Source organism: Salmo salar, chromosome ssa23 (assembly GCF_905237065.1).
Source record: "Salmo salar chromosome ssa23, Ssal_v3.1, whole genome shotgun sequence".
NCBI classification, from domain to species: Eukaryota; Metazoa; Chordata; class Actinopteri; order Salmoniformes; family Salmonidae; genus Salmo; species Salmo salar.
Window position 1 is genome coordinate 13,678,056 of NC_059464.1, and position 106,198 is coordinate 13,784,253.

A 106,198-nucleotide genomic window follows, 5' to 3' on the forward strand; every position below is an offset into this window, starting at 1 on the left:
AATCTGGTCCCAGATCACTTTGTGCTGTCTTGCCAACTCCTAATGACAACTAAGCCATGTTCGGAACCTTGATCCTGTTAAAGCCTTGGCCTGTAAAAGAGCTGTGACCATTATGCTGAGTGTCTGCTGTAGGCTATGCCTATTGGATGTGTTGCCTGTCTGTACCCTACTGGCACGGGGGTGAGGGGTATATGAGGCAACGGACTGATATAGACTCCATGGGAGAATGGACAGTATGAGGAGCTCTGACCTAAGCATAGAATTAGAATGAATTTACCGGTCAAACTGCCAAGATCAGAGGTTCCAAGCCTGTGCTATTCATTTTATTTCTATGGTCCACCACTCTAGTCAGAGGGATGTCTAGCTCATTCTACCATACTGTCCAAAGAGATCCATATGAACCCTCATACTCATTGTGGGCCACCATAGTCCAGAATGAACCAGTATGGTAGAATAGAGTTCAGTTCAGTGTCGTTCAGGTGGGTTCAGTGAGGTTGCAAGTGCGTAAATCCATTTGAATTCAATCACCTTATTGACAGCATCCCTTTTGATTTGAACAAAACCTTCCATACATTTTTACCCTTTGTAGAAGTGCTCAGAAAGTGACTTTTTGGACCTGAATGCCAAAACACTCAGTAGATAAAAGTGCTCAAAGTGGATGCCTTTTGCATACCCCACCATATCATGAGACATCCAGGTCTTCATCACTGGAAAAGAGAAATGGTTGCAATTTACATAATTTAAAAGCTTACAAACAGGTTTGTCAAAACTATTTCATAATTTCAACAAAAACCCCAAAAAGGTCAGTTTTACCATTAACGTAAATTATCTAAAAACGTGTTAACTCAGATTATTTTCCTATTCGCATATGTTGTGCACATTTTTAGATAATTGAAGTTAAAGGTTGAAATAGCTTGAGAACTCTGTGAGCTTTTAAATGATATCAAATTCAACTGTTAATCTTTTCCAGTGATGGGGTGGTGTATGCAAAATGTGTCAGCTTTGAGTACCTTTATCTACTGAATGTTTTGGCATTCAGGTCCAAAAAGTAACTTTCTGACAACTTATTTCATAGGCAAACACGTACAGAAAGTTTTGTTTGAAACAAAGGGATGGTGTCAAAAAGTGATTGAATTCAAATTGATTTAACCAAGTGGCTCTGGTCACCACAGAGCTGGAGTATGAGGGACTATCTATATTAGGCCCCCCTCTTGGGTAAGGAGGGTTCATTTTGGCTCAAGATGGTGACTCTGGAGGTGGCTTTGTCTCTTCGGTTCTTTCTCTAGCTCTCTGGAGGGTGGATGGTGGAACTGAAGAATGACTGACACCAGCCTGACTGAGTCAGTCTTGGTACCAAGAGAGAGGTTTACACTGCCAGCCTGGTACTACACCATGTAGCCTCTCCCTCCCTGGTCAATGAGCCCCTGTCAAAAGTAGTGCACTATATGTGAAATAGGGGGCCATTTGGGACATATCCCATAACTCCATAACCTCACGGCATTCAAAGCTCCGACCCCTGGGTCCTGTCATATTTTCCTGCCCCAGTGCCAGGGTCGACGTGCCAAATTAATTATTGGAAAAAAACATTAAGGCTTGGTTTTCTTTTTGAAAACAAGAGGCTCTTTTGAGGCTGTTTCAGCCTATAAACCCTGCCCTCACCTCTCTGTTTCCTGTTACGGGGAGCCAGGGGAGGGTGGGGAGATACAAACATGCATGCATGCACAAATCCACGCACACAGACACAATGACACACACACACATGCTTCAGCAACTAGACTAAACAACAATTCCATTGGTCAGAGAGGTGACAGGTCAGGGCTAAAGGGATTGGAGGATCTGACTTATCTGTCGCTGATATCTGTCCTTCTGGATTTGAAACTAAGGGAACAACAGACATGTATCTGTGGTAAGTCTGATTAGTTTATTACAATACTGTACTTTCTGTTCTCAGGGTGCAGTGTGTGAGATACACCTGAAGTAGGAGTGAGAGTCATGTATAGCACACCTATATCAGACAGGTCCAGGTGAGATATACAGTACCTCACCTCAAACTACACACCAGAGAAAGCAGCCAGCCAATCACAAGCCCCAGGTGTATGCCACTACGCACGTACAGTGACAATGAGACAATAATACATGTGAATGCTGAGCTGAGGCTATTTTAGCCCAGGGGTAGAGTAGAGCTGCCAGATGTACTTTCCATGGTCCTCTGGCAGTGGAATCGAGGTCTGCATCCCAAACGACAACCTATTCCCTACATAGTGCATTGCATTTGACCCTGGTCAATAGTCGTGCAATATACTGTATATGGAATAGGGTGTCATTTGGGAGGAATCCTCCCTTTCTAGTCCAGGACCAGGGCTATATAGTACAGACCTGAACCTGATGATGTGTTATACACATTCTACTGTCCAACAATGGGATACAGAGGAACGAGATTCCCTTTACAGAAACACACAGAAGCAGAAGCACATGTTCTATAGGGACAAGTTGTGAAGACGCGTGCCTGTGTGTGTTGCTCCTAGTTATCTTTCCAAAGATTCAACAGACCACCTAGCTTAACGCACAATCTCTGCCCTAACGAACAATGCCGAGTCTTGCTAAACCAATCCATATGCATGAAGTATGTTTGCTATGTTCGCTCATCAGAAACACTCCCAAGTCCATCATTAGATCCAATAATCAGAATCATCACCATCACCACTTTGTATGGTTTCAGTTAGTGAAAGCATTGACTTGGCATTGATGGGCATAGTGAGTCAAGTGTATTTATAAAGCCCTTCTTACATCAGCTTATGTCACAAAGTGCTGTACAGAAACCCAGCCTAAAACCCCAAACAGCAAGCAATGCAGTGCAAACTTTTGGTAAAAACAGACAAAACACACTACATTGTCTTCTAAAGTTTTCATATTATGGTAAAGCAATCCTTACTCCCATCTCCCGACATTCTTTCCAATAAGGTATCCAGTATCCACAACACTGCTTACATCTCAGTCTAGTGTTACTGTTGTACTGTGGGAAAATGTGACGTATTAGCAAGACACAGTGATTGTGTTTATTATTCCTATATAAGCATGGCCATGCCTCAGTAGAGAGAGAGAGAGAGAGAGAGAGAGAGAGAGAGAGAGAGAGAGAGAGAGAACAACATGTGACAGAGCAGAACATTAGGGATGATAGACATAATAAGCGATGCGCCATAGAAAGCTAATCTGGCATCCCCTGCTGGTCTAGAATTGAAATGACAGGGTATTATTGCATGGCATGCTCTCAGTGACTGGATTTTATTTCAAGTCGAGGGTATTTATTCACATGATATTTGTCTTTATGCTTGAGTGACACGTATATTGGGGATGTAGAAGAATAGTCTGTAAAGAGACAGCTGAAATGACTGTGTGTGTGTGTGTGTGTGTGTGTGTGTGTGTGTGTGTGTGTGTGTGTGTGTGTGTGTGTGTGTGTGTGTGTGTGTGTGTGTGTGTGTGTGTTTGTGTGTGTGTGTATTAGAAACGCTATGTGTGTGTGTTTCAGAGTGTGTATGTACTGAGCGTGCTTATTTGTCAGTGTGTATAAATTAATCAATTTAATGTGCTTTCTTTAGACCACAGAGAGAGGATTCCAGGCACACAACTAGGCGTAATTAGAGCTGATAGAGTTTAATGAAGCCGCAATCACAGACCACAGAATACACACAAACACATATACAGCGTAGCATGCACACACACACACACACACACACACACACACACACACACACACACACACACACACACACACACACACACACACACACACACACACACACACACACACACACTCACACACACACACACAAGCTCAAAACCACACACACACACACAACCACACACACAGACTAAAATAACATAAGTATACAGTATTCTCTTGGAGTGAGCACTCGTAATCTAACCCCCTCCTTTAGCCCAAACCAGGCATGTCACTATAAATGACTGAGCATGTGCAGAACTCCCTCACATATTCCAATGTGAGCTCTGAGGGGATTTCCTGTCCACACAGGAAATACATCACTTTACGTCCTCTCACAGTGGGGAGTGACATCGCCACACACACACAGCTACTGTTCACACACACGTTTGTTTTACTATCCTTGTAAGGAACAAAAAACGTATTCCCATTCAATATCCTATTTTCCCTAACCCCTAACCCTAAACCCTAACATTAACCCTAAAACTAAACCTTAACCCTTTTTAAAATTTGATTTCACCTTTATTTAGCCAGGTAGGCAAGTTTAGAACAAGTTCTCATTTACAACTGCGACCTGGCCAAGAATAAAGCAAAGCAATTCGACACATACAACAACACAGAGTTACACATGGAATAAAAAAAACATACAGTCAATAATACAGTTGAAGAAAATCTATATACAGTGTGTGTAAATGAGATAAGGAAAGGGAGGTAAGGCAATAAATAGGCGATGGTGGCGAAGTAATTACAATATACCAATTAGACACTAGAGTGATTGATGTGCAGAAGATGAATGTGCAAGTAGAGATACAGGGGTGCAAAGGAGCAATATAAATAAATAAATACAGTATGGGGATGAGGTAGCTGGATGGGCTATTTACAGATGGGCTATGTACAGGTGCAGTGATCTGTGAGCTGCTCAGACAGCTGGTGCTTAAAGCTAGGTAAGAGTCTCCAGCTTCAGTGATTTTTGCAATTAATTTCAGTCATTGGCAGCAGAGAACTGGAAGGAAAGGCGGCCAAAGGAGGAATTGGCTTTAGGGGTGACTAGAGAGATATATATGCTGGAGCGCGTGCTACGGGTGGGTGCTGCTATGGTGACCAGTGAGCTGAGATAAGGTGGGGCCTTACCTATCAGAGACTTGTAGATGACCTGAAGCCAGTGGGTTTGGCGATGAGTGTGAAGCGAGGTCCAGCCAAAGAGAGCGTACAGGTCGCAGTGGTGGGTAGTATATGGGGCTTTGGTGACAAAACTGATGACACTGTGATATACTGCATCCAATTTGTTGAGTAGACTGTTGGGGGTTATTTTGTAAATGACATCGCCGAAGTCGAGGATCGGTAGGATGGTAAGTTTTACGAGGGTATGTTATGTTATGACAGCATGAGCGAAGGGTGCTTTGCTGCGTAATAGGAAGCCGATTCTAGATTTAATTTTGAATAGGATGTGCTTAATGTGAATCTGGAAGGAGAGTTTACAGTCTAACCAGACACCTAGGTATTTGTAGTTGTCCACATATTCTAAGTCAGAACCGTCCAGAGTAGTGATGCTGGGCGGGCGGGTGGGCAGGTGTGGGCAGCGATCTGTTGAAGAGCATGCATTTAGTTTGACTTGCATTTAAGAGCAGTTGGAGGCCACGGAAGGAGAGTTGTATGGCATTGAAGCTGGTCTGGAGTTTAGTTACTATCACAGTGTCCAAAGAAGGGCCAGAAGTATACAGAATGGTGTCGTCTGCGTAGAGGTGGATCAGAGAATCACCAGCTGTAAGAACCCTAACTCTTAACCTTGACCCCTAAGCCTAAAATATAATTTTTCTTTGTGGGGACCGGCTAAATGTCCCCACTTGTCTGAATGTTCCTTGTTTTACTATCCTTGTGAGGACTTCTGGTTCCCACAAGCGTAATAAAACCAAACCACACACACAAAGGGCTCTATTTTAACAAGAATCTAAGCACTGGCAGTAGCGCTATAGGTCTGGGGGTGTGTTCGAATTTTTGGTTATGTTTTCACAGACATAATTATGAGTGCAAAAGCTGGCGGTGGCGCGAAAGCGCTGGGTTTGATTAATAAAGTTTTAGGTGTGAGGAGGGCTTGGCCACTGACTGGCCAATCAATGCGTCCCATGGCCTAATACTACATGCGTTTGTCTCAAGTTCTGTAGGTTATTGACGGTCTTTGCGTTGTCATCACCCTCATATTCGGCTGGGGGCACGGAATATTCTCATGCTGGTCCTGGATTGAGTTTATTAAATCAGAGTATCTGTGGTTCCACTACCCTTCCTCCTCCTTTCAGCTGCTGCTCGATGCTCAGTCACTTCGTGACTTTGCTGCTGCATTGAACAATGTAGTTATTTGTCTGTTGTAACAGTAGGCTATTGCAAACATAAGCACAACACAAACAGGTTGTCTAGCAATTTCATGTTCTTTTTTCAGGAGGGGAGTTACATGCAGCTATTTGGGCAAGCTATATGTAGCCTACACAGCATGTTTTATGGACACACCTCAAATATTGCCACCCCACCCACCTCAGCGCAGGTGAAACGGATGTTAGGCAGGTAAATTGCCAAACCTGGCGTTAGGGCTAGAAAATGCCAGTGCACCAGTTTTTTTATGACGAAATTGCAAAGTAACGTGCGTTTGACACTTGCGTCTCCTTAGCAGCAGCCGAAAATAGAGCCTACAGAATCTGCTAGTGTTCACACACACACAGTCTTTCTTATTTACAGTATACCTCTACTTTACAGGAGGTTGGTGGCATCCTAATCGGGGAGAACGGGCTCTTGGTAATTACTGGATCAGTGGAATGGTATCAAATACATGGTTTCCAGGTGTTTAATGCTCTGTTCTGGTCATTATTATGAGCTGTTCTCCCCTCAGCAGCCTCCTGTGATCTACTTCTGTTTTATTACAGCTCAGATTCATGGCAGTAGAATATAGGAGCAGACACATATAGGGGCTTTAGCTCATACTTGATTAGCTTAGCACTAGACTCACTACCATAGTAGTCTCACAGGGAAAATATCTGTCTGGGAGAGACTAGCGCCAGATTCACACTACAGGGCCAACCCGAACCGTACTGTGCTGGCTCTGATGTTTTATTTTTACATCAAAAAGGGCTCGTAGGGCATTTAAGTCCTGAAAAACACCTGACAGACAGCTCTGTCTCCAAGGCTGCATGCCGGCCCCAAGACCAGAGACAATTGCATGCAAGGAACAACACAACTGCAGGGTTGCTTAGCAAGCTAACCTAGCTAGCTAGTCTTTTGAACTAGCTACTGTAGATACTCAGCTAGGTAGTCCGGTTAGCTAGCTAGCTAGTTATCTATGCTGGTAGTTAGATTTATACACATATCAGTTATGGGACACTTCATGTTTTGTGGATAGTATTTAAATGCGAGCTCCATTGTTGACAGGCTGATCAGATGAGATTTCAACCACAGAGCTTGATCCTTACAAAAAAAGATTGCAGTTTTGAAACTGCAATTAAAGTAACTGCACTCTGGCTGCAATCTTTTTTTCATTAGGGGATTGGATAGCAGTCTCATGGGCTGATAAATCAGGATGCTGCATTGGTGCCGGTTTCATGAGCAAACTTCTTGCAAGCATATTAGCTCTCAAAGTGCCTTATAGGCTGATGCATATGATACAGCTATGCGGCTGTGATTGAATCTGCTCAGCCTGTCAGGAATGGAGCTCACCCACTCTGTAAATGGTAATATTATCCACAAAACATGTAGTGTCTCTTGTAGTTATACACATATCAACCAGCATACATAATTTACTAGCTTGCTAGCTAACTAACAAGACTACCTAGCTAACTAACTAGTTAGCTAGTTAAACAAGAATAGCTAGCCAAGTTAGCATGTTAAGCAGCCCTGCAGTTGCGCTGTTCATGAGATTTGCTCTGGTCTTGGGGTCGGCATGCAGTCTAGGAGGCAGGACTATGTCAGGCCTCTTTCAGGGCTGAAATGTCCCACAAGCGGAAAAAGTTGATGCTATAGCTTAGCACCAATATGAAGCTAAGGTTTAGCCTCTCTGGATCTGCTCCAAACATAACCTTTTTTCTTATTTATTGAGTCCTGTTGGATCTCCAGATAGATCTCATCCCAAGGCAGAATCAGCCTTGGAGGGGCGATCAGGAGCGATTACGAGCAACGGAGGAGAGATCACAGAGGATATGTGCACGGATTCTTAGTTTTATGATTATTATTCCTGGCATTCCAACAACCTCTGTCTCCCTTGTGTGACCACTACTGAATGCAGTCTGTGGAACGGAGGGAGGGGGGAGAGGAGAGGAGCAGTGTGCAGTGTAGAAATCCAACAAAGAGGTAAGGAGAGAGGTTGTAGGTTGCACATCAAATAGGTTGGGGGTGTATCAAAACACAGTGTTGTTTTCCTAGCAAGGCCAGTTAAAGAGAGCAGCGTAGTGGAGTAATAACCTAAACCAAAATAAAGGCCCATTTTACTGCTGACCAGAGAAGGGGGGGGGGGCTGAATCAGGCCTTTTAAGTCCTCACCTTCCTCCCCCTCCCTGTCCTGATACTAAGACGGCCAGCAGAGAACAGAGCACAGAGTGGTCCCCCAGCTCTTTGACTCCTGCAGCTCAACCAACCACAGTAAGCGGATCCTGAGGCCACCACAAGACAAGCAGCCTAACGTATCTGCCCAGTCACTATTTTTTTACGGTAGTTGGCCTGGCGATTTATGGTATCACCTCGATCTTATGACCACACTGGTGTTAGAGAACCACCCCCTGAGTCTGAGATGGTATATCCAGATGGTATATTCCTGTATGGAAATTCAACAGCAGGGACTAGGGGCCTCAGCATTCTACTGCTTCGTTAGGGGGGAGATATATCAAAGAGACAGAAGGGCAAAATAAAAAAAAATGTGTAACACTGGAGAGAGGGAGGGGGAAGAGGGAGAGAGACAGTGGGGGGGAAGAGATCCAAGGGAGAATGCCACAGGAGTACTCTGGTGTTCCGGTCAGAGGGTGGCATGTGAGAGGTTGGAAATTACTTTTCAAGATCAGGGAATGGTTAATGGGATGGCTCTGTCTCCAGGGAGGGCTTCTAGGAAGGAATATCTGGGCCAGATGACATGTTAGTTTGTTCTCTCTCTCTCTCTCTCTCTGCTAATAACCCATCCGCAACTACCCGACTATATGTGAGGCCCACACCCGACCCTAACCAATAAATATAGAACATGTGCTGTAGGCTATAGTCAGAGAAGACGTAACAATTTTGGGGGGGTGCCTAATTTAGATATTCTACTTATAATATCCAACATCTTGCCCTAAGAACAGGAGGGGCATGGACTCTACAAGGTGCCAAAAGTGTTCCACAGGGATGCAGGCCCATGTTGACTCCATTGCTTTCCAAAGTTGTGTCAAGTTGACTGGATGTACACTACAGTTCAAAAGTTTGAGGTCAATTAGAAATGTCTTTGTTTTTGAAAGAAAGCAAATTTTTTGTCCATTAAAATAACATCAAATTGATCATAAATACAGTGTAGACATTTGTACATGTTGTAAATGACTATTGTAGATGGAAACGGCTGATTTTTAATGGAATATCTACATTGGAGTACAGAGGCCCATTATCAGCAAACATCACTCCTGTGTTCCACTCTTGTGTTCCAATGGCACGTTGTGTTAGCTAATCCAAGTTTATCATTTTAAAAGGCTAATTGATCATTAGAAAACCATTTTGCAATTATGTTAGCACAGCTGAAAACTGTTGTACTGATTAGAGAATCAATAAAACTGTCCTTCTTTAGACAAGTTGAGTATCTGGAGCATCAGCATTTGTGTGTTTGATTACAGGCTCAAGATTGCCAGAAACAAAGAATTTTCTTTTGAAACTCGTCAGTCTATTCTTGTTCTGAGAAATGAAGGCTATTCCATGCGAGAAATTGCCAAGGAACTGAAGATCTCGTACAACGCTGTGTACTACTCCCTTCACAGAACAGCGCAAACTGGCGCTAACCAGAGCTTCTTTCGCGGAGTAAAGATCTTTAAAGATTTTCTGTGCAAAATTTCCAAATTACATCCATTTGACTGATTGTAAGGGAGCGTGCAATTGGCATGCTGACTGCAGGAATGTCCACCAGAGCTGTTGCCAGAGAATTTTATGTTTATATAATTTGGCAGTACTTCCAACCGGCCTCACATGTGTATGGTATTGTGTGGGCGAACGGTTTGCTGATGTCAATGTTGAGAACAGAATGTCCCATTGTGGTGGTGCGGTTATGGTATGGGCCGGCAGGCAGGCATAACTTAGGGATAGGCGTCCCATCGACGGGACATTTGTAAATCATGCAGTGCCGTGAGAAACAGAAAATGTCGGTACATATAAGTGTCTTATATTGGCTGAAAGCTTAAATTCTTGTTAATATAACTGCACTGTCCAATTTACAGTAGCTATTAGTGCGAAAAAATGCCATGGTATTGTTTGAGGAGAGCTCAAAACAACAAAACACTTTTTTCAACGCGATAGGTTTGATAAATTCACCTCTGAAGGTGAAATGTGAACTTACATTCTGAAATCTTGCTCTGATTTATCTTCCAAAGGGTCCATATAGCATGCACAATCAATTTTGTATTTCCACTCGTTCAAGTTGCAAAGAAAGGAATCTGTGAAAATCGAACCCTAAACGTTGTTTCAACCAGTCAAATCATGTTTGTATTTATTCCTCAGAGATCCTAGAATGTAACCAGACTTCACTATATCATTAAGGGTGTAGTATATCCTGTAGGACACCAAATTTGGTCAGAGAGCGATGCCTTCATGGCACGCCGATGACGTGGGCAGTCTTCACCTGATTGATTGTAACTTTGTCAAATAAGCACTAATCGGGGTCAAACAAAGCTAGCTAGATAGCCAATGAGCTGGGCTTTACGGGAGTATCGGGAATCCCCGTATTTGTCACAATATGTAGCTGCTAACCTTGTGCGACAGCAAGCCTTTCCTTTTGGACAAAAATGGAGAGTTGTGAAGTTATGAAAACTGGGTGTTTTGCAAATGTTGAACTTATAATATGGCTACTTATACTGGAAAAGCTAAATCAAAGTCCAAGTATACAGATTTGACAAAATTCTTCCAGAAAAAAATGTAATGTGAATGTCTCCTTCACGATTTGCCCAAATGTACCTGGGTGACTTCACACTAAATGTCATGCAGTTTGCTCATACTTCAAGTTATCCGTCTGAAATGTTGCACATACACTGCTGCCATCTTGCGGACACCATCGGAATTACAACCAGAGTGATGGCTAAATTTGGGACCTTTCTGTTGCATTTCAAAGATGGTGGTGGAAAAACAATTGTTGTATTTTTTTTGTATTTTCTTCAACCAGATCTATTGTGTTATATTCTCCAACATTCAATTCACATTTCCACAAACTTCAAAATGTTTTCTTTCAAATGGTACCAAGAATGTGCATTTCTTTGCTTCAGGGCCTGAGCTACAGGCAGTTAGATTTGGGTATGTCATTTTAGGCAAAAATTGAAAAAAAGAGGGCTATCCCTAAGGTATGGACAACGAACATAATTGCATGTTATCGATGCCAATTTGAATGCACAGAGATACTGTGATGAGATTCTGAGGCCCATTGGCGTGCCATTCATCCGCCGTTCATCATATTTCAGCATGATAATGCACGGCCCCATTTCGCAAGCATCTGTACACAATTCCGGGATGCAGGAAAAAGTCCCAGTTCTTCAATGGCATACATACATACTCACCAGATATGTCACCCATTGAGCATGTTTGGGATGCTCTGGATCAACGTGGATGACAGCGTGTTCCAGTTCCCGCCAATATCAAGCAACTTCCCACAGCCATTGAAGAGGAGTGGGACAACATTCCCATTCCAACTCTATACAAAGGATAAGATATATATCTGTACTCCCAGTCATGTGAAATCAATAGATTAGGGCCTAATGAATTGATTTCAATTGAATGATTTCCTTATATGAACTGTAACTCAGTAAAAAAAAAAATGATATCGCATTTATATTTTTGTTCAGTATAGATCACATTGATAATATCATAGACCGTTCCTCCTACACCACTTTGTAGGAGTTTTAAGAACGTACATTCATGTCATATGGAATCAAAGGCTTCTTGAAAGTCTATAAAAACGTCAAATATTTATCCGATGTGTTTTTTGAACAAGGTGTCTAGGGTACATATACAGTACCAGTCAAAAGTTTGGACATACCTACGCATTCCGGGGTTTTTCTTTATTTTGACTATTTTCTACATTGTAGAAGGAGGGCCTGAGTGAAAAAGTTTGTGAACCCCTGTGTTATTCTACATAAAATATTTCCTAAATTACTACTAACTGAGATGCCTCGATAGTTATAAGGGTCAAACTTGTCACATTTTTTTTTTTAAATAGGTGTGATAAAGACTCCAGATCTCAACAAAGTAGCCTACCCTTATCACTAGGTTAAACAGTTTGAGAATAACCTATCTCAGCTTAGAGCTGCAGTGGTTCAGCATCTCTGTTCGAATGCTGTCTGGCCGATTTGCGTTACCACTGTTGAGGGCCTTTATTTTATAATTTAGCTTAGACAGTGTAATAGGATTGTCCATTTGTTTTTGTTAGTCTTTTGTTGTTCATTCTAATTAGTTTAATTGTTCTATTACTGATGTTTGGGTGGAGGTAACTTATTTTTCTTGGAATTTATAGAGGTTTTCAAAATGCTGTTTCTAGATATTCGCATTTGATTGGGAGGTCTTTCTTTTCAACAATGGTATCTAATTTTCTCCATAAATCCCAAAATGAATTTTGATTGATTGCCTTCTCTGTTTTGTCAAGCTCAATGGTCATATAGAGAGATTTTTCCCTTCGTAATACCTTCTTACATTGGCTTAAGGCCTGTTGTTATCTGAGACGTGTCTCCTGGTTCACAGGATGTATGTGTTTTTGGTTTGACAAAAGTGTTTTCTTGCAGTTGAACATTCTTTGTCAAATAATTTGTCCTTTGGTAGTTTTTTCTTTTTTGATATTCAATTCTCCTGCTTCTTTACCAGTTTAGCATTTAGATCCCCCGTTAATTAACAGAACTTTGCCTACTGACTGAACATGTATTATATTTATAATATCAGAATAGAGAGTCTGAAAAGTATGGAAAGTAGGATGGGGGCATATACATTACATGTAAATGTCTCTATTGGAGAGGACAATGTATTTTTTATCTTTAACCAAATGTATGTTTTTCCTTTTCTCTCTGCTGTGAAATCATTTGAAAGATCTTCTTTAAACCAGATTATAATCCCTCCTGAATCTCTTCCACATTTTACATGTGGGTGTTTCACTGGAGGTACAGTAAACTCCCTGTAATTCTTTGGAAAGGATGTCTGCAAATCTTCTCGACTCCATGTCTCTAGAAGTATAATTAAGCAGTAAGGCCAGAGGGGGTGTGGTATATGGCCAATATACCACGACTAAGGGCTGTTCTCGCACGACGCAACGCAGAGTGCCTAGATACAACCCTTAGCTGTGGTACAGTGCCTTCGGAAAATACTCAGACCCCTTGACTTTTTCCACATTTTGTTATGTTACAGCCTTATTCTTAAATTGATTAAATAAAACATTTTCCTCAGAAATCTACACACGATACCCCATAATGACAAAGCGAAAACAGTTTTTTGGACATTTTTACATGAATATTCAGACCCTTGAAGTTCAGTTCAGGTGCATCCTGTTTCCATTGATCATCCTTGAGATGTTTCTACAACTTGAATGGAGTCCACCTGTGTTAAATTCAATTGATTGGACATGATTTGGAAAGGCACACACCTGTCTATATAAGGTCCCACAGTTTGACAATTCATGTCAGAGCAAAAACCAAGGCAAAAACCAAGGCATTCATACTTTCTCATCTTTGGGTTGCATGTGACCCAGTTGTTAATTCAATTAGTTCGATATTTATGGACGCAACCCAGTCATTCGTTCTTCATGTTCCGTAGCCATGCTCACTGGCAACGTTCTTATCCCTTGCTTTCTAGCCAGCTAATACAGTCATGACATCTGCAACCAGAATAACAGCAAATTAGCTCTTTTCTATTGACATTCATTTGGATACATCCATAACAATGAGCTGAAAATGGCCAATTTTGCCTGGATAGCTAGAAAAGTTTGCCTTCTTGTCAGGACACTTGTCAACAAGGACTGTTAATAACAAGGAGATCGCATAGCATATCAAACACTAGGCTAGAAGCTAGCTAAATAGTTTGTTGCTAGCAAACCTGCCAATATGACAACCAAATTCAAAAATATCAGTTGCTGAAAACAGCTGGTCAAACTAGAAACTTGTGGGAGGATTTGACAGCTTAGGTAACTGGAGAAATTCATGTTATTCACTCACCCACCTCTCTCTCCCCCATAACACTACTCTGTGTGACTGAATGACCTTAGGGTTCGCTGCTGCCATGTTCCATGTCTCTTAAGGGTCGCACTCATGCACTGAATGTGGATCTCCCTTTCGTCTACCAATCTTTTTTGCGCATGCTGTTGACTTCTGACTGCAGACATTTTCATACGATTCTACATGTAAAACGTGCAAAGTACTCACGGCAGGCAAACGCTATTGGTGTGCCTGAGCCCTTAATTTCCTCAAATCACTAAGGTCATCAGAAGCCCCCAAAAATATGTCTCTGCAAAAACAAATCAGTTATAGCTAGCTTGCCAGGTATGTTTTTTCCTCATTGGACCTGTGTTTACAATGTATCCAATTTCAGTTTGTTTAGTTGTTGGTTTAGCTTTCTGTAACTTTGTAGTAAGTGCATTCTGCATGTGTAGGCACATATTGCATCATAATTGAAAGGTGTGCAGATAACTGTCCCATTATCTGGTTTTAACCTGTTGGGGCTACAGGTTAGCAATGAACCCCGAGACGGGATTGCTAACAAGGCTGGAAATTCAAAACATCAAAAATCTAATAATTTCAATTTCTCAAACAATCAACTATTTTACACAATTTAAAAGATAAACATCTCCTTAATCTAACCACATTGTTCGATTTTCAAAGAGGCTTTACGGCAAAAGCATAAAGTTAGATTATGTTAGGACAGTACATAGCCACAAAAGTACAAACATCCAGTTTCAATTCAAGGTCAGGCGTCACCAAAAGCAGAAACCAGCTAAAATTATGCACCAACCTTTGACAATCTCCATCAGATGACACTCCTAGGACATTGTTATACAATACATGCATTTTTTGTTCCATCAAGTTCATATTTATATCCAAAAACAGCATTTTACAGTAGCGTGAAATTCAGATTTTTTTCTTCTCTGAAATGCTTCCGGTGAACATAACAAAATTACTATTCGAAAACATTGGTAAATTATAATATTGTCATTCAAAGAATAATATATTATCATCTCGTAATTGCTACCGAATGGCCAGATCTCAAAATAACTTTACTGGGAAATCACATTTTGTAATTAACGGGGTGCTATGCTAAGAACAATAAGCTATGCTATACAGTTAGCATCATCTAATATCGATAATAACATTGTAAATATCCCCTTACCTTTGATTATCTCCATCAGAAGGCACTGCCAGGCATCCCAGGTCCAGAACAAATGTGGTTTCTTTTGACAAAGTTCATAATTTATGTCCAAATAACACCAAGTAGTTAGCGTTCATTATGCTCCCACAAAACGTGGTGGGGGGGTGTAAAATCACGCCGAAAAGCTAAAAAAACCTAGTAAATAATCTATTTACGTTCGTTCAAACATGTCAAACGTTGTTTAGCATTAATCTTTTGGTCCATTTTTAACGTTAAACATCAGTAATATTTTCACACAACCTATCCTATGTCTAGATAAACAATTATGACAAACTCACGCTTCTCAGATTTATGCGCAGGCGCAAAAAAAATGAAGTGAGGACATGTCAACTTCCCTGCATTCTAATTTGCTCTCTGTTTATCATAGACGCTTCAAACAACTTTATAAAGATCGTTGACATCTAGTGGAAGCCGTAGGAGTTGCGAAATGAATCCTTTCTCACTATGGTATCTATAAAACAATGACACTAAATAGTACAGTCACAAAATTCACATTTTTTTTAAATCTATTTTTCACAGGTTTTTGCCTGCAATATGAGTTTTGTTATACTTACAGACACCATTCAAACTGTTTTAGAAAATTCAGAGTGTTTTCTATCCGAATGTGTTAATAATATGCATATCCTAGCTTCTGAGTTGGTGTAGGAGGCAGTTAAAAATGGGCACATATTTTTTCAAAATTTCTCAATACTGCCCCCTAGCCCCAACAGTTTTAATGTCCATTCTAGAATTACCGTCTAGACAGTCAGAAACGAGCATTCAACAATGCTGTGGTATAATACAGTTTAATGCGAACTTCAAATAGTATACACTTTTTATGATTTATGGAAAAACTTCAGCAACATACTTTGTGTTTTATTCAAATAAGTAAAATAGTATAAAATGACCTAGGAATTTAATCTGGACAGGTGAAAATGTAAAATCTATTTAAAATAAGACATTTTGCCAAAAACGACACATCTTAGTCCTCAGAATGATTTATGCAGATGCATCATGATTTTATAACTCAGATTGCTACAGACTTGTTTAAAACGGGTTTCATGAGAATCTACCATTTAAATATGCATTAGTAATAAGTTAGGTTTAAAAAAATATATTAATACAACATTTAAATACATAATCAAGGGTTATTTATCTCTCATTATTATCTAGGCTACATACAGTGGCTTTAGAAAGTATTCATACCCCTTGACTTATTCCACATTTTGTTGTATTACAGCCTGTATTCAAAATTGTTTCTATATTGTTTTTCTCACCCTTCTAACCACAATACCCACGATGACAAAGTGAAAACATGTTTTTAGAAATTTTTGCACATTTATTGAAAATGAAATACAGAAATATATAATTCACATAGTATTTACACCTCTGAGTCAATACATGTTAGAATCACCTTTGGCAGTGATTACAGCTTTGAGTCTTTCTGGGTAAGTCTCTAAGAGCTTTCCACACCTGTATGGTATACTGAACAAAAATATAAGCTCAACATGCAACAATTTCAACGATTGTACTGAGTTACATCAGTCAATTGAAATAAATTCATTAGGCTCTAATATATGGATTTCACATGACTGGGCAGGGGTGCAGCGATGGGTGGGCAGGGAGGGCATAGGCCCACCCACTTGGGAGCCATGCCCACCCACTGGGGATCCAGGCCTAGCCAATCAGAATGAGTTTTCCCCACAAAAGGGCTTTATTATAGACATGATTACTCCTCAGTTTCATCAGCTGTCCGGGTGGCTGGTCTCAGACGATCCCGCAGGTGAAGAAGCTGGATGTGGAGGTCCTGGGCTGGTGTGGTTACATGTGGTCTGCGGTTGTGAGGCCGGTTGGATGTACTGCCAAATTCTTTAAAAGTATGTTGGGGGCAGTTAATGGTAGAGAAATTAACATTCCATTTTCTGGCAAGAGCTCTGGTAGACATTCCTGCAGTCAGCAAACCAATTGCAAGCTCCCTTGAAACTGTGGCATTGTGTTGTGTGACAAGACTGCACATTTTAGAGCAGACTTTTACTGTCCCCAGCACAAGGTGCACCTGTGTTATGATCATGCTGTTTAATCAGCTTCTTGCTATGCCACACCTGTCAGGTGGATGGATTATTTTAGCAAAGAAGAAATGCTCACTAACAGGGATATAAACAAATGTGTGCACAACATTTGAGAGAAATAAGCTTTTTGTGCGTATGGAAAATGTCTGTGATTTTTTATTTCAGCTCATGAAACATGGGACCAAAACTTTACATGTTGCATTTATATTTTTGTTCAGTATATATAGATTCCACAAAGCCTGGTCTCGGCTCCACGCCGTTGGCGAAGTTCATCATAAACTTCCTTCACCATGGAGTGGAGTTTGGTCCACTAGCTGTTAACACAACTAACCACCGCGCCATACAGATTTGATGAAAAAAGTCTGTATGAACATCAAACACTGCTTTTTATTGCTGACCAGCCAATGTCACTAATGTGCATTGTACAAAAAGCTGAGAGTTTTTTGATGTGGGTATGCAGACCTGCAATGAACTGCAGCCCCTCATGATGAGTTCAGATTTTTTGTGGCCCCCACCCCCATCAAAGTTGCCCATCCCTGTTATAGATTGATATCCACTGATCTCCAAAGGCCTGTAGAGAGAAACCTGCTGGTGAACACACACACACACGTATGCACGCACACACACACACACACACACACACACACACACACACACACACACACACACACACACACACACACACACACACACACACACTTATGATGACTGTTCTCTAAGGAGAGCCAAGTCTGTAGCTATGGCCAGTCATCTCACAGGGTATAGCAGCATGTGTGTGTGGCTAAAGTGCATGGATAGATGTAGGCCTACTCTAAATGAGCCAATGAAAACCAATAGAGCCCAACATTACAACCTCCCACTCTGGGAAGAATAGTAATGCACTGGAAATAATGCAAGTCAGTAAACGTCTTTGAGTGTGTGAGTGTGTGTGTGTAATGTGTCCGGTGATCAAATCCTGTAACAGTGTGTTCCCGGATGCGGCCACAGATTCAGAAACCTTGGCAATAGTAAATCTGTCTGACGACCCTCTTCTCGGCAAACCCTCTGGCGTAACAGTAGTTCCCGGCAGCGTTGAGCATGAGCAAACATCTGGTCAGTTACGGAAACTACCCAGTAAGGGCCAGGCACGGCAATATTGACACAGTGCTTTATTGATCTAGATCAGGTATTCCCAAAATGGGGTACCCCCCAGGGGTACGTGCAATGCCGTTGGGGGTATGAGCAATTCCGTCGGGGTACTCCAAATAAAAATGTGATTCCCATGGTTTTTTTATTTGAAAATTAAACCATCTAGTGTTCAGGGAAATAACAACACAATGTCAAATACAGGTAGCCTCGTCAAATAATGAACATCCAATCACATTAACCGTTACTCTCTCGCGGGAACTCAACCAATGGTCCGTAAGTAGCCAAATGTAGCTGCTGCTCATGTTGGTATCTGCACTGATGATGCAAAAGCCATGACAGGGAGTCATAGTGGAGTGGTAATGCGAGTGCAAGCAGTTACTCCCGACGCCACTTGGGTACACTGCAGCATCCACCGAGAGGCCCTTGCTGCCAAGGGAATGCCAGACGTTTTGGATGCTACAGTGAAAATGGTTAACTTTGTTAAAACAAGGCCCTTTAACTCTCGTGTATTTTCTGCACTATGCAATGATGTTGACAGCGACCATGTAACGCTTTTACAACATACAGAAGTGCGCTGGTTATCAAGGGGCAAAGTATTGGCACATTTTTTTAAATGAAGAGACGAGCTTAAAGTTTTCTTTACTGATCATAATTTTCACTTGTCTGACCGCTTGCATGATGACAAGTTTCTCACACGACTGGCCTATATGGGTGATGTTTTTTCTCCCCTGAATGATCGGAATAAAGGATTTCAGGGACTCTCTGCAACTATATTCAATGTGCGGGACAAAATTGAGGCTATGATTAAGAAGTTGGAGCTCTTCTCTGTCTGCATTAACAAGGACAACACACAGGTCTTTCCATAATTGTATGATTTTATGTGTGCAAATGAAGCTTACAGACAATGTCAAATGTGATTTAGCGAAGCACCTGAGTGAGTTAGGTGTGCAATTATGCAGGCACTTTCCCGAAACGGATGACACAAACAACTGGATTCGTTATCCCTTTCATGCCCTGCCTCCAGTCCACTTACCGATATCTGAACAAGAGAGCCTCATCGAAACTGCAACAAGCAGTTTTGTGAAAATTTAATTTAATCAGAAGCCACTGCCAGATTTCTGGATTGAGCTGTGCTCAGAGTATCCTGCCTTGCCAAATTGCGCTGTTAAGAATCTGATGCGCTTTGGAAGCACGTACCTATATGATATAAAAACTAAATGCAGGCACAGACTGTGTGTGGAAAATGTTTTAAGACTGAGACTCTCTCCAATACAACCCAACATTGCAGAGTTCTGTGCATCCTTTCATCACACCCTTCTCATTAACCTGTGGTGAGTTACTCACAATTTTTAATTAACAAATATGGTTTTATATGCAAGATGGTTAAATAAAGAGCAAAATGATTTATTATTAGTGCCCTGGTCCTATAAGTGCTCTTTGTCACCTCCCACGAGCCGGGTTGTGACAAAAACCTCACTCATGCTTATGTTTAATAAATGTATCGTACAGTGTGTGTGTGGCAGGCTTACAATGATGGCAAAAAACAACAGTCTGGTGCTAGAGGGGGTACGCAGCTGGAGGTTGAATGTTTGAAGGGGTACAGGACTATAAAACGTTTGGGAACCACTGATCTAGATCAACACATTCAGAACACATCTAAAGGACAGCAGACGACTGAGTCAACATTGTCTTAACATGGGTCAGATAAGCATTTTTAGCTGAGTGTTTCACCTGTTGTGTACTGCTTAGGGTTGGAGTCAATTCCCTTTCAATTCAGGAAATTCAAGGTTTTCCCATTCAGGCTTCTTATCATGCACTGAATGTGAAATATACAGTGCCTTCAGAAAGTATTTACAACCCTTGACTTTTTCCACATTTTGTTGTGTTACAGCCTACATTTCAAATCAATTCAATTTAGCTTTTGTGTCACTGGCCTACACACAATACCTCATGTCAAAATGTAATTATGCTTTTAGAAATGTTTACAAATTAATTAAAAATTAAAAGCTGAAATGTCTGCAGTAAATGAGTAGGACCTATTCTACACCTTTGTTATGGCAAGCCTAAATAAGTTCAGGAGTACACATTTGCTTAACAAGTCACATACTAAGTTTCATGGACTCACTGTGTGCAATAGTTTTTAACATAATTTTGGAATGACTACATCTCTGTACCCCCACACATACAATTATCTGTAAGATCCCTCAGTAGAGCAATGAATTTCAAGTACAGATTCAACCACAGAGGCCAGGTTTTCCAATGCCTCGCAAAGAAGGGCACCTATTAGCGGATGCTTAAAAGTAAAAAAGATGACATTAAATATCCCTTTGAGCATGGTGAAGTTATTAATTCCACTTTGGATGGTGTATTAATACACCAAGTCACGACAAAGTTACAGGCGTCCTTCCTAACTCAGTTACCAGAGAGGAAGGAAGCCGCTCAGGGATTTCGCCATGAGTGTCAGAACTCACTAGTAGTGATGGGGTGAAGTCAGGCGCAGGAGACCAAATATGCGTAGTAGAACGTTTTATTTCCTGAGTCCAAAATACCATACCCAGACATGGAACAAGGAAAACAAACAGACCAAAAAGTCCACCTCAACAGGGTCGGGACACAGTCCAGAAAAAACGTCCTTCCAGAAAATACACAAGAAAAACAAAACTACCTCAAAACCACACGACAGGAAACAACAAACAATCCCACACAAAACCTCAACCTAGAAAGCAAGACTAAATACCCCACTAACGAACTCAACTCAAAACAGGTGTAACACAAGACAGACAAAACCAAACGAAAAGGAAAAAGGGATTGGTGGCAGCTAGTAGGCCAGCGACGACGACCGCCGAGCGCCACCCGAACAGGGAGAGGAGCCACCCTCAGTAGACGTTGTGACAATGAGGCCAGTGGTGACTTTCAGTATCAGAGTTTAATGGCTCAGATAACTGAGGATGGATCAACAAAATTGTAGTTACCTCCACAATACTAATTGACAGAGTGAAAAGAAGGAAGCCTGCACAGAATACAAATATTCCAAAACATGCATCCTGTTGCAATAAGGCACTAAAGTAAACTGCAAAAAATGTGGCAAAGAAATTAACTTTATGTCCTGAATACAAAGTGTTATGTTCGGGGAAAACACAACACATCACTTAGTACCACTCTTCCTATTTTCAAGCATGATGGTGGCTGCATCATGGGTATGCTTGTCATCGGCAAGGACTAGGGAGTTTTTTTTATTTAATAAAAAGAGACAGAATAGAGCTAAGCACAGGCAAAATCCTAGATGAAAACCTGGTTCAATCTGCTTTCCAACAGACACTGGGAGACAAATTCACATTTCAGCAGGTCAATAACCTAAAACACAGTGGTGGAAAAAGTACACTATTGTCATACTTGAGTAAAAGTAAAGATACCTTAATAGAAAATTACTCAAATAAAAGTGAAAGTCACCCAGCCAAATACTACTTGTGTAAAAGTCTAAAAGTATTTGGTTTTAAATATACTTAAGTATCAGAAGTAAATGTAATTGCTAAAATATCAAATGTTAAATTATAAATCATTTCAAATTCCTTATATTAAGCAAGCCAGACGTTACAATTGTATTGTTTTTTTAAATTATTTGCAGATAGCTAGGGCCATACTCCAACACTAATTTACAAAGCATTTGTGTTAATGAGTCCACCAGATCAGAGGCAGTAGGGATGATCAGGGATGTTCTCTTGATAAGTGAGTGAATTGGACCATTTTTCTGTCCTGCTAAGGATTCAAAATGTAATGAGTACTTTGGGTGTCAGGGAAAATACATGGAGTAAAAAGTACTTTACTTTAGGAATGTAGTGAAGTAAAAGTAAAAGTAGTCAAATATATAAATTGTAAAGTAAAGTACAGATACCCCAAAAAATTACTTAAGTAGTACTTTAAAGTATTTTTACACCACTGCTAAAACACAATGCCAAATATGCACAAGAGTTGCTTACCAAGACGACATTAAATGTTCCTGAGTGGCCTAGTTGACTTACATCGGCTTGAAAATCTATGGCAAGACTTGAACATGGCAGTCTAGCAATGATCAACAACCAACATCTTTATCCTTTCGTAGGGACATTTGTTTTGCAGCACAGACTAATCCCACGAGACCATTTCTGCATTCCAAATGGAACCTTATTACCTGTATGGGGAATTCTACAGAAGTGATGCAAATTGGGGGTTGTAAAAAAAGTATCAGCACGTCTTATGTCAGATAGATGTATCTACTACTCACACACTTTGCTTGTATTGTATACTTGAAATATTTACCTGAATTCCTTACCACCCCACTAAATACGGGCGATAGGTTACATCACCTCATTCTGTATCAGAAAGTAGGCTGGCCCTCTCTTCTTGTAGATCAATGCACTGCTCTCTTTTTGTTTATAAGGCCCTCTTGTGCAAACTTCCCTCATAAATTACTTAATGGTTAAATTGCAGACATACGAGTCACCAGACCTTATCACAGGGAAGGCTAACTCTGGAGATCCCTTCCATCTCCACTGAGTTAGGTAGATCTGCTTTAAGTTTTTTTTCCACCTTACATGTGGAATGATCTCCAAAGCACTCCAAAATTTGAGAAATTGGTGCCCCTAGGGCACGTTTATTCAACTATTATCCTATAACTTGTTCTCAACTTGCCTACCTGGTTAAATAAAGGTGAAATAAAATAAATAAAATAAAAATAAGGTCTGGAGCCTGCTAGTTTTGTGTTCTACCTGATAAGTTTCCCATTTAATTGGAACATTTGGGGTGACAGAAAATATCTTATGGGGCAATCAAATACACTGAGCAAATATTATATTCCTTTATTAATCTGAGTAAAATGTGACCTTGTCTGAAAACATCTATTCCCACAGTTAGTCGGTGTCTCAGTCTGTGTCCAAAATGATAACCTATTTAGTGCACTGTTCTGGTCAAAAGTAGTGCACCACATAGGGAATAGGGTGCAACAGTACGCAGGATGCAACCTCAGTCTGTCGGTAATATTATGAAAGCGCTCACTCTGCCTTCCCCGAGTGAATTGCACAGCGTGATGACCGATACAATTCCATTACACCTAAATGTAAATACCGTCTCATTGGCCTTCCAAATAAAAACCACCTGCCTGGGGTCCTGAGAACCACAGAGGCTGTCCATCCACCCTTTCCGATCAAAAGGGAAAAGCTTAGAGCCATTCATTTCTCCTGTGGTTTGATCTTTTCATCTCACTTCCTGCCTGTGTGTGTCTCACTGTGTGTGGCTAGGTATGTGAGCCTCACTGTGTGTGTTTCATTGTATGTCTGTTGGTATGTGAGTCTCACTGTGTGTGTGTCTTGCAGTGTAGAAGAAGAGGAGAGAAGCCCTTAACACCCTTGTGTGTGTGTGTGTGTGTGTGTGTGTGTGTGTGTGTGTGTGTGTGTGTGTGTGTGTGTGTGTGTGTGTGTGTGTGTGTGTCTGTGCGTGCGTGCGTGCGTGCGTCCGTGCGTGCGTGAATGTTTGTTTGTGTTTGTAACTGTGTTGGCCACCCAAGTCTTCAAGAAGATCCTCATAACCGCCCTCAGCTGCTAAAATACCTACAACGCTCACCTCATATCAGACATATGATAAACTACCACATATACTCAAATCTTCAGCTCAAATCAATTCATGCTAACTTCAATGAACAAAATATCAATAGTTCTAAAAATGCTACACTAGAGGGGGTGCTGCTATTGGTAATGACATGTGACAAGCACGCCCATGTTCTGTGGTGGTCTCTTTCTGTCTCCTTCAGTGAGAATCCCCATGCTCTCTGTTTGTTGTGTTAAGCTCCAGCAAGTCCAGCTGGTTTTGATTCCACTCTCTAAGATCGCAGAGTAAAAGAGTGTGAGTGTGTGTGTGCACGTGCGCATGCGCGTGCGTGTGTGGGGGGTAAGGATCTCTCTTTTTCTCTCTGGTCTCAAATTTAGTTTCTCACCAATTTGGGGTTGGGCCCCTGACTAGTGCTGGAGGCTCCGGGGCGTTGGGTGTTCTGGGCGGCTGTCACACAGATATCCAGTAAGCACTGTTCCCTACAGCCTCAGACTCCTGAGGGCCAATGAGAGAAGAGAGGAGAGGAGAGGGGAGGGGATTAGCACTAGATACGTGCTCTACTGACACGAATGCGTAATATCCAACTGTGCACTCCACATCATTTCAGCGTGGAAATGTGGGTCATATTTGGTAGAGACGTTGATCAATGAGATTTCATGTTTTATTTATTGTCACATACACCGAATAGGTGCAGTAAAATCTGTTCTTTTACAGGGTCAGCCATTGTAGTACGGCGCCCCTCGAGCAAATGAGGGTTAAGTGGCTTGCACAAGGCCACATTGAGCGATTTTTCACCTTTTTGTTCACCCACTCAAAAAGACAGCGATAAGTTTGTTGAATTTTTGGTTTAGTTGTCATCAACACCTGTCATCACTGCGCTTTCAACCAATCAACTTTGACTTTGATTTGATTTTGATTTGATTTAAAAGCTTAACAAAGGCCTAGATCAGATCAAGAGTTAACATACGATAGCCGACACCCGCATAGCTGGTACTTTGGTGGTGTCGGAGGTGTAACAGCTGACAAATCAGAGCAGCTGCTTGTGTGGTTTTTGCCATAAAGCCACACCCGCCCCAATCCCAGCCACTCGTGTTCAAAGTTCCGAATGAGAAAGTGTACGCTATATAGAAATAATGACGCTCAAATTGAAAGTCATAAAACTAAATAATGAGGATTTCTGTCAGCCTGATCGGGGTGTAGATTGCATCTGTTCGAACTTGTAAATAAAATCAAATTATTTGTCACATGTGCCGAATACAACAGTGAAATGCTTACTTACAAGCCCTTAACCAACAATTCAGTTTTAAGAAAGAATAAGCATTAAGACAGTATTTACTGAATAAACTGTGAACAATAAATGAAAATAAAAATGAAATAAATTATTTTGGGGGGGAAAATAACAAAGAGCAACAATAAAATAATAGTAACGAGGCTATATACAGTGGTACCGTTACAGAGTCAATGTGCGGGGGCACAGGTTAGTCGAGGTAATTGAGGTAATATGTACATGTAAGTAGAGGGAGAGTAACTATGCATAGTGTTTGGACCATGACAGTTTGTTGGTGATGTGGACACCAAGGAACTTGAAACTCTCAACCTGCTCCACTACAGCCCCGTCGATGAGAATGGGGGAGTGCTCCACCCACCTTTTCCTGTAGTCCACAATCGTCTCCTTTGTCTTGATCACGTTGAGGTCTCTGACCTCCTCCCATTAGGCTGTCTCATCATTGTCGGTGATCAGGACTACCACTGTTGTGTCATCTGCAAACTTACTGATGGTGTTGGATTCGTGCTTGGCCACGCAGTCATGGGTGAACAGGGAGTACAGGTAGGGACTGTGCACACACCCCCGAGGAGCCCCCGTGTTGAGGATCAGCGTGGCAGATGTGTTGTTACACACCCTTACCACCTGGGGCGGCCCGTCAGGAAGTCCAGGATCCAGTTGCAAAGAACAGTGTTTAATCCCAGGGTCCTTGTTTATTGATGAGCTTTGAGGGCACTATGGTGTTGAACGCTGAGCTGTAGTCAATGAATACATTCTCACGTAGTTGTTCCTTTTGTCCAGGTGGGAAAGGGCAGTGTGGAGTGCAATAGAGATTGCTTCATCTGTGGATCTGTTGGGGCGGTATGCAAATTGCAATTGGTCTAGGGTTTCTGGGATAATGATAATGGTGTAAACAAAGCTGCATGGGATTTCTCTTAATACGACTCCGTGCAGCCAATGTCAATGTCTACATTAGGTATAATGCTGGCAGCCTCTCTAAAACAGTTCCACCTCAGACACCACTCAAATCAACCGTTATTCGGGTGTCGGATAGCACGGATCTGATACAATCTAGCCCAAGGTTGAAATGGGAAAACAATGTCAGATATTTTGTATTTATACAACAATGTAATGTGTTATCGCTGTACTTCATCTAATAGCACAACAAAACCTGGATTGCAGTTGAGATGACATTAAAAGTACATAGTGCAAGTGATCAATGCTGTTCGAGATTCTGTGCATATTATAATAGAAATGGTGAAGATCTCCACAGACCTGCAACTTTGGCGTTCTATCTTGAACATGCATACTTTATATGATTACAGTAGAAGACATTATAGTTACAGTAACCTCAAAATGTGAGTGTGTTTCTAATTTTAAGGTTGAATAAATACTGTTACTTTAGTTTGCAAGATAGTCTTCATTTTAAGCTATTTACTGTATTACACAAGTAATAATGAATTGTGTTTGGTTGACAACACAACCAACAATCTAAATATAAAAAATAAGACAAAATCAAATCAAACTTAATTTAAAGTGAATTTAAAGTTTGATTCGATTTAGTCCTATTTTTTAACTTCGATTTTTGGTTGAGATGGAGATGTGAATCCAACATACCAGACTGGGTCAGTGGCACAAATGGAACTATCCAAGCAGAAGATACATCTCCTTCAAATGTTGAAATTTGGTTGTATTGACCAAACACAATTCAATATCCAACCAATATCCAACCAAACACAATTCAATATCCAACAACCAAATACAATTCAATATCCAGTTTGTCTACAAAAATAATAATTAATATGATGGATTGACGTCAAGAATCTAAGTTAAAGAACATGACTAAATCTAATCTAATCAAACTTTAAATGCACCTTAAATAAATTACAACTTCTTTGATTTCTTCCTATTCTTTAACTTTGATTTTCTTTGAGCTGGAAAAGTGATTCCAACGTATTAATAATTAAATTGAACATTAGCTTTGAAGTCAACAAAAGCATGAAACCCCTAGGTCTATATGTATTGTATATTTTTTGTTGAACCCTTTGGTTGAATTTAAAAAATAGCTGTTGATGATTTTGCAAATGATATATAGGCCTAAATAGTATCACTGATGATATAATGTACAGTGCCTTTGGAAAGACCAGTTGACTTTTTCCACATTTTGTTACGTCACAGCCTTATTCTAAAATGGATTAAATAAAATAAAATCCTCAGCAATCTACACACAATACCCCATAATGACAAAGGGAAAAGTGTTTTATAGAAATGTTTGCAAATGTATAAAAAAAAAAAAAAAAAACTTATTAACATCAATATTCAGACCCTTTGCTATGAGACTCAAAATTGAGCTCAGGTGCATCCTGTTTCCATTGATCATCCTTGAGATGTATGTACAACTTGATTGGAGTCCACCTGTGATAAATTCAATTGATTGGACATGATTTGGAAAGGCACATGCCTGTTTATATAAGGTCCCACAGTTGACAATGCATGTCAGAGCAAAAACCAAGCCGTGAGGTCGAAGGAATTGTCCGTAGAACTCCGAGACAAGATTGTGTCGAGGCACAGATCTGGGGAAGGGTACCACAACATTTCTGCAGCATTGAAGGTCCCCAAGAAACAGTGGCCTCCATTATTCTTAAATGGAAGAAGTTTGGAACCACCAAGCCCCATTGTTGAGCTGGCCGCCCAGCCAAACGGAGCAATCGGGGTAGAAGGGTATTGGTCAGGGAAGTGACCAAGAACCTAATGGTCTCTCTGACAGGGCTCTAGAGTTCCTCTGTGAAGATGGGAGAACCTTCCAGAAGGACAACCATCTCTGCAGCACTCCACCAATCAGACCTTTATGGTAGGGTGGCCAGACGAAAGGGTGGACACTCCTCATTAAAGGGCATGACAGCCCGCTTGGAGTTTGCCAAAAGGCACCTAAAGACTTTCAGACCATGAGAAACAAGATTCTTTGGTCTGATTAAACCAAGATTGAAGTCTTTGGCCTGAATGCCAAGTGTCACATCTGGAGGAAACCTGGCACCATCACTATGGTGAAGCATGTTGATGGCAGCATCATGCTGTGGGGATGTTTTTCAACGGCAGAGACTGGGACACTAGTCAGGATCGAGGCAAAGATGAACAGAGAAAAGTACGAGAGATCCTTGATGAAAACCTACTCAAGAGCGCTCAGGACCTCAGACTGGGGCGAAGGTTGACCTTACAACAGGACAACGACCCTAACCACACAGCCAAGACAACACAGGAGTGGCTTTGGGACAAGTCTCTGAATGTCCTTGAGTGGCCCAGCCAGAGTCTGGACTTGAACCTGATCGAACATTTCTGGAAAGACCTGAGAATAGCTGTGCAGCAACGCTCCCCATCCAACCTGATAGAGCTTGACAGGATCTGAAGAAAATAATGGGAGAAACTCTCCAAATACAGGTGTGCCAAGCTTGTAGCGTCGTACCCAAGAAGACTCAAGGCTGTAATCGCTGCCAAAGGTGCTTCAACAAAGGACTGAGTAAAGGGTCTGAATACTTATGTAAATCTAATATTTCAGTTAAAAAAAAAAAAACTGTTTTTGCTTTGTTTTTTTTTCTTCATCATCTATTTTTGCAACAAGCTTGGCAACAACGCTACAAGGCACTTGGCACACCATACTTTATAACTGTTTTTGCTTTCTCATTATGGGGTATTGTGTGTAGATTGATGAAGAAAAAAAATCTAATACATTTTAAAATAAGGCTGTAATGTAACAAATGGGAAAAAAGTCAAAGGGTCTGAATACTTTCAGAATGCACTGTATGACTTGTAAAGTATGGTAAAATTTAATTTGGTCCGTTAAACCTACTCTTTGTCATGACTTCAATAGCAACAGTGAATATTATTAATTATATAGTAGTCAGTAACAAATATCCAAGCTAAGCAAGGCTTGGTTAAAACCTTGGCTGAGAGACCAAATTAACAGCTCTAGAAAGATCAACTCTCCAGTAGGCATTGCTGCCCCGCCTATTGTTTTTTTTCCCCTTCTGATATTGTATATTACGTTTAAAATTGAACTGTTTCAAAGGTACAAATTCAACATACGGCTTACTGCTATTAACCCATACAACACATTGAATAACATATTCACTGCAGTACATGTAAAAACAGATCGCACCATAGACAGTTAGTGAGTTTCACGTTTGGGGAAGCTTACACTTTATCCCACTATTTCTACCTATCTGCGTGCCAGTTACGATTATTTTTATATGCGCACTTCCATGGAACACTCATTTCAATAATAACATTTTCTTTTCTCAAAAGTATTACTGTCTCGTGTAGGTAGTAGGCCTATAACTTCTATCCTCATCTAAGTAAAATACATCGGCCTAAAGCTGACAAATAAAAACAGTTTAAAATATTCTGATGAAAATGCAGGTTCTTTCAATCACATTAATCTCTCTAAGCCCCTTTCTATTGGCAACATTACATCAATTTAGCAGATTGGGGTGCTCACACGCTCCCTCAACTTTATCAGGGCTGAGAAACCAGACACATGCGCATCAATTTACTTTAGGGGAAGCCAGAATCCGAACAGTGCGCTGTGCACCCGCCAACTTTCCTTTCCAATTCGCAAAGGTCTGAAACCAGAGATCCTTATGTTATGACGAGATGTTTCTGTTTCCAACCTAACAATGCGAGTCGTTGTCCCAAAGCCAGGTGACAAGCTTAGGTCTGCATATTATGCCCATAGAAACACATTGGGCTTATTCAGGACCGAGTTTGGCGAGAGTGAGAGCTCTAGATTCGCCTCTTCCTCTTTGCTGAAACTATGGAGAAAAACAGCGCCCCTCTGTCTTACCATATGTGACCTGATCTGATCTGATGCTTTCTGTCCAGAAAAAGTATGACATGCCATACTCCTTTTGTCCAGACAGCATCAGATACATGGTCTACACATACGGGAGGTGCTGTTTCGCTCACTCGGATGATTTATCTGAGATTGATGCGTCTTTCTGTCGGTGCGCATCTCGGTCAAATTATCAATATTTCATTATTTTATTTGGACAAGCAAGGAGGTATGGTAGGGCGGGCCAGGCCATCTATGGACAGCAAATGAACGCCCCCCCTACTGTACAAACCGACAATCGGTTTGGTGAGTTTTCTCCTTACCTGTCAGGAGTGAAATGCAGTGAGAAAGAAGGAGGCAGAAAGAAAAAAAGGACAGAGGACAAAAGAAAGGAGTGGTGGTTCTTTTGTCCTACATACCCTGGAACTAAATGTGAGTGGAGGTAAAAATGTGATTTCTTTGGCTTCTTCCGAGTCCTCTTCTCACCCTGAAGCAGCTGCTGTGTGTAAAGCCCTGTTAAATCAGTCTGGACACTCATTATACATTAATAAACACATCAGGTAGATTTCATTAAAATCAATTAGAGTTAATTTGTTTATGTTTCAAGGGTGAGGGATTTAGTTTTTGATGTCGGTAGAAATAGATCAGATTCCAAAGTTTAGCTATAGGCATAATGGAACCTCTCACACTGCTGGTTGACCACAGGATGACCGACCAGCTCTGTTCTATTCTTTGACCTACCAAATGCACACACACACACACACTCTCTCCCCTCTCTCTACATGATCAAAACGCCCCCATCAATCCCGCCATCCCTTCAGGGTTTATTTGTTCAGGTGAGCGTAGTGAAGTGAATATATTGGCTTCTCAGTTGGAGGGCCTAATTACGTCTAGAACCTGCTGCTTTCATCTTGCTCTGCATGACACCCATATCCCGCCGCCGCATTGCTCAGGGCCTGGTTTTAAGGTAAATACCTGGAGGCAGGGCACAAGGAGCACTAGCAGCACACCCATGGCAAGAAGTCAGGTCCTGTGGTCTAATCATGAGCCCACCACAGGCATCAAGCAGAGGGTAGACCTGTAGGTTTGTTGTATAGGATCATGTACTGTAGCCCTAATAGAAAGTTGTAGTCTAGCCACCGTCTCACTTTTGTCCTATTGGAACAGCATCAGGTCTGACCAGCCAAGACATTTACCCCTTAGGCCAGGTTTTCCCAAACTCGGTCCTGGGGCCCCCTTGGGTGCACGTTTTGGTTTTTGTCCTAGCACTACACAGATGGGACAAATAACCAGCTTATCATCAAGCTTTGATTATTTGAACCAGGAAAGTGTCCCCAGAACCGAGTTTGGGAAACTATTAGTTTAACAATGATTACGTCTGTGGGGTGAATTAAAAAAAAGATACATCTAAATAGGCATTGAAGAAGTAGTGTTAATGTTTTTGTTATAGCCCCTATCCAGAGAATATGTATAGGGTCCATAAAGAGCCCATCCAACTACCTCATCCCCATACTGTATTTATTTATTTATTTATCTTGCTCCTTTGCACCCTAGAATCTCTACTTGCACATTAATCTTCTGCACATCTACCATTCTAGTGTCTAATTGCTATATTGTAATTACTTCGCCACCATGGCCTATTTATTGCCTTACCTCCCTTATCTTACCTCATTTGCACTCACTGTATATAGATTTTTTATTTTTTCTACAGTATTATTGACTGTATGTTTGTTTATTCCATGTGTAACTCTGTGTTGTTGTATGTGTCGAACTGCTGTGCTTTATCTTGGCCAGGTCACAGTAGTAAATGAGAACTTGTTCTCAACTAGCCTACCTGGTTAAATAAAGGTGAAATAAAATAAATGAAAAAAAAGTGTTTTCTCCATATTTAGGCAACTTGTCTTACTTATGTCTTGTCTTCAAAAAGAGATATAAAATACCAGAAATATGGTGTTGATTCACCAGGGACTATCAAAGCAATATGATGTGGACCTTCAACAAATCAAGCATGAGCCACACTGCTTGAAATATGGGGCTTCCTCAGTCGGTTTGAGGGATGATTGTTGCCGTCTAATACTGCTCTCTGGTGGCCAGTATCAGACATAAACAAAGTCTCCAAATTATCACTGATTGATAAGCCCTGTACAACAGGGATCCCACAGGGCTACAAAAGAGGAGAAATTTGGTTGTGAATCAGCAGTTTTTCTCTTGTTATTTCAGTCACTTAAATAGCCCATGTCAGCAAAACATTTTTAGATTCGTAAATTAGTCTAGCGGCCAGCTATCTAAACTTGGTCAAATTACCGACCGTGGGCCCCCATATATTTTTTTACTCACTCAAATATCCTATTAAAAACTGTAAACATTTCCCTCAACCTGAAGGCAAAATTTGCAAAATTGCAGGAAATTAACTCTGAAACTACATTTTTTTCTCTCCGCTGTTAAAAGGGGGATGCTAAAATGTTTTGCTCTCAAGTGGGGGAAACACAAGTTGCCCATCACTGCTGTAGAAAATAGGATGATTCTACTGCCTCACGGTTTTCCGTAACTCATTTCAATTAACTTTCTCTATACTGTCAAATAAAGTATTGTTCACATTGTAGAGTAAAACCAGGAATAAATCATGTCAGGATTTGTATTTATTTATCTTTCTACATTTCTATCTAGGAATCATCACAGAAAAACAAACTTGGAAAAACAAGTCACATATTTTTTAACAATTCACAACGCTTTTCCACTTTGAAAGGGTATAAGGAGGACAACTTCATATCATGGAGGGCACATCTGACCAAGAAATAATCTGACAATCAATCAATATCTGACCAAATAATAATCAACCCACTATCCACAGTTTGAGAATAGCGAGGCAATAATACACACATTTTTATTTTATTTAGATCTACAGTAGAATTACTCAAACACTTCAAATGTAATCGGTAGAACACAAATAAATAAATTAGCTCTTCTTTTATGTGTTTATTCTCTCCTGGGTCTTATATACAATTATATACCCTTCTCATGGACGCTAAGCCTTGCGTTTCAAGTAAAATCTGTTGAGGAACCAAGACAACTCATGAACATAAATTCTAACTTCATAGCCTGGTCCCAGATCAGTTTGTGCTCTTGCCAACTTCATTGCTGTCAGTGTCAAGCTAATTATAAATGACATGACAATGAGTGACAACAACTTGATGTGAGAGCACAAGTAGACTGGCACTGGTTGAATCAGCATTGTTTCCACGTAATTTCAACCCCAAAAATCTATGTGATGATGTTGAATCAACATGTAAAACTTTACGGAAACAAAAATATAAACGCAACGTGCAAAAATGTCAACTATTTTACTGATTTACAGTTCATATGGGGAAGTAAGTTAATTGAAAATAATAAATTAGACCCTAATCTATGTATTTCACATGACTGGGCAGCCATGGGTGGGCCTGGGAGGGCATAGACCCGCCCACTGGGGAGCCAGGCCCAGCCAATCAGAATTCGTTTTTCCCCACAAAAGGCCATTATTAAAGACAGAAATACTCCTTAGTTTCATCAGCTGTCTGGGTGGCTGGTCTCAAACAATCCCGCAGGTGAAGAAGCCAGATGTGGAGGTCCTGGACTGTTGTGATTACATGTGGTCTGCGGTTTTGAGGCCGGTTGGACATACTGCCAAATTCTCTAAAACGACGTTGGAGGTGGTTATGGTAGAGAAATTAACATTCAGTTCTCTGGCAACAGCTCTGGTGGACATTCCTGCACTCAGCATGCCAATTGCACGCTTCCTCAAAACTTGAGACATCTGTGGCATTGTGTTGTGTGACACAACTGCACATTTTAGAGTTACCTTTTACTGTCCCTAGCACAAGGTGCACCTGTGTAATAATCTGGGGTGCAACTTTGGTTTTAGAAGTGGGGGGGACCATAATTATGATTGTTATTTTATAACTTGTTTTCAGTTGGATAAACATTCCTAACAGCCTACCAGACTGCTCGGAGGCGTCCGAAATGGTCCTAAAGCACACCGTTGCCTTGTTTTGTATCACATTCCAATGATAAAACTGGGGGGGACAAAAATGCAATTTCAGAATGTGGGGGGGACATGTCCCTTGTTTCAGCTTATGAAACATGGGACCAACACTTTACATGTTGCGTTCATATTTTTGTTCAGTATAATTGGATTTGCGCTATCAACGTAAAGGCATTTCGTATTTTTTTCACCCAACTTTTAACCTAAATCTTTTAACCTAAAAAAATACTGAATTCACGTTAGTTGACAACTGAACGAAATGTAAATCAAAACTAGACGTTGAACTGACATCTGTGCCCTGTGGGTGGCTACTAACTTCAGTGATAAACATGAATTATTCAATCATATAGGTAGTGTTCTGTAGATCAGTAGTATGCCTTCATGGAAGGTGAGAGGGCTACTCCAAATGGCCAAAGCAAAGCAGGGTCAAAGGTCAAGCCAACAGCATGCAAGCACAGAGGTGGTTTTATAGTAAATTCACACCAGTGGTGCCAGGAGAAAGTAAAGTTAGCAGCAATGGGAAGAGCCAATACTAAGGAATAATCTGTTAATTTTCCAATTTCAATTAATTAATACAACAAACTTCAATGGGGCAAATAAAGAAGAAATGGACAGTATTGTCAAATGTAAAGAAAAAAAAAAGCACTCCTAACTCTAGAAACTATGCTAGGAAAATACCAGGAAAAGAAATGCTCCCACATCAGACTTCTAATTCAAAACCTCTCAAATAAATAAAAAGCAATGGTATGACAAGACTTGGTAAACTAGACCTATGATAAGGTATTTCACATCCACAGTATGCTGAAAATATACACAAATAATATGATGGGGGTTCCGTTTGTATTTGATAGCGATCCATTAAAAGTTCAGGGCATGATGCTTATAACATGTGACTATGCAAAATACCTTTATTAATTACACAAAACTATTATGAAGGTAGCCATCATATTAACACATACGTTTCTTTATCAAGTAATGTCGAGTTTTAGGTAACTGTTACACCACATTAACTGCAATATGATAAATACTACATTAATACTGGGTACAATTTCTACTGGGGGTAATGGGCACTCCACTCTTTCACTCCACGCCTCATCTTTCATTCAGCAGGATGATGCCTACTGGGTCCGAGGGGCTGTGCGTGATGTCCTCTCAGACTAGAAGCCCTCCTCCTAACCCTCAGCCCAGGGGCTGCACATGTCAGCTCTGTCCCAACTGAGTTCTTTCAGTTACCCAACTGAAGCTAGGACAGCAATACACTGGCCCATAAGGGACATTCAGCTGTTGAACAAAGTTGTTGGCCACCCCACCTGCAATCCCCTCTTCCCTTGTCATGGCGAAGGTCCCTTCTTTTTGTGCTTGCAGGACTGAATGACCGCATGGTGCACCATGCCACTGTGGACATTGTTAGCTGGGTTGTTAGCTGAGTGTCTTTGGTGATGTTGTGGCCAGAGTAACAGAGTGGGATGGGGCTGGGGTTGGAGGTAGAAATGTAACCCTAAACTTCCTGCTGGCCTCACACCCTCCCATCTGTGGCGAGAGCTATAGCGAGCCGCGGTGCAAAGCTAACGGATGCGAGGATGCGAGGCAGCGCAGAGAGTAGTGATCGAGTAGCCATACAGGTACAGCAGTGTTGGTCCAGTGTTGGGTCCCGCCCCTGGCCCCAGTGTCATCAATAGGCAGCAGCCCATGTCATCATAAGGTGCCCACAGGGTCTTGGGCGTCATTTTGGAGGGGAGACTCATTCTGGATGGGGGACTAAACCAATAGAAAAGAAAGACTGAATAAGCCCCTGATGTTTGGCACCTACAGTATATTTGTGAATATAGATGAATGGAAAGTCAATAAGGTTTGTGAGCTGGTTGGCTGAGGGGTTTTGAGGGCTTACCTGTCTAGATTTTCGGGGAGGGTGAGGGTGTGTTGAGTGGCACTTATTTTTCTGTAAGAAAATGTACCGTGTATTTACCATGTTAGTGTATTGTGATACAAATGGGTTAAATGCATCATACCAAACAAATCTCAAGGATGGAAAGTGGTGTGTGTGCGTGTGTGTGTGTGTTTTACCTTCTGATGCAGGCGGTAGTGAAGATTACGGTCCGACAGCCAGGAATGTTTCAGTGACTGTGAGGCACTCATCCTCCAACTAGGGAACACACCCACAAACACACACATGCATGATGAAAACACACACAATCACAGGGATACACAGGTCTACAACTGAATAATAATACAACCTTAGATAGCACACACAAAGTAACACACAGTAACTTTCACCTATTGCTCTTGATCAGCAGGCGCGCGATGAAGTCTTTGGCCTCCTCAGAGATGTCTGTAAACTCCTCCTCCTCAAAGTTCCACTGACAGGCGAGGATGTTGTTCAGAGTCTCGTTGTCATCGTCACCCAGGAATGGAGACAGACCAGTCAGCCTAGAGGCACAGCGGAGAGGTGAGCCACAGTGATGACATTGAGGATAAGTGATCACAAAAGCTCTGACAAAGGCTAGGAGGCTGAAACGTTAGCTTTTAATACAATGCAAGCTCCGTTCCCCGGGGAGCTTGTTTCCTTTGAATAGTGTTATTTAGGTGTCAGCACATTGAGTTAAAACCATGTCACTGTAGTGTATTTTTAATGTCACCCATCCACATCTTAGGGTAGGTAGCCTGTGTATTGTATGTGAGTATGAGAATGTAAATGTTATTGTCTATGAGGACTCACAGCATGTATGTGATGACTCCCAGACTCCACATGTCTGTAGGGAATGAGACAAATTCATAGTTGATGACTTCAGGAGCTAGGAATTCCGGCGTTCCAAAATTAACCCTCAGCTTTTCCCTGGGCTTATACCTGAGACAGGGACAGAGGAGGGAATGAGGAGAGAAGAGTGTTAAGAACGTGTAGAGAATGCCCCTAAAGAGAGACAGAGAAATAGACCATATATACTGTACTGTAGATATTTGTATCTTACCTTCTTGCAAGCCCAAAGTCTATTATTTTGATCTTGTTTGTAGCTCTGCTCACACACAGAATGTTCTCTGGCTAGGAAAGGAGACAAAAGAGTGAGACAAAGAAACTAGCTACCTGTTCTAAGCCAGTGACCGAAAGCTGGTGGTACAGGCATGGTCATCAAAAGATAAATAGGGAGAAGTGCACAGGTGGAGGAGAAAATGGGAAAGAGATAGATCCTCAAAAAGTTCTACAGCTGCACCATCGAGAACATCCTGACAGGTTGCATCACCGCCTGGTACGGCAACTGCTCGGCATCCGACCGTAAGGCGCTACAGCATGGCAAGCGGTACCGGAGAGCCAAGTTTAGGTCCAAAAAGCTTCTACCAACAAATCCATAAGACTGCTGAACAATTAATCAAATGGCCACCCAGACTATTTACATTTACCCAACCTCCGTATATTGCCTCCCTATTGTTATTTTATTGTGTTACTTTTAATTTTATTTTGTACTTCAGTTTATTTAGTAAATATTTTCTTAACTATATTTCTTGAACTGCGTTGTTGGTTAAGGGCTCGTAAGTAGGCATTTCACAGTAACTTCTACACCTGTTGTATTTGGGCGCATGTGACAAATAAAATGTGATTCGATTTGAATAGCAAATGAAGACCTAGAGAGTGGGTCATATACCTTGAGGTCTAGATGTAAGATGTACATCTTGTGCATGTACTGTAATCCCTCACAGATCTGTCTGATGAACAGCACTGTGTCTAGCTCTGTCAGGTTGTAGTTCTCGTCTATGATCCGGTCAAACAACTCCCCTCCATCCACACTGTATAGAGGTGAGAAATACAGTCACACACATTCTGGATGGTAGAACGGAGAGAGATACCGTCACACACAGGAATAGAGACAGGTGATATATGGTGTAGCGCAAAGAGGAGAAATACACACACTTTAGATACTTGATTTGAATCTTCAAATCACACTACAAACAAAAGGATTCAAACATTTCAAAGGCCACAGATGCAAACTCATGAATACACACACACACATATATACATATATATACCTGTATATATACAGAGAAAAAGAGAGAGAGAGGGAGACCCACTATTCCATGACGAGGATGATGTCGTGGCTTGACTCGAAGGCAGCGTAGAGCTGGATCAGGTTGGCGTGATTGAGTTGGTTCATCACCTGGATCTCATTCTTCACCACGTCCTGGGAGACAGGCCAATACGTTAGACATTAGATCCACAGGCAGACTAACAGAAACACAGACACACAAACCCAGCGAGGTCCGTTATTGAGACCTACAGTATCACACAGAAACTTGAGCCAGCTACGGCTTTGAACCTGGTTTCGGTAGGCTAACTAGACTTTATGAATATCTGAAATGATAACGTAGCCATTCAGCGATGCACTGCCACAGACATCTGACCGCTATCTCATCTCACATGGCACACTAAGCTGAGATGAGACTGACTCATGTGTCGTGAGTATTAGGGGGGATTAAGCTATATCTATTTAAAAATGTTTCTCTATTCTTTATGGCGTTGTGCTATTATAAAATATCCTTCCATCTTCATGGAGGGGACATTGGACACATACTGTACAACTGATATAATGGCTTCTTTCCAAATGGCACTGTATTCCCTATGTAGAGCATTACTTTTGACCAGGGCCCTGATCAAAAGTAGTGCACTAGATAGGGAATGGGGTGTCATTTGGGATATACGAATTCTTTATGACATATGCTATCAATGTCTGAAATGTACACCTGGGAGGCCTCTATTAAAGTATCTGTTTCGGGTCTAATATTTAGATCAAGGTCTTTACCTTCTCTTTCTGGCTCCTGGCTTTGATAATCTTGGCGGCAAGCTTCAGTCCAGAAGAGTTCTCTACGCATTTATGGACTTGTCCAAAACGTCCCCTATGAACCCAAAGTCACAAACAGAGAAACACGTTCATAAACAATGATGACACCCTGTTCTTTCTGTCTAGGCTAGGCTAAGGATAGTACAGTAATAACCTTATAGTAATGTTTATTTTCTATATCAGGCTTTTGGGGTTGTCATTGTAGGGCATAGGCATGGCAAATGCACTCTCTCTCTGTAATGACGTCAATCAGTAATATGAATTATGTGTCACTATTGCAGCTATCTGGGAGATGTGTTAGCGTGCAGAGCAGTAATACAGTAATCAGCAGATACAGAGCCTGGGTTTAACACTGGCTGACTGGCTGGTTGCATCAGAGAGGCCTGTCACACACACACACACACACACAGGCTTTAACACTGGCTGGTTGGCTGGTTGCATCAGAGAGACCTGCCACACACACACACACACACACACACACACACACACACACACACACACACACACACACACACACACACACACACACACACACACACACACACACACACACACACACACACACACACACACAGGCTTTAACACTGGCTGGTTGGCTGGTTGCATCAGAGAGACCTGCCACACACACACACACACACACACACACACACACACACACACACACACAGGCTTTATCACTGGCTGGTTGGCTGGTTGCATTAGAGACCCCTGTCACACACACACAGTGGTGTAAAGTACTTAAGTAAAAAAGTACTACTTAAGTCGTTTTTGGGGGGTATCTGTACTTTACTATTATATTTTTGATTACTTGTACTTTTACTTCACTACATTCCTAATGAAAATAATGTATTTTTTACTCTATACATTTTCCCTGACACATTTTGAACACTTATAAAAAATGCTTCATTTGTAAATTATGTCTGAGTCTTGGAGTGTGCCCCTGGCTAACCGTAATTTAAAAAAAACCAAGAAAATTGTTATGTCTGACATGCTTAAATATAAGGAATTTAAATTATTTACACTTTTACTTTTGATACTTAAGTATATTTAAAACCAAATAATTGTATACTTTTACTCAAGTAGTTTACTTGGTGACTTTCACTTTTATTTGAGTTATTTTCTATTAAGGTATCTTAACTTTTTGTCAAGTATGACAATTGTGTACTTTTTCTACCACTGCGTGGGCGTACTCACACACACACACATTCTGTCATTGCGTAATAAATGCCCCCTGGGCCGTCTAATCATCTGCCATTAAGAGGGCATTTAAAACAGCTCTGGAAAATACTGTAACTGGCCCCACCACAAGTGTGAGATTTCCCCTGATTTCATTCCAGCTGGGGGGGAGGGTGGGGGGGGGGGTTCACATACTGTGGAGTAAAAATAAATGGCCTGACTGTGATGTTATGAGAGCTGAGGTTGGGGGTTTCAGTGTAGTGTGTGTTTGAGGGTCTACTTGAACTGTGAGTGTATTATGGATCCCCTGCCTGGGCCTGCCATCCTCTCTCTCTCTCTTTCTCTCTCCATGTCTCTCACACTCTCCTCCCAACTCACCCTCCTAGGACCTCCTCTCTGTTAATGGCGTAGAAGGTAGTAACCTGGTGAGGTTTAGGTGTCACGATGCGGTGATCAAAGGGGGCTGCTGGCGGAGGGCTAGAGTCTGGAGAGAAGAGAGATAGATGGAGGAAAGGAGAGGGATAAGGGATATCATGTACATGGGGAAAAAGGGTGTGAGGGGACAGAAGTGGGGATAGGGAGGAGCATACAGAAGATAGATTATTTTCTGTTCTTAGTAACCAAACAGATCATATGGCGTAATGCCAGCATTTCATAATCCAATATGCCAGCTGTGTCATGTGCGTGAAGTTCATACATGCATGGTGTTAAAGAGATACTTTCGGATTTTGGCAATCTATTTCCCCAGAGTCAGATGAACTCGTGGATACTATTTTTATGTCTCTGCGTGCAGCTTGAAGGAAGTTGCTAACTAGCATTAGTGCATAGTCTGGAAGTCTATAGGTACAGTTGAAGTCGGAAGTTTACATACACTTAGGTTGTAGTCATTAAAAGTCGTTCTTCAACCACTCCACAAATTTCTTGTTAACAAGCTATAGTTTTGGCAAGTTGGATAGGACATCTACCTTGCGCATGACACAAGTAATTTTTCCAACAATTGTTTACACACAGAATAATTCACTTATAATTCACTGTATCACAATTCCAGTGGGTCAGAAGTTTACATACACTAAGTTGACTGTGCCTTTTAACAGAAAATGATGTCATGGCTTTAGAAGCTTCTGATAGGCAAATTGACATCATTTAAGTCAATTGGAGGTGTACCTGTGGATGTATTTCAAGGTCTACCTTCAAACTCAGTGCCTCTTTTCTTGACATCATATGAAAATCAAAAGAAATCAGCAAAGACCGCAGAAACCAATTGTAGACCTCCACAAGTCTGGTTCATCCTTGGGAGCAATTTCCAAATGCCTGAAGGTACCACGTTCATCTGTACAAACAATAGTACGCAAGTATAAACACCATGGGACCACGCAGCCGTCATACTGCTCAGGAAGGAGAAGTGTTCTGTCTCCTAGAGACGAACATACTTTGGTGCGAAAAGTCCAAATCATTCTCAGAACAACAGCAAAGGATCTTGTGAAGATGCTGGAGGAAACAGGTACAAAAGTATCTATATCCACAGTAAAAGGAGTCCTATATCAACATAACCTGAAAGGCCGCTCAGCAAGGAAGAAGCCACTGCACCAAAACCGCCATAAAAAAAACAGAATACCGTATCATCATTTTTTGAGAAATGTCCTCTGGTCTGATGAAACAAAAATATAACTGTTTGGCCATAATGACCATCATTATGTTTGGAGGAAAAAGGGGGAAGCTTGCAAGCCGAAGAACACCATCCCAACCGTGAAGCACGGGGTGGCTGCATCATGTTGTGGGGGTGCTTTGCTGCAGGAGGGACTGGTGCACTATACAAAATAGATGGCATCATGAGGTAGGAAAATTATGTGGATATATTGAAGCAACATCTCAAGACATCAGTCAGGAAGTTAAAGCTTGGTCGCAAATGGGTCTTCCAAATGAACAATGACCCCAAGCATACTTCCAAAGTTGTGGCAGAATGGCTTAAGGACAACAAAGTCAAGGTATTGGAGTGGCCATCACAAACCCTGACCTCAATCCTATAGAACATTTGTGGGCAGATATGAAAAAGCATGTGCGAACAAGGAGGCCTACAAACCTGACCCAGTTACATCAGCTCTGTCAGGAGGAATGGGCCAAAATGCACCCAACTTATTGTGGGAAGCTTGTGGAAGGTTACCCAAAACATTTGACCCAAGTTAAACAATTTAAAGGCAATGCTACCAAATACTAATTGAGTGTATGTAAACTGGGAATGTGATTTAAGAAATAGACGCTGAAATAAATCATTCTCACTACTAATTTTCTGTTATTTCTGACATGTCACATTCTTAAAGTAAAGTGGTGATCCTAACTGACCTAAGACAGGAAATGTTTACTCGGATTAAATGTCAGGAATTGTGAAAAACTGAGTTTAAATGTGTTTGGCTAAGGTGTATGTAAACTTCCGACTTCAACTGTATCTACTAGCATACTAGTTAGCATTGGCTATTGAAATTTCCTTTAATTTCCTGTATTCTGGACACAGACATAAACATGTTATACACGAGTTAATCTGGCTCTGGGAAAGTAGTCAGAAGAATCCCGAAGTATCCCTTTAATGTAATGTGACCTGTGGTGTGAGTGACTGAAAGTCGAATGTCCCTAACTAGAAATACAGTAGTAGTTAGGGTTTCTGAATGTTTATCAGCCTGCTTGCGCATCCAGGGTAATATCAAGATACTTAACTTAATTTACAGAAGATATCTCAATACCCTATTTTATTTTAGGAATTTTGCCACAATGGCTACAAAAGTCCAAATTAGCTTTGTTTTCAAACATTTGTCAGTTTCCAATTCTGCAAAATGATGAACCTCACCAATAATGTACTCTTTTGGCTGTCCATCATCCACCTCCTCTTCCTTCTCCGTCTTCTCTGCCTCTGATTGGGCAGCCTGAAGCTCTGAACCCTCAGGAACTCTTCCTTCCTCCTCTTCCCCATCTTTCTTTTCCTCCACTCGACTCTTTTTCAAGTTGTCTTTCACCCAATACTCCTCTTGGACGCCACGTTTACTGCTGGCAGCCACCTCACCTAACTCCTCAGAACTAAATAATGAACAAACATCAAAATGACTATCAATTGTGTTAAGTAAGTAACTTCCAGTAGTTCTTTTGCTAAGCGTGTACAGAAGTTGAGATTTACAGTCATAGTAGTAACGTCATAAGATGGGTTGAGTGTCGAAAGGTACCTTTCTAGAGGTTCTGATGACTCTTTCTCCCCTCCTTCCCCTCTCTTCTCCCCGTCTTCCTCTTGAACGTGCTCCACCTTAATCTTCAGTGCCTCTCCCTCTCTTCCCTCCTCTTCCTCAGGGTCAGATTCACCAAATATATCCCCCTCCTCTTCCTCTTCTTCCCTGGCCCTCTGCTCTTCCTCCTGGTCAGGGGTTTTCCTCTTCTCCTCCTCCTTCCCCTCTAGCTCTTCCATGTCATCTGGTTGGACAACGGGGATGCGGGGCATGTCCAGAACCACCCCATTACCATGGGAACGCTCAGCATTCTGCCTGTTGAGCTTCTCTACCTGGTCTAGAAGGAGGGCCTCTACAGAGTCTGAGGAGGGACAAACAGAGCAGACAACATCATGCTTTGGGGTAGATTCACCCCATCAACATCTTTATTTTCCTGAAACAATCATCCTTACTTTCAAAGAGCAGCCTTCATTGGATGTGTATTACCAAAGGGCACTCCTGCTCTAGTTCATTTACATTTATTTGACTGCTTCATTGTGTTAAAAGTTGAGGTGAAGTTTGTGTGTCTATCTCTGCTACCTGATACATCTGGAGGCTTCTTCTTCTTCTGGGCTTTCAGGCACTTCAGGCTGAGTTTGGCCTTGTCCTTCCCATCCCTCATCCCATTGTCCTTCAGCTGACAGGGAGAGAGGAGGAGACAGAAACATTAAACTCTCATAGCAAACTGAAGAAATCCCCATCAAAAGCTGTCTGTTTAAGCTAGAGATATCCGTTTTTTTGCATGGGCTGCATCTCAATCCCCCACATCCTCCAATGTCGGCCTTCTGCATCTTAGCTAGAAGGTGGCCAAGCTACAGCTGTCTTTGTCAGACCAGAAGACATGTCCGAACGGTTTGGCCTACAAACTAATATGGAAAGATGAGACTCTCATGGACACTTACATGTCACCTGTTTTGCTCAAGGACACCAACAAGCATCACGGGACACCTCTGAAGTCGGTACCGCCGATCTGCCAACTTCTGTTTGTAGCGTCCGAACAGTTTGGGCTACACACTAATATGACCCCTCTATGGAAAGGGGAGTCTTGTTTTGCTCTAGAACACCCACCAGCCTCACAAGACTCGCCTGAAGGCAGCCTGGTACCAGTTTTTTTTTTAAATGCGAAGTATACAGCACCTTCAGAAAGTATTCAAACACCTTGACTTTTTCCACATTTTGTTGTGTTAAAAAGTAGGATTCAAATGGATTTAATTGCCGTTTTTTTTGTCAACGATCTATACAAAATACTCTGTAATGTCAAAGTGGAAGAAAAATAGGAACATTAGTGAAAAATATCATGAAACATAAAACACTAATATATCTTGTCAATACATGTTAGAATCATCTTTGGCAGCGATTACAGATGTGGGTCTTTCTGGGTAAGTCTCCAAGTGCTTTCCACACCTGGATTGTGGAACATTTGCCCATTATCATTTTTAAAATGTTTCAAGCTCTGTCAAATTGGTCATTGCTAGACAACCATTTTCAGGTCTTGACATAGATTTTCAAGCAGAGTTAACTATGTAACTGTTGGCCTCATGGTGAAATCCCTGAGTGGTTTCCTTCCTCTCCGGCAACTGAGTTAGGAGGGACGCCTGTATCTTTGTAGTAATGGGGTGTATTGATACACCATCCAAAGTGTAATTAATAACTCATGCTCAAAGGTATATTCAATGACTGCTTTTTTAATAAAAAAATTTACCCATCTACAAATAGATGCCCTTCTTTGTGAGGCATTGGACTCCCTGGTTTTTGTGGGTGAAATTCACTGCTCGACTGAGGGACCTTACAGATAATTGTATGTGTGTGTGGTACAGAGATGAGGTAGTCATCAACAAATAATGCTAAACACTGTTATTGCACACAGGTTGAGTCCATACAACCTATGATGTGACTTGTTAATGCTATGATAGTGAATGTAAAGAGAAGGGAGTGATGGAAAGAAATTTAGAAGGGAAAAATTTGAGACTCCAAAAGTGTTGGCACATTCATTTGCACCTCCCATTACCAACAATTCGCACGTATGGCCAGGATGCTTTAATTATCTGTGAAAGCTATTAGTTCAGATTTCATGCATGTATTATATAACATAGTGTGTATACAGCAGCACATTTCCGATAGCAACAGTTAAGTTGTATCTTCACTACTCATAAACAGATGCATGTGTTTGTAGCCGTTGCTATGGTTGCCATCATAACTGAAGCATGGTTGTCATGTCATGGCGGACAGATCCTCTCCTCGACAGGAACAGTAGAGGGCTTTCATGTCATCTTGTGTGTGTGTGTGTGTGTGTGTGTGTGTGTGTGTGTGTGTGTGTGTCTCTAACTCGTCTTGTGGGGACTAGAAGTCCCCACAAGAATAATTAACAAACAAAAACTGGAAAGGGTTAGGTTTAGGGTTAGAGGTTAGGGGAAATAGTATTTTGAATGGGAATCAATTGTGTGTCCCCACAAGGTTAGTTAAGCAAGACTGTGTGTATGTTTGTGTGTGTCAAATTTAATTTAATTTTATTCATCACATGCATTGAAAACAACAGGTGTAGACTAGCAGTGAAATGCTTCACTCCGGTCCTCCCCAACAATGCAGAGAGAAAGAAAATAGAGAAATAATAGAAAAGTAAATATATAATAATAAAACCCCAAAAATACAATATGAGTAATGAGAACTTGGCTATTTACACAGGGTACCAGCCAGTGGCGGTCGGTGCCGTTTATGATGAGGGAGAACAATCTTTTTTTTTATGAGCATGGCCTTATTTCTATTACAGCATATTGGATTACTGTCATTCATATTATATTCACCCAGCTCAATGTTACATCAATAGGTTTAGGCTACTACATGATACTCAAATATTTCCTATACCCATCATGGGGTTGCTACAACCTAGCATATGTTGGTGACACAGGTTGAGAGAAAAATGTGAGGTGACAGACGGTGACACATGGACAGACAGTGACACATTCAATGACACTTTGCACACACTTGCCTGCATCTAGCTGATATAGGGTGTAATCATTAGTTGCAGTTGCAAACAAGAGTTTCTATTGGACAAATGCAGGTATGTTTATCTCCGTTTCATTCCATTTGCTTCCGTTTAAGAAACGTTTTTCAACAAAATCGGCAGGATGAATACACCCCTGGTCACAAGTAAACACAGTTCACTTTCATAACAGCCATCTACGCACTTTCCTCCTCTCACCTTTTCCATTCATTTGTGGACTTCAATGCAAAACACATCAGCTGTCTGGGACTAGGCAACAACAAAAAAATCCAACAAAAACCTTGATAACGTAACCGCTAACCGCTACACACAGGCTGCATCGTTGTCACCATATTAGTTAAAGTAACGTCATTGTCAACATAGCTAATAGAACTAATGCATTAGTAAACCCACTACAATCATGCAGTACTGTGTACAGTCAGTAAGCAGTTTAGCAGTTACACCAGCGGGCCCCAGTGGCAGTAAATTAGTAAAACCAAAAGCTTACCTTGACTTGGAAGAGTTCCAGTGTTGGATAGTCATAGCCAGCTATCTAACATAGCATGACGTCTGTTTGAGCCGGGTGTTTGAGTAGTCTAAACTAGCAATCTGTATTAGCTAGCTAAGTAAGTAAAAGTGAAAGTGGAAAAAAATATTGCTAGTGCTCTCTCTTGCTCTCTCTCGCTCTCTCTCTCTCTCGCTTCTCCTTCATTTCTGAAGAAATTGATTTGTTCAAAACTGTTCAACTATTGTCTTTCTCTCTCTTTGAGTCAACTACTCACCACATTTTCTGCACTGCTAGCTAGCTTATAGCTTATGCTTTCAGTACTAGATACATTTTCTGATCCTATGATTGAGTGGACAACATGTCAGTTCATGCTGCAAGATCTCTGATAGGTTGGAGGACGTTATCCGGAAGTTGTCATAATTACTGGGTAAGTTTATGGAATGGGGGAAGAACCATGAGCATCCTAGGTTTTGTATTGAGGTCCATGTACCCAGAGGAGGACGGAAGCTAGCTGTCCCCCAGCTACACCATGGTGCTACCCTACAGAGTGCTGTTGAGGCTACTGTAGACCTTCATTCAGCTCTTTTGTCTTGCTGACACTGAGGGAGAGGCTGGGATGATGGTGTTGATGTGAGCCCTGACTTTCAAAGCATTTCATGGATACAGATGCGATTGCTACGGGGCAATAGTAATTTAGACAGTGTACCATGGCGTTCTTGGGAATAGGGACTGTGGTGGTCTGCTTGAAACATCTAGGTATCATGTAGGTATTACAGACATGTTCAGAGAGAGTTTGAAAATGTCAGCAAAAATACTGGCCAGCTGGTCAGCGCATACTCTGAGTACCTGTCCTGGTAATTTATCTGGCCCTGCAGCCTTGTATATGTTAACCTGTTTAAAGGTCTAACTCACATCGGCAATGGAGAATGTGATCACACAGTCGCCCGGAACAGCTGGTGCTCTCATGCATGGTTCAGTGTTGCTTTCTTCAAAGCGAGCATGAAGGCATTTAGCTCATCTGGTAGGTTAAAGTCACTGGACAGGTCGTGACTGGCTTTGCATTTGTAATTCGTGATAGTTTGCAAGCCCTGCCACATCTGACGAGCATCAGAGCCGGTGTAGTATTGACGCTCTGTCTACTTGATGGTTTGTCGGAGTGTGTAGCAGGATTTCTTATAAGCTTCTGGATTAGTGTCCCACTCCTTGAAAGTGTCAGCTCTAGCCTTTAACTCGGTGCTGATGTTACCTGTAATCCATGACTTCTGGTTGGGATATGTACTTACGGTCACTGTGGGGACAACGTCGTCGATGCACTTCTTAATGAAGCTGGTGACTGATGTGGTAAACTCCTCAATGCCATTGGATCAATCTTGGAACATAGTACTTCCTGTTTGAGTTTTTGCTTGTAAGCAGGAATCAAGAAGATAGAGTTATGGTCAGATTTGCCAAATGGAGTGCGAGGGAGAGCTTTGTATGTGTTTCTGTGTGTGGAGTAAAGGTGAGCTAGAGTTTTTTTGCTTCTAGTTGCACAGGTGACATGTTGGTAGAAATTAAGTAAGACGGATTTCAGTTTTCCTGCATTAAAATCACCGGCCACTAGGAGCACCTCTGGATGAGCATTTTCTTGTTTGCTTATGGCCCTATACCACTCCTTGTATGTGGTTTTAGTGCCATAATCGGTTTGGGCGGTGAATAGACAGCTACAAAAAATATAGATGAAAACTCTTGGTAAAAAGTATGGTCTACAGCTTATCATGAGGTATTCTAACTCAGGCGAGCAGAACCTCGAGACTTCCTTAATATTAGAGATTGTGCACCAGCTGCTGTTAACAGAGAGACACACACCTCCCCCCTTGAGCTTACCCGACGCTGCTGTTCTGTCCTGCCGATGCATAGAAAAAACAGCTAGATGTACAGTATATTAAACATGTCCTTGTTCAGCCATGACTCTGAGAAACATAGGATATTACAGTTCTTCAGGTCCCGTTGATAGAATAGTCTTGAATGAAGTATGTCCAGTTTGTTCTACAGTGAGTGTATAGAACGGATAGAACGAAGGGTGGAAGCAGTTTATGTACTCGCCGATGTAGTTTCGTCAGGGTGCCTTCACATCGGCCTCTCTTACGCTGCCTTTTTCTCTTCCGAGTCTTGGGGATTAAGTCCTGGTCCCGGGTCAGTAGTATGTCCTGTGCTTCTGATTCGTTGAAGTAGAAATCTTCATCCAAATCGAGGTTAATGATAGCTATTCTGATGTCCAGAAGCTCTTTCCGGTCATAGTAAACAGTGTCAGAAACATTATGCAAGTTACGATCAATGCAAAAAAAAATACAAAATAGCAGAATTGGTCAGGAGCCCGTAAAACGGCTGCTATCCATTACAGTGGTACATGCCATGTCCCTACATGAGCTACTGAATAAGCAGAAGGCAGGTATAAATGATACCGGTACCTCAACACACGTACACACACACACACACACACACACACACACGCACAGACTCATGTGTGCACATCACGCACACTTTCGCACATCACGCACACACACACACACACACACACACACACACACACACACACACACACACGCACACACACACACGCACAGACACATGTGGCACACACACACACACACACACACACACACACACACACACACACACACACACACACACACACACACACACACACAGTACAGTATTGTTTAGTTCACACAAACTTACAGACACACAACGATAAACACAATGTAAATATGAAAATAGCCTGAATACATAAGCACAAAGAAAACTGACACACATGGTATACGGTTCGACATTTGTTAAACCCAAAATATGTTGGCTGCTTCTAAAGTGAATAAAATCGACACCAGTCATCTAAAAAACCCACAAGGCCTCCAAATGCCTTTAGTTCTAGGTTGGGGCAATATTATCTCAGCCTTGAGAATAGGACTTCCAAACGCCCTCCAGACAATGGTTGAAGGATAGTTAAATGACTAAGCATGGCTGACATGCACAGTGTAATGCTGGATATGTGGAGATGCCTCCACAAAGCCAACTGTCCAACTGGTAGACTGATGAATTATGAGAAGTCATGTCACACATTCAGAGAGTTATCCACTAACACAATTCTCCACTATAAATGTCTGGCTCAGTCTCTATGACTTCTAGACTCCTTCACTGGACAGTGTGAATTTAGGTCACATAATGTTGAGGAACCCTAATCTTACCTTTCAGAGACAAATGATTTGTCTCATTTCACAGACACTATAGTCCTCTCCATTGCTGTGTAGATGATATGACCAGGGTTGGATATGGACATTCAAAGATTTGAGTGGTGATTCAAGCTAGCATATACATCTACAACCTAGCAAAGCCTCTGATGAAGATACAAAGAGGACCAGCAATGGTGTGTGTCAGCCCTGATATTAAGATACAGAGCCCTGGCTTCAATATAAAAATGGGGAAAAAAGGGTCAGCACTCAATTGATTATGATTTACAATTTAAGCTTTTAATTTTCTTTCATAGCAACATGTCTTTATACACCACACACTGGCATGCGTTTCAGCTAATGCCTTCTTCAAGGCATGTGTGGTATGTGTAGTGTCCCATACAAACTCACCTTCCTGGCTTGTTTGGCCTTAGCCCCCTTACAGCCTCCAGGCTTTTTAAACAGCAGCTCAGCCAGCATAGAGCTCTTCACCACCTCTCCGATGAAACCGATGACCTGATGCATGCCCTCCACGAGCCTCTCCACTCCCTCCAGCCTCTGCCCCTGCTGCTCCACTCGCTGGCTGGCCTCCTGCACCACCCCCTGGAGCACCCTACAGGCCGCAGCCACCTCCTGGGCCTGACCCTCCACCTCCACCCCCTGGGTCTGGGTCTTACCCTGGGTCTGGCCCAGACCTCCAGCCGACCCCCAGGCCCCGGCCCGGAGAGAGGCCACCTCCCTCCCCACGCCCCCCAGGTCCCGGGACAGTCCGTCCAGCCGGGTGAGGACGGTCTCCTGGAGGTTAATCAGACGCTCCATCTGGCTGCTTAGAGAGTCCATGCGGCTTTCAGTCTCAACGCACCATGTAGCAATGACCGGAGAAGAGGAGGAGGAGGAAGAGGGTGAGGACGGTGTCTGGGGTTGTTTGTCAGGTCCAGTGGGTGAACGTATCAGCTTTGTTCCGGCCAGTTTCTGACCATGAAGAGGGTTGGGGTCGTACACCTTGGCAAGAGAGTTGACCAGGCTGGAGCTCATGGTGGGTTCCGCAGCAGAGCGGTCAACCATGGTCAATGGCTGGTTAAACCGTAATGTAACCACCTGTGTTCTTCACACACAGCAGCTACGGTAGGTCTTCCCTGCTCTTCTCAAACACAAGCAAGTTCCTTCCTTGGTTAAACAACAGTCAATGGTTGGTTGAAATGAAATGTAACCCTCCTTGTCCTGTATTTACTCTAAATGGGAACCCAGGGTGATCGTTCCTTTTCCTTATCTTAAACCAGCACCTCTTTCAGAGTCCAGTCCACTAATTACAAGATGATACTCTTTCACTCAGCAGCTAGCTCATCTCTTCCCTGCTCTCCTCAAACACAGAAAACTCTCTTCGTGGTTATAGTCCAAACAGAAAACCGTCAGATCGTCCAACCAATTGACTGTTCGACCACTGTACCCTCTTCACAATGGATTAAAGTCCAATAAGTCCAGTTCCAGCTTGTTTATGAAGAACAATGAAATTAAAATAATTTCCCAAAGACAGAAATACAGTCAGAGGAGACTGTGAAGAGAGGCAGAGAACAGAGAGAGGTGCCAGTATGTCCTCTTTTCTACACAGCTCAACAGAGGTAGAGTTTTAAGAATAGAATGGGGCGTAGAGGGTGTCCTCCGAAATACAGTGCAGCCCGCATCTGACGTCAGAACCTCACAGTGGTGAGTGGCTAGTGATGGGCACTAGAGGCTGGGGGTTGAGCACTGGTGGGTGCGGAGGGGGATGCAAGGGATATCTGTGTGACATCTGAGATGCTTCAAAAGCTTCCAGTCAGATGTCACTATCCTGAGAATGTTCTTTTGAAACACAAGCCACATCTAAAAAACAAATCAGCCAACAACCAAAGACAAAAAAAATAGAAATACAAACAGCCGCTGCAGTGAAGAGTGAAAAAAGCGAGGGACAGTTCAGACCATTTGAACCCCGTTGGTTTGATCACAGGAAGTTGATTATTTAATGTCTTGGTTGGTGTGTAAGTTGTTGCTCTCACATTGTTTGTATGTGTGTGTGTGTGTGTGTGTGTGTGTGTGTTGAATGCATGCGGTAACAGGTGGGAGTGCATGCAAGGCCACTAAGACTCTATTAACTCTTCTGAACCTGTGTTACAAACACTACACATCGGGAGTATTTCTGAACCTCTCCAAATGCCAACCGGTCATTTCCAGGGTCAAATCTTCCCTGGAGAGCCTGCCTTCCACTGATCTTCCTACCTCCCGTGTGGCTCAGTTGGTAGAGTATGGTGTTTGCAACGCCAGGGTTGTGGGTTCGATTCCCACGGGGGACCAGAAAAAAATTATGAAATGTATGTATTCACTAATGTAAGTCGCTCTGGATATGACTAAAATAAAAATGTAAGTCTCGAGGCCTAATTGACATTAAAAGTTTTCAATGAGCAACTATGATGAGACGAATAGGATAATTGCTGAGTGAATACAAAAATGAATAACAGACAAGAGTAGGTTTCCAACTTCTTTACTTAAAGGGATAGTTCACCCAAATTACAAAATTACATGTTGGTTTCCTTAGTTTGTAAGCAGTCTATGGACAAGGTATGACAGTAATCAATGCTTTGGTTTAGTTTCCCTGGCATTGCTAACGTTTGAGCATTTGTGGCACAAATCCCACTTTAAGTCATGGGAGGGATATTAGCATTTTTCGCGTATCATGTTCACATGATCTAAAAGTGACTTAAGCTTCACAATCAATTTGAGATACTTTTGGATGATTTGGACATGATGTACAAAAAATGTAATATCGGTCTTATGACTAGAATCGGATTTGTGCCACAAATGCTAAAATGTTAGCATGTGGAAACAGTGCCAGAGAAACTAAACCAGGGTTACTCATCAACTAAACCAGAAACTAAACCAGGGTTACTCATCAAGACCAAGAGACAAAGTCAATACACAATGCTTATTTTAATCTAGATCATCTGTATTCTGCACACCATCCTGTAACACTATACGCCATCAGCTATCCCCTCAGTCAGCCCACAGTAATAGACTGAGTTCACAACATGGGAGGAGGGACTGGGAGCATACCTCAGCCTGAACACAAGGCTACAATAATAGCCTCAGATGAAGAGGAATAGAATTAAGCCCTGCTAGCTAGTCGTGCTAAAATAAAGGTATCTGTTACATTGCATAGAAGGTTCAGACTACACAGTATGAGATAGCTTAGCATAGCCACTTAGCATAGCCACTCAGTTTCGGGTTACATATAGGAGATAGTGTAGCATAGCTTAGCCACTAGCAACAATACATTAATAGCCATTGTAGATTATTTATCAGGTAGATGACTTGTCTAGAATGTGACGGTAGAGAAGGAGAGACATCAGTAAAAGTGGACAAATTGTCAGAATAAAAACAAACACACCCCACACACACAAGCCTAACATGTCCTGTACACTAGCACCCTCAACCCACAACCCGTCTCTCAAGCCTGACATTATGTGTCACTGGCTTGTTTATGTTTCTCTGTTTGTTACTAGTATGTATTGGTATGTCCTTTCATGGTCATGCTGACTGGACTGTGTCAGTGACGTCCAGATATGACACGTTCTTCATTCTGAATGTCTAAATGACCTGTACCCTCTGATTTAGTTGAGAGATTGTTTCCATGTAGAGGTAGCTAGTGATGTCAGCTTTGTGAGCTGCGGGCTACACACTAAATTGGCCACTCATGCGGACACACACACATTAACACACAAACATAAACACACAATTACCTGCTAGTTACTGGTTCCCAGGATTATATTATGTAACTTTGCTTATGCCTTCAAGACAACTGTTCGGAAAAGAAGTACCCATGAGCCGAGTATTCTGGGTAAACGGTGCTTTCTGACCCTGTGGTATGAGCAGTGGGACTGACTTCTCCTCCTAGGCCCGACACATGCATGCACACACACACACGTGCATACACACACAGACCAAGGCCACACCGAGAAGGCCAGGGTGTTAAAAGAATAATAACTCTAGCCATCCTCAGTTACCCAGTTACCAGTTACCCCTGGTGAAACTTGAGATACTTAAAAACCAAAACACATACCAAACTCATAACAGGATATTACTTAGAAACGTACTGCACATTCCTAACTTTACAAACTACCGTCAAAGGACAGTCTAATGCAAGACAGCATACTCTATCCTGGTTCTCACCTGTAATTAAATCTTAAGTGTCAATCAAACATTAGCTAATTAGCTGGATTAGTCAAGAACCATCACTCATCTTTCGCTCCAACTGGAGTCAGAGAGGGTTACACAGAATTAGTTACTCCTGTCCTTCCTTCCCCGACCACTAGAGATCAGGAGAGACACACAAACTCTCCAGGATGCTACAGAACTGGCCTGGCCAGTCACACCGACTGAATCGTTTAAGTACATGGTAATCCATTGGTGTCCCTGGAAATGTTGTTAACTAATCATACATCAGAGGGGTATAGTTGGGTTGGATCTGTAGTCAAGTGGTTGAATAAGAATAGAATACAAACATCCCACTGGGTACAGACGTCAGTTCAACATCTAACTTTGATTTACATTTGGTTGAATTTAAATGTGAAATCAACAAAAAATGTCACCATGTCATTGGATTTACGTAAAACACTGGGGGTAAACATTTTTTTTTAAATAAATGCCCTTGCATTAATGACTTTTTGAAATTCCAATCAGTTTTCCACGTTGATTCAATGTCATCACATTGAATTTTTAGGTTGAAATGACGTTGAAACCACATTGATTCAACCAGTTTTTTTCCCAGTTGGATCGCTTGTCCATGTTCACTGATGTCTACTTGTATATCCTTATCCTCTGAATTCTCTCTGTCTCTATCTATCGGTCTGTCTCTTTCAAATCTATCCGTCTATCTCAGTCTTTAAAAGCCCAACGCGCTGACAGCCCATAAAGTGGGACTGCAGTAGAATAGCTCTTTAACTACCTGCTGTGATCGTGTGTCAGTCAAAAGCTCAATTCAACCCTTTTCTCTCCTCCCTCTCTCCCTGCTCTTCCTCTTCCCATTATCCCTCCTCTTTGTTCAGTGCTACATGGGTGATGTAAGAAATAGACACTCTTCTGCCCCTTTGACACACACCTTCCCTCCTTCACTTCCCTCCCTCGAAACCCTCAAAATGTCTCCCTAGCTTCTACTTCTCCCACAATCTCTCTCCCCTTCACACTCACTCGGTATGTTTACCCCTCCTCCATCCCTCCCTTCCCATCTCGCTATCATTGGCCTTAGGGAGACATGGGATGCGGCTGGGCTGGTCACATGACTCCGGGTTGTTGGGGAGACACACACACACACACATACAGTGAGGGAAAAAAGTATTTGATCCCCTGCTGATTTTGTACGTTTGCCCACTGACAAAGAAATGGCAAAACCCTTGTTGGCAATCACAGAGGTCAGACGTTTCTTGTAGTTGGCCACCAGGTTTGCACACATCTCAGGAGGGATTTTGTCCCACTCCTCTTTGCAGATCTTCTCCAAGTCATAAAGGTTTCGAGGCTGACGTTTGGCAACTCGAACCTTCAGCTCCCTCCACAGATTTTCTATGGGATTAAGGTCTGGAGACTGACTAGGCCACTCCAGGACCTTAATGTGCTTCTTCTTGAGCCACTCCTTTGTTGCCTTGGCCGTGTGTTTTGGCATTGCCTTGGCATTGTCATGCTGGAATACCCATCCACGACACATTTTCAATGCCCTGGCCGAGGGAAGGAGGTTCTCACCCAAGATTTGACGGTACATGGCCCCGTCCATCGTCCCTTTGATGCGGGGAAGTTGTCCTGTCCCCTTAGCAGAAAAACACCCCCAAAGCATAATGTTTCCACCTCCATGTTTGACGGTGGGGATGGTGTTCTTGGGGTCATAGGCAGCATTCCTCCTCCTCCAAACACGTCGAGTTGAGTTGATGCCAAAGAGCTCCATTTTGATCTCATCTGACCACAACACTTTCACCCAGTTGTCCTCTGAATCATTCAGATGTTCATTGGTTCATGTGGTCATTCTAACTTCTGTTACTAAACCTAAGCAATTTGAATATCTGTCTTTGAACCTAAACCTTGGCTCATCTTTAAATATTATAGAATGGAATAGAATCTTGCTGTTATAGACCTCCATCTGCTACTGTTGGCTCTCTGGATTGTATTTTCAAATTGTTATCACAGAATGTCAATTCTGAGTTTGTCCTGATGAGTGATCTGAATCAGGACTGGCTAACATCTAGCTTTGATCAACTTAAAATGATGTGCAATACCTACAATCTTACTCAGATTGTCAACACTGTAACTAGGTTGAATATAAAATATCCTCTGAAATCGTCTTTGATTGATTTGATCTTAACCAATACTCCTCATCGTTTTAATGCTTCTGGTATTTTTGCAAATGACATAAGTGATCACTGTGCTATTGCCTGTGTGAGAGATGGTAAAATTCCTAAGCATTCTCCACGTGTCATTATGAAAAGAAACTGGAAGCGGTTTAATATTCAAGGTTTTTTACATGATGTATCTAGCATTGAATGGAAAAGAATGGAATTAATCCCTGATGTTGAACTAGCATTTTCTTACTTCCACAACGCATTCCAGGATGTATGCAATAGGCATGCCCCTTTAAAAAAATTCAGGATTAAGGGCAGAGAGAACCCTTGGTTTACTAAGGAACTTACAAAAATCATAAGGGAACGAAATGCTATGTGGGCTAAAGCAAGAGGGACTGGTTTGGCAGATGATTGGATGGCTTTTAAACGTCTTCAAAATATGGGTGTGGCTATGATTCGTAAATTGAAAGCAGACCACTACCTGAAATCTACTTCACAAAATGTAAATAATCCATCCAAATTTTGGCAAGTAGTGAAAGGTTTGGAGTGCAGAAAAGATACACAGCTTCCTAAACAATTGTTGGTCAACACTCAGATTGTAACTGAGAGAACCTCCATTCTGAAAGCCTTGAACCAGCATTTTTAGATGCAGGTAGTTTATTTCAAAAGGTCAAAGGTATAATTGAGCCCCCTATAAATTTACCTGACACCCCTGTGCACTCCTTCACCACGTTTTCCTTTTCATCCTTCTCTGTTTCAGAAGTGTGTAAGGCCCTGAAAGAAATTGATTTTAAAAAATCCCCTGGCCCTGATGAACTAGACCCCCGCCTCCTACACCTAGCCGCTGACATCATTGCTCCCCCCTTAACATGTATTTTTAACCTTACGCTTGATGTTAAGGAAATCCCCAAGTTATGGAAATCTGCTTTTGTACTGCCTCTCCTGAAAGGTGGAGATCCCTCGCTACTTGACAACTATCAACCCATTTCAAAATTGTCTGTACTATCAAAGGTACTGGAGTCCTTAGTTAGTAGGCAGCTAAAGATCTACTTCCAAGAAAACAATATCTTAAATGGAATGCAATCAGGTTTTAGGTCTGGCCACAGCACTGTTTCAGCAACATTGAAGGTTTTAAATGACATCCACTGTGCTCTTGATAAGAAGTTACATTGTGTGTCTGTTTTTATTGATTCGTCGAAGGCTTTTGACACCGTGGACCATGCTGTGTTAGTGCAAAGGTTAAAATGTTGTGGAATTACTGGTCATGGTTTATAAATTACCCATCAAATTGTACACAATGTGTAATGGCGGATGGTTGCAAATCTGAGTCCATAGAGGTGTGCTCAGGTGTTCCTCAAGGTTCTATTTTGGGCCCACTGTTGTTCATTTTGTATATCAACAACATTGGGGATCTTATTGAAACAGCGGATGTTCATTTTTATGCAGATGATACTGTTCTTTATTCAAGTGGTAGTAGTTTATCTTTAGCTTTTGAAAATGCCCAAGAGCATTTAACATCATACAACAGAATCTGTATGATTTAAAGCTCATTCTAAATTCGGGTAAAACAAAATGCATGGTATTTTCAAATGCCAGGCATGTTACAAATCCTGTCATTGCTACATTGGCTGGACATAATATAGAGCAAGTTAAAGTGTACAAATATTTGGGTGTGTGGGTTGATGATAAGCTGAGCTTCACTGTGCATGTAGAGAACTTGATAAGGAAGCTCAAGCTGAAAATAGGATTTTATTACCGGCATAAGGCTTGTTTTTCTTTTGAGGCCAGGAAGGAGCTGGTACGATGTACATTACTGTCGGTTTTAGATTTTAGTGATGTTATATATATGCAGGCCTCAGCCACTACCCTGAGAGCACTTGATTCAGTGTATCATGCAGCCCTCAGGTTCATTACAAATCAGAAATGTCTAACAAATCATTGTGATCTCTACAGCGCTGTTGGCTGGTCCTCATTGACCTTGCGTAGGCTTAAACACTGGTATACACTGATTTATAAGGCCATATTGGGTAAAATTCCATTTTATCTCTGTTCTTTTTTAGTTAGGTCAGTAAATAAGTATCAATTACAGTCCCATTCTGATTTGCTTCTAACAGTACCAAAAATTAGAACAGGTCATGGTAGAAATAGTTTCAGTTACTTAGCACCGTGGTCCTGGAATTGTCTTTTGAACATTTTAAAATGTGATGATCTAGTTTCGTTGGCGGAGTTCAAACACTTGATTGATGTATATATTATAGAAGAGTGTAATTGTTTTTAGGCCAGCTGTTTTTAGTCAAGATGTTTGTGTTTTTAAATGTCATATGTTTTTTTTGTGCTGTATGTGTGTTTATAGTTTTGTTTAATGTTGTGTGAGTGTATGTAATTTGGTTTGTCTGAAACGTTGTTTCCCTTGCTGCTATTGGACCAGGTCTCTCTTGGAAAAGAGATATTTATCTCAATGAGAATAAACCTGTATAAATAAAGGTAAAATAAAATAAAAAATAAAAAAAATTAAAAGTTTTCAATGAGCAACTATGATGAGACGAATAGGATAATTGCTGAGTGAATACAAAAATGAATAACAGACAAGAGTAGGTTTCCAACTTCTTTACTTAAAGGGATAGTTCACCCAAATTACAAAATTACATGTTGGTTTCCTTAGTTTGTAAGCAGTCTATGGACAAGGTATGACAGTAATCAATGCTTTGGTTTAGTTTCCCTGGCATTGCTAACGTTTGAGCATTTGTGGCACAAATCCCACTTTAAGTCATGGGAGGGATATTAGCATTTTTCGCGTATCATGTTCACATGATCTAAAAGTGACTTAAGCTTCACAATCAATTTGAGATACTTTTGGATGATTTGGACATGATGTACAAAAAATGTAATATCGGTCTTATGACTAGAATCGGATTTGTGCCACAAATGCTAAAATGTTAGCATGTGGAAACAGTGCCAGAGAAACTAAACCAGGGTTACTCATCAACTAAACCAGAAACTAAACCAGGGTTACTCATCAAGACCAAGAGACAAAGTCAATACACAATGCTTATTTTAATCTAGATCATCTGTATTCTGCACACCATCCTGTAACACTATACGCCATCAGCTATCCCCTCAGTCAGCCCACAGTAATAGACTGAGTTCACAACATGGGAGGAGGGACTGGGAGCATACCTCAGCCTGAACACAAGGCTACAATAATAGCCTCAGATGAAGAGGAATAGAATTAAGCCCTGCTAGCTAGTCGTGCTAAAATAAAGGTATCTGTTACATTGCATAGAAGGTTCAGACTACACAGTATGAGATAGCTTAGCATAGCCACTTAGCATAGCCACTCAGTTTCGGGTTACATATAGGAGATAGTGTAGCATAGCTTAGCCACTAGCAACAATACATTAATAGCCATTGTAGATTATTTATCAGGTAGATGACTTGTCTAGAATGTGACGGTAGAGAAGGAGAGACATCAGTAAAAGTGGACAAATTGTCAGAATAAAAACAAACACACCCCACACACACAAGCCTAACATGTCCTGTACACTAGCACCCTCAACCCACAACCCGTCTCTCAAGCCTGACATTATGTGTCACTGGCTTGTTTATGTTTCTCTGTTTGTTACTAGTATGTATTGGTATGTCCTTTCATGGTCATGCTGACTGGACTGTGTCAGTGACGTCCAGATATGACACGTTCTTCATTCTGAATGTCTAAATGACCTGTACCCTCTGATTTAGTTGAGAGATTGTTTCCATGTAGAGGTAGCTAGTGATGTCAGCTTTGTGAGCTGCGGGCTACACACTAAATTGGCCACTCATGCGGACACACACACATTAACACACAAACATAAACACACAATTACCTGCTAGTTACTGGTTCCCAGGATTATATTATGTAACTTTGCTTATGCCTTCAAGACAACTGTTCGGAAAAGAAGTACCCATGAGCCGAGTATTCTGGGTAAACGGTGCTTTCTGACCCTGTGGTATGAGCAGTGGGACTGACTTCTCCTCCTAGGCCCGACACATGCATGCACACACACACACGTGCATACACACACAGACCAAGGCCACACCGAGAAGGCCAGGGTGTTAAAAGAATAATAACTCTAGCCATCCTCAGTTACCCAGTTACCAGTTACCCCTGGTGAAACTTGAGATACTTAAAAACCAAAACACATACCAAACTCATAACAGGATATTACTTAGAAACGTACTGCACATTCCTAACTTTACAAACTACCGTCAAAGGACAGTCTAATGCAAGACAGCATACTCTATCCTGGTTCTCACCTGTAATTAAATCTTAAGTGTCAATCAAACATTAGCTAATTAGCTGGATTAGTCAAGAACCATCACTCATCTTTCGCTCCAACTGGAGTCAGAGAGGGTTACACAGAATTAGTTACTCCTGTCCTTCCTTCCCCGACCACTAGAGATCAGGAGAGACACACAAACTCTCCAGGATGCTACAGAACTGGCCTGGCCAGTCACACCGACTGAATCGTTTAAGTACATGGTAATCCATTGGTGTCCCTGGAAATGTTGTTAACTAATCATACATCAGAGGGGTATAGTTGGGTTGGATCTGTAGTCAAGTGGTTGAATAAGAATAGAATACAAACATCCCACTGGGTACAGACGTCAGTTCAACATCTAACTTTGATTTACATTTGGTTGAATTTAAATGTGAAATCAACAAAAAATGTCACCATGTCATTGGATTTACGTAAAACACTGGGGGTAAACATTTTTTTTAAATAAATGCCCTTGCATTAATGACTTTTTGAAATTCCAATCAGTTTTCCACGTTGATTCAATGTCATCACATTGAATTTTTAGGTTGAAATGACGTTGAAACCACATTGATTCAACCAGTTTTTTTCCCAGTTGGATCGCTTGTCCATGTTCACTGATGTCTACTTGTATATCCTTATCCTCTGAATTCTCTCTGTCTCTATCTATCGGTCTGTCTCTTTCAAATCTATCCGTCTATCTCAGTCTTTAAAAGCCCAACGCGCTGACAGCCCATAAAGTGGGACTGCAGTAGAATAGCTCTTTAACTACCTGCTGTGATCGTGTGTCAGTCAAAAGCTCAATTCAACCCTTTTCTCTCCTCCCTCTCTCCCTGCTCTTCCTCTTCCCATTATCCCTCCTCTTTGTTCAGTGCTACATGGGTGATGTAAGAAATAGACACTCTTCTGCCCCTTTGACACACACCTTCCCTCCTTCACTTCCCTCCCCTCGAAACCCTCAAAATGTCTCCCTAGCTTCTACTTCTCCCACAATCTCTCTCCCCTTCACACTCACTCGGTATGTTTACCCCTCCTCCATCCCTCCCTTCCCATCTCGCTATCATTGGCCTTAGGGAGACATGGGATGCGGCTGGGCTGGTCACATGACTCCGGGTTGTTGGGGAGACACACACACACACACATACAGTGAGGGAAAAAAGTATTTGATCCCCTGCTGATTTTGTACGTTTGCCCACTGACAAAGAAATGGCAAAACCCTTGTTGGTAATCACAGAGGTCAGACGTTTCTTGTAGTTGGCCACCAGGTTTGCACACATCTCAGGAGGGATTTTGTCCCACTCCTCTTTGCAGATCTTCTCCAAGTCATAAAGGTTTCGAGGCTGACGTTTGGCAACTCGAACCTTCAGCTCCCTCCACAGATTTTCTATGGGATTAAGGTCTGGAGACTGACTAGGCCACTCCAGGACCTTAATGTGCTTCTTCTTGAGCCACTCCTTTGTTGCCTTGGCCGTGTGTTTTGGCATTGCCTTGGCATTGTCATGCTGGAATACCCATCCACGACACATTTTCAATGCCCTGGCCGAGGGAAGGAGGTTCTCACCCAAGATTTGACGGTACATGGCCCCGTCCATCGTCCCTTTGATGCGGGGAAGTTGTCCTGTCCCCTTAGCAGAAAAAACACCCCCAAAGCATAATGTTTCCACCTCCATGTTTGACGGTGGGGATGGTGTTCTTGGGGTCATAGGCAGCATTCCTCCTCCTCCAAACACGTCGAGTTGAGTTGATGCCAAAGAGCTCCATTTTGATCTCATCTGACCACAACACTTTCACCCAGTTGTCCTCTGAATCATTCAGATGTTCATTGGTTCATGTGGTCATTCTAACTTCTGTTACTAAACCTAAGCAATTTGAATATCTGTCTTTGAACCTAAACCTTGGCTCATCTTTAAATATTATAGAATGGAATAGAATCTTGCTGTTATAGACCTCCATCTGCTACTGTTGGCTCTCTGGATTGTATTTTCAAATTGTTATCACAGAATGTCAATTCTGAGTTTGTCCTGATGAGTGATCTGAATCAGGACTGGCTAACATCTAGCTTTGATCAACTTAAAATGATGTGCAATACCTACAATCTTACTCAGATTGTCAACACTGTAACTAGGTTGAATATAAAATATCCTCTGAAATCGTCTTTGATTGATTTGATCTTAACCAATACTCCTCATCGTTTTAATGCTTCTGGTATTTTTGCAAATGACATAAGTGATCACTGTGCTATTGCCTGTGTGAGAGATGGTAAAATTCCTAAGCATTCTCCACGTGTCATTATGAAAAGAAACTGGAAGCGGTTTAATATTCAAGGTTTTTTACATGATGTATCTAGCATTGAATGGAAAAGAATGGAATTAATCCCTGATGTTGAACTAGCATTTTCTTACTTCCACAACGCATTCCAGGATGTATGCAATAGGCATGCCCCTTTTAAAAAATTCAGGATTAAGGGCAGAGAGAACCCTTGGTTTACTAAGGAACTTACACAAATCATAAGGGAACGAAATGCTATGTGGGCTAAAGCAAGAGGGACTGGTTTGGCAGATGATTGGATGGCTTTTAAACGTCTTCAAAATATGGGTGTGGCTATGATTCGTAAATTGAAAGCAGACCACTACCTGAAATCTACTTCACAAAATGTAAATAATCCATCCAAATTTTGGCAAGTAGTGAAAGGTTTGGAGTGCAGAAAAGATACACAGCTTCCTAAACAATTGTTGGTCAACACTCAGATTGTAACTGAGAGAACCTCCATTCTGAAAGCCTTGAACCAGCATTTTTTAGATGCAGGTAGTTTATTTCAAAAGGTCAAAGGTATAATTGAGCCCCCTATAAATTTACCTGACACCCCTGTGCACTCCTTCACCACGTTTTCCTTTTCATCCTTCTCTGTTTCAGAAGTGTGTAAGGCCCTGAAAGAAATTGATTTTAAAAAATCCCCTGGCCCTGATGAACTAGACCCCCGCCTCCTACACCTAGCCGCTGACATCATTGCTCCCCCCTTAACATGTATTTTTAACCTTACGCTTGATGTTAAGGAAATCCCCAAGTTATGGAAATCTGCTTTTGTACTGCCTCTCCTGAAAGGTGGAGATCCCTCGCTACTTGACAACTATCAACCCATTTCAAAATTGTCTGTACTATCAAAGGTACTGGAGTCCTTAGTTAGTAGGCAGCTAAAGATCTACTTCCAAGAAAACAATATCTTAAATGGAATGCAATCAGGTTTTAGGTCTGGCCACAGCACTGTTTCAGCAACATTGAAGGTTTTAAATGACATCCACTGTGCTCTTGATAAGAAGTTACATTGTGTGTCTGTTTTTATTGATTCGTCGAAGGCTTTTGACACCGTGGACCATGCTGTGTTAGTGCAAAGGTTAAAATGTTGTGGAATTACTGGTCATGGTTTATAAATTACCCATCAAATTGTACACAATGTGTAATGGCGGATGGTTGCAAATCTGAGTCCATAGAGGTGTGCTCAGGTGTTCCTCAAGGTTCTATTTTGGGCCCACTGTTGTTCATTTTGTATATCAACAACATTGGGGATCTTATTGAAACAGCGGATGTTCATTTTTATGCAGATGATACTGTTCTTTATTCAAGTGGTAGTAGTTTATCTTTAGCTTTTGAAAATGCCCAAGAGCATTTAACATCATACAACAGAATCTGTATGATTTAAAGCTCATTCTAAATTCGGGTAAAACAAAATGCATGGTATTTTCAAATGCCAGGCATGTTACAAATCCTGTCATTGCTACATTGGCTGGACATAATATAGAGCAAGTTAAAGTGTACAAATATTTGGGTGTGTGGGTTGATGATAAGCTGAGCTTCACTGTGCATGTAGAGAACTTGATAAGGAAGCTCAAGCTGAAAATAGGATTTTATTACCGGCATAAGGCTTGTTTTTCTTTTGAGGCCAGGAAGGAGCTGGTACGATGTACATTACTGTCGGTTTTAGATTTTAGTGATGTTATATATATGCAGGCCTCAGCCACTACCCTGAGAGCACTTGATTCAGTGTATCATGCAGCCCTCAGGTTCATTACAAATCAGAAATGTCTAACAAATCATTGTGATCTCTACAGCGCTGTTGGCTGGTCCTCATTGACCTTGCGTAGGCTTAAACACTGGTATACACTGATTTATAAGGCCATATTGGGTAAAATTCCATTTTATCTCTGTTCTTTTTTAGTTAGGTCAGTAAATAAGTATCAATTACAGTCCCATTCTGATTTGCTTCTAACAGTACCAAAAATTAGAACAGGTCATGGTAGAAATAGTTTCAGTTACTTAGCACCGTGGTCCTGGAATTGTCTTTTGAACATTTTAAAATGTGATGATCTAGTTTCGTTGGCGGAGTTCAAACACTTGATTGATGTATATATTATAGAAGAGTGTAATTGTTTTTAGGCCAGCTGTTTTTAGTCAAGATGTTTGTGTTTTTAAATGTCATATGTTTTTTTTGTGCTGTATGTGTGTTTATAGTTTTGTTTAATGTTGTGTGAGTGTATGTAATTTGGTTTGTCTGAAACGTTGTTTCCCTTGCTGCTATTGGACCAGGTCTCTCTTGGAAAAGAGATATTTATCTCAATGAGAATAAACCTGTATAAATAAAGGTAAAATAAAATAAAAAATAAAAATTGGCAAACTTCAGACGGGCATGTATATGTGCTTTCTTGAGCAGGGGGACCTTGCGGGCGCTGCAGGATTTCAGTCCTTCATGGAGTAATGTGTTACCAATTGTTTTCTTGGTGACAATGGTCCCAGCTGCCTTGAGATCATTGACAAGATCCTCTGGGCTGATTCCTCACCGTTCTCATGATCATTGCAACTCCACGAAGTATGATCTTGCACGGAGCCCCAGGCCGAGGGAGATTGACAGTTATTTTGTGTTTCTTCCATTTGCGAATAATCGCACCAACTGTTGTCACCTTCTCACCAAGCTGCTTGGCGATGGTCTTGTAGCCCATTCCAGCCTTGTGTAGGTCTACAATCTTGTCCCTGACATCCTTGGAGAGCTCTTTGGTCTTGGCCATGGTGGAGAGTTTGGAATCTGATTGATTGATTGCTTCTGTGGACAGGTGTCTTTTATACAGGTAACAAACTGAGATTAGGAGCACTCCCATTAAGAGTGTGCTCCTAATCTCAGCTCGTTACCTGTATAAAAGACACCTGGGAGCCAGAAATCTTTCTGATTGAGAGGGGGTCCAATACTTATTTCTCTCATTAAAAATGCAAATCAATTTATAACATTTTTGACATGTGTTTTTCTGGATTTTTGTTGTTGTTATTCTGTCTCTCACTGTTCAAATAAACCTACCATTATAATTATAGACTGATCATTTCTTTGTCAGTGGGCAAATGTACAAAATCAGCAGGGGATTAAATACTTTTTTCCCTCACTGTACGGATAGACCACAGGCAAGAGCTACTAAACACACTCACTTTCACACACACACGAAACACAACTGGCACAGTTTGCAATCATTATAACTTATTGCATGAGATACTGCAAGACTACATACATAGTAAGCTGTAGAGACACCTGTTTCTATGTGTGTGGGTATACGATTTCCTGTATGTGCATCTGCACAGGGTGCATCTGTTTGTGCTCTGAGTTCTGACTGTGTCAAGCAGCAAGCCAAGTAGGTGCCAGGCTGATCTGCGCTAGTAATGAGTTATGCAAACGTTCCATTACCTGACACCAGAGACACACTGGCGTAACACAGTTACTCTGGACCCCCGCAAAGATGGAGTTCGAGCCCTCCACCCCTCTCCCCCCTCCACAAAGTGTAGACTACCAATCACTGTCTATGGTGTGGTCTATGGTGCTGAAATTGTGAAATGTCTATGCAGGGGCATATCTATTGAATTGATGATACGCTTTCTTTAGTGCCAGGGCATGTATAGCTTTTCTTTAGCTAATGGATACATGTTGATTAACAGGCCTATTTGGTGGTCATATTCTTATGTTAAGCCTGACATTTCACAAAACTACAGTGGCTTGCGAAGGTATTCACCCCCCTTGGCATTTTTTGTATTTTGTTGCCTTACAACCTGGAATTAAGACTTGGTTAAAAACAGTGAAGTCCAAAACAGTAAGACCGCTCTCACACAGTGTTTGTAAGAACATAATTTTTTCACATTGAGGTTTATTTTTCCATATATAGTTAAACCGTATCTTATCTAATAGGGAGCAAATAGATTTTGGACTGTCAAGACAAAATAACACATAAGAGGCTCTAGACAAGACTTCAGCCTTAGTCACCAAAACTCTTCCTTGAATGGACAAATCTCTGCCTAACCATGAGTTGAACTTATTTTTCTATAGCTGAGACAACTGAGGAAAAATTAAAGGTTCTTCATTCTCTCCTTTTCTTTTGTAATTTGTATCCCTAAATAAGTCACTGTGCCTTTGACTGGAATACTGCAAGCTTCAGTGATATCAGTACCTGTCGATGCTAAAAATGTCACACTTTTTCAAATTCAGATTTGAACCTGAGATCTTTGAAAAAGTTGTAATTACGTGAAGGGCTGGAGAATGGACTATTTGGGCAACCTTGCCTCACTCCTCTGTTGACTTCAAATCTAGGTGATGTACCATTGGCAACTTTTACTTTTTACTATTTAGCTGCTATTTATGAACAAAACAAATAAAACACACATCAAATAGCCTAACAATGAGGAAAAAAGTAGTCTGAGGATAAATTCAGCCACTATTTATTGTTGAACTCAGCAAATTTTGTCTGGCTAATAGCCTACACAAATGGGATGCATTATTCAAGGTAAATTCAATTCAATTAAATCTAACTTGAGAGACTCCCCTGAAGTCCTCAGGAGACTAGGTCCAGGTTGCGGCTCCCACTGTTTTCTATACTGAATATTGCCAAGCCAGACAGTCTTTCCCGAGACATTGTGCTACACACAATTTAAACTTAGTCTTGAATAATGCATGCCAATATATACCAGAGATAAGGAACTGTTTAAAGCCTAAAGAATCAAACACTTCCTGGCGCATACGGAAATTAAAAAAGTTTATGAATTACTTTTTGCGTGGGTATCCAGTACACCAGTGCAGAAACACCAGATAGAGGCCAGAGGAAAGAGAACTCCTCTGGGTGAAAACAGCACATTCTCAAAGGGTCCTGATATGACAGAGAGAGAGAGAGAGAGAGACACACACACAGAGAGAGAAAGAAGAAGCGAGAGAGCCAGAGAGAAAAAGAAGAAGCGAGAGAGTCAGAGAAAGAGACAGAGAGAGAGAAAGAGAGAGAAGAAGCGAGAGAGCAGAAGCGAGTGAGAGAAGAAGCGAGAGAGAGAGAGCGAGTGAGAGAAGAAGCGAGAGAGAGAGAGAGAGAGAGAGAAGAAGCTAGCGAGAGAGAGAGAGAGAAGAAGCGAGAGAGAAAAAGCGAGAGTGAGAGAGAAAAAGCGAGAGAGCGAGAGAGAGAGAGAAAAAGCGAGAAAGCGAGAGAGAGAATAAGCAAGAGAGCGAGAGAGAGAAGAAGCGAGAGAGCGAGAGAGAGAAGAAGCGAGAGAGCCAGAGAAAGAGACAGAGAGAGAGAGAGAGAGAAGCGAGAGAGCAGAAGCGAGTGAGAGAAGAAGCGAAAGAGAGAGAGAGTGAGAGAAGAAGCGAGAGAGAGAGAAGAAGAGAGAGAAGAAGCGAGAGAGAAAAAGCGAGAGAGCGAGAGAAAAAGCGAGAGAGCGAGAGAGAAGAAGCGAGAGAGAAGAAGCGAGAGAGAGAGAGAAGAAGCGAGAGAACGATAGAGAGAGAAGAAGCGAGAGAGCGAGAGAGAGAAGAAGCGAGAGAGCGAAGAAGTGAGAGAGCGAGAGAGAGAAGAAGCGAGAAAGAGAGAAAGAAGCGAGAGAGAAGAAGCGAGAGAGCGAGGAAGCGAGAGAGAAGAAGCGAGAGAGCGAGCGAGAGAGAAGAAGCGAGAGAGCGAGAGAGAGAGAGAAGAAGTGAGAGAGAGAGAGAGAGAGAAGAAGTGAGAGAGAGAAGTACTCTGCACATGTACTCTACTGTATGCTTATTTTTATTGATCAATGTATGGTTTTTTTTAACCTTGGTTATTGTTGTTACTGTTGTCCCATTGACAATTTTGATTCTCATTTTTTTTCATATTGTAAATATCCAAAATAAGCTTTGAATTGAGAAGAAGTGAGAGAGCGAGTGCGAGAGAGAGAATCATGCCGTTTTGGGGTCTCTATTTTTTTTCACAGGACCTTGCAAATACACAGGTTCTATGGGCCTAATAGTAAAGACACGTCATTTAACTGTATTTTTTTGTTATTACCTTTTAATTTAACCAGTCATGATGTTTTCATCATATTGTCAAACAAATCAATTCAAAAAGTAGGCTACCTGAGTATAACACCTGAAAAGGTGCTGAGATTCGGGACTGTCCCGGGGTGACAAGTGCAACGACATTGATATCTTTTTTTTTAACATGAAACAGAGGTGGGGGTGTAAACATTGTATTAATGTTTACCACTGTAGCAGTACAAGTTGCATTTTAAACAAATAGGAGAATGGTTAAATTAGCATTATTTAGAGATACCCAATGTTTGACTTTTTTGAATTTAGGGGGTCTGAGACTGCCCTGGGTCCCCCGTAATTCGCACTCTGGCTGTAGATGAAAATGGACTCTTCATAGAGAGAGTAGAAAAGAGAGAGGCAGACAGAGATCTTCACATCTTCTGGGTAAAGTGAGAGAAGTCAAGCTTGTCCTTTAACTAACGTGCCTGTGGTCACACTGTATTACCGGACACACTAATGACGCGCATAGACCTCACAGAACCACATGATGACATATTAAGCTGTGTTCTTTCGCCACTGACACATACCAACCACATACCCACTCACTCAGTCTCTCTGACATACACAGACACGCTCTCTCTTTTTTTACCTCTCAGCTCCTGTCTCTATACTGTAGCTGTTTGCCACCCTTTACAACCTAATGATTTGCAGATTATATAGAATCTAAAATATGATCATCATACTGCAGATACAGTGCATTCGTAAAGTATTCAGACCCCTTGACTTTTTCCACATTTTGTTGTTACAGCCTTATTCTAAAATTGATTAAATTGTTTTGCTCCTCAATCTACACACAATACCCCATAATGAAAAAGCTATTAAAAAAAAAGAAAAACAGAAATACCTTATTGAAATATTACATTTACGTAAGTATTCAGACCCTTTACTCAGTACCTTGTTGAAGGACCTTTGACAGCGATTACAGCCTCGCGTCTTCTTGGGTGTGACGCAACAAGCTTGGGACAATCTGTATTTGGGGAGTTTCTCCCATTCTTCTCTGCAGATCCTCTCAAGCTCTGTCAGGTTGGATGGGTAGCTTTGCTGCACAGCTATTTTAGGTCTCTCCAGAGTTGTTCGATCGGGTTCAAATCCGGGCTCTGGCTGGTCCTCTCAAGGACATTCAGAGACTTGTCCCGAAGCCACTCCTGCGTTGTCTTGGCTGTGTGCTTAGGGTCGTTGTCCTGTTGGATGGTGAACCTTCGCCCCCCAGTCTGATGTCCTGAGCGCTCTGGAGCAGTTTCTCATCAAGGAACTCTGTACTTTGCTCCATTCATCTTTGCCTCGATCCTGACTAGTCTCCCAGTCCCTGACGCTGAAAAACATCCCCACAGCATGATGCTGCCACCACCATGCTTCATCGTAGGGCTGGTGCCAGGTTTCCTACAGACGTGGCGCTTGGCTTTCAGGCCAAAGAGTACAATCTTGGTTTCATCAGACCAGAGAATCTTGTTTCTCATGGTCTGAGAGTCTTTAGGTGCCTTTTGGAAAACTCCAAGCAGGCTGTCATGTGCTTTTTACTGAAGAGTGGCTTCCATCTGGCCACTCTACCATAAAGGCCTGATTGGTGGTGTGCTGCAGAGATTGTTGTCCTTCCGGAAGGTTCTCCCATCTCCACAGAATAACTCTAGAGCTCTGTCAGAGTGACCATCGGGTTCTTGGCCACCTCCCTGACCAAGACCCTTCTCCCCCGACTGCCCAGTTTGGCCGGGTGGCCAGCTCTAGGAAGAGTCTTGGTGGTTCCAAACTTCTTCCATTTAAGAATGATGGAGGCCACTGTGTGCTTGGAGACCTTCAATGTTGCAGAAATGTTTTGGTACGCTTCCCCAGATCTGTGCCTCGACACAATCCTCTCTCGGAGCTAAACTGACAATTCCTTCGACCTCGTGGCTTGGTTTTTTGCACTGTCAACTGTGGGACCTTAAATAGACAGGTGTGTGCCGTTCCAAATAATGTCCAATCAATTACCACATGTGGACTCTAATCAAGTTGTAGAAACATCTCAAGGATGATCAATGGAATCAGGATTCACGTGAGCTCAATTTCAAGTCTCATAGCAAAGGGTCTGAATACTTATAAGGCAAACATTTCTAAAAACCTGTGGGGGGGTATTGTGTGTAGACTGCTGAGGACTTTTTTTTGTATAATCCATTTTAGAATAAGGCTGTAACGTAACAAAATGTGGAAAAAGTCAAGGAGTCTGAATACTTTCTGAAGGCACTGTACGTTTGTGTGTATGCGTGTGTCTGTACCTTTGTGTGTGTCTCTTCACAATCCCCACTGTTCCATAACGTGCATTTTTAGCTGTTTGTTTAGTCTGATTCTACTGCTTGCATCAGTTAGCTGATGTGGAACATAGAGCCATGATTACATGGAACTATATAGTACTGTGCTTCTCCCATAGTCTGTGGCATGTCTTGTGGGGTATGCATGGTTGTCCGAGCTGTGTGCTAGTATGTTAAACAGACAGCTCGGTGCATTCAGCATGTCAACACTTCTTACAAAAACAAGTAGGGATGAAGTCAATCTCTCCTCCACTTTGAGCCATTAGAGATTGACATGCATATCATTAATGTTAGTGCACCATGTACATTTAAGGGCCAGCCGTGCTGACCTGTTCTGAGCCAATTGTAATTTTCCGAAGTCCCTCTTTGTTGCACCTGACCACATGACTGAGCAGTAGTCCAGGTGCGACAAAACTAGGGCCTGTAGGACCTGCCTTGTTGATAGTGTTGTTAAGAAGGCAGAGCAGCACTTTTTTATGGATAGACTTTTCCCCATCTTAGCTACTGTTGTATAAACATGTTTTGACGATGACAGTTTACAATCCAGGGTTACTCCATACAGTTTAGTTACTTCCTCAATTTCCACATTATTCATTACAAGATATAGTTGAGGTTCAGGGTTTAGTGAATGATTTTTCCCATATACAATGCTTTAAGTTTTTTAAATATTTAGTACTAACTTATTCCTTGCCACCCATTCTGAAACTAACTGCAGCTCTTTGCTAAGTGTTGCAGCCATTTCAGTCGCTGAAATAGTTGACGTGTATAGTGTTGAGTCATACGCATACATAGACACACTGGCTTTGAGTAAAGCCAGTGTGTCAATGTATGTGGATGACTCAACACGTCAGCTATTTCAGCGACTGAAATGGCTGCAACACTTAAGTAAAGTAAAGATAGTAAAGATTGAAAAAACTAAGGGGCCTAGACAGCTGCCCTGGGTAATTCCTGATTCTACCTGGATTATGTTGGAGAGGCTTCCATTAAAGAACACCCTCTGTAACAAGTTTTTCCAGCAGCAGACTATGATCGATAATGTCGAAAGCCGCACTGAAGTCTAACAAAACAGCCCCACAATCTTTTAATCATCAATTTCTCTCATCCAATCATCAGTCATTTTGTGTAAGTGCTGTGGTTGTTGAATGACCTTCACTATAAGCGTGCTGAAAGACTTGTCAATTTGTTTACTGTAAAATAGGATTGTATCTGGTCAAACAGAGTTGGTTACAGGCTGATTGGTCGGCTATACTATTCTTAGGTAGCGGAATTACTTTTCCTTCCCTCCAGGCCTGAGCACACACACTTTCTAGTAGGCTTAAATTGAAGATATGGCAAATAGGAGTGGCAATATCGTCCGCTATTATCAACAGTAATTTTCCATCCAAGTTGTCAGACCCGTGAGTCTGAGTCAGGCTTAAAAGTGGCGGTATTCCGACAACTCTCCATTTGACATCAATCAATGATTTACTCAAGTTGTGCACACTTACTACCTCTGAATTGGACACAATGTCTTTGTCATGGTTTTGATCCTAACCAGATCTGTAGCTGCACCATGAAAGCAGACCCTTTTTTTCAGATCTCTCTGAGAGAAAGCTGTCTGTAACTAAATGCAGCCACTGCCACCCTCAGATCACATGGACATAGTTCAGATGAGAGATGGCCAGGTCTTCTTTCCAAGGCCTGTGACATGATCAATCAAACATATCACAGTCTACCCAGCACGTTGTCTCGCCTGGCAGTTTGGGCCTAGTTGTCTTTCCAACATGGTCTCAGAGCATTTTGTATTATTCTGTACATAAATCTGAGAAACTCCATTTAGTATGATGTGTTACATATTGTATGGTATGTATTACTTTGTGGTTGTCCATCACCTATTTCGTATGATATGTTACGAATTCAAATTCATATTATACACTACATGAACAAAAGTATGTGAACACCTGCTCGTCAAACATCTCATTCCAAAATCATGGGCATTAATATGGAGTTGGTCCCCCATTTGCTGTTTTACCAGCCTCCACTCTTCTGGGAAGGCTTTCCACTAAATGTTGTAACATTGCTGCGGGCACTTGCTTCCATTCAGCCACAAGAGAATTAGTGAAGTTGGGCACTGATGAGGGGGCGATTAGGCTTGGCTCGCCGTCGGCGTTCCAATTCATTCAAAAGGTGTTTGATGGGGTTGAGGTCAGGGCTCTGTGCAGGCCAGTCAAGTTCTTCCACACAGATCGACAAACCATTTCTGTGTGGAGCTCGCTTTGTGCTGAAACAGGAAAGGGCCTTCCCCAAACTGTTACCACAAAGTTAGAAGCACAGAATCATCTAGAGTGTCATTGTACATCCATTTTATATGCCAACCCAACCACCCTCTTTTCATTTTTGCCTTATATAAACATCTGCCTTATGTAACCATACCAAATGTAACATATCATACTAAGTGGAGTATCTCGGATTTACGTACAGAATAATACAAAAGGTTCTGGGACCAGGTTGGTCTTTCCTAGCCATTAGGGCCTAGAATCGTATAAATTGATCCTGCAAACCAGAGAGCTCCCAATCCAGCATAGTCCTGGATTTTAAAGCATGCTCAATTGAGAATCTTCATTGAAAGAAATTTTTTGTCCAAAACTAGGCTTATTCTGTGTACAGGATACCGGTTCTAAGTCTCTTTCATGTAACGACAAAGACTACAAACTATCACTGTCTTTACATGTCAAGCCATTTGAGTATGCATTTCAAAGTCGCTATGGATTAACATGTCTGTTAAGGTGATAATGTGTCATCTTTCAAGACATTACTTCCGCCTACAGGTCAACTGGTACTCTCAATTTCTCTCTCTCTCTATCCTCTACCATCTCTACCAATTATGACAGGATGATGAAAAACATCAAAACATCCTGTGTAGAATTTGCTTCACTAACAAAAATGTCCAAATCTGATGAGTCAAAAGGCGAACAGAAACTCACCTCCGCAAAACGATTCTACCAGTCACACCTGCACTACCTGAGCATGCACAAAGCCCTGCAATCATGTACCCTTTTTACTCTATCATGCTGACCTAAACTATACTATTTGATTTTTACATGGTCCTCCAGCAACAATAGTGGATGCATAAACCAGCCAGCACAGTACACTTTGGCTCAGCTCAGTAGTATGAATGAACCCATTAAGACAGTAAACTACTAGTACCTGTATGTCTGGGGAGGGTGTTTCCCTGCCCCTCTTCCTCTTGTAGGTGAATAAATTCCAGATCTGTTGCCATAGGAATGATGCCACCAGACACACGCTGCCTACTATCCAAATATCCTTATCTTTCAGAAAGTTCTCCATGGTAACTACTGGTGGTTTTAGATCTCAGAGTCGCTGCCCTTCCTCTTCCTCCTGCTCCTCTTTTTAGTCTCAGCTCAGGGCTGGATTATTTCAATCTGTCGCTCTCTTGTCGACGGCGGCGATCGGGTCTCGTGGGGCGATCGGCAGCGGGTTGGGGTTGTTGACATGGGCACCACAGTGGGCGCCAGCAGTTACGAAATAGTGAGGCCTATCTTTCTGTCTCTCTCTGACTGATCTGATCGCACTGTTATTCAGACACTCCCCCCACACTCCTCTCAGAACGGCAGGCATGTCTCTGTCCAGTCACGCTGTGCCAACCCCCCCCCCATTGACCATGTTCCCCTGACCCCCGACCCTCCACCCCGCCTGCCAAGGGACCTAAAAGGAGAGAACATGCTGTCTCAGAGACGAGAGGGGGACAGGTGTGTGTGTGTGCTACCGTTGGCTCTGTCCCAAATGGCACCCTATTCCCTGTAGAGTGCATTACTTTTGATCAGAGCCCTTTGGGTGCCATTTGGGACACAACTCATGCCTGGTATCCTTTAACTTCGTCCACAGCACTTCATGCCTGCAGAGTATATTCTCCATACTCTTGCCTACATCCACAAGGCACTAACTATTTCTGTTGTTGTGGAGTCGCTTGCTCCTCACCTCTATATCTTTCTCTCCCTCTCTCGCACACGCACACACAAGCTACATACTCATATGCTCCTGTGTGGGCAAGGTGCTAAGTACATATCTGTTGTGCACCTCTCTCTCTCTCTCTCTCACTGACACACACGCTCAGACAACACATACAGTGCCTTCAGAAAGTATTCATACACCTTGACGGACGTATTCCACATTTTGTTGTGTTAATCCCTGAATTAAAAATGTATTAAATATACTGTAGTCCAAAAAACATAAATAGGACAGCACTCTTCAGCGTGCAAGGCAATGACAATCAATGTCACAACATTTCAATTTAAGTTTATTTATAGGAGTGGTGTCCGATTTCTGTTCTATAGTTTCTGCTCTGACCTGCACTGTCAACTGTGGGACCTTATATAGATAGGCGTGTTTCTTTCTAAATCATGTCAAAGCAATTGAATTGGTCACAGGTGGACTCCAATCAAGTTGTAGTGACATCAAGGATGATCAAAGGAAATTGGATGCACATGAGCTCAATTTGGAGTGTCACGGCAAAGGGGTGCAAGATTGATTGTCTATTGAACAATAGCAAGGGGGGGAATACTTGTGTAAATAAAATAATACAAAATTATTATCTGCATTGTTGGTTAAGGGCTTGTAATTAAGCATTTCACGGAAAGGGCTATACCTGTTGTATTTGGCGATTATATCAAATTTGATATTTCTGTATATAATTTTCAATCAATTTGCAAAAATGTCTAAAAACATGTTTTCACTTTGTCATTATGGGGTATGAATTCAGGCTGTGAAACAACAAAATGTGGAATTAGTGAAGGTGTATGAATACTTTCTGAAGGCACTGTTAAAAAATGGTAGGTAAAGCGATGACTTGGGGGACTGCATATTGAGACAGGTCCACTGTCACTGATATCGCCACCTTATCTGGACTGCGGTCTCTGGCACCTATCTGTCTGACCAGAGGGGTTGATTTATGGTCGACCGTGCGACGCCACCTCTACACACTGTGAACCAAATCCCAGCAGTGTTCGAAACCTGGTCTCCTGGACCTTTAACAGGCAACAGCAGGTGGGGTAGCATAGAGCATGTGTGCTCCCCAAATGGCATCCTATTTCCTATATAGTGCACTATTCCCTGTGGGTCCTGGTCAAAAGTAGTGCACTATATAGGGAATAGGGTTCCATTTGAGATGTAACCAGGGGTTAGAGAGCAATACCTCTTAGATGTATACTTGAAAATAATCTGACCTCAGTAAGGAACAGTGGCTTCATTTTTCAAAGGTGCGTGTGTACAAAAAATACTCTAAACCTAGCATGCGCCAGTTTTCCCACAAAGGTTGGCATTTATAAATGTTGAACTTGATGGGAAAGTGTCTCCATCTCAGGTCATGCATATGCACAACTTCTAGTGCTTGATCAACTGTATTACAAGCATATTGTTCTTTGGCGGGAAATGGAGGTGTTTGATGCATGGGAACAAATATTAGGCAACCATTTATCCAGTGCTCGTTCAATAGCCAACCATGCTTGAAAGTAAATAGACTGCTACGGAGGGCACAGTCATTTATCTCATAGGCCTAATATTACTGTAGAGCTATAGCCGCGGAACGACTGTAGTTTGGGGGTGGAGGGGGCTGTGATTTTTGGGGGGATTTTTCTCCAAAATGCTATTTGGAGAAGAGCAAAAACAAACAAAAATGACCACAGACATGAAGTATCACTGCAATATTAGGTTTATATTAGGTTCAAAGGTCTGCGGAATGGCGTGTAAAATGTACTACTCAACCTCATCATACATAGGCTACATTGACTCATTTACTTGTGGAACAGGCATACAGTGCAACACGAAATAGATGCATAAAACACGCTATCAAGGCCGACTTCAAACACCAACATCAATGTGAAAGTAACCAGAGCATAACACAGCTGACTGTGATTGCAAACTGTGCCAGATAAATCCTACACATGCATTAAAATAAAAAGGCATACATCAAAGGACATACTAAGGCCTACAATTGACAAGGACAAATAAAGACAAACAAATCCGACCAAGGAATTAAGAAAATCATGAAAGACAAAAGTAAAATCTACACATTAAGGCCTTACCTGTGATTCAGCACCGCATCGGTACAGGTAGGCATAGTGGAGCTCTGTGGCGTGTTGCTGAATGAACAGCGTCTCTGTCTTGTAGCCAGCTACAATTATTCCTTTAGTGGGCAGTTAGACATTTTTTGGGGCACATTTGAGTAGCCTACAATGCTTATATGAACATCATAACTGGCAAGCAGATCTTTAGAAATGGTAGGATCAATTATAAATTGGTACTCGTGAAAAAGGTTACAGAACCCCTTGTGGAACAGCACATGAAGTATAATATGACAGTGTAATTGTGTTGTGCGCTTCCCACCAACATTGTTGCTCTGTATTCAGAGATGTTCCTTATAATGTTTTTCATTTGCCTGTCTACAGTACATTATTCACCAGAGAAATGAAACATTCTGATAATATTGAAGCATTGCATCAACAAGGTGACTCTGAGAGTATTGAAATATTGTATCAACAACAAACAAGGCGGCTCTGAGAATATTGAAAAATGGTCTATCAACAAGAAGGTTTCAATATACTAATATTGCAACATTGCAGCCACCCTAAAAAATCAGTTTGTCTCTGTCTGATATGAATGTAGTAATATAGACACATACATACATATATAGTACCAGTGAAAAGTTTGGACACACCTACTCATTCAAGGGTTTCTCTTTATTTTTTAAAATTTTCTACATTGTAGAATAATAGTGAAGACATGAAAACTATGAAATAACACAAATGGAATCATGCAGCTTTTCCAACAGTCTTGAAGGAGTTCCCACATATCCTGAGCACCTGTTGGCTGCTTTTCCTTCACTCTGCGGTCCAACTCATCCCAAACCATCTCAATTGGGTTGAGGTCGGGTGATTGTGGAGGGTATGACGCTACAAGCTTGGCTCACCTGTATTTGGGGAGTTTCTCTGCAGATCCTCTCAAGCTCTGTCAGGTTGGATGGGGAGCGTCGCTGCACATCTATTTTCAGGTCTCTCCAAAGACGTTCGATCAGGTTCAAGTCCAGGCTCTGGCTGGGCCGCTCAAGGACATTCAGAGACTTGTTCCAAAGCCACTCCTGCGTTGTCTTGGCTGTGTGCTTAGGGTCAGTGTTATGTTGGAAGGTAAACCTTCACCCCAGGCTGAGGTCCTGAGTGCTCTGGAGCAGTTTTTCATCAAGGATCTCTCTGTACTTTGCTCCGTTCATCTTTCCCTCGATCCTGACTAGTCTCCCAGTGCCTACCGCTGAAAAACATCCCCACAGCATGATGTTGCCGCCACCATGCCTCACCGTAGGGATGGTGCCAGGTTTCCTCCAGATGTGATGCTTGGCATTCAGGCCAAAGAGTTCAATCTTGGTTTCATCAGACCAGCAAATCTTGTTTCTCATGGTCTTTTGGTGCCTTTTGGCAAACTCCAAGTGGGCTGTAATGTGCCTTTTACTGAGGAGTGACTTCTGTCTAGCCACTCTACCATGCTGCAGAGATGTTTGAGCATCTGGAATGTTCGCCCATCTCGACAGAGGAACTCTGGAGCTCTATCAGAGTGACCATCAGGTTCTTGGTCACTTCCCTGACCAAGGCTCTTCTCCCTCAATTGCTCAGTTTGGGCGAGCGGCCAGCTCTAGGAAGTGTCTTGGTGGTTCCAAACTTCATCCATTTAAGAATGATGGAGGCCACTGTGTTCTTGGGGACCTCCACACAATCCTGTCTCAGAGCTCTACAAACAATTCATTCAACCTCGTGGCTTGGTTTTTGCTCTGACATGCACTGTCAACTGTGGGACCTTATATATAAACAGGTGTGTGCCTTGTGAATCATGTCCAATCAATTGAATTGACCACAGGTTCACTCCAATCAAGTTGTAGAAACATCTTAAGGATGATCAGTGGAAACAGGATGCACCTGAGCTCAATTTCGAGACTCATTGGTATTTCATAAGGTATTTCTGTTTTTTGTTTTTTTATAAATTAGCAAAAAATTCTAAAAACCTGTTTTTGCTTTGTCGTTATGGGGTACTGTGTGTAGATTGATGAAGAAAAAACTATTATTTAATCAATTTTAGAATAAGGCTGTAATGTAACAGAATGTTGAAAAGGTGAAAGGGTCTGAATATTTTCTGAATGCACTGTATCTATGATACATTTCTGGGATGTTTTATTTCAGCTCATGAAACATGGGACATGTAAAGTACTTAAGTAAAAATACTTTAAAGTACTACTTAAGTAGTTTTTGGGGGGTATCTGTTCTTTACTTTACTACTTACATTTTTGACATCTTTTGCTTTTACTCCACTACATTCCTAAAGAAAATAATTTACTTTTTACTCCAAACATTTTCCCTGACACCAAAAAGTACTAGTTACATTTCAAATGCTCAGGCAGGACAGTAATATGGTCCAATTCACGCACCTATCAATATAACGCGTTGTCATCCCTACTGTCTCTGATCTGGCGGACTCACTAAACACAAATACTGTGTTTGTAAATTATGTCTGAGTGTTGGAGTGTGCCCCTGGCTGACCGTAAATTAAAAAAATTGTGCCGTCTGGTTTGCTTAATATAAGGAATTTTATGTATAGTATTTACTTTAACTTTACTTTTACTCAAGTATGACAATTGAGTAAAAAAACGAATAATGCAAGCAGAGTAGAATTAAGCTGATACCCGCTGAAATCCAGAAAAGAGCTGTTAAATTCTACAACCATCTAAAAGGAAGCGATTCCCAAACCTTCCTTAACAAAGCCATCACCAACAGAAGAGCCCCCTAAGCAAACTGGTCCTGGGGCTCTGTTCACAAACACAAACAGACCCCACAGAGCCCAAGGACAGCAACAAAATTAGACCCAACCAAATCATGAGAAACGAAAAATAGAATTACTTGACACATTGGAAAGAATTTACAAAAAACAGAGCAAACTAGAATGCTATTTGGCCCTAAACAGAGACGACACAGTGGCAGAATACCTGATCACCATGACTGACACAAAATTAAGGAAATATAATGTACAGATTCAGTGAGCATAGCCTTTCTATTGAGAATGACCGCCAAATGCAGACCTGGCTCTCAAGAGAAGACAGGCTATGTGCACACTGCCCACAAAATAAGGTGGAAACTGAGCTGCACTTCCTAACCTCCTGCCAAATGTATGACCATATTAGAGACACATATTTCCCTCAGATTACACAGACCCACAAAGAATTCCAAAACCAATCCAATTTTGATAAAATTCCATATCTATTCATGAAATACCACAGTGTGCAATCACAGCAGTGAGATTTGTGACCTGTTGCCACAAGAAAAGGGCAACCAGTGAATAACAAACACCATTGTAAAGACAACCTTTATTTATGTTTATTTATTTTTCCTTTTGTACATCAATACAACACTGTATATAGACATAATATGACATTTTAAATGTCATTAATTCTTTTGGAGCTTTAGTAAATGGAATGTTTACTGTTTATTTCACTTTTGTTTATTATCTATTTCACTTGCTTTGGCAAATGTAAACATATGTTTCCCATGCCAAGAGAGAGAGAGAGAGAGAGAGAGAGAGAGAGAGAGAGAGAGAGAGAGAGAGAGAGAGAGAGAGAGAGAGAGAGAGAGAGAGAGAGAGAGAGAGAGAGAGAGAGAGAGAGAGAGAGAGAGAGAGAGAGAGAGAGAGAGAGAGGTCTGATTTAAATAGCCAGGAATCTTGAGTTACACTTACATGCAGCCCAGAGTCTAATTGGAACCTTTCCTTGGGCTCTCATTGGCTGTTGCTTGGGCAAATAGTGGTATAAATAGAAAATGAAAGCAGAGCACAGTTCATTTGCTGCTCAGCCTGCTGTGGTGCACAAACAGCTATTTTGTAAGGAGATTTTACTTGAAATGATCTTGATAATTTTGCCTACTTTAGTTGTACACACTGACAAAAATACATCGCTGTGACGAGACCACTTCGTTTGGATATCTGACCTCCTTATGGGACTTATGTGCCCATAAGTCCACACACTTATGGGCACAAGTAAAAAAAATCAACACAGATACAGTATAGCGAAAAAACAATTATGGCATGTTCAGTAGCAGCACATTACTGTGGCTTTCTGGTTAACTATTGTGAAATATCCCTACATTTTACTCAGTCCCTAGACACCACCTTGTGGCTCTAAATAGTTATATGCTGGATTCAGTGCCGTCCTCACCATAGTTCCACTGCAGCTTGTGAGAGGGGCTCTCAATGCAGATTCACAGAGCCATAGCCTCCACTAGTGTTAGAAGTGAGGTATTACATCAGCCTGTGTGTGCTGTGTTGCGTGTTCGGCCTGTTCCACATAGCGAACGTTCATGTAAACTTGTGAGATCAGGCAGCTTGCGAGGCTAGAATAGATCCTGCTACGTCCCAAATTGGTCCATATTCACTACTTTTGACCAGGACCAATAGGGTGCCATTTGGGATGCTTATTTAAAGCAGCTGGGATCCTACGTAAAACAAGCTGGTGATACTGATGGTTGTGTAAACGTAGGTCTTAAAAAAATAAATGAAGGAGAGACGCACACTCTAGGAGCTCAGATGAAAAAATGTTAGGTCCAACGTTTCGACAGACAAGCTGTCTTCATCAGGGTAAATATAGCTGCCATTTTTCACCAACAGAGGGCAGTACAACACCACAGTAAGAAAGCACATGTGCCTGTACAGTACAGAATACATAGAGAAATAAATGCACACCAGTGGAGGCTGCTGAGGGGAGGACAGCTCAAAATAATGACTGGAACAGAGAGAATTAAATGGCATCAAACACATGGAAACCATGTGTTTGATATATTTGATACCATTCCACCTATTCAGCTCCAGCTATTACAACACGCCCGTCCTCCCCAACTAAGGTGCCACCAACTTCCTGTGATGCACACATACACAGAAAAACACACACACACAAACAAACACATACATAACCGCAGGCTAAAAACAATGCTCTGAATAGGAGAGTGAACACACGGTTTAATGCTTGTCCTCAACAGGGCCACTTTAAGGCTGTATTGGTGGTGAGGGTGTAAAGATAGGGGTAATAGTCCCAGTGGTTTTGGCAGAAATCCTTTGATTGGCCGTAGGGCCAGACAGATTACCAGGACGTGTACTCCGAGCATGCGCTAACCAACTGGCAACTGTCTTCACTGAAATTTTCAACCTGTCTCTGACTGAGTCTGTAATACCAACATGTTTTAAGCAGACCAACATAGTCCCTGTGCCCAATAACACTAAGGTAACCTGCCTGAATGTCTGTAGCCATAAAGTGCTTTGAAAGGCTGGTAATGGCTCACATCATCACCATTATCCCAGAAACCCTAGACCCACTCCAATTTGCATACCACCCCAACAGACCCACAGATGATGCATTCTGTATTGCACTCCTCACTGCCGATTACAACCTGGACAAAGGAACACCTATGTGAAAATGCTATTATTAATTAACTACACTCAGCGTTCAACACCATAGTGCCCTCAAAGCTCATCACTAAGCTAAGGACCCTGGGACTAAACACCTTCTTCTGACAGGCCCCCCCCCCCAGGTGGTAAGGGTAGGCAACAACACATCCGCCATGCTGATCCTCAACACAGGGCCCCCTCAGGGGTGCGTGCTCAGTCCCCTCCTGTACTCCCTGTTCACTCATGAATGCATGGCCAGGCATGACTCCAACACCATCATTAAGTTTGCCGATGACACAACAGTGGTAGGCCTGATCACCGACAACGATGAGACAGCCTATAGGGGGGATGTCAGAGACCTGGTCGTGTGGTGCCAGGACAACAAGCTCTCCCTCAACATGATCAAGACAAAGGAGATGATTGTGGACTACAGGAAAAGGAGGACCGAGCACCCCCCAATCTCATTGACGAGGCTGTAGTGGAGCATGTTGAGAGCTTCAAGTTCCTTGGTGTCCACATCCCCAACAAACTATCATGGTCCAAACACACCAACACGGTCGTGAAGAGGGCACGACAAAGCCTATTCCCCCCCAGGAGACTCACAAGATTTGTCATGGGTCCTCAGATCCTCAAAAATGTATACATCTGCACCATCGAGAGCATCCTGACTGGTTGCATCACTGCCTGGTATGGCAACTGCTTGGCCTCCGACCACAAAGCACTACAGAGGGTAGTGTGTATGGCCCAGTACATCACTGGGGCCAAGCTTCCGGCCATCCAGGACCTCTATACCAGGCAGTGTAAGAGGAAGGCCCTAAAAATTGTTGAAGACTCCAGCCACCCTAGTCATAGACTGTTCTCTCTGCTACCACACGGCAAGTGGTAACAGAGCGCCATGTCTAGGTCCAACAGACTTAACAGCTTTTACCCCCAAGCCATATGACGCCTGAACAGCTAGTCAAATGGCTACCCAGACTATTTGCATTGCGCCCCCTCCACCCCCCCACCCCACCCTTATACTCTGCTGCTACTCTCTGTTTATTATCTATGCATAGTCACTTTAACTCTACCTACATGTACATATTACCTCGACTAACCGGTGCCCCTGCACATTGACTCTGTACCGGTACCCCATTTATATAGCCTCGTTATTGTTATTTTACTGATGCTCTTTAATTATTTGTTACTATTATTTTTTTTATTTTACTCATCTATTTTTGACTTTTTTCTTAAAACTGCATTGTTGGTTAACTTCTTCGGCATACAGGGCAGTGTTCGGAATTTCGGATGATTAACGTGCCCAAAGTAAAATGCCTGTTACTCAATCCCAGGAGCTAGGATATGCATATAATTGGTAGCATTGGATAGGAAATACTCTGACGTTTCTAAAACTGTTACAATAATATCTGTGAGTATAAAATAACTGATATGGCAGGCAAAAACCCGATGAAAATCCATCCAGGATTTTAATTTTTTGAGGTCACAGGCCATTTCAATGCTAGCCTATGGGATATACAAATAGATAGGACCCAGATTGCAGTTCCTATGGCTTCCACCAGATGTCAACAGTCTTTAGACAGGGTTTCAGGCTTGTTTCTTGAAAAATGAACAAGTAGTTGTAGTTTTTCCAAGGTGTCTCTCATTAGAAAAGTAGTCTTGTTGGCGCGTGAATGAGGTGCGCGCTCTTATTTATCTTTCCTATTGAACATACTATTCTCTGTCTTAAATATTATTGTTTATTTTGATATTAGAGTACCTGAGGATTCATTAGAAACATCGTTTGACTTGTTTGGACGAACTTTACCAGTAGCTTTTTGGATTTGTTTGTATGCAAGTTGAACGAGTGGATTACTGAGATCATTGGCGTCAACTTAACTGACTTTTTTGGATATAAAGAAAGACTTTATTGAACAAAACGACCATTCATTGTGTAGCTGGGACCCTTGGGATTGAAAACAGAGGAAGATCTTGAAAGGTAAGTGATTTCTGATCCTCAGATAATCGCATGGTATGCTTTCGCCGTAAAGCCTTTTTGAAATCTGACAACGCGGTTGAATTAACAAGAAGTTAGGCTTTTAAATGATGCAAGACACTTGTATTTTCATGAATGTTTAATATTGCGATTTTTGTATTTTGAATTTCGCGCTCTGCAATTTCAACGGATGTTGTCGTAGGTGTCCCGCTAGCGGTTTCACTGTAAGGTCTACACCTGTTGTATTTGGCGCATGTGACAAATAACATTTGATTTGATTTAGTAGGAAACAACTTTGCCAACATTATCATGTCATCAAATGTACTTTAAACAGATGGAAATGTTACAGTATCATGAGCTATGTTGTTGATGTAAATTGAGAAGAGCGTGGGGCCTAGGATCGAGCCTTGGGGTACTCCCTTGGTGACAGGCAGTGGCTGAGACAGCAGATCTGATACACTGCACTCTTTGAGAGAGGTAGTTAGCAAACCAGGCCAAAGACCCCTCAGAGACACCAATACTCCTTAGCCGGCCCACAAGAATGGAATGCTCCACCGTATCAAAAGCCTTGGCCAAGTCAATAAAAATAGCAGCACAACATTACTTAGAATCAAGGGTGATGATGACATCATTGAGGACCTTTAAGGATGCAGTGACACATTCTTAACCTGAGCGGAAACCAGATTGCATACCAGAGAGAATACTATAGACATCAAGAAAGCCGATCAGTTCATTATTGACACATTTTTTCCAACACTTTTGATTAACAGGGCAAAATAGAAATAGGCATATCACAGTTAGGATCAGCTTGATCTCCCCCTTTAAATAAAGAACGAACCATGGCTGCCTTCAAAGCAATGGAAACCTCCCCAGAGAGGAGAGACTCTCAAAAGGTCAATCGATAGGCTTGGCGATGATAGGGGCAGCAACCTTAAAGAAGAAAGGGTCTAACCATCTGACCAAGATGTCTTTTGGGGGTCAAGTTTAAGGAGCTCCTTTAGCACCTCAGACTCAGTGACCGCCTGCAGGGCGAAACTTTGTTATGGGCCAGGGGGAAAAGAGGGAGGAGCATCGGGGCTAGAAGCATTAGAAGAGGTGGGAGATGAGGAAATGTTAGATGGGCAAGGTGGCATGGCTGAGTCAAATAGGAATGCTGACATAATGAAGTGGTGATTAAAGAGCTCAGCTATGTGCTTCTTGTCAGTAACAACCACATCATCAATATTACAGTGACTTGCAAAAGTTTTCACCCCCTTAGCATTTTTCCAATTTTGTTGCCTTACAACCTGGAATTAAAATAGATTTTTGGGGGGTTTGTATCATTTGATTTACACAACATGCCTACCACTTTGAAGATGCAAAATACTTTTTCTTGTGAAACAAACAAGAAATAAGTCAAAAAAACGGAATATTCACACCCCCAAAGTTAATACTTTGTAGAGCCACCTTTTGCAGCAATTACAGCTGCAAGTCTCTTGGGGTATGTCTCTATAAGCTTAGCCACTGGGATTTTTGCCCATTCTTCAAGGCAAAACTGCTCCAGCTCCTTCAAGTTGGATGGGTTCCGCTGGTGCACAGCAATCTTTAAGTCATACCGCAGATTCTCAATTGGATTGAGGTCTGGGCATTAACTAGGCCATTCCAAAACATTTAAATGTTTCCCCTTAAACCGCTCGAGTGTTGCTTTAGTAGTATGCTTAGGGTCATTGTCCTGCTGGAAGGTTAACCTCCGTCCCAGTCTCAAATATTTGGAAGACTGAAACAGAATTTCCCTGTATTTAGCGCATCCATCATTCCTTCAATTCTGACCAGTTTCCCAGTCCCTGCCGATGAAAATCATGCCCACAGCAATACCGTGCTTCACAGTGGGGATGGATTTCTCGGGGTGATGAGAGGTGCTGGGTTTGTGCCAGACATAGTGTTTTCCTTGATGGCCAAAAAGCTCAATTTTAGTCTCATCTGACCCTAGTACCTTCTTCCATTTGTTTGGGGAGTCTCCCATATGCCTTTTGGCAAACACCAAACATGTTCGCAAATCTTTTTTCTGGCCACTCTTCCGTAAGGCCCAGCTCTGTGGAGTGTACGGCTCAAAGTGGTCCTATGGACAGATTGCAATTTCATCAGGCAACATGAATGTAAAGCCGGCGAGAGGTGGTTAGAATAGGATGGGAGAACAAAAGTCTGTGTTACTATAGAGAGTCAGAGTCCCGAGTGTGGGAACAAACATAGTCTGTCCCATGGTTGGGTAACAAAGAAAGTTCATAGTCAACAAAGCATGTAGGAGTCAAAAAGCAAATAGAAAAATATCAAAATGCACAATAATTTTTTTAATATATAACAACTTGGCCATTGTGAGTTCAGAGTCCCTCGCCCCAACATTGCGTACGTGTTGGAGCCGAGCGAAAGCTCGGGAGAGAGGGGGGAGTGTGGCAGAGGTACCTGTAGCAGACAGGGGGAGACAGGCCAGGGCAGATGGTTAACAGATCACCAGGTGGAATCCAAGCAGCAGTGCAGCAGGCAACGGGAGTAGGTGTCACACCCTCTTGGGAGAAGCTTTCATTTCTGGAGGTAGATTTCTTGTAGAAGATGGCAGTGGATGGTCTCTGAACAGCGGGAGGGGACTTCAAAGATCTCTGGATTTTGGTGGAGCAGGCTGCGAGAAACTCCTGCCACTTGTTGGGCCCAAAGGCATCGACACCTCTCACTTCACACCTCAGTGCTAATTGAAGTTGTATCTGGTCTGTCCTAGCAAGCTTGGAAGCCTTAAAAGGATCTGACCCTATTTTTAAATTTTTGCCTAAAATGACATACCCAAATCTAACTACCTGTAGCTCAGGACCTGAAGCAAGGATATCTATATTCTTGATACCATTTGAAAGGAAACACTTTGACGTTTGTGGAAATTAATGTAGGATAATGTAAGACATTAGATCTGGTGAAAGATAATACAAAGAAAAAAACAAAAAAAAATGTCATCATCTTTGAAATGCAAGAGAAAGGCCATAATGTATTATTTCAGGTTAGGTACAAATTAGCAGTGTGTGTGCAAAGTTTTGGACTGATCCAATGAATCATTGCATTTATTTTCAAAATGTTGTATCAAGTCTGCCCAAATGTGCCTAATTGGTTTATTGATACATTTTCAAGTTAATAAATATGCAATCTCCTAAAACGATAGCATGGTATTATTTCACTATCATAACTAGATTAACAGTTAGATTAACACAAATTTAAGCTTTCTGCCCATATAAGATAACCTCTGGTATGAGGAGTATGGTGTTTGCAACACCAGGGGCAGGGGCCAGCACAGATAAAAATGTATGAAATTGTATGAAATGTATGCATTCACTACTGTAAGTCGCTTCTGGATAAGGCGCTTGAAATCGCTAAATAAAAAGAATCTATGTCCTGGAAAGTTTTCTTGTTACTTACAACCTCATGCTATACACATTAGCCTACATTAGCTCAACCGTCCCGCGCGGGGGAGTGGGGGCACACCGATCCCGTAGAGGTTAACTCAGCATTCAGACCCCATAAAGTAAAATATATAATTGTGATGTACTTTATTTTTCATTTTTTCATTTTTCTTCTTGGCTTTCAAAATAGTATCAGACCAAACACTACTCATTCAGTTCCTAATTTAACAGCAATAATCATAATAGGCAGCCATAGCCTATATACAGTTGAAGTCGGAAGTTTACATCCACCCTAGCCAAATACATTTAAACTCAGTTTTTCACAATTCCTGACATTTAATCCTAGTAAAACATCCCTGTCTTAGGTCAGTTAGGATCACCACTTTATTTTAAGAATTTGAAATGTCAGAATAATTGTAGAGAGAATTATTTATTTCAGCTATTATTTTTTTCATCACATTCCCAGTGGGTCAGAAGTTTACATACACTCAATTAGTATTTGGTTGCATTGCCTTTAAATTGTTTAATTTGGGTCAAACGTTTCGGGTAGCCTTCCACAAGCTTCCCACAATGAGTTGGGTGAATTTTGGCCCATTCCTCCTGACAGAGCTGGTGTAACAGTCAGGTTTGTAGGCCTCCTTGCTTACACACGCTTTTCAGTTCTGCCCACACATTTTCTATGGGATTGAGGTCAGGGCTTTGTGATGGCCACTCCAATACCTTGACTTTGTTGTCCTTAAGCCATTTTGCCACAACTTTGGAAGTATGCTTGGGGTCATTGTCCATTTGGAAGACCCATTTGCGACCAAGCTTTAACTTCCTGACTGATGTCTTGAGATGTTGCTTCAATATATCCACATAATTTCCGTCCTCATGTTGCCATCTATTTTGTGAAGTGCACCAGGCCCTCCTGCAGCAAAGCAGCCACACAACATAATGCTGCCGTCCCCGTGCTTCACGGTTGGGATGGTGTTCTTTGGCTTCCAAGCCTCCCCCTTTTTCCTCCAAACATAACGATGGTCATTATGGCCAAACAGTTCTATTTTTGTTTCATCAGACCAGAGGACATTTCTCCAAAAAGTACGATCTTTGTCCCCATGTGCAGTTGCAAACCGTAGTCTGGCTTTTTTCATGACGTTTTTGTAGCATTGGCTTCTTCCTTGCTGAGTGGCCTTTCAGGTTATGTCGATATACGACTCCTTTTACTGTGGATATAGATACTTTTGTACACGTTTCCTCCAGCATCTTCACAAGGTCATTTGCTGTTGTTCTGGGATTCATTTGCACTTTTTGCACCAAAGTACATTCATCTCTAGGAGACAGAACGCGTCTCCTTCCTGAGTGGTATGATGGCTGCGTGGTCCGATGGTGTTTATACTTGCGTACTATTGTTGTACAGATGAACGTGGTACCTTCAGGCATTTGGAAATTGCTCCCAAGTATTAACCAGACTTGTGGAGGTCTACAATTTTTTTCCGAGGTCTTGGCTGATTTCTTTTGATTTTCCCATGATGTCAAGCAAAGAGGCACTGAGTTTGAAGGTAGGTCTTGAAATACATCCACAGGTACACCTCCAATTGACTCAAATGATGTCAAATAGAATATCAGAAGCTTCTAAAGTCATGATATCATTTTCTGGAATTGTCCAAGCTTTTTAAAGGCACAGTCAACTTAGTGTATGTAAACCTCTGTCCCACTGGAATTTTGATACAGTGAATTATAAGTGAAATAATCTGTCTGTAAACTATTGTTGTAAAAATGACTTGTGTCGTGCACAAAGTAGATGTCCTAACCAACGTGCCAAAACTATAGTTTGTTATCAAGAAATTTGTGGAGTGGTTGAAAAACGAGTTTTAATGACTCCAACCTAAGTGTATGTAAACTTCCAACTTCAACTGTAGACAAGGCTATGGCTGTGAGTCAAAATGCAAGCTGAGTGCAGTTCTCTGCTGGGTGTGGGAGATCAAGTGCGCAATGTATTGTCTGACATCAGTTAAATGATCATTAGCCTATAGTGCCTAACTATTGCCTGTAGTGCCTCCTACTCAGTGGTGTAAAGTACTTAAGTAAAAATACTTTAAAGTACTACTTAAGTAGTTTTTGGGGGTATCTGTACTTTACTATTTCTATTTTTGACAACTTTTACCTTTACTTCACTACATTCCTAAAGAAAATGATGTACTTTTTACTCCATACATTTTCCCTGACACCCAAAAGTACTCATTACATTTGGAATGCTTAGCAGGACAGGGAACTGGTCCAATTCACACACTGATCAAGAGAAAACCCCTGGTCATCCCTATTGCATCTGATCTGGCGGACTCATTAAATTATGTAAATTAGGTTGGAGTGTTGGAGTGTGCCACTGGCTATCTGTAAAATATACTTTCACTACTCAAGTATATTTTAGCAATTACATGTACTTTTGATACTTAAGTATATTTTTACCCAAATACTTTTTGACTTTTACTCAAGTAGTATTTTAATGGGTGACTTTCACTTCAGTCATTTTCTATTAACATAACTTTACTTTTACTCAAGTATTACAATTGTGTACTTTTCCCACCATTGCTCCTACTGGCTCTCCAACAGCACTTCCAGCAGCAGCTGGTCTCCCATCCAGGGACTGACCAGGACCAAAGCTGCTTAGCTTCAGAGGCAAGCCAGCAGTGGGATGCAGGGTGGTAAGCTGCTGGGTATGAATCGGGGTTTGGGGTTGAGATGAGATGAGAGGATGAGGGGGTACAGGTGAGGAGATGAGGGGTACAGGTGCAGGTGAGGCTTTGGTTGCAAGACTTACCTTTTGGAGAGGGATATAGGTGAGGATCTGGGGTGATAGCCTTACTCTATACAGGACTGTTGGAGCTAGAAACACAAGCATTTCGCTGCACCTGCAATAACATCTGCAAATCTGTGTAGGCGACCAGTAAACTTTGATTTGATACAGGTGAGGAATGGGGTGAAGACCCTAGCTGTCGAGGGTAAAGGGTAAGAGGATGGATGGGTATAGGTTAGAGTATATAAGAGGGTTAGGGTATGAATGAGGTTTGGGGGTACAGAGCAGAAGATGAGGAGTACAGGTGAGTGGTCGGGCGTAAGGCCTACCTGTTGTGGGTCTCCCTCCAGCTCCACGTGCTTCAGCTCCCAGAAGATCCTCATGGTCTCCACCTTCTCCAGGTGTCTGAAGAACGCCAGACGACCCAGGCGGAGGCTGTTGCTATGGTTACGGATCACCTTTAGCCGCTCCATCTTGTCCCCAGCAGGGGAGGAGTTGGAGCAGGGCTGGGACCATGGCAGCCCCGACGTCTGGGTCTGATGGACTCTTCCATATTGCTTCCTGCTTCCTGAGGTCGACTCACTACTACAACCCTCAGAGCACGGAGGAGGCTTCTTATCTGACCTACAGCAGCAACGTCAAACAAACAAACAAAATGAGATCAGTTAGAAATAGAATCAAATATTATACTATTTTAATGCTCCTGAGAGGGAATTTGTTTTTCTCATCTGATACTGAATTGCACATTTACAGGTCCTAATACAGTATCATTCAATCATCCATCAGTTTCCAGCTCTGTTGAAGCAGTCTATATCTGGAGATGATGGCAGTGCTTTGAAATACCGGTAGCTGTAAAGCTCTCCCTCACTAATCTTGCTAATCCTCCATGCCAGTGGGACAGTTTTACAATCTAACTCTGTTGAGTGATGATACGGAGGAGGCATCTATTCTATACTGATACCCTCTGAATGGCACACATACAATTCATGTCTCAATTATGGATTTAACAAGTTACATCAACAAGGGATCATAGCTTTCAGCTGGAATCACCTGGTCAGTCTATGTCATGGACAGGTGTTGCTAATGTTTTGTACACTCATTGTATGTAACTGCATAGCGGCAATGATGTCCCAGGCTTTACAATTACAAAGGTAATCTCAACAAGTGTATATAGCATGACAAGTCCTTTGGGGTGAGTTTCTACAAAGCTTCGAAACACTAAGTAACATAATTTTTGTCCGTTGCCTATAATAGATGTAAGATGATCTTAGTGCTTTCAGGAAACCCAATTTTGGCTGGTTTTGATGATTTGGGAACTTGACTGTTCCAAACAACAACTTCAAATTATTCTTAATAGTTCCTAAACTTGCATGAGTCTGTGAGACACTTATATCACCAGATCAGCAAGTGGTAAGCAGGCTCAAGTTGGTATTGTGCTGACCCTAATCATACTGCACTGGTGTAGATATTATCTTATTACACTGTCCTTTCCAGCAGGGTTCCAGCAACTACAGTGTATTCATGAGCAGGCCAGAACAGTGCAGCTTGGCTCGGCTCATTAGTGTTCATAAAGGATTTTACAGACGTCATCAAGGGCCAGTGGTCTGCAGGTTCAGGTTATCACTAGTCCTACCGTCTCCGTCCCATCCTAAACCTCCCCCTCAAGGTCCTATTTCTTCTTCCTCAGAATCAAGGGACTATATCTCAGTGTTGGATTTCAAGACAATCTCAGTCAGCAGTGTTGAAACCACACAGCCTGTCAGGAACGCACCTGTTCTTCCTGGCTATTTCTGTCCTGTTCCACACACTGTTTATTTTTCAACATTTAATGTAACTTCTACATTATATAAGAAGACACAGGCCTGGATACTATTCCTGCAAGGTTTCACATAGATTCTGCTGAGCAAATTGCCTCTTGTATTACGCATGTCGTTAATCACTCTCTTGAACAAGGCTTCTTTCCCAGGGACATGAAACACACAAAAGTTATACCTCTGTATTAGAAGGGGATAAAGTCTGACCCTGGGAATTATAGGCCTGTATCTATCCTCAGTATAACATCAAAGATCCTGGAGAGATTTGTACATGAGAAAATGTATGAATTATGTCAACAAAGTCTAATGTATGATTTTCAGTCAGGTTTTAGTAAAACATACTCCACTGATTCATGTCTACTTTACTTGACTGACTACAAGTTCCTTGGTGTCCATGTCACCAACGAACTATCATGGTCCAAACACACCAAGACAGTCTTGAAGAGGGCACGACAACACCTATTCCCCCTCAGGACACTGAAAAGATTTAGCACGGGACCTCAGATCATCAAAAAGTTATACAGCTGCACCATCAAGAGCATTCTGACTGGTTGCACCGCCGACCTGGTATGGCAACTATTCGACCTCCGACCGCAGGCACGACAGAGGGTAGTGCGTATTGCCCAGTACATCACTGGGGCCAAGCTTCCTGCCATCCAGGACCTCTATACCAAGTGGTGTCAGAGGAAGGCCCTAGAAATTGCCAAAGACTCCATCCACCCTAGCCATAGACTGTTCTCTCTGCTACCGCATGACAAGTGGTACTGGAACACCAAGTTTAGGTTTTATCCCCAAGCCATAACACTTCTGAACAGCTAATCAAATGGCTACCCAGACTATTGCATTACCCCCATCCCCATTTTTACACTGCTGCTACTCTCTGTTTATTATCTATGCATAGTCACTTTACCTCTACCTACATGTACATATTACCTCAATTACCTCAACTAACCTGTGACCCCCCACATTGACTCTCTACCGGTAACCGCTGTATATAGCCTACACTTATGTTATTATATTGTTGCTCTTTCATTTTTTTATTTATTTTTGATTATTTTTTACTTTAGTTTATTTTAGTAAATACTTTCTTAGCACTTATTTGTCTTAAAACAGCATTGTTGATTAAGGGCTTGTAAGTAAGCATTTCACTATAAGGTCTACACTATAAGGTCTACACCGGCGCATGTGACAAATAACATTTGATTTGATTTGATTTGTCTGGAAAGAGATTGATGAGGTAAATCTCTGTGGAATGGTACTGCTTGACCTACAAAAGGCCTTTGATACAGTTAACCACTGTAGTCCTATTTATCAAGTAGGGAGCAAGTAGTAGAGGTTAATGGTTCATTGTGTCAGGCTAAACCAATGAGTTGTGACATTCTGCAGGGGAGGGTGCTTGGGTCTCTACTGTTTTTACTGTATATTAACAATATGAAAGATGGTTGTTCTTGTCGTCTTTTTCTTTATGCATATGACTCTACACTTCTGGTGTGTCACAAAAGTAAAACTATGTTGGAGAGCATATTTAGCACAGAGCTTACTAACATTAGCAAAGGGATTGGAGATAATAAGCTATCTCTGCACTTAGGTCAAACTGAGGGAATTGTTTTTGCATCCAGACCTAAATTGAGTAGGTCCTCTGAAATCAGAGCGGAGTTCGGGTTGAGGTGCTGACTACTAAAACATCTGATAGCTACCTGGGATGCATCCTTGATGGAAGCTTGGGAGGTGTGAGCATGGCCACTAAAGTGCTAGGGAAGGTTGATGACAGGACAAAATGTGGTCGAGAAAGTCCAAGCTGCTTGATAAGGACTCCATGAAAGTGCAAGCCACTGCCCTCATTCAATGACATTTTGACTACGCTAGTACTTCTATCTAAGCTTATGAAGGGGAAGCTCCAGATAGCCCAGAATAAGTTGACCAGGGTAGTATTGAAGGTGAGTTCACATACTCAGATAGGCAGGAGCTGCTTTCAGGAACTCAACTGGCTGCCTGTTGAGGCTTGGGTGTCCCAGATTAGACTGGGTTTGGTTTACAGGAGTATTTATGGTTCTGCGCCCAGATATCTAACTGATTACTTTCCATGTTTTAGGAATGCACACATTCACAGCACCAGATCAGGTGTTGCTAATGTGTGCTTATACAGGTTCAGGTATAATGCTGGGAAAGGTCATTTATTGTATACTGGAGCCTCAGAGTGGAATGAGTTGCCTCTTCCCATAAAAATGACGTCCTCTCTGGGCAGCTTTAAAAATAAAGTAAAAAACTGTATTTTGTGCCCATATGAATGACCCCTAGGATGTAACTGCAATGATGAGATAGATGTTCTTCTTTGTTTTTTGTTTTATTATCTCGCTGTCCTACTGTGTTCAACCGTGTTCGATCTTACCTAGCCATCTTGCTTCACGAGGACCACAATGGAAATAAGTCCCAGACTTTGTTTATAAGTCCCAGACTTTGAAAGTCACTGACATCTTCAGCAATGCCATTCTACTGCCAATGTTTGTCAAAGGAGATTGCATGGCTGTGTGCTCATTTTTATACACCTGTCAGCAAAGGGTGTGGCTGAAATAGCCGAATCCACTCATTTGAAGGGGTGTCCACATACTTTTGTATATATAATGTATGTCCCGGCAGGACCAGTTATTCTGTAAAGTTTAATGTGTGTCTTCTGCCTGTCTCTTCTTCTCTTCTCCAAGGTTCCTCGCGCACCTAGAACCTAATGCTTCAATATATCCTAAATATGTATCATTTAACTTTTTAAATGCATTAGCTTTTATATGTGGCATAAATACAACCAGTCACAATGTTTTAATCTAATTAGCCTGCTAGAAAGGGCTCCTGTAGGCATACGAACATTTGTCCAAAATATACTGGACAAAAATATAAACACAACATGCAACAATTTCTAAGATTTTACTGAGTTTCAGTTCATATAAGGAAATCAGGCCCTAATCTATAGATTTCACATGACTTGGAAGGGGCGCAGCCATGGGTGAGCCTGGGAGGGCATATGCATTCACTACTGTAAGTCGCTCTGGATAAGAGCGTCTGCTAAATGACGTAAATGTAAATGTTTTCTGGTTGTTGAGATTGACATAGTCTATTTACTGTGGTGTTGAAAATGCAAACTATGATATTGAAGTTCCCGAAGTCGGTATGCTTTGTTTATTGGTTGTGTGCTGCATTGGTACAGAAACCTGTTGGCGGAAAATGTGTTGCATATATTTTACATTATTATAAATATGGCATCAAAATGTTGAAAGTCTGATTTCCCCCTAGCTGATCATTGCCTGCAGCTGCCTCTGATCGTACTGTAATTAATGGAACAGGCAGGGAGAGTGAGGTCGTTTGCGGTGGTCGGTGAACCCTCAACCTTCTGGCCCATAGCCCTGCGTGGCATTGACTGTGTCACAAAAGCATGCGGAAGTGGCAAAGTTGATATCTACGTTTATAAACACAGGGTCGCTACAGTTATTTTTATTTGTGGTCGTAAACATTATTTTTAGTTTTCTATGGGAGGGGAGGGTGTGTAGTTATTTTACGGTACAAGGGGAGAGTAATGTGAAAATAGATTCAATACTTGGAACAACAGATAGCCCCCCCGAAAAAATCTAAAGGAAGTTTGTTCTGAAGTGTATTTCCTATATCTGAGAGATACAAGAAAGATTAGGAAACATTTGTTATATTTTTTTACATCTATTTAACCCCTTATTTTTGTCACTAAACAGTGTCCATATAATGTACTTCCATTCATTTTTTTCACCTAGTACCGGGGGACCTTCAGACAAGTCTTGTGAGGCCTGTGGATAGGGAGCCACTTAGGACGCAGACCAGAACAGACCGCAGAGAACCTCAGGGACCTGAATATTCCTCAAGGGGGCTTCACAGATCTTCATTGTACAGGGTTTAAACACTGTTTCCTATGCTTGCTCAATGAACCATAAACAATTAATGAACATGCAACTGTGGAACGGTCGCTAAGACACTAACAGCTTACAGACGGTAGGCAATTAAGGTCACAGTTATGAAAACTTAGGACACTAAAGAGGCCTTTCTACTGACTCTGAAAAACACCAAAAGAAAGATGCCCAGGGTCCCTGCTCATCTGCGTGAACATGCCTTAGGCATGCTGCAAGGAGGCATGAGGACTGCAGATGTGGCCAGGGCAATAAATTGCAATGTCCGTACTGTGAGATGCCTAAGACAGCACTACATGGAGACAGGACAGACAGCTGATCATCCTCGCAATGGCAGACCACCTGTAACAACACCTGCACAGGATCTGTACATCCGAACATCACACCTGCAGGACAGGTACAGGATGGCAACAATAACTGCCCGAGTTACACCAGGAATGCACAATCCCTCCATCAGTGCTCAGACTGTCCACAATAGGCTGAGAGAGGCTGGACTGAGGGCTTGTAGGCCTGTTGTAAGGCAGGTCCTCACCAGACATTACCGGCAACAACGTCGGCTATGGGCACAAACCCATAGACGCTGGACCAGACAGGACTGGCAAAAAGTGCTCTTCACTGACGAGTTGCGGTTTTGTCTCACCAGGGGTGATGGTCGGATTCGTGTTTATTGTCGAAGGAATGAGCGTTACACCAAGGCCTGTACTCTGGAGCGGGATCAATTTGGAGGTGGAGGGTCCGTCATGTTCTGGGGAGGTGTGGCACAGTATCATCGGACTGAGCTTGTTGTCATTGCAGGCAATCTCAACGCTGTGCTTTACAGGGAAGACATCCTCCTCCCTCATGTGGTACCCTTCCTGCCGGCTCATCCTGACATGACCCTCCAGCATGACAATGCCATCAGCCATACTGCTCGTTCTGTGGGTGATTTCCTGCAAGACAGGAAGGTCAGTGTTTGCCATTGCCAGCGAAGAGCCCGGATCTCAATCCCATTGAGCACGTCTGGGACCTGTTGGATCGGAGGGTGAGGGCTAGGGCCATTCCCCCCAGAAATGTCCCGTAACTTGCAGGTGCCTTGGTGGAAGAGTGGGGTAACATCTCACAGCAAGAACTGGCAAATCTGGTGCAGTCCATGAGGAGGAGATGCACTGCAGTACTTAATGCAGCTGGTGGCCACACCAGATACTGACTATTACTGTTACTTTTGTTTTTGACCCCCCCCCCTTTGTTCAGGGACACATTGTTCCATTTCTGTTAGTCACATGTCTGTGGAACTTGTTCAGCTTATGTCTCAGTTGTAGAATCTTGTTCTGTTCATACAAATATTTACACATGTTAAGTTTGCTGAAAATAAACGCAGTTGACAGTTAGAGGACGTTTCTTTTTTTGCTGAGTTTATTTATTAGGGATCCCCATTAGCAGCTGCCAAGTTTTTTATCCAGTTTTGGCCCTGACTGGCAGCTCCCAGGCTTTTAACCCAGAGACTAATGTGTAGATCTGACTGGCAGCTCCCAGGCTTTTAGCCCAGAGACAAATGTGTAGATCTGACTGGCAACTCCCAGGCTTTTAGCCCAGAGACTAACGTGTAGATTTGATTAGCAGCTCCCAGGCTTTTAGCCCAGAGACTAACGTGTAGATCTAACTGGCAGCTCCCAGGCCTTTAGCCAGAGTCTAATGTGTAGATCTCCAAATACCCCCGGACTAATTGACGACACTATCCAAACATGAACACAGTTTACCAGAAAGATCCCAAAGGAGGCCAAGTAGATTGTGTTTGTCCCTTGTCCCCTCTCTTTAGAGGCCCTCAAAGAGAGGATGTGTGATTGTGTGACGTTATCTCTCTAACTGACACTGTGACAGAGTCCACTTCACTAATTAATAGTAGGTTAATGCCAAATAAATTGAATATGTGAGCCATCAGCAAGTTTATTTTCTCCATTCAAGCCAACAACATTCCTCCACACACCCACACACACCCACACACACACACACACACATCAGAGTATCACAGTATCATCACCGTCACTCTTATTGAAAGGCTGGACTGGGGGTGTATATGATTACAACACCTAAATGCTCCATAACCTAACCCCAAGTCTATAGGCCTGCATGTATGCGGCAAACACACATGAAGGCACATGAAACCATCTGAAACCATCTTCAAATAGTATCTTAAATAATTCCACACTTGCACTTGACTCTTTCCCTCTTGGTAGCTCTTTCTCTATCTATCTCTTCTATCTCGCTCACACACACAAACACAAAAACACACACAAACACACTCGTTCCTCAGCCTTCACACCGGCGACAGCCAAGCAACCTTGCAGAAAAGTGTAACTGTACCCTTCTCCTCCCAACCAATGTACTTTTCCATTCCACAGCAGAGAACAAAGAAGAGAGTGTCCTTATTTTAGTATGCAGCAGATGGACTCACATTCGGCATTACCAAAAATAATCATAATGGAATCTCACATTCAGATCTCCCTGCTGTGAATTTCTGCATGTGTACCTCATCTCTCTGTGCAGACATGTAAAACTGTAGCAGTTGTAGGTGTTGATGTTGAAGATTCTGCGTTATACTGCAGGTGCTATAGCACTCATTTGCTCCATTATTATTTGCAGTATAAGTAATTATATTGATAAAGTAAAAAAGTGAGGCATATTGAACTATAAGAAGTGGAGAAGTAGACAATATAGCATCTGTTATCATTGCATTTCAAAGGTTCAATTCAGTAAGGGTTCAGTACTGGCAGTTGAATAATTATTTGCTTCAAATATTCAATGATTTGTGTTGTCATATAATCTTTAAGGTGAATTCCCAAAAATGTATATATGCTAATAACCCATATTCTCTTTGATATGGACAACAAGGTGTTGTAGTAAATTAATACATATCTTGTGAGAGAGAAAAAATACCCATCCTTTAAAAAGCTATGAAGTTATGAAGTGTCTTTCCTGTCAGCGTGGCCTGCTGACTACCTTCAGAGTACAGTGTTACAAGCAGCAGGGCCTTCCTGATTGGTTTTTGTTTTTGAGTTGACATGTAAATGATATAACAAGACTTCACATGCATGCAAATCATGTTTTTGGGTTCATAACAAAGTTAATATTCCTCACTAAGGGCTATACTGTATGCCAATAGTTAAAAAAATCTATGAAATGTTCCATGGGGCACCATGAAATCTACGATAGCTAAACTGTGAATGTTCCTGTGCAGAGTTTATTGTTAGCTATCACCTTGCAGGGGATGAAACCAACACCATAGGGAAAGAGGTCCCAGCTAGCACATTTGGTTCCTTTGAAGTTGTGGGAATGCATGTTTTTGGTTTCACTTTGGTTGTAGGAACGAAGCCATACATTTGCTGACTGGTAAAACTGAAAGAAAAGATCCCACACATTCCTCCTATTTCCCAAGTAAAAATAGCCTTTGAATGAGCAAAACATTATAATATTTTTATGCTATTAAAATGTTCAGAAATGAAGAAATTGTACCTTTTTCTCTCATCTCTAACTATCAGGAAGCCTGAGTGGGCGGGGAGCTTAAATTCATGAGCTCACTTTGACTGATAGCTCTTTGAAACGCCCTTGTGGTCGTTGCCATGTAACAAGGTAAACAATGGCCACATGTAATTGAAGACAAGGCAAACAATGGGCGACATGTCACTCTGCGCCTAAAAAGTATGCCTCCAAAAAAATTATCTTCAAAATAATCTCATGGTCAACAGAACTGATCATGGACTGTTGAATATCAGACAAAAAGCAGCAATACACAATTGCATTTCTATTGTTTTGTAACTCATTACAGAATACAGTTCAGTGATACCTTGCTTCATAAGAATTAGTAAAGCCTGGGCCACCTTAAAAACGTAGACATAAGGGAATGTACATGAAAACAGTATACAATTAGTGTACTCGGCAATATATTGGTGCCTCTGCCTTAATTAACATTATAAATGACAATTTGTTCAGAATTGGATGCATTGATCAGACATTTATTTGATCATATACAATTGGCCAGCATAGCTGAAATATCGATCAACATTAACACTAATGATAAATAAAGTTGAGAAATAATGGTGAGACATAATTTTACATCAAAATATTATTAGAGGCATAAGCCTAATATAGGCACCCGGCCGCCCTACAGTATGCAGGACCCATTGATTTGTATAATTTGTAACACTCATGTCCCATCCGAATGCTTGGGGGGAAAAACTATTCAGTAACAAAAATGTGACATCATGTATCATATCACGTAAAAGTGAATTACTTAGGCTTTATGAGATGCAACCAACTACAGAGATTGATGGGGAGAGGAGTGGGAAAGGAGGGGGACCCATGTACCCTGCTTCAATCAAGCAGGCTTCAGTCACCCACTTGGCTTCAGTCACCACCAAGATTGAAGTGGGAGACAAATCCAACTATGGCCTCCTCCTTATCAGGCCTCTCACACTGGGCAGCAGGGGTGACATGCACCCCCAAAATATGAGGGAGTACAAAGTATGTGAGGATGGCTGGGGGGTGGTCCGGAAGGGGGCTAGGCCCCCTACTGGAAGTTGGAGGATTTGGCATTTTTCAAAGTAGGGGGTTACCTGTTGAACATGACATGTGTGTATTATAACTCAGGCTGATCTGAAATCCCACAGCTGCAGCCTTGGACTGATTCATGTAAATGCCAGAAGTTATTTTTCGATAATGGATTTTATTGTAACTCCGGCCTTTCAAACCAAAGTGGACATTCTGGTCAAACTGAATCTTGGCTAAAGAAGTCTATTCCGGACTCTGATGCGTATCTGACTGGTTCTAATGTTTTTAAATGATAGAGTTGGCAGAGGGGGTGTCGCCATATACATAAAGAGCTACTTAAATGTGTTGGTATCCATCACCAACTCTGTCCTTAAGCAATTTGAATGTCTAGTCCTAAATGTGGGACTTGGTAAAAATGCCAATCTGAAGCTAGTGGGAATTAATCGCCCTCCCTCTTAGAAAATAAAATTGTTTGACCTGCTTTCTAACTATGCTCAATCTGACTTACTGATAGTGGGTGATCTTAATCTAGATTGGTTGATGCCAGCATTTGATGGGCTGAAATATATTTGTACCTAGCTAAATCTAACTCAGCTGATAACTAAACCAACTCACCCCAACTTTAAGCACCCTGGAAATCTACTCTATTAGATAGTATCCTAATTAATGCCTCTCATAAATTTACAGCCAATGGGATATTTGCCAATGAGTTTAGAGACCATTGTTCCTTTGCCTGTATAAGAGATGTTAAACTACCAACATTTTGCTCACACATTATTACAAAGATACATTTTGGGAATTTTAATGAGCATTTTTTTTTTTGTCTGAGCTGAGGTTGAGTGACTGGGGGGTTGTGTCAACTATCACTGACCTCGGATCAGGCTCTTAATTGTTTTATTTCCCTGTTTAACACTTTTGCAGATAAACGTGCCATACAAAAAAAAATGAAGGGTAAAAGACCGATGTTATCCATGAATTGTCTGAGAAATTACAGCAAAGAAATGTAGCTTGAGCTAAGGCTAGATGGACTGATTCTATGTCTGATTGGCAGTCCTTCAGACATTTGAGAAATAGATGTCTATCCCTGGTTTAAAAAAGTAAATCAACACATTTCTTGAGTTGTGTCTCAGAGAGTGGTGGTAATCCAGCCAACTTCTGGAAAGTGGTCGAATATTTGAAACAAAACTCCAATCCCTCATTGCCCCAGCAGGTTTTGACAGCCTGTGGTCCCATTCTAGACAAAATGGAAAATGGTAATGCTTTTAACAGCCATTTTGCTTCAGCTGGCCACCTATTTATTTTCATTTCAACCCTTTGATGTCTATGATGTATGAAGTGCTTTGTTAAAGATTGATGTAAAAAAAAAAGCATACACGTGATCCCTTCTTACCGCAGCTCTCTTCCCCACTTATTATATAACCACTGACCTATATTTTTAACTTGACAGTTGTTTCTGGTGTTATCCCTAAGATCTGGAAAGCGGCACATGCCTTCCCCCTACACAAAGGAGGAAATGCTTCTGACATAGATAACTACTGTCCAATTTACAAAGTTTTAGAATCCCAGACTAACTTTCAGTTAAGAATGTGCACCAATCTGGTTTTAGACCAGGACATAGTACAGTTTCAGCTGCTACGCTTGTTTTAGATTATGTATTCAATTGCTTGGATCAAAACAATCATTGTGCTGCCTTATTTATAGACCTTTCCGAGGACTTCAATACCATTGACCATCACATTCTTATCCAAAGGTTGACTGATATAGGCCTGGATCAGGCTTCTTGTAAGTGGTTGGAAAAGTATCTGTCAGAGAGGCTATTTGAAGGTAATTAAATAGCATTCTGAGAACATTCTCTTAATGTTGTGAAAAATTTGCTATGGTTATTATTGAAAGTGTTCTTCAGACTCAAAATGTTTTTATTTTGAATTACACTGCTAGCTTATTTTGGGTAAACTTCTTTGAAGTCTAAGCACAGTAGGACACATGGACATTCATTGAATTAGGCATTAATCATGGAAACCATTTATTTTGACATAGCATTTGAACCTATGATCTTCTGTTCTCTACCCCAGGAATTAGTCCACCGCACCACCAGGATGGAGCTAGCATGCCATGTTTTTTTATGCATACAAAGGTGTTCATTTTAGCACACCTGAACATGCTTAACAAGATAAAGGATACAGATAGTTTTGTTGACACTGAGAACGGTACATATATGTTTTTAAATAACATTCTTAGAACCGTTTCTGAACGTTACTAATGTTTTCTTGTGTTTTTTATGGAAATGTTTCTTCATTTTCTTAGAACGGAAAGTATATGTTTTTAAATAACATTCTTAAAACGTTTTCTTGTGATTTTTATAGAAAATTCAAGAACGGAATTGAAAGATATTTGATGTTAACATGTAGAATTCCATTATCATTTTTTTTTACATTTCCAGAATATTGCCAAGAACTGCCATAATAGACAACCATATATTCTCTGGACATTTTGAGAACATCGCTTAAGTTACACCATATTTTAGCACATTTCCAGAATGTAGTAAAAATATTACCATAAATAGAACTACATCAGAACTTGTGGGAATGTTCTGTGGAAGCACTGAAATTCCCACAAAAGAACGTTGCTTCTTAACATTCACGGAATAATTTGAGAACATTACTTAACATAGAACCATGAGGAAACATGTAGGAAACGTTATGCAGTTGTACTGACTTTAAATAGAACCATGAGAAAACCTGTGTGAAATGTTATCCTTAAGTACTGAAATTCCCACAGTACTTTTCTTAACTATTTTAGAAACTTCCCAATGTCAAACCAATTTAAATGAAATGTATCCATGTTTAAACTTTTAAGAAACGTTCTGTTAATGTTAAATGTGCTGAGAATGTTCCGAAGACAAGCAACTATCCTGCACCATTCCAAGAAAGTTATGGGATGGTTGTATGCAAAATAACCATAGGACAACCACGCTCTCACCAAGCTTTGAGAAACACATGGATTTCAGAACGTTATTTGCTAGCTGGGGTGTTAACGTTCATAGCATTGTTATTGTGCATGCATGGGATTGCATAGAACCTCTGTAGAATAACAGAGACCAACACAGATACAACAAAGGCTAACAAGAGGTTAAACTTAAAGGGCTCTAATCTGTTTTCATAGCAGAATGCAAATGTATAAAAAAGTCAGACTGGTTGAATTATTGTTTTGCATTATCAAAGTCTTCTTTTTCCGGTTATCACAGCTCATTTGTAAAAGCAAACTGGATTGAGTGACACTCACCCCTGGTATTTCGGAACATCAGTTATGCCCAAAATCTTCTTCTCCTTCCCTCCCATATCTCTCATCGATACAGTTCCTCTTTCTCTTCTGTCCACTGTTTCTGTCCCTCTCTCCTGTGATGAGCAGTGGGCACAGTAAGCAGTGGGCACTTCCCAGCTCAGCTGAGCACTGGGGTGACAGGTCTGGTAATAGAAGAGTCTGTTCTGTCCTGTGTGTGTGTTTAGTAACACAACTCAGTGTACAGGGCTGGAGTTGGAGTGATCTGTAGTGGCCCTGAAGGGATAAGAATCAATACTATGGAGGGGGTGAGGAGGAATATAGAGGGATGATGGGGTTGGGGGTGAGGGTGAGGAGGGGTACAGAGGAGAGGAGGGGTAGGAGAGGTATATAGAGAGAATAGGGGTTAAGAGGGGGAGGAGGGGTACAGAAGCAGGAGGTGGAGAAGGAGTGGTATAGTAGGAGTAGGGGGGCAGGAGGCATACAAACTAGAGGAGGGTCTATATATCTGCACCCCTCCAGGACCACAGGAACAGATGGGAGCGAGGAAGTGTTCCAGGGAATGTGGCTTGTTATAATGGAACGCCTGGAATGCTGTAGCGCCATGTGTCTCCCAAAGGGGGAGAGGGGAACAAGGCGGGGGAGGGAGAAAGAGAGGGAGATAGGGACAGGGGGAGAGGGAGAGAGGGACAGGGAGAGAGGGAGGGGGAGACAGGGACAGAGGAATAAGGGAGAATGAGGAGAGAAGAGGGGAGACAGGTGTAAGGGAATTAAGGGTAAGAAAGGGCTGACAACTGGGACTTTGGGTGGTTTAAAGAAGGGACAGAGGATGGGGGTTTAAAGGCATGAACACAAGGGTAAAGGGAGGAACAACAGAAAGGGATTAAAAATAGAATAGAAGAATATACTGTAGGTCATTTTTTTATGTGTGCAGGATCAGTGTCTTCTGATCCCTCCTGTCTCAGCCTCCAGTATTTATGCTGCAGTAGTTTATGTGTCGGGGGGCTAGGGTCAGTCTGTTACATCTGGAGTATTTCTCTTGTCTTATCCGGTGTCCTGTGTGTATTTAAATATGCTCTCTCTAATTCTCTCTTTCTCTCTTTCTGTCTTTCTCTCGGAGGACCTGAGCCCTAGGACCATGCCTCAGGACTACCTGGTATGATGACTCCTTGCTGTCCCCAGTCCACCTGGCCGTGCTGCTGCTCCAGTTTCAACTGTTCTGCCTGCGGCTATGGAACCCTGACCTGTTCACCGGACGTGCTTGTTGCACCCTCGACAACTACTATGATTATTATTATTTGACCATGCTGGTCATTTATGAACATTTTAACATTTTAACATTTTAACATTTTGACCATGTTCTGTTATAATATCCACCCTGCACAGCCAGAAGAGGACTGGCCACCCCTCATAGCCTGGTTCCTCTCTAGGTTTCTTCCTAGGTTTTTGGCCTTTCTAGGGAGTTTTTCCTAGGGAGTTTTTCCTAGCCACCGTGCTTCTTTCACATGCTTTGCTTGCTGTTTGGGGTTTTAGGCTGGGTTTCTGTACAGCACTTTGAGAATATCAGCTGATGTACGAAGGGCTATATAAAAATAAATTTGATTTGATTTTATTTGATTTGATGGCTGGCCATAAAGATACGCATATAGTTTACCCATAAG

At 41.7% G+C, this 106,198-nt stretch overlaps 1 protein-coding gene across 3 annotated transcripts; it reads right to left on the bottom strand.

Moving 5' to 3' along the window:
- Positions 1–33,951: 33,951 nt before the first annotated feature.
- Positions 33,952–104,814, bottom strand: LOC106584199 (myosin light chain kinase family member 4). Of its 3 annotated transcripts, XM_014169208.2 has the most exons (15): positions 104,541–104,814; positions 91,330–91,624; positions 43,958–44,054; positions 43,382–43,739; positions 43,012–43,238; positions 40,551–40,656; positions 38,958–39,051; positions 38,230–38,339; positions 37,806–37,947; positions 37,137–37,207; positions 36,887–37,015; positions 36,445–36,597; positions 36,235–36,313; positions 36,059–36,109; positions 33,953–35,928 (listed from the first exon to the last, which is right to left on the bottom strand). In XM_014169208.2, the coding sequence occupies exons 1-15, from the start codon at positions 104,603–104,605 to the stop codon at positions 35,866–35,868; spliced, it is 2,040 nt and encodes a 679-aa protein (XP_014024683.1). In that variant the 5' UTR covers positions 104,606–104,814; the 3' UTR covers positions 33,953–35,865. The 3 variants fall into 3 exon arrangements, with proteins under 3 accessions (XP_014024681.2, XP_014024683.1, XP_014024684.1); XM_014169206.2 differs by lacking the exons at positions 91,330–91,624; positions 104,541–104,814 and adding an exon at positions 50,520–51,749 and having other exon boundaries at positions 33,952–35,928; XM_014169209.2 differs by lacking the exons at positions 91,330–91,624; positions 104,541–104,814 and adding an exon at positions 74,560–74,984 and having other exon boundaries at positions 33,954–35,928.
- Between the last annotated feature and the right edge of the window lie 1,384 nt (positions 104,815–106,198).

What these genes read in the sequence shown, in the direction of transcription:
- LOC106584199 (XM_014169206.2), bottom strand. Translation starts at nt 51,173, where the DNA reads ATGGTTGACCGCTCTGCTGCGGAACCCACCATGAGCTCCAGCCTGGTC. An exon ending in GCCAAAAGAGTACATTATTG is followed by an intron (nt 40,657 to 43,011) that starts GTGAGGTTCATC and finishes TCTTCTCTCCAG; the next exon opens with ACTCTAGCCCTCCGCCAGCA. An exon ending in GACTTTGGGCTTGCAAGAAG is followed by an intron (nt 37,016 to 37,136) that starts GTAAGATACAAA and finishes TCCCTGTCTCAG; the next exon opens with GTATAAGCCCAGGGAAAAGC.